Source organism: Barbus barbus (genome assembly GCF_936440315.1).
Source record: "Barbus barbus genome assembly, chromosome: 8".
NCBI lineage: Eukaryota > Metazoa > Chordata > Actinopteri > Cypriniformes > Cyprinidae > Barbus > Barbus barbus.
Window position 1 is genome coordinate 21512970 of NC_136736.1, and position 144179 is coordinate 21657148.

General features: G+C 35.8%; 6 protein-coding genes across 12 annotated transcripts in view; 5 read left to right on the top strand and 1 right to left on the bottom strand.

The window, feature by feature from the left end:
• Positions 1 to 1268: 1268 nt before the first annotated feature.
• On the top strand, positions 1269 to 71689 carry LOC306874149 (adhesion G protein-coupled receptor L3-like). Of its 4 annotated transcripts, XM_079423963.1 has the most exons (22): positions 1269 to 1482; positions 7195 to 7304; positions 11991 to 12005; positions 14560 to 15366; positions 28258 to 28554; positions 30146 to 30243; positions 30797 to 30982; positions 32723 to 32761; positions 36001 to 36184; positions 49076 to 49198; positions 49285 to 49490; positions 49587 to 49763; positions 52949 to 53158; positions 53564 to 53784; positions 57209 to 57275; positions 58309 to 58400; positions 61766 to 61934; positions 64659 to 64787; positions 65310 to 65406; positions 67395 to 67520; positions 68373 to 68390; positions 69008 to 71689. In XM_079423963.1, exons 1-22 carry the CDS (start codon positions 1292 to 1294, stop codon positions 69922 to 69924), a joined length of 4479 nt encoding a protein of 1492 aa, XP_079280089.1. In that variant the 5' UTR covers positions 1269 to 1291; the 3' UTR covers positions 69925 to 71689. The 4 variants fall into 4 exon arrangements, with proteins under 4 accessions (XP_079280089.1, XP_079280086.1, XP_079280087.1 ...); XM_079423960.1 differs by lacking the exons at positions 1269 to 1482; positions 7195 to 7304; positions 11991 to 12005 and having other exon boundaries at positions 14644 to 15366; positions 49590 to 49763; XM_079423961.1 differs by lacking the exons at positions 1269 to 1482; positions 7195 to 7304; positions 11991 to 12005; positions 68373 to 68390 and having other exon boundaries at positions 14644 to 15366.
• A 20369-nt stretch (positions 71690 to 92058) lies between these two features.
• On the bottom strand, positions 92059 to 106075 carry LOC306873798 (general transcription factor IIE subunit 2-like). The gene is made up of 8 exons (XM_079423284.1): positions 105901 to 106075; positions 104895 to 105058; positions 96628 to 96719; positions 95791 to 95898; positions 94529 to 94711; positions 94146 to 94239; positions 93937 to 94052; positions 92059 to 93815 (listed from the first exon to the last, which is right to left on the bottom strand). The coding sequence occupies exons 2-8, from the start codon at positions 105055 to 105057 to the stop codon at positions 93696 to 93698; spliced, it is 876 nt and encodes a 291-aa protein (XP_079279410.1). The 5' UTR covers position 105058; positions 105901 to 106075; the 3' UTR covers positions 92059 to 93695.
• LOC306873487 (small integral membrane protein 18-like) lies at positions 100006 to 103262 on the top strand. Its single transcript, XM_079422815.1, has 2 exons — positions 100006 to 100058; positions 102447 to 103262. The coding sequence occupies exon 2, from the start codon at positions 102448 to 102450 to the stop codon at positions 102658 to 102660; it is 213 nt and encodes a 70-aa protein (XP_079278941.1). The 5' UTR covers positions 100006 to 100058; position 102447; the 3' UTR covers positions 102661 to 103262.
• Positions 106076 to 106335: 260 nt separating the features above from the next.
• On the top strand, positions 106336 to 112059 carry LOC306873465 (dihydropteridine reductase-like). Its single transcript, XM_079422782.1, has 7 exons — positions 106336 to 106476; positions 106681 to 106773; positions 106957 to 107053; positions 107763 to 107903; positions 110317 to 110425; positions 110508 to 110591; positions 110705 to 112059. Exons 1-7 carry the CDS (start codon positions 106384 to 106386, stop codon positions 110805 to 110807), a joined length of 720 nt encoding a protein of 239 aa, XP_079278908.1. The 5' UTR covers positions 106336 to 106383; the 3' UTR covers positions 110808 to 112059.
• Positions 112060 to 120773: 8714 nt separating this feature from the next.
• Positions 120774 to 132653, top strand: LOC306873633 (LIM domain-binding protein 2-like). Of its 3 annotated transcripts, none has more exons than XM_079423059.1 (10): positions 120774 to 121040; positions 122421 to 122523; positions 124006 to 124178; positions 125164 to 125286; positions 126925 to 127008; positions 127119 to 127242; positions 128227 to 128280; positions 129026 to 129150; positions 130231 to 130290; positions 131916 to 132653. In XM_079423059.1, the coding sequence occupies exons 1-9, from the start codon at positions 120909 to 120911 to the stop codon at positions 130288 to 130290; spliced, it is 978 nt and encodes a 325-aa protein (XP_079279185.1). In that variant the 5' UTR covers positions 120774 to 120908; the 3' UTR covers positions 131916 to 132653. The 3 variants fall into 3 exon arrangements, with proteins under 3 accessions (XP_079279185.1, XP_079279184.1, XP_079279183.1); XM_079423058.1 differs by having other exon boundaries at positions 130231 to 130286; positions 131916 to 132647; XM_079423057.1 differs by lacking the exon at positions 130231 to 130290 and having other exon boundaries at positions 131916 to 132648.
• Positions 132654 to 136702: 4049 nt separating this feature from the next.
• Positions 136703 to 144179, top strand: part of LOC306873448 (transmembrane anterior posterior transformation protein 1 homolog) — a 19770-nt gene continuing 12293 nt past the window's right edge. The window contains exons 1-6 of one of the 2 annotated variants that reach the window (XM_079422749.1): positions 136717 to 136915; positions 139292 to 139422; positions 141866 to 141984; positions 142198 to 142230; positions 143873 to 144035; positions 144113 to 144179. The exon at positions 144113 to 144179 is cut by the window's right edge and continues 69 nt beyond it. In XM_079422749.1, coding sequence (XP_079278875.1) covers positions 136726 to 136915; positions 139292 to 139422; positions 141866 to 141984; positions 142198 to 142230; positions 143873 to 144035; positions 144113 to 144179 — 703 coding nt within the window. In that variant the 5' untranslated portion in view covers positions 136717 to 136725. Of the gene's footprint in view, positions 136916 to 139291; positions 139423 to 141865; positions 141985 to 142197; positions 142231 to 143872; positions 144036 to 144112 lie in introns of both variants that reach the window. The other variant, XM_079422750.1, reaches the window with a different exon arrangement.

The window sequence follows — 144179 nt, forward strand, 5'->3', positions numbered from 1 at the left end:
ATGAAATATAGCTGGATTATTTTCCAGTGAACGAGCCATTTTATGGGCCGATCCATAACCATAAAAATTTTGTGTGAACCTGTTAAAAGTGTGTGAGATAGAGTGCAGATGTAAGAGGATCTGACAGATCAATAATCATAGATGCAGACGTCTAGACTCTATGTGTGTGTGCCACATGCGAGTGCGACCCCATGTGCACGACTCTGTCCCTCAAGGGGACCTTTAGCGTAACGGTTTGAGCTCAGAGGACACTGGGGAAGTGGCCATTGGGGGAACGTTTTAAAAACATCAAGGCAACGTTCAACACAAGCGCTCCCTCATCGACGTTCTCTGTATCTCTGTAATGCACACATTCATTCAGCCTCTCTCCTTTTTTCTCACTGTCATCGATTGCATCTTTCTCTGGCACTCACCTTCCACCAGTCTCAAGGGCGCTAAAACACAGTTCCACCTCGACAGCAGCCTTCCTGCCTGCACTCGATTCTATTTAAACCAGTAACCTACATTATACCCATAAGCCATTTCAGTTCTATACATCAGCCCTGCCCACACACTCACAGTCATTTCTGCTGGCCTTTGCTTTCTTTTAGAGTCAGAATGGCTCTTGTGTGTATGTGTGTGCGTTGTTAAATCTCAATGGAAACGATTGCGATGGCGACGGTTAAATCCTGGATCCTGATTGGATGATGATGTGGCATCTCTGCTGTCAGTGTGTGTGCTAATCGGATGCAACAGCAGAATATGAAATTAACTCATGCACACAGTCAAGTGTCATTCACGTCCCTGAGATTAATTTCATAAGAGCGAGTGTGTGTGTGAGGGTGTCTGAATCCGTCTGTGTCTGTGTACGCATTAGAATGCAGTTTATTGTGTTGGTGTTTGTCTATGGCTATATACGTCATGCGGGGAAAGGAGAGTGTTGCTACGGTAACAGGAAATGGGTGGCGGTAAAGAATGTAATTTTTGATTTAAGTGTCTGTGTGTGTGTGTAATTTAAAGAAAGGTTATTACTGAGGACATGATAACTAGATAGATGTGACTTTTGGGTGCAGATATGAGATCTTCCTATTGTATAATGAAGAATAGTTTTGCTCTCAATAACTATTCTTTTTGCTACATGCCGTCTCTCTCTAACACACTCAAAAACCGGATTATTTTATGTCTGAGAGAGAGAGTGCGTGAATGAAAGATGAAGAACACTCTGTTTGTGTTTAAATTAGTTTCATAGTTTGTTCAACGTAATATTTTTCTCTCTGTTTTTTTCGCAGTTTTAAGTCGTGCTCCTGTGCCGATGGCTGTGGTGCGTCGAGAGCTGTCATGTGAGGGTTATCCTATCGAGCTGCGCTGCCCGGGCACCGATGTCATTATGATCGAGAGTGCCAATTATGGGCGCACAGATGACAAGATCTGTGACTCGGACCCCGCTCAAATGGAGAACACTCGCTGCTATCTGCCTGATGCTTACAAGATTATGGGCCTCAGGTAGAGAGATACATTCACATGCTTTATGCTCTATTGTTGTCTCACAGGCTGTATTAATGTGTACGTCTTTGCATGTGTGTGTGTGTCAGTGCATGGCTACGTACACACTGCAGCTAAATGAGTCATTCCATCACGGAGGGCGATTTGTGTCCGCAACATCTGGTGAAATTATAAACCTATTGTAATAACAATGTTTTCATGTGATGTACTTTTAAATAGTTTTTTAAAAATGATGTGCATTTCTATGTGCGTGTAGACGGTCATAGAAATTAAATTCTCCTTTAATTGTATTAAAATTATATTACACACACATTACACACACACATTGAACCTTTGCTGCCATAAACTGTGTATTGGTTTGCCCATTCACTCTGGAACAGTCACAATTATATCAACACATTTATTTAAATTAAATCAGGTTTTAATTTCATTGAATCTAAATGAGTCCATGAATTTTGATTCCTCTCATCATGCTGCTTGTTTATTTTAAAATAATAGGGAGGTAAATAATACTGTTTTATATTATTTAATATTAAATGGCACAGTGAAGAGGAAATTATATCATTTATGTTTTTAAAGGAGGCAATGTCTGCTCTCAACAGTCTTAAATAATTAGCTTTTTCGAGCTTGATAAGATTTCTCAAGCAGAAAGAATTTATGTAATTTGTTCTATTTATAGAAAAGAATCATGTTGTTGGTTACTGAATACTAATGATAGGAGGCCATAAGTCTTGTAATTGTAAAACTATTAAAATGTTTTAATGTTAGAAATTAGATAAAAAAAACCTTAAACTTAAAAAAACTAAATGAAAATGAGAAATGTTGTATTTGCAATTAACTGAAAAAAAAAGATAAAAATGAAAACGCTAAAGTTATTAAAAACTAAAGCTTAAAAATAAATTAAATAGAAATACAAAAAACTAATAAAAATGACAAAAGCACATATCTAAATGACTAAATGCTTAATTAAAATATGAAAATGAAAGTTAATTCAAAATATAAAAAAATACTAAAATAGTATATAAATAATACTAAAATAATACTGCCCATAAGAAATTCTTAATATTAAAACAAATTAAAATTGATGTATTACTTTATTTAAAAAGAAAGAATTGTTTTCATTTAGCATTTTATAGCACTAAAGATATTCTGTGCCTGACAGAATGCTTAAACATTCTGCAGAAATTTACTTTACAATTAACCTTTCCAAAAATGACTGTGAGTACAAACCACATTCTACAACTAAATTCACTGCTAAAACATCCAGGCAGTGACAATTGCAGTTTCATTAAATCTGAGTAGTATGTACAGACCCAAACTGAGCAGCTAGTTGGTAATGCAGTAATGCTGCTATTGAGTTATCACTGTGTCGACTGTTGCAACTTGGAGTGAATCCTGCATTCCATACACACATGGAATAATAATTTAGGGTATTTATTCCCGCATTTAAATGTGGTTGTCACTCCCAAAACTTTGCAGTGTGTACGTGGGCTGTGTGTTAGGTTTCAGCTGAGCTCATTGTGAAGAGCGAAACTGTCAACACTTTGATTTGTAGGCATAATTAGCACATAAGAGCGTAATAAAAAACAGGAAAAAGACATTGTGCTTCAAGAGCAGGTGTTCGCCATGCAGAACAATGCAAGCGTATATTTGTGCAGCGCTTTTTTTTACACATCACACGGAATTAATCAGATGTACTCATTTGAGATTGTCCACGTTACATTACGCCCCAAACATCAGCCTTCAAACATATTAGCCACCCTGTTTGCATTTTTCAAAGTTGTCTGGCAGGACAAATGAATTATTTTCCTCCAAACTGCACAGACGAAGCCGAGCTACAGAGAAAAACAGAACCCACGCAGAACAAAACCCCATTAGCATCTGCGGCATCACAAGAAACATTATCGTTTCAGTTCCGGCTAATATCGAGAGCACAGCCTGCTATCTGTCCGACCTTGACTTTGACTGGGGACGACAACCTGGCACCCCATGGCACAAGAAGAAAGATCTAGGGATGTGGCTACGCATGAGAATAATCACAAACTATGAACGGATGTGTCATGCTGCGTAACGGCATGCCTTGCCCTCATAAAAGATTCATAAAAGTGGCGGCTTCTACTGTATGTTTTTAATTTCGAACCGGACAGATTTGATTATACAGTTTTTTGTTCATTCAGAACGACTCCCAGTGTGTGTTTGTGTGTGTGTAATCAGTGAAAATGTGTAAGGGAGCGAGCACCATATCCTGCCCTGAGGTTGCCTGTTGTACCACCTGCCAGCTGCCACACACACACACACACACATGCACACTGCCTCAGGGTAGACCAGACTGTAAGATCCAATTAGCAAGGCCATAGACCATGCCCAGAGTCAATGTGGAGGAAATTACCATTTATGAGTTCTCTTTCATCCACACACGCAAATATACCTGTAACACATGCTCACATTCTATTGTGAGACTCGATTTAGATATTTAGATGCTGGTAGCCCGCTTTTATCAACACACGAGATAGATTTTTCAGTTTCTATAACTCTGAACTGCTAATGTGCAAGGCAAGCTCAGAATGTAACAGTGTATAATTCCCATAGAGAAATTAGGAAATGTTCCATGAAACAGAAGACAAGAGAAAGATTTTGCTTTCTCTCTCTTTTTTCTCTCTCGGTCCTGCTCCGCTGCTTTTTATAGAAGCTGTGGCTGGAATCACACATCATTTATCATTCTCCACCTCATCTCCCGCTCTCCCTTTCTCTCTGTCACTCGCTCTCTCTCATTTTGTCTGACCTTTACATCTCACTCAGTTTGGGCTAATGTATTCACAGAGTGTGTGTGTATGTGTGTGCCATGGCGGGCTAATGCTCTAATCAATGAGGGGAGGTAATTGGAAGGTGATTGTTTGGGAGCCCCTTATCCAAGATCTATTGGCAGACATAATATATTACACAAAGATTTCAACTAGCAGGTCTGATGCAATTCAGAGGAGAGAGAATAGAACTGATTTCACACGCTGCATGCTAAACAGTTGTTCCAGAAATGAAAAGCGAGAGAGCCTGTGATTGGTCAGGGAGTTTGATTTTCTCAAATTATTGATCACATTACATTGCATGTGGAAATGGTGTTGGTTTTGTTAAAAATGAACATTTCATCTAATATTATATTCATTCCCAGTGTGCAAAAGATCATTATTACTGCAATGTATTACATTATAAAAGCTTATTACTGCAATGCAAAAAACAAAAACGAAAAAACTGTACTTCAATTGTATTTGCACTGAATCTGTATTTAATTTAATTTATGCTGATTTTAACATTAAGGAGGTTTTGATCACTGCATTACAGTAATGCATTTTTTCACATTACAGTAAGAGAAGTTGGGGGTGAATATGCTTATTTGTCATGTCAATAATGTCATCAAATAAATAAATAAATATGCTGCATATACCAGTAAAATATCTGTTTTCTATAATATTTAATTTCTTATTATTTTCTTTTGATTTTACAGTAAAATACAATATGACTGGCTCATTGTGGTATTCACCCTTAATGACCTATTGAATCAAAATTAAGTTGTGTCATTTACACTTTAATAATAATGAAAAACAATTATACCGTATATAGCTTTTCTCTTCTCGGAACTTACATCTAGATCTTATATGCATCTTTTCCTGTTACACATGTTGCATATACTTAATATTATAATAATAAATTATGCATAATTACATGCAAGTAACCTGAAGCCATACCCTAATCCTAACCCTAACTATATAGTAAGTACATGTAGTTAATTAATATTACTCAGTACTTAAATGTATAATTACACTGTAACAAGGACACTAAAATAAAGTGTAACCACATGTACTGTGGCACTGTACATTTACAAAATTATGTCATTTAATATATATATATATATAATAAAACTAGTAATAGCATGTACTGTAGCAAATTCAATACAAGTTCATTCAAATTAGTTGGTGTGCTGCTCATGCTTATTTATTTATTGATTAGAGATTTTCCTTCCTAACCTTCTATTGATTGTGAGGAAGGGGGATTTGTAGTTTTGCCAAGCTGTGACCTAAACTACAAGCTACTGGCTGTTGACATTTTACATCTTTGTTCAATGATTTTATCAAAGAGGGACAATGTGGAATTCTTTTTCAAAGCAGTTGGATGTTGAATTGATCACAAATTAATATTTATTGCTGTCAGTGTCGACAATCGAACCCATCATCTTGGCATTGCTAGCGTGATACTCTATTGTTGAGCTTCAAGGACTCTCACAACTACAAAAAATGCCCCACCTTATTGGACCCATGTCATCAAATGATTACAAATCATGATATCCTTTGTGTGTTTGAGAGCGAAATAGGATACAGTTATTCACACACATAGGAAACCCTCTGATATCTCAGTCAGGTGATGTTCTTCAAGGCCAGTGTCTCAATACATCTGTATGATGCTGATACATTCATGTGACACACGCTGGCCCAGTTCATTCAGTCATCTCCTCACTTCAGCCTGTCTGATCGGACCGTTCGCATACACCCAAACAACTGTGAACACAAATCTAAAACACACAAAACCCGAGACAACATTTCTTAGGCGGGGGCATTGAGTAGGCTAATGGGTGTTTTGTGCATGCAAATCTTTACCTTTAAAGAAAAAGACAAAAAATCTCCTCTTCTCTCCTCTCCTCCTAAATTAGGTCATATCTGAGTGTTGCACACTGCCACACAAGAGCTGTCGCTCCGGAAACCAGAGATGCCCCACAGCACTCTGGGAGTATGACTGTCACACTCACTCAGCACAGCAATTAGGACACACACACACACACACACACACACACACACACGCACACACAAACACACACACACACACACACACACACACATACCCAAACTGTAACACACACTTAACATACCTGCATCTGTACTTATACACAAATATACACAAATGCCAATATACCAATCCTATACAATATTCCACTGTCTTGCAGCTTGAAAATTAAGAGGCGAAACACACGCACGCACACTCACACCTGAGTCTGTCAGACTGTCACTTGGCTTATAATGATTTTGTGAAGCTAAGGTTGGAAACTTAAAAAGCTGAAGTATGTGTTTGTGTGTCTGTGTGTGCATTTTAAGTGCCCCATGGGTTTGGATTGGAAGGTTTCCATGGTTACACATTGAGGGAGATATAACTGCGCTTTATAACTGCGCTTGTGTGTGTTTGTACATGTGTCATTTGTGTTTTGTGTGTGTGCTTGTATTTCTATAGGGTTTAATAATCATGAAATATGACAGAGATGTCATGTGGTGGTCATCCGTATGTGTGTGCATGTGTTCCTGCCAAGCAGGATTTGTCAAAACTGTCTTTTCCTCAGTTTTTTTTTTGTGCCAGAATTCGTTCTGCTCTGTATTTTCAGCCCTACATGTACATACGACCTACATAAGAATTACATTTGAACAACAGCATGTGTTCCTGGGCTCTTTGGGGAGCTCACATTTTGAGTCTTTCAGCTTCATTGAGATTGTTGAGTAAAAGTATCTTTTTTCTTTCATTTGATGAAAATGGCATTTTAGGGCTCATTAATTTTTATCGTACATATTGAACGAGTACATACGGTTCATATGCCTAATGTCAGACTGATATTGAATGAACTGAACTAATAGCCTTGCTTTATCTGTCTGCGTGTATCGTTCTCTCTTTCTCTCTCAGGTGTAACAACCGAACTCAGTGTGCAGTCATTGCTGGCCCTGATGTTTTTCCTGACCCGTGTCCTGGAACGTACAAATACCTTGAGGTTCAGTACGAGTGTGTGCCGTACAGTAAGTTCTCACACACATACAGATTTAAATTAAGCTTTGTTCAGTATTGCTATTGCTATTTCTCATACTTAGGGATTTTAACAAACTTCTAACTTTTAAGTATTAAACTTTGTTGTATAACTCATTCTTTTGTGCTACAGGCTATAGACATGAATTATATTTAAAATTGTGTGGCTTGTTGAGAAGAGGTGTGCTATTACTTCTAAAAGATCCATGAATGCGTCAGACTTAAATGAATATTCTGGGTTTAATACAAGTTAATACAATCGACAGCATTTGTGGCATAGTGTTACCACAAAAATAATTTTGATTTGCCCTAAAGGTTACAAGTACAAGTAAAAGGCCATTTTTTGAAGATTTACAAGCAGAAATGTAAAGGTTATAATGTAATGAAAACACCTGCCTTAATTCTTTTTGTGTGTATTGTTTGACCTGCAAAGTTATTTTTATCATTTTTATGGCTGTTTTAGGTTTTATTTTTAAATTTAAAATTTAAGGAAGTTTTAAAATTGGATAAAACATTGTTTATGCCCTGTGGCTATACATTTAAAACAGTCAGCATTCTAACATTTACAAATGGATCACATTCACTTCAATTGTACTGCAAGTTCTTTACTATAACCCAGATTCTTTTTGTTTTGTTTAAAAAAAAGCAAAATCAAGTTATAATTTGGACAGTATAACCCTTTCAGCATTTTTTTTAAATTAAGGCATTACTACTTTTATGTACACATAGTATGTTCTACAAGTATGTACACATAGAATACCAGCAGCCTCAAGCTGTTTTAAAACAAATTTTCCAGGTTGTAGCATAATGTTGATTACCACAGAAAATGATTTAGCTTTGTCCCTTGTATTTCTTTTATATAGCAGAAATTGTGGTTATAGAAACACTTGGAATGTGAAAATGGCATTTTTTACATTAATTATTCAGTAAAAGCCTGTTTATTATTTGAATTGCTCTTTTTGAGGTAGAAATACTTTTTTGGTAGATGAAAGTTATGCCTTACTGATGTAACTCCTGTAAACATTGTTTTACAGAAAGTTACATCATGTCCCTTTCTGGTATTATTGCATGTATGGTGTTATATTTGCCAGGTTTACTGGCTTTACTGAGGTTAAGTCGTCATGACAAGCTGGTTGAAATATATATGGATATAACTTTAGCCAGATGGCCAGTACACGATTCCCATGCCAACGCATATAATGTGTGGATGTACTTCAGTCTTTTTTTTGCCTGGCCCTCGGTTTTTTGTTAGTGCCTTATTGTACCTGCAGTTTTTGGTGTTCTTTCTTTTCTTTTTCTTTTTAAGAAACTGTGGTAATGGACTTTAATAATAAACATTACACCACAAATAATTTCAATAGAAATGAACCATTCAAGACAGGGGCATTTTCTGAAATTTGGGCCTCACAAGTACAGAAAAACAAGTGCACTCACATCTACTCATAGAAAGTAAATTACTGCCTTAAGACCATAATCTTGACTCCATTAGTTCAGGTTTTTATTCACTTTTTTTATGAGTCACTGTCAAATTTTCATATCAAAATGATTAGAAACTTTTGTACTTTCCTAACAGCTTAGCATCGCAGTGATTGCTACCTGGCACCTCGATCAGATCTGTCACCTAATATGAACTTGCATCTGACAGAAAAATGCATATGAATGTACTTCTGTTGCATTTATTCGCTGTTGTCCGATCTCGTCCCTTGCCATGACTCACGGGAAAAGAGCCTGTCAATCATCCGAGGGTTGAGCGATGTGGTTTCAAGTTCCCACGGTTTCTGTGGGGTTGGTGTTCCAATCTGGGGTGGCCATGGCAACGGTGACGATAAATCAGTATCATATGACTGCGGCACTGGCAGCAGGAAAAGCTTGAATACACTTACACACTTTGTCTCACCTACACATTCACATACACACTCATACTGATTCACAAATGGGTGGAATAGCAGAGACATGCTGGAATTTCTTGCACAGAGCTAAATGACACAAAGGACACACAGGCAGGATGCACACACGGTTCTTTTTGACATTTTGACCATAAATCGTCCTGCGCACTGGGGTCATGAAGTGTGTGTGAGTGCTCATAAGTGCATACATGTGTGTTTGTGACCATCTGGTCAAAAAAATTTTTTTCCACAGGCCCACTAATTAGTGAGGAGGTCCATCATACGTACGGACATGCACACAAACAGTCTCACATGCACACACACACACAGGCAGGTAATTTAATTACTTCAGTCTTAGAAACCCACGGGAGCATGTTCCAAATGTTTTCTTGAGGTTTTTCTGGCTTTCTCTTCTCCCCTGTGATGGAGGAGTTGGCAGAACTCCAGTGGACCTTTCTGCTTTGGCCTCAATATGGGGCGTCTGTTTTACCTACACACTCAAAAAACTTCACCTCATTTTCTGTAGAACCTGAGTACCTGCTCCTTAGATCTGTGTGATTAACTGCTGTCTTTATGGAGGGAATAAAGTAGTTTTTTTACAGTCTAGGAATCTTGCGTCTATTTACGTTAAAAGGATAGTTCACCACAAAAATGAAAATTCTCTCATCATATACTCATTCCAATTCCAGCTTTATTCTTCAGTGGAATGCAAAAGAAGAAAGTTTTAAAAATGTTCCAACTGTGTTTGTCTATACAATATAAGTAAGTAGGGTCCAAAACAACCCCACTGATTTTCATTGTATGAACAAAAAAAAAAAAAAAACAGACATTTTCCAAAATATTTTCTTTTGTGTTACACAAAAGAAAGAAAGTAATTAATTTTTGGAATTATATCAGGGTGAGAAAAATTGTTGCAAAGGATATAGCGTGTTTAGCCCTTCCCCTTTTGATACTTAGGGAAAGCTGTGACCACTGAAAGGCCATGTAGAAGTACATAAACATACATGAAATGTTCGCATTGCATTACATTTCACTGTTTTTGCACTACGCATAATGGCAGATATAGTGCAGAAGTATGGGATGTATCTTGTCTCTTTTTGGCACCATCTTATCTGTTTGTTTGAACTTCTTTGCCAGCCCAGCATAGCAACAATGGCTCAGCCAATAGCATGAATTGAGAGGCTATCTGTTTGACTGACTGGGAGAGTTTTGGAAACTTGTTTGGAAACAATCAATATTTTTGCAATTCTGTTTGATGTTGGCTTGAAATGGAAATCTATTTTCTAAATGCATATTATTGATATTTTTGTGCACAATTTATCTGGGCATGCATTTAATTTTTCCTTTTTTTCTTAATTCTTAAATCAAAATGTCAATCTTCCAGTGAAACAGCATATTTCTTTCTGATGACATATGTTAGACTTCTCCAATCATTTAGTCCGCTTAAACCCCACCCCTTACTTACAATTGACCACAAGCTCGCATTCAGATCTGCCACCATCTAATCAACAAATGGTGGAAAGAACCATGTCCCTGACCTACAATTATAATTTTTTTTAATAATCTGTTTATTCAGATGTCCGTCACAATACGGAACAAATGATTTTGGTTAACATACAGTAGAAATCTGTAACATCACCCACATCGGCCTGTCAGTTGTGATGGATAGGGTACTAGTAGAGGAAGTCGTAACCTCCCAGTGGGCCTAGATGCATCACTTCTTTATACATTATAACTGACAGCAAATGACTATCTGTTATTGATCCTTTTACAATGTGACTGAAACTCGACTAGGTGTGTGTGTGGGAGACATAATTGCTTCTAAATCAGATCTCCTGGTACCTCATTCACATACTCACACAGCCTCTCTCTTGTGTGGTGGCTTATTTATTGAGTGATGCATTAACAGTTCATCCTCATGCATATTTCATAGAGAAGTACACACACACACACACACACACACACAAAGGAACATAAATTGTAGCAACTGTCTAGATTATATTTTTTCAAAGTAAGTCAAGCTATTATTGTCATTGCATAAGTACAATGAAATTATTTTAGTCTTCCACTGATGGGTGCATAATATTTAAAATAAGTATAAAAGTGTATGTAAATAGAATTGTCTTGCAAAGATAGAAACATACAAAATTAAAACTAATATGATATTAAAACTGCAGTAAATTAAAGTGAGAAACAGATAACCTGAAGTGTGCAATTTTCACATTACTACCGTCACAAATGGAATTGCAAAAATACTAGTTGTTTTCAAACTTTTTTTTGCCTCTAACTCACAATGATGTTGTGTCAGGCTACAATTTTTAATATAAAAATGGGAAAATTCAGCTTTAAATTGGAGTTAACCATATATCTTATACGAAATAAGTGAATAAATAATGGTACATAGAAAATATGTGTCTTTTATCCATTAGTAAAGAGGGCTGGCCAAGAAAGCTGGTCTGTATCTAAATCACAATTTTTGTGAAACAAACCCTATTTCTTTCTTTTTTTTTGTATTCCGCCTCTAGTTTGTTTTTGTACATACATTTTTCTGGTTAATAGTCTAATATCACATGGACACACTATATTTGTTTTCAAAAATTATGATCACTTTGTTAATGGAATTTCTAGAATACAAATGAAGCACATTTTACTACTTTCACAAGATTGGGTTAAGACACGACGTGCATTACATGCATATGGAATTGAATTACTGTGAAGTATTTAATATTGCATCATTAATCTGTTGTTTCTTTCTCTCTCTTTCTCTCTTCTTCCACCCTTTTGTGAATGCAGAAGTGGAACAGAGAGGTAGGTCCATTACTTCCATTACTTTAATGTAATTTAAGTGTGTAATTCACTGTCAGGCTGTTATGGTGTTATTTGATACTAATGACAGATTGGCGATCAGTAGCTCATAATGGTTTATATTAGGAATGCGGAGGAGAAACTTGATCTCAGACCAAGGCTTTACTCCCTGAATTAGACCTCTATTTCTCACTGTCTCCTCTCTCTTGATCTGTCTCAGTGTATCTGGTGGTTTACCATGTATCAGATGAACAGGGAGGTGTTGCCACTGTTTAAAACTTAAGCTGCCGATTGTGCTGACCACAAGAAGTGGCAGTGTGAAACTGATGTCTTGCGATGTTTTGTCTCTTGAATGGCCTGGGGGGAATCTAGACTGTCAGACCTTAACATAATAACTTAATTTTCTGCATAGCTAGAGATGATGCATGAACAGTTATCAAATTTATCAAATGGCGAGAACACTCAAATTGTGAATAGGCATTTTAAAATTGGAGCTTTTTTTGTCTGATTGCCTTGATTTGGAATAGAAAGACATGCATATTAAAAAGCAAATTTTAAATTGACAATAACAGAAAAATAGCAGTCATTTTTTACTGTGTACTCAGTTAGGAGCCTCTCAAGATTTTTCTCCAATAGCAAAACACAGTCACCACAAGCTTCATGTTTGTAATATTTGAAACATATTTTTTTCTGCAAAGCTACTTTGAAACAAAATGCATTGTAAAAGGCACCATACAAATGAACATAAATTGAATGCATGAATATGAATTTAGAAATCAGAATTGCAAAAATAAAAGGATGTATGGGGTACCAAAACATTTGAAAGTAAAAAAGTAATGAAAAATAAAAAATGAATAAACACAAATATACTTGAGTTTATCAAAGGCCAAGAAAAGTTCCGGGATGAAGACATATTGTGGAAAATTAATGCATCTAAAACAATAAAAGGAAACTTCCAGTAACAGTTAAAATACCAGCCACACTTCCCATGAGGATGTCCCTCATTCTGGGAACGGAATGGTGGGAAAGGGCCAATACTGTGGCAGGCATTCTGTGTGACTGTTTGTGCGCTCACTTCTCTGTTTGTGTGTGACCATGTAAGTATATCTGCATGGTTTGAAGGAGTATCACACACACACACACACACACACACACACACACACACACAGAGAGAGAGATAGGGTTTAATCACAAGACTGTACATTTGTAAGATATACATGACAGCCCAGCCTGCTGTGCGGATGGTGGCCAACCCTGTTTATTGGTCATTGATTTTTCACAGTCCTTCAAATTTTAATTTTAATTACTCCCAGAAATTTTCCCAGGGTTAGAAAATACTGTTACTATTTTTGCCAGCAATATATTGTGGGTAAGTTCATGCAATAGAATGTTAGTAATTCTGCAGGACAAATTAAGGTTGATTTGCATAAGACTTAAAAGATGATTATTTTTGTCTTCACATTTAATGTACCAGGAATAATAGGGTGATGATTCTTAACCACCCCCACATAAATGTTCACACCGTGTGAATTTTCCTCAGGGTTAGAGAAGTCGGTGAGACAGATTTTCAGAACCTCCTGAGGGATTCTGCAGGAGTCATGAACTATAAATCGGGTTACTAGTCATCAGATATGATTTAATAGATGTCTCTCTCGCTCTCTCAAGCTCAAAGCATGTAGCTTTCTGATAACTTTGGTTGCAGACCATTGCAGTTGTTTGTGTACAGTATGGATCAATGACATACAAGAGTGTTTACAATAGAGAAAAGGAGAAATCTTTATAAAAGATCTAGTTAAAAACGCACATGCCAAGTCCTTAGAAATGCTCTTTGTATTCATGTTGGTTTTATATAGTTTTGATTTTTGTTTCAATCTGATGATAATACATATAATAATGGTCATGTGATATCAAGTAAAAAAAAATGCTTATACCTTCAGAATAGCCAGTATTTTCCAAAAAAATAAATATATTTCAATCTAAAAAGTACAAATGTTTACAAATATCATGAATTATTCATTCATACATATGCCTGGAAAGTCACACCACATGACATTTTACAGTCTAATCTAATCTTGCCTTGTTATAAAAAGATAAAATTATCTCATATTTTAAGATACATATTGGCATTGACAGTCATGAGTCTGCATGGGCCTTTTTTTTGCATATTTCTGCTTGTTGGCTGCACATGATTTTTTTGGTTGCACTGCAAAAATTTAGTTTAGACTTTGATTTAGTGAATATTTTTTCAAAGACATCATACAAGATTACTCCAAAGTACTTAATAAGGACTTCTTTCTAGTAATTTCTTTCTTTGAAATAGACTTTTCTTCATTACATTAGGACAAAAACTAATCACCCTGACATTTTAATTCAGAAATTAAAACATGCTCCTCATAATAGAGAGTACAAAAGGCCATTGTATGTGTGAACTGCATTTTATGTATTTTTCCAACTAATAACTATTTTTATAAGTGGATATGACTAATAGATAAGAGAAAAATGTAAATTAAATTATATTTAAAAAATGACTGCAACTCACTCCCTCTTCCTCTCTCAGTCTTTCTCTGTCCAGGTGTATTGAAAGGTGTGTACCAGAGTGAACACCTCTTTGAGTCAGACCACCAGTCTGGATCATGGTGTAAAGACCCCCTACAGTCATCCAACAAGATCTACTATATGCCCTGGACTCCATACCGCACAGATACACTGACTGAGTACTCATCTAAGGAGGACTTTATTGCAGGTCGGCCCACCACAACATACAAACTACCCCATCGTGTGGACGGCACCGGGTTTGTGGTGTACGATGGTGCACTTTTCTTTAACAAGGAACGTACACGCAACATTGTTAAATTCGACCTGCGAACTCGTATCAAGAGTGGTGAGGCGATTATTGCTAATGCGAACTACCACGACACCTCACCGTATCGCTGGGGTGGGAAATCTGACATCGATCTGGCAGTGGATGAAAATGGACTGTGGGTAATTTATGCCACCGAACAGAACAATGGACGAATTGTGGTCAGTCAGCTCAACCCATACACACTCCGAGTGGAGGGATCATGGGATACATCATACGATAAGCGATCGGCCTCTAATGCCTTTATGATCTGCGGAATCCTGTACGTAGTGAAGAGCGTTTACGAAGATGATGATAATGAAGCATTGGGGAATAAAATTGACTACATGTACAACACAGAGAAGAGCCGTGAAACACACCTCAGCTTTCCATTCCCAAATTCCTACCAATATATTGCAGCTGTGGACTACAACCCCCGAGACAATTTGCTGTACGTGTGGAACAACTACCATGTTGTCATATATTCTCTCGACTTTGGGAACAATGACAACAGATTGGGCTTTGGTGAGTTTCCCTTTAATTCAAGTACATTTGATCTAATGCGTTATTTTTAATCCACTGGTAACTGCGCCACATATAGCATTTAATAACATTTAAAAATTATTTTACATTTGTGACAGTATTTTGTGATCTTAGATGTTTTTACATCTAATTTGTTTGCGCGGTCTAAGCTTTTTCAGGATGATTTGATTGTTTTGTACAATGTCTCCTTTTACTTCACTTAGAACAGATTTGAGATCAAGTGCAGCTGGTTCCCTTTCTGGGTCACTTTCTGGTGACAACAGCCTTAGTTAATGATAATTGTGTTGATTGCTTGGACTAATATGGTTTCATTACTGTAGACACAGCCACTATACAGCAATTAGTTTGAAGTGACACACTAGCTACCAGACTTTAATGTTTAAACACTATATATAAAAACAAAAAGGTGTTTAAAGGAACAATTAACATTAAATTGAATTAAATTAACAATAAAATGATTTATTCTCAATTAATTCATGATAAATTACTTGAAATTGTAAAAGCATGATAAAAAAATAGTCCATACATTTTGTGTGCTATAGTATATCTCATGTCTTTGGAAGTACTACAATAGTTTTTGTGGAACAGGATCCGACCAAAACTTACACTATGATGTTCCTGTCCAGTGACTTGTTTAATCAAGAACTGCTGCAACCATTGGATCTGTTGAATTTTGAATTTGTGAACAGGACCAGTGAACATACGCTCTAAAAAAAAGAAAGAAGGTACTATATAGCACTAAAAGTGGTTATTTGGCTTGTAATCATAGGGGAACCACTTTTGGTGCTGTATAGCACCAAATCTTGGTGCTTCAGTAGTTCTTCAGTGGTTCTTCACCGGTTCTGAGCTGAGGCACTATATAGCACCGCTACCATATTCAGAACCTGTTAAGCTCAAGTATGGTTCTTCAGCGGTTCTTCAGTGGTTCTTTGGGGTAATTAATGTGCTATATAGCACCACTTCCGTACAAAGAACCTGCTAAGCCCCTTTATAGGTTCTTTACGATCCTAAGAACCACTGTTGATGCTATTTAGTACCATTTTTTTTAAGAAATACAATGCAATATGGCACCTCTTATAGTTCTATATAGCACCATTTGACAAAGGTGCATATCATCGTTAATGATATGGTGCTATATAGCACCAAAAGTGGTTCCCCTATGATTACGAGCCAAGAACCACTTTTAGTGCTATATAGAACCTTTTTTTTAGAGTGATAGATCTGTTGAGCAGATTGTTTTTAGAGAACCAACTGATCTACAGTAGTTCAATGTCCAGTCTGATCATTTGTTCACCAAACAGACTGATTCATTTGTAAGAGCAAAGGCGAATATACTTGGAAGATAGACCTTGTGCTGTATTCCAAGTATTACATAAGATACTTGAAATATAACACAGTGTCTACTTTTGTTGTGATTTTTTTCATCATTTTTTATTTTTGCCCTGTCATTTTCGCTCACTCATACAAGTATTCATGTCAATGATAAAAGAGAACTTCAGGATTTTTCCCCTGACTTACATTTTCAGAGAATGTTATTGTATAGGTTATCACAGTCCATTAGTCAGGGTGTTTTCACTTTGTTTTATTCTTTCTTCACATTTAGAGTTCAAACTTGCAATTTTAGTCAGCTTGCCAGCTCAGCTGAAATGCAGCTGAATTAATCATTATCTACAGTGTAAACTAACAGTTATTATCTCCAGCATCTACTGACATCCCCATTAGAACAGAGCAGAGTGTATCTATTTGCTCTTAACTGAGTCCAAATTGAGCATATTGTATGAGATTTAGTTAATAAATTGCGAATAGATTGTCACATGCACTCTCGGTTTATTACAGAACCGCTTACACAACAAGCACATACTAAATACAACTAATACATTTTCATCTCTGAATATTTATGTGTTTCTAAATCCACACACTGATCTGTGAAGAATTTAGTACCTCATTTTCAAATCAAATCTCAAAAGGTGTAAATAGCTTAAAATAAATAATAATTAATAATAATAAAAAAAATAGACCTCATCTGCAGGTGCTATATATGTAGGTGCTTGTTAATGACCTTGCCTGCATTTGTTTTCTTTATTAATATTCTCCACATCAAAGATCTTGTAAAGCTTGAGCTACAGCGGGATTGTTAGCCACCTAAACTAATACAGATCAGACGCTGTCTAGTGGTCATATCAAAGAGAATACTGCTATAACAACACCATCTTTGTGTAGTTCAGCTTTTAATTAAATTTTATCTTGGTTTAATTCGTTTTTCATTTTGTCTGCATGTCAGCTTTGAAAGAGAAAAACAACTACATTCTGTCAAAACAGCAGAGGAGAGAATGTTCTAGAAAAAGAGGCTTGGTGTAAGACTTAACTCATTTAAGTGCACATTCTTAATAAATTAAAAATCATAATTATTTGCTTAAAGTAGAGATCATGATTCTAAAGAAAAATGTTTCTTTCTGACAAAACAGGTCTTTTCTTTGAGTTTCTAATAAAAAATGCAATAAACAAGTTAGAAGTACAGGTATGTGAATGAAAATATGGAAACATGTCCATATAAAAAAACATACATTTAAATTACATTTGTTAGACCGACTTAAAGAAAAACGTAAACACTGGGAAAAAGACAAATGAAACATCAATAATGGTTTTATGGACTGCACGTGACAGCTTATGGACTGCACTGCTGTCACGTGGGTGTTTTAACTGAGACTTTTGACCCCTATGTTTGGTTTGTTGCTACAAAAATACCAAATTTAGCTGTTTTAGCCATTATTTCCCCAAAAATACTATAGTTACTAGACTTATTGTTACTACAATGAAACTGTAGTAACTTGGTATTATCTCAAGTCGCTGTTGTAGCATGTTCGTTCACTTTGCAGTCATTGTGTCAATGCCCCAGGGCAGCTATTTTCAAGTCACGCAAGCACACCTCCAATATACCGAAGAGCGAAAAGACTGAAATGTCAAAAACCATGTGCCATTTCAATAACATATGTCAGTTTTACAATAAAAAACTAACAGCAATGTTTAAATCAGCATGCAAATTTTTTTTTTTTAGGTTTGCACAACTCAAGAGCAAGAAATGCCAATGACAACAAGCCAATTGCATCATTTTATTGAAAGGCAGGACTTTATTTTCTACAGCCGCCATATTGAGAACTTTGGTTTAAGTAGATTTTTAAAATGTCTACCTCTGTTTGATGCAGAATGCATATTCATTTCACTATTATTCACTATACATTATCATTATCACTATTATAATTATGGTTTCACTATCAATGGGAGTTAGTATTATTAATAATTTCTAGTTAGTATTATTAAGTCTGCACAAAATAAAATTAAAATCTACGCAGAATAAAATAACTATTTTAAAACAAGATTTTTTAAGTCAGAGTGCTAGCATATTGAGCACTACAGTATTAATAGCTGATATAGTTTTATCAGCTATAAATAGATGATTGGCCTAAGTTTTGTATGTGTGATGTATATCCCTGAACAAAGTATGTTTCTCTTGGAAGAGTTTAAGTGCTTGAGAAAGCTCTGGCATTCAGGTCAGCTGGGAGGACATTGAAGGATTCAGATCTACAGAAACAGCAAAGAGAGAAGATGAAAAGATTGAAAGAGATTAGATTTGTGCTTTCCTTTCCTCTTTGTATCTCTGACTTTCTCTTGCTACTTCTCGGTTTCTTTTTCTTTTTATAGGTCTCTCATTGTCACTCTTGGGTGCAAATTCAAGCTTTTGCGCTACTTTTTTGGCCCAATATTTCGGCATCTTATTCGCTGCTGCACATAATTCAGATTAACCAGCCACGATATGCACTGGCTAATGGGCCTGTTAACACCAACACATAACAAAAATACTGTCTGATTTTCATGCGATTTGCCTGTTCAGACTAATACTTGAAAAGGAAGTCAAAGGATATTTGTTCAGATTTTTATATTCACCATGGTGTTTACCAAAAAAACTAAACACAAGAGTAAGAAAGTCTGTTTCTGGATTCTTCCTCTGCTATCACAATTGTATGTGAGCACCACCAAATCATGGTTTTATAGAACAGCATGTGGCTAAAAGCGTGAATCTTTTTGGGTGGCCATCTTTATTTTGAAAAAGAAATGAAAAATAATTCATAAAAAGATCAGTTGAATTGACAGCCGATGAATTAACAGATATTCATTCAAATAAAATTTTTATCATGAATAATTTTTGCCCTGAAAATTCAACTTTCTGATATTAACACCAGTGTACAGTAAAGTGATTGTTGTGTACATTTTCTATTAATCATGTTAGGCCTAACTCATCTTAATGGAGAAGAGTGTTATAACTGGGCATATATCCAGAACATCTGTGCAGTCAAGCATATAATCAACATTTTTAAAGAGCCAATTTAGGTGTCTGGATCACAGTGGTGGAGTAATGCTGTACATTCCCCGTAAAGTATGCCGACTGCAATAGTCTGCTGCAACCTCCACAATGTAGCACTCAGAGCAGACCCACAAGATGGGAATTGTGGCTTGCAAATTGTTAGCGTTCATTATTATTAACTTGATTTGCATAGTTCTATTGGTGAATATGGTGCTCAAACAATACAGATTTGGAAATCAGAATCAGCAGTTAAATTCTTAGTAAATTTCTGCCATTCATTTTTATCTTTTCTCTCAAATACACAACTGTTCATCCAACGATCACATACACCCACTCTGCGCCATATAAAAAATAGCTTTAAAGGTTGATAGAAATGAAATTAGTTCTGCTCTGTTGAGCATGTTCACACTGAGGAAATAAAAAACATGCACACGTTTCACAAATTAACACTCGCCATCTTTCACTTAAACACATCTTGAAGTCTTACTGGTGATAGCAGTTTAATCTTCTCTCCTTTAAAGCACGCTCTCAACTGTCTCGCTCTCATACCCAGAATCCTCTTCCTCCAGGTTTGCTTTAAAGTCTGATGCTAATGTAATATGTTAGGATTGGCACCACAGATAGTTTAAGTGGAATAGCCTCTGTGCTTCTTTAGTGGAGTGAAGACTTCTGTTCTCTGCTTTTATTAAATGAGAGAATGTCTAACATATGGTTAAAACCCTCTCTATTGGCAATTACAGTTCAGCACAGAGGGAAAACTGTATTTAAACCGATCCGCAGGAACAAGAATGCACCTGGATCTGCCAGCAGGGAGTTTAACACACAGATCAATCAGTAATGGAGTGATGTTCGCACTCACACTTGTATGCACACACTTCGGAGCTCAAAAACATTCTCACATTAACACACACACATACAGTATACACGCACACAGGGTGCAAAATTAACTTAAAAGAGAAGTGGTGTGTGGCCAAGTATGGTGACCCATACTCTGAATTTGTGCTCTGCATTTAACCCATCCAAGTGTACACACAGTAGTGAAAATTAACCCAGAGCAGTGGCGCCCGGGGAGCAGTTGGGGGTTCGGTGCCTTGCTCAAGAGTCTCACCTCAGTCGTGGTATTGAGGATGGAGAGAGTGTTGGTTATTCACTCCCCCACCTACAATCCCTGCCGGACCTGAGACTCGACCCACAACCTTCGGGTTACAAGTCCAACTCTCTATCCACTAGGCCACGACTGTCCCTTTTTTTTTTTTTTCTTAATACTACACCTGCGACTAGTGAGAGAATTGGAAACATTTACCGCTCCATAAATATTTTTTACTCATGTGCTGCTGTATTTTGCATATTGTTTATTTTCATAAAAATAATTATGAAGTATTTATTAGATATTTAATTTAATCATTATATTTTTGACTGTATGAGAGTAGGACTACGCTGTTTTTGCTTGAAAAATTGTGACAAACAGCACAGATCATTGAGTCACTCACAGCATCATACACAAGCTGGTGTCTGTCTCATAGTACTGCACCTGTCACAAAACGTGTAGACATCATTATTTTGTTTGTCATATTTTTGTTTTGATGGAAATGCAAGGAAAATTTTAAAAATTAGTTTTCAAAAAGGGGTCAGCAAACCTCCAATGAGGTCTTAAGATTATTTAAAATGTGCGTATAAATAGTATGCCAAATAAAAATGAAAACTCGTGGTATTTATACGCAAAAATGGACTTTGGTGTGTACATGCTACGCGATGGGTAGGGTTAGGGTTGTGGGGTAGATGCGTATCATATGTACACGAAAAACTGCGTATCATATGCACGCCAACAAATTTCATGTCATATGCACGCGAAAACTGCGTATCATATGCATGCCAAACACACGCGTGTCATATATATGCCAAAGTCCATTTTCTCGTATATATATACCACGAGTTTTCATTTTTATTTTGGCGTGCTATTTATACGCATTTTCATGAGAACGGGCTGTGTAATTCACTCCCTTAAAGGGTAACTAAACCCCTGGTCAGACCCTAACTCCACCCACTGGCAATATTTGAAAAAGCGGAGACAGAGGGGACGTGGTGAGCTCGTGCAGGGGCGTGGTTAGTAAGTGCCATCATACGTCACAGGGGTATGCAACGTCCAATAGGAAAATTCAACTGCAGTAGCCACCGTTCAACCTGAAGAGGGCAGCACTCAGACGTTTTTACACCATATATTGTAGAATCAAAACACTTTATAACCAAATGTCAAAACATTTACTCAAATCAATGCACAGCACTAATAAAGACACAGTCTTACAGATCATTAACTCGTCGTACGAATTAGCCACCTCGTAAAATATGTACAAATTGCCGTGAGATCGGGCTGGTTATTTCCCGAAGTGAAAAAATCATGTAAATTGATCAAATCTAACATACAGTATAACCCCATGGCCATTATTATAACAACAAAATAAATTTTAGCCATGCCAATGTCTAAAATATTTTATTATGTAGAAGGTGTGAATAAAAAAGGCTTTTAAATCCTTTTCCTATATCCTTATCATGTTTGTTGTGGACAATGGGGGGCCTTGGACTCAAAACAATTGTGAACCAGCGCTTCAGGCATGGTTGATAAACCTTTAATTGTGAACTTTCCACTGAGGACAAAGTAATTAAAATATGTTCTTTACTGGTTTTGAATAGCATTGATTTGAAAAGCCCACATCATTTACATCAGTGAGGGTTAGGTTCTTTATAGCGATCATTCTTACTGATGTCCGGTTTGTCAGTAAATCATTATTTTGAGTTAGGTATTTTCACTGAATCAGTTGAACCTTTCACAAAACAGGTCTAAAGAATTTGTTCCTGAATCAGTTGGAGCAATTCTCTTAGCTCAATGAACCAAGAACCATTTCATTTGGACATGTCTGTCTTGTGAGTTACTGAACTCAGAAGCGAGTATTTAAAGTGTTTTGAAGATTTGACTGATGGGGCAAAATGATACTTTAATTTGCTGAATTATGAAAATGTTATGAATAAAATACACTGCAAATATATCTGAGACTTGACTGTAAGAAAATTTTATCAGCACACATATGCAAGAGAGTTGTTTTTAATAAATAAATAAATAAAATGTCTTATTCAGCCAAGATCTCAATACAAATCATATTTAGGTTTCTAAATGACTTTATGTTTTATACGAGCGGAATCATGGCTGCAACAAACTGAACTGGGACATACGAAACACTGTTAATACTACTACTACTACTAATAATAAAAAAAACTGTAATCACCTACACATGGCTTTATTGAAACATTGTGCATTTTTTATCCTACACCATAATGTCAGGGACAACAAGGTGACATAAAAAAAGCAAACAAAACTAAATATAAAAGGACCAATTCATTTAAATCAAAATGTATAATGTTGCAGTTCCTTAGACAGTTACTGAGTTTATTTAGCAACACCCATTTTACTCACCGTTATAATATGCATGTTTGGCAAGTGTTAATTTTAACCTTGCTTGCAGATATACTTACACACATGTACACACACAAACACACACACACACACACACACGTTTACACAGACTGCTGACCTAGAGCATCTCACCATGTAGATCTGAGAGGATAAGAGTGCGGATTACAGCGGTAACCCCACCAAGGGGACTTACATTGCTATTACCATACTGCTGATAACAGGAGGAAGAGGAGAGGAGTCTGGGCTTACATTTTTCCTCTCCTTTTGTGCTTTTTGCATCTTTATGCTTACAAATTCTCTCTTTTTATTCTTTGTTTCTGAACTCACTCTTTTTAGGTCCTGTATCTCTTTGTTAAACAGTGGACACACAAATTGCTTGGACACTGAAGTCACACTTAAAAATGTGTGAATGTCACTGCATTATTTACAAAATATCAAACCAAGTGGCATTTGCATACAAATGATTCTAGGCCTTTCCTGAAAACTAATGTCATTTTTACAATTACTTTTAACCAATTGGTGTCAGTGACACCAGTTATGTTTGGACACATTAAACAACCACAATGCACCCAAACCAAATATTTTTACATCTAAGGAACATATCTGTTATTTTATAGTTTGAAACAGTATAGTTTGCACCCTGTATTATGATGTAAGAGGGAAAAAAATTGTTAAGTAGTCCTCAAATGCCATGTTCATTGCAGCAGCATCTCTGAGAAATTGCATTATGTAGAAAGCTTCTAAATCAGTGAGCATGTTTTTGGGAGTAAAGTGTACTCCACATACGGAATATAATGCGATTTAACAAAATGAAAGGTTTTATATTGTTTATGTAAATAAACTGACATTAATTGTTGTCTAGAATTCATTATGATCTCGAAACCTGCGTGTGATGTGATTAGTAACAGTCCTATATTGTTGAACACAATGGTTCTAAGTTTTGAGGAAACAGGAATGACTACTTGATTTCTCTATCAATGTGCTGTACTAAAGTGGTTAAACAGTATGAAATACACCCCTGATTTGGTGCTCAAAAACATTTCTCATTTTCAGTTTTGAAAACAGTTAATATTTTTGTGGAAAGAATCATTTTAAGAAGAAAAAACAAAACCAAAGTTAAGAAGAAAGGGTAAGGGTAAGAAAGGTGCCTCAATAAACTCTTAATTTGCTGTTTATTAATAGTTAGTAAGGTAGTTGATATGTTTAGGTATTGGGTAGGATTTGGGATGTAGAATATGGCCATGCAGAATATGTGCTTTATAAGTAATAATAAACAGCTAATATGTTAACAATAGGCATGCTAATAAGCAACTAGTTAATAGTGACAATGGGTCCCATTACTAAAGTGTTACCATATTTTTTTTAGATAGTCCGAAGACATTCATACATTTAAAGTCTGACTTAAATGGGACTGCTATACATAACATACTCTGTTTTATCTCTCTATTCTTTGTTAAATTAGATGTATGGACATTTGAGTAGGTTTTAAAATTCATCATCAATAGCAGCTTGAAAAGCAAAACTTGCACCAATCACTGATTCCCTGCATGGTTTCCATGATGCTGTCTTCTGACTGGTCCTGATCAGCAAGGTGACATTGTGTCCTGTCTCTGTGTGGGCTGAGGCATATTTAACAAGACTGTGTACGTTGAGCAGCCCCGAAAGATTAGACGTTCCGGTCACACCTGAAAGAATGACCAAACATCAAATGACCCGATTTCATACAGTGGTTTTCCTACAAGCCAGTTGTCGGAAATAGACGTCCGATTATACATTGCCTTCTCTTTCATGTTAGTCTACAGGAAGAGATTGGCTTAACAGACCGCGCTGGAAGCCCACTCTGAAGTCACGCTGCCTTTAAAAGTGTTTGGAGTAATAGAGGATAAATGACCTTTACCCTCAAGGAGTGAGTCAGCCATCTTTCCACCGATGCAGAGAATATAAGACTTCCTTTGATCGGCTGCCAATCAAAGCACCCTTTCTGTTGGAAAACACACACGTTGCCCTCTATCTGTACCCCTATTGTGTCTGAGTGGGCTGTATCACGGAGATGGCAATCTAGAGACATGGAGGGCATGGCAGACAGGCGGTCATCGGCAAGAAAGGAGCAATGGAGAGATTTGGAAGGTGGATGAAAGGGCTGGTTTGTCATTTAATGGCTTCTGTGAGAAAAAGGAAGGGAGGGTGCCATGCCTGTGTGTGTGTGAGCGATTAGTCACTGTAGAATGCTCTGCTGCCTTCCGAGTCTTGCCTCAGTAGCTCCTCACACAGACAGTTACAGAAATAGAAACAGGAAGTGCTTTCATTTCACTCAGCGGCCCTTTAAAATCACAGTCAGATTTGCCGCACAGAGGGAGGTGGGGGAGAGAGCGAAGAGAAAAGAGGGCAGGAAAAGTGATGAGAGGAGATGTGAGGGGATATTTGGATCAGTGCATCTATAATAAGCCAGTGCTGTCTGGTGGGATATAGTCTAAGAAAGAGGAACTATCTTTCGTACTGAACTGCTAACGAGAGCTCACGCTGCCTTATGATTGCACAGCTTTGTTAGTGCACATTTTCAGGTATAATTTATGCACCTGCAAGTACTTCATGTGCTAAAACTATTAGGGCAGGGTCAGTGGTGGATCTGCAATGTAGGCTGTACTGCGGGGATGTTCCTCCAGTTCAAACTGGTTGTGTCAGTTAATTAATTTCAAAGCTCTGATTTAGTTATTCAGATTTTCATGTAGGCATATTAAAATATTTTAGTAAAACTATAATTATGTAATTTTTGTGTTTATTACTCTCTTCTGTTATCCTGGTGAATATAAATGAAAAACAAATATATATATATATATATATATATATTTTTTTTTCATTTAGTGAAAAACATGCCCTGATTATTTTTCACCATGTTTTAAATGGGTTTTGTTACTTACAGTTTGAGTTTTTTTTCAGTGATGCGCATCTAATCAGAGCTAATAAGATACATGAATATTAAAATTTATACTGAATCAAAGGCTGAAAACTTACAAAGATACTGTATATAAAACTATATATTTCAGTTACAGTTAAAAAAAACACACACATTTCCATCGGTCCTAGAATGGAGCCTTGTGGGATCTTGTTCCTGCATTCTTTTCATATCCACTTTCTATTAAAGTACATCACCATGGCCAATTCACAGACAAACATGAAAATGGAAAAAAAGTAGCGGTCCTCTAGTGTTCTTCTTCAAACCTCTTCAGTTCTGTCCTTTTTTCCAGCAGTCGCTGCAGCAACAAGAGCATCTCCAGATAAACACGGCAAGACAGACAGACAGGGACTAAGAAACGAAAAAAGAGAGGGAAGCTATCTTTTTAGTTCTACTCTTCGGCTCTCTCTGTGTGTGCTAGTACATGTCTATCCACAACCACATGTATTGTAGACAGAACTCTTACAGCGTAGTTTAGTCTAGCCCAAGCTTTAAGGGATGTTTACTCCCTGTCATGTGATATGCTGAGCTTCTGACACAGATTCTTTCTCACTTTATATCAATAAAAAAGCTACATATATGCATTTGACTGCTATATGCCTGATTCAGGCCCTCAGGTGTGTGCTTGTGTGTTTGAGAGAGCAAGACAGACAGGAACAGAGCATGCCAGTGGGGAGTTATGACGTTTAAACATCATCTATCTTTGCCTCTCTGAAGTCCTTGCACTCAGGGATCGGGCCTGTCAAAACATACACTCCCAACTGTTGCACAGGGCACAACGACACACATTTACACACACAAACTCTCTCCAGAAACCTGACTCATTCAGTCATCCCTGAAACAGCAGAGATGCCTAGAGAGAGACAGAGATAGAAAATGTCTCTGTTTAGCAGCATTCTTTGGGCAAATGTCTGTGCTTAAACAGCAGCTGTACAACAATTTAATTCGTAATATTTAAAAATATGCATGTGAAATGTAAATAAATGTAATATTATATAGTAATATAGTATTTCTAATGGATATATACTGTAATTGACAGATACATCGCATTTTAATGTATATTAAAATAATATAACATATGTAATATTAAATATATTTTACTATATGAATAATTATTAATATTATATATAAGTAACATTTTAATTATGGAATAAATACATATATAATATTTAATAATCACAAATAACAAATATTATACATTGGTATGTTTTTGATAATAAAAATTGTAATATTTAAAATTATGAATGTGAAACGTAAATAAATATAGTATTTTTTAGTTATTATACTCTATCTATCTATCTATCTATCTATCTATCTATCTATCTATCTATCTATCTATCTATCTATCTATCTATCTATCTATCTATCTATCTATCTATCTATCTGGCAAAAATATCAGCTCCCTTGGTAAATATGATCAAAGAAGGATGTGAAAATATTTGAGTCTCGGGGTCAGAAAACCTTCATCAAAAATTGTTAAACAGCACCTACATCACCACATGTTGTTTGGGAGGGTTTCAAGAAAAATTAATCAGGCATTATTGGAGAAAATTTTGAGCTGTTAAACTGGCAAATGGAGGTTTCAAAAAGTATTGAATAAAAAGGTGCCGTTAATTGTGGCCATTGTGTATTAGAGGAAAAACATTTATTTCATATTGATATTTCCACCCATTTAAAATTCTTATTATACAATGAAAGGTTAGATTTTTGTGAATTTTGTAAATAAAAGATCAAAAGGTTTAACAATGCAGATTAGTTTTCACAGCCTTCTTTGATCATATTTACCAAGGGTGCTGATATTTTTGGCCATGACTACCTATTGATTGATCTAAAAATATATATGAAAATTAAATGTAAAATTATGTGATTTTAATTGATAAATACTTGACAGCTACATAGCTTTTTTATTGTATATATAATATAAAATTAATATATATAAGTTCACACACACACACATGTATAGTTTTGTGTCATTTATTTTTTAAATAAAGGAGTGTTTTAAAAGAATAACAGTTTTTGCTGTGTATTGCAAAATATCATGTTCATTTGTATTGTAAGTATTAAATATCTCTTTCTTCCCTCTCTTTCTTCCAGATCCTCCTTCTTCAGTCTTGCTTCCTGATGCTCTTCCTCCAGTGCGCAGCTCTACGAATCCTCCACGCCCATATACGGGCACGCTCCGCCCCTCTCTCACTACTACCACGACAACCACCATGGCTCCGCCTCGCCGCCATAACAACATACTCCCAGAAGCCCTGACACGGTCGCCTCCCTCCCTGCAGACTCCAGTCGCTGTTGACTATTGTGCCCCACGTCTCACTGCTGAAATCTCCTGGCCACGGACACACCAGGGACAGGTTGCTAAGCAACCGTGCCCACCTGGCACCATAGGTTAGTAAGAGAGTGATTAATCTATTATTAGGGGTAGTGTGTGCATAGAGGTCTATTTTGTTTAATGTGTATTGAATACATCAGCGCTTAGGCTTAGCTGTGTGTGTGTGTGTGTGTGTGTGTGTTGCACTCTTGGAAAGATCTGATACACACCGCAGCAAGGCTCCTGATAAAATGAATGAAAGAATTAATTTGTAATTCTAGCCTGTAATTAATTTATCATCCCAGTGTTTAGAGCTAAACTCATCATTAGTAAATCTTTATAATTATGTTCAACAATAGGAATTACCACAGTACAAATAATTACAGTAACACTTTATTTTAAGGTCCAATTCTCGCCATTAACAAACCATTAACTACAACTTTTGCCTCAATTGCTGCTTATTAATAGTTAATAAAGTGGTTTTTAAATTTAGGTATTGGGTAGGATTAGGGATGCAGAATATGGTCATGCAGGATATGTGTTTTATAACTACTAATAAAACAGCCAATATGTTAATAGCAAGCATGCTAATAAGCAACTAGTTAATAGTGAGAATTGGTTCCCATACTAAAGTGTTACCATAATTACATAGCCATTTATTATTTAACCTAAATAAAGTGGCCCTTAAAAGTACACTTAAGGCTCAATTAAATATGTCAGAATGTCTCCACATTGTATAACAAAATAACAAATTAAAGTGTCATTAATTATTAGAAAGATAAATATTCAAAAATATTTGCAAAACATTTCACAATGAATGGACAGTTCACCCAAAAATGAAAATTCTGTCATAATTTACCCACCCTAATGTCATTCCAAACCTGTATGACTTTCTTTTTTCTATGGAATATTTAAAAAATATATATTTTGTAAAATATTTTTATGCTTTTTATGTCCATACAGTGGAAGCCAAATGGTGACCAAAAATCATAAATAATAAAATTCTGAGTATGAATGAGATTTACAGTAAGTGTAGGATAAGATTATAACTTAATGTGCACAGACTTCAATTTTGGTATGTTCCTCACACAAATACAGTGTACACGTCAAATGGACCACATTTATGGTGACGTTGATCACCGTTCATTTTCATTTTATGGAAAAGAGAAGCATTAACTTTTTGTTAAACATCTCCTTTTGAGTTATATATATTAAATAAAAAACATAGGTTTGTAACAACATAAAGGTTAGTAAATAATGACAGAATAATTTTTTTTGAGTGAAAAAACCCTTAAGATCTGTTTTAAGTATGTCAAATACTCAAGCCACTGTATATGGACATAAACTTGTAAAAGTTATGAGCGGTGTGGATTTACCTCTGTGTATGTTGAGTTAATCTTTAAAAAAACTCTTTCCTGTTACTGAGGTTAGCTTGTTCAGGTGTTCTGTCAGTGCCACCTCATTATGTGGGCAGCTGCCAGCTGTTGATTGACACATTATGTATCGCTAGTAAGTCTCTTGCCTGCTTATGTGTGTGATTGTTTTGACAGCAATTGCAAGGCCATGTTTCTCTCAGTAAGTGTGGATGCGCATATGCCCGAGCGAATGTGTGTGTGTGTGTGTGTGCTTTGTGCTGTGTTCATGTTTTCCTATATTATTATTTTTCAGGTGTAGCCATGTTTAATTGTTTGCTTGGCTACTGGGATCCGAAGGGACCAGATCTGAGCAACTGCACCTCACCGTGGACCAATCACATCACTCAAAGAGTGAGTAAAAACACGGCACCATGGGAAATATGCTAATGGTGTATCAGCCTATTTAAAAAAATTTAGTAAAGAGCGATATGCCTATGGCAAATATTCTTAAAGCATAAATTGGCCTGAAGGTTTTTTAAAGAGAAGGCACAAAAGCTTATCACAAAGAGCAGCCTGTAGCGAAACAGCTTAGAGGAAATTTAGTGTACAACAAAATGAGCCAAAAATTCAACTGTCAAGATCAGCTGCAATTTATTTCACTTTGTGGCAAAATTACGAAGAGACAGCAGTGCTGCCAAAAGTGTCATGCAACAGCAGCTTGAAATAATGTGGCATGTGTGTGTGCAAGTGTGCAGTGAGAGAGCACGTGTGTGTAAAGTGTGATGATGACTGAAGCTTAACTGTAATGGGAAATGGTTTCCTTTGTACTACAGAGAGCAAATCAGAAAATAGGGAGAATCACAAATCTATGAAGCCATTTGTTCATCCACTTATTCGACCATCAAGGGACAGAGAGAATAAAATCAATATGCCCACGTACATCTCTCTCGCTCTCTTCCTGTAGATGAGATCGGGAGAAACCGCTGCTATAGTAGCACGGGAGTTGGCTGAACAGACGAAGGGAGAGTTGAGACCTGGAGATGTTCCTTCCACAGTCAAAGCCATGGCACAACTGGTGGAACTGCTGGACGTACAGCTACGAAATCTCACCCCGGGGGGGAAAGACACAGCGGCACGTAGCTTAAACAAGGTATTCAACCTGTTAATATACCACACACACACACTTTCTAGGTAGTAATTACACAATTATTACATGTTTATTACATGTTAATTACATTGCTGTTCTTTAGGTTTAAGAAAGCTCATTGTGTTCATGTGTAGTTTTGAGCGAAAAGGAGTGGGAGAGAGAGAAGTGCTCTAATTCTGTGCAGAGTACAGTGTTTTAGGCAGTAAACCTGTGGCAGTCCACAGATCAAAGGCTTTAAGGCCCAAATGGGAAAACTTCCTGTTAAAAACAGCTACTGCTCGATAGACAGAAATCGTTACACTCACACACACTCTTATAAATAAGGACACACAAATTAAAACAGCTCATAAAGCCCCGGTGAGTTTTTCCAATTAACAAAAGAAGCCGCAACATAAAAGAATAACAAAAAAAAAAACTTCAAAGTGGTGAAACACACACGCCGACTGCATGGCATTACACATACAGACAGATGAATTTGTTAGAAACATAACGAACTTCCTGTCAGACGTCTAATGCACAGAAATATATATTTTATGCATATCAAAAATGGTTGTTCATAACAGAAAAACAGTCACAGGTCTGTTAATGGACAACAAGGAAACTATGCTAAATGAAAATAATAAAATGCAATTAACTAGAGATGTATCAATATGCTAAACACATTAAAAAAGAAGACAAATGCTAAACAGTTAACAAAAAGTTAATAAAAATGCAGAATTTTGTATCACATAAGAGCTGGGGCTTGTGCCAAGTGCACATGGCATTTGTGACACCAAAATAGAAATATTCATATTCTGCTTATATCTGAAAATCTAACAAATTGCAATTTCCCTATTGCATTATCATACATTATATTCAGCATGATTTAGTAGTTTAATAGAATACACCTTGTATTAACAACAATATTTTGGCACAAATTTATCTGAAGCTAAATTAAACAGATGACAGCATGTTAAAGATACTTAACATCCATTCATCCTGAAAACATAAACAAACTACTATATGCTGAGAGCAAAAATTATTTAAAATAGTTTTGAAATTCAAGACATTTCCGAATCAAAATTGTGAATTTTCCTATTGAACTTGTGTCATGTTAACTATTTTGCATAGGTTTGGACCTTTGCAGTTTATGATCTTATTAAGATATTTCTATAATTGGTTTTGAAGACATTTATGCTTACATTTGTACAATAAATTATTTTGGTCCAGGCAAAATCTGGGTTCTGAAGCAAAATCAGTTGAGAACATCAGAAGGCCCAGAACAAAGGTCCTGGTTGTCTTTCTCTGCACATTAAGCTGGAATAGGAGAGAGTATTTGAATGTCAAAAACCCCCACACACATCACCTTTAATGTGTCTAAAGTTAGACCAGTGAATCTCATTCATTCTCTCTGGGCCAGTTGAGCACTGTAGTGCCTGAACATCACTTTACAAACTTTAAACAGCCAGCTTGTCAGTTTCCTATTACCAGCATCTAGCTAAAGTTATCAATTACACAAACATCAGCTCATCTGTAATAAGACACAGTCAGACACCTCTGGTCCGTTCAGACTTTGTATATCTCAATGTTGTTTGTTTGTATATTTACAGTATTATTGCCCTGGCAGACATGTAGGAATGTTTTGTGGGTACAGCTTTGTTTCCTATTTGGCTCTGTATGATTAAATATGCACTTTGATTTTTCATGTGTAGTTGTGTTTGTGTACTGTATGTCATTGTAATGTTTTAATATGGTGTCTTTCAGCTCCAGAAGAGAGAGCGATCATGCCGTTTCTTCATACAGGTACTTCACTCTGTCCTTATTTATCATGTTGTGTGTGTGTAGGCACACACATATTGTGATTGTTTTTTTATGCATGTTCCATATCACTTCAACCTCTACATAGATGGGTAAAGTTTTCAGCATAAATACTGCTTTATGCTTGTGTGGAGCCGGATCTGTCACACCATATGAATCATATTTGTTGTTTGTGTGTGTCTGTGCGTCTGCGTTTGTGCCTGTTGGCTGCATTTTTTGCATTTATAAAAGCAGAGCAATTTTTTTCTCCTGAGAAAGCAGTAGTGATGTCAGCACTGGTCAGCAGTGTCACATCAGGCGACTGATAAACACACACACGCAGACAGTGAAAAAAAAGCACAGAATAATGTAGATAAGCCCAAGAAAAGCTCAGCAGACTGAACGAAAGCAAAAGCATGAGAAGAAGTGATTTAAAGGAAGAAAATGACTGATGCATATCTCAAACTGAGCCAGGCCGCTCAGTCAACCCTGCCAATGCATGACAGATTTATACTGATTTTTTACTCCATGAAATAATTGAGGTCTAAATGTTGCTTGAGTATTCTGTTTTTATTGTTTAAAGGTGCACTTGGCAATTTTTTCGTCATTAAAAAGGTTTTACCCCTAAAGAGATGAGTAGTAATTTTGAAAAAAATATGTTTAAAATCACTCATTTGAGACAAAGACTCATATTAGCAGCCTAATAAAACCTGATTTATTTTATATTGAGCAGGTCAGCTGGGGGAGACATATCAAGATCACATGACTAGCTGAATATTACTCGGTTTGTCTTGTAATCAACCTATTATTGTACCCTTATGCTCAAAGAGTAAATGAATCATGGCTTTGAATAATACATTTCTGCAGTCGGGAGTCATTCACTTTTTATATAAATAATTTTTATTTTATTTTATTATTTATCAATTAGTTTTTATAATTGTTTTTTACACACCGAAAATCATGACCATTTAATTATTAAATAATGATTTTCATTTAATTGTATTATTATTATTTAGGTGCACATGGTAAATTTTCCTCATTAAAAATATTTTTACCCCTAAACAAATGAATCATCATTTTGGAAAATGTGTTTTAAATCTTAACATGAGACAAAGTCTCCTGTCATGTTAGTAGCAAGGTCAACTCACAGAATATTTTCACATTACAAAACAGAATAATTATATAATTCACAGAATTATTAATTCCACCCCCCCCCCCCCCCCCCCAAACCCTTGCCAGTTCAAATCGACATGTTTATGTTTACAATGGCATCGATAACCAAAATCTATTCCTTTTTCATGATCCTGCATCCACACCATTAGTTCGAGATGACTGCTATATTGCCCAGAGCAACTTGAACCAAAAAATTACAGCGTTCTATTTTCAAATACTCTGCTGAGTGAAACGAGTCTATCAAAACATCAATTGATCCTTCTGATTTAGACAGAGAGAATTACAGGATTCCATGACAACTGTCTGAAGCCTCCCGGTGCTGACATCAAGCAAATATGGATTCTCAGTGGTCATCTAACATGTAATGCAGTGTGTGTATGTGTGTCTCTTCATGCTGGATTAGCTCCTCAGCTTCAAAGCACTTCAGTTCTGCTCCATTTACCAAGTCTGTGGAGAGTATTGCCACTGTGTGTGAGGAAACAGAATATAAGAACAGTTTTTAAAAAATGTCTTATCTGTCTCCTCAGTGTGAGCCCCCAAGTGCACACACAAACACACACTTTCCCCTGACCTCTTGACACACTCTGTCAGAAGATTTCATAAGCAGTTTTGTGAGGAAGTAAATATAACTCTTCCTTTTTACCTTTTTACCTTTCATCCCAGTCGTCTCTCATCTCTGTCTCTCCTTTTTCTCTCTCTCGTAGAAGGGTCATTAATTTAGTGGTGTCAAAATGAATATACACATCCCGCCTTTAACACACTCTTTCTCTGTCTCTCTCTCACACACACACACACACACACATGTTGGTTTTTGTGGTTTATGGGGACTCTCCATAGGCGTAATGGTTTTTATACTGAACAAACTGTGTGTGCTATTGCCCTATACCAACCCTACACCTAAACTTAGCCCTCACAGGAGACTTTGTGCATTTTTAGATTTTCAAAAAAACACCATTTAGTATGTTTTTTAAGCCTTTTGAATTACGGGGACATAGGCAGTGTCCTCATAAACCACCTTCATATTGTAATACCTCTGTCATACCCATGTCATTATACAAATTTGTGTCCTCATAAACCACATAAACATGCACACACACACACACACACACACACACACACATACACTGCTCTACTGTAACTGGGGCAGAATGATTCAACCCAATGGCCAGATTAGCCTGCAGCAACCTAAAGACAAATCACAAAACATCCCTCTGTCCATCCCTACGGATGAGTGCACTACAGTGAGAGAAATTAATTACATTACTTATCTCTTCGCCACAGATATTATGCACTTTATATGTGCTTTAACAGTTGTAATAATAATGCAAGGTTATGAACTTTCATAGAGACATGATCTACTTAAAATTAATGGAATTTGACCTGGAATTATTGTTAACAGCATTTTTGTGAAAGTGACAAATATATTTGGCCTGCTTTGTGAATATCATTGTAGTCCATATGTTAATGTTGCAGCACGCTGCACTTTTTCAAATGAAAAGCAAATTGTAATGTGGCACGATATACTCAGCAAGCTTTTTAATAAACTACCACCTTAAGTCTTACCCCTTCATTTGTATATCAAGGCTGAGGTTTTAATATCCCTATGATAATATTCTCTGCCAAATTTAAAACGCTTAATATCTTAATATCACACTTTTTAAAAAAAATACCCCTATATTAGATTCCGCTGCACAGACGGGACATTTCATTTTCCTATATAGAGCTCTTATAGACCCATAAATTACCCCTTGCCTTGTGTGAACCTTGCGTGTTTGTGTGCGAGTGTTTGTGCGGATGTGTGTGTGTGTGATGACAGCTTCTTTCATTTTCACAATGTCTCATGCTCCCTGTGGATCTTTCTTCAGTTTGACAGGTTTATACTCCAGCACAGAAACCGTGTAGTGTGTGAGTGCGGGTGAAAGTGGAAGAGAAATGGTTTATGGGAGAGGTGGGCACTTTGGGAAATATGTCCTTATTGTGAAGTTCAGATGTCAGAATGTATGTGCGTGCGGGTTCAGAAGTTGTCCCTCACCTCCAGGACGCTGACGTCTCTCTTTTTCTCTGTTCTACAGGCCATGGTAGAAACGGTGAATAACCTTCTGCAGGTGCGATCCCAAGCGGCGTGGAGGGAGCTGTCTGTGGCCGAGCAACTGCGATGCGCAACCATGCTATTAGATACGGTGGAGACGGGTGCCTTCATGCTTGCGGACAACCTCCTCAAAACCGACACCATACAGGAGAGCACTGACAACATACGTGAGTTTACCAAACAAGACCTTGCACATGCTAAGCGAATGTTTACAAGCAAATCTCTAAGCACATATTTCATTGAACTAATCAGATTTCACCCCTGTGTCTCCTGCTGCTTGTTCTGATTTCTGCTGTTATGAGGAGACAAAAACAAGTTAAACAACAGATGGATAAAACCATTTTATTGGATAAAAAAATCTGATGTTTTTATGCACATGAAGGAAATTCCTATGCTGATTCGTAATATAATGAGAACCGAATTGATTTGATTCTCAATCATGATTTCAGAGACCTGTTTAAATAATTTTTTTTTAAGAAACTACACTGCATAAAATTTTGATTTTTAGAGAATCTGTTGTTTAAAAGTCTGGGGTCAGTAAGAGGTTTTGGGGGAAAAAAAATTGATTTAGCAAGTGCAAATTAAATTGATCAAACTGTAAAGATTTTTACATTGTTCTCTTTTAAATAAATGCTGTTAAAGGTGCACTAAGCGATTTTTGCCAAACAATGTTGATATTTGAAAGCACCAAAACAAACACGCCCAAATACCAACAGGACCTCGGCCTTATTTTGAAATCTCCCCCCCACACGTAAGTACACAACTACCTCTTGCCTGATTGTAACCTTTCTTTTTAATGTTTTGTTTCTCTGATATTTTCATCTTTTTTTATCTGCCATATCTCTATCTATAGTCGATCTGCTAATATCCATCCTGTGCACTCAAACTGAGCGCTCTCTTCTCTCTGTCATTGCAACACACGCCCCCTTACTGCTGATTGGCTATAAGTGTACTTTGGGACACGGCCCGACGCTGTGGTCAAAAGCATTTTTCAAAAATCGCTTAGTGCACATTTAAATAAATGTATCAAGGTCTTCACCAAAATATTAAGCAGAACAATGGTTGGATAATAATTAAAAAATGTTTCTTCAGAGCCATATCAGCATATTGGAATGATTTCTGAAAGTTCAAGTGGCACTGAAGACTGGAGTAATGAAATATTATTACTGGAGTAATAATATTTTGCAATATTACACATTTTACTGTATTTCTGATTAAATAATTGTGGTCTCGGCATGCAAAAGAGACTCAAAAACACGAAAAAAAACCCCTCAATGACCCCATTATATTGAAACGTAATATATGTTCTTGATTATTTAAAAAAAGTTACTGTACTTCAGCCCGATTGTACTGTGTGTATATATATTTTATTTATATATCTATATCTATATCTATATATTTTTTATTTTTATTTTTATTTTTTTCAAACGATGCACATAAACACTGTCTGCTAGGAGTTCATATGTAAGACCTGATGCATAAAAAACACATTATCACATTAGAGGTACACAGCAGGGACACACGCTTCAATTGCACTCGAGCCAGATGTAACGAAGCGTGTCTGTGAAAAACACAAGAGTGGTACACACAGGGGGTCTCATTCTGTCTGACTCATGCAGAGGAATCCATCCTCGTCTTAAGAAACAGTATAGAATTGGTCAAAATGTGTACTGACTGACACAGGACTGCCACAGATACACAGAAAGTATGCTCTCAACATGGCATCACTTCTCCAGCTTGATGGTATTTATAATTTTGGATCAATACAAGCATTCAAACATGACATTTGAAACCATTGCTGTGTTAATTGTGGAGCACTCTAGCATACCGTTAACTGCTCTCACGCTGTCAGTCAGTGCAGGTAGGAGGCAGTTTCCTTCAAGCAGCTTGTGATTGAATGGGCCCTGTGAAACTGTGAGATAGTGCAGATAAAAAATTAATCTAATCTATAATAAATATTTCACCAAATATTAAATATTTAAATCAATGCTAAAAATAAGGTTGCAAATTTAGGGCAGTGTCAAAACCCGGAGTACTCTCTAGAAATCTAGCAGTAAAAAATATTTGTTTTTAAAAAATACAATTTTGCAGTATATGTGTTCTGCCAGAAAGAACAACCAAACTGGATGTGAATGATGCATCTTAATAGTGTGTAATACAACTAACCACACTTCAGTTTATGTACATGACATTTATAGACAGGTAAATCTGAGATCAACAACACCACAATAATAAACCAGCGTGTAGTAAAGAGGTTGCAACATATAATTTTGCAGCCATCTCTGTGAAACATTGTAAAGACAACACAACTGAAATTACAACCTGGTTCAAAAGCCTTAAATGGATACTTCACCCCAAAAAAATAAATATACTCTCATCATTACCCACACATTGTTAAAAAAATTTATGACTTTCTTTCTTCTATGCAACATAAAAAAGATATTTTGAGACATTTTTGTGTGAACTATCCCTTTAAACAAATCCCTTCAAATGTATTTGCAAGAATCTTTAGCATTATTTTACACATTTTGGCAAATCCAAATGTTCTCTAGTGCAAGCCATCTGACACAAGATCTCAGTGAATCCAGTTCAGTCTGCTGAATCATAAATGATCCAGAGGTGTCAGAGTGATAGTCACAATTTACTGCTAAATGTAGCCGTAATGGCACTTTTACGGTCCTGCATCTGTTAGGAATGTGATAACACCACAAATTATTCCATCTGATAATAAAACTATATTAAAACAATAATCAGTTTCCAAAAATACAAATGAAACTTTACATTTATGCATTAGGCAGATGATTTTATTTAAAGCGACTTACAATAAAGGACCACAAGAAATTCGTCACAGCAGTTTTTGTAGAATTCAATGTAAGGTGTATTAGAAAGCAAGATTAGAAAACAAGCTAGAACAGAGATGAAGTAAAGAAAAGAAGAAGTGGACTTTTTCTTCTAAGTGTCTAAATTTTAAAGTTGTGGAGTGCTTGAGGAAGATGTGTGTCTTCAGCTGCTTTTTGAAAGTTGAGATGGTCTCAGTAGATTCCACCAGAGAGGAGCAGAATGTGAAGGTTTTGGAAAGTGACTTTGTCCCTTTTTTGAATGAACATTAAGGCGCCCCTCGTTCTATGACTATAACTTGTAGGAGTGCATTGAAGTAGGAGTGTGCGAGTCCAGTGGCAGTCCTGAAAGCCACCGTCAAAGCATCAAATCTGATTCTGGCAGCAACTATGAGTCAGTGGAGGGAAATCAGGAGAGGTGTGATGTGGGTCCTCTTTGGCTGATTGAAGACCAGCAGTGCTGCCATGTTCTGGATCATCTGCAGAGGCTTAGTTGCGCTGTATGAAAGGGCTGGCCAGTTGAGCACTGCAGTAGTCCAGTCTTGAAATGATAAGAGCTTGGACAATGAGCTGCACCACATACTCTGACATGATATAAGTGAAAACCAACTCGACTGATCCGTTGTTAAAATTTGGATCGTAAAGCGCTGTTGGTCATTAAACACTAACTCCTTTCTGTTATGGTTGGCATTAGTGTTGTAGACCACACACTCTAAAAAGAAAGTTGTGAACATTATTTTGATGAGTCCTGTTGACATATAATGTTGATCATTACATTAACTTAATATTGTGCATAACTGAAACTAATGAAACTAAAATTTCTGTTTCATTACAACACTAATATGAAATTGTCTGGATAACTTTGATAATTGGGTAGTGGATTTCTAGTTCCCAGCGTGCTTTAGATATATTTAGAATAAATGTTGAAAATAAGTGTTATTTTATGGGTTTGTTTGGTAAACGGAAAGATCTGTTAGAGTTTAATGCAGCCATGTTTGATATTCAAATTATGTTGAAATTATTTGGAAGAACTTAATTTTTAGAGTAATCAATTAAAAAAAATTTTATGCTACAAATTAGTTTGTTGTATTTTAGTTTGTAGTTGGTTCGTGTTTTCAAATCAAAAACATATTTAGAGTGCAGTTGAACATGGTTTGCAGGGATTACAAGAAGCTCTGTATATGCAAGGTTGAGCTAGAGTTGACACTTTGAACTTCATCCAATCCAAGGCAGAGATATAAGCTGGGTCAGTAGGGTCATCAGGTTGAAACAACAGATAGAGTTGCATATCATCTAGTAATAGGAAGCCATGTGCCTTTATGAAACACAAGGTTGTGTGTATGGAAAAATAAAAGAAGAGGACTGAGCACTGAACCTTGAGGCATCCCAGTAATTAGCTGATGTGACACCCATGAAAAGACATGAAATCTTTAGAAAGGCACCCTTATGTACTCAACCGAAAACAAATGGAAATAAAACTGTGAAATTTTCAAAATATTAATAATGTAATCGCTCTCACTGTTCTAATAAAAAGCCCATACTTTAAATAAAATAAACAAAGCATACTGAACTTTCTTTGTCAATCATACACTCATACACAAATACAATGACAAATTCTGTCTCACATTCATCTGCCCACACACACATCCACATATAACATGACATTAATCAAAACATTGCTGAGATTTTATAGCGGCAGCAATCACTCAAAACAATGAGCTCATGCACACAGTTTTAAGTCGTGACGTATTGTCAAGTACGGTGACCCATACTCGAAATTGGTGCTCTGCGTTTAACCCATCCAAGTGCACACACACAGCAGTGAGTAGTGAACAAATGCACACACACACACACACACACACACACGGAGCAGTGGGCAGCCATTTATGCTGCGGCGCCCAGGGAGCAGTTGGGGGTTCGGTGCCTTGCTCAAGGGCACCTCAGTCGTGGTATTGAGGGTGGAGAGAGCGCTGGACATTCACTCCCCCCACCTACAATCCCTGCCGGCCGGGGACTCGAACCCGCAACCTTTCAATTACGAGTCCAATTCTCTAACCATTAGGCCACGTTTTACAGCCAGGGTTTACAATTAACATTCACCAAAAGCCAAAAGTAAATAAAAATTGGTTTTGGTGAATACATGACAGTCAATTGGTCTTTTCTAGGAACTGCAAAATAATGCATGATTATTTTTCTTGAAGCAATGACCAGTGGCTGTTCAGAGAGCAACATCTTTTATCTCAGTGAGAAATTTACTGGAATTTTGTCTTGGAAGCCAACTTTTTTCTTTTTTTTGTCCAGAACTTTATGTAAAGACACATTTATGTAGAGATATGATCATGCAGAAACACATTCATGACATTAGCCTCCAAAACACCATTAAGAATCAAATCTAAATATTCACAATTTTGTGTGAGAGGTGATATTTCATTGAGATATGCTGTACATGATGGACACTGACTCTACTCTTTAAAAAGTGTAAGACTCAATCGTGCTACATCTGAATTATTACATAATAGTTTTATATCAGTTTTAATTACGTTATAGTGTCATATCAATTTAATTAAATTAATTATTTATAGAATCATTTTAAATAGTTGCATTCAGTATGCGCTAGGCTCAGAAGTCTGCACAAATGCACATACATATGCACATGTCTTTTATGATACTTCATTTGGTACTTTTGCAGCTTTTTTAAAGCTTTAAAGCTCTGGTCCCTCATAGTTGTAATGAGAAACCAGTACAGTCTTCAGAATTTCTCCTTTTTGTCTTCCACAGAAGTAGAGTTAGAGGGACATGAGGTTGAGTAAATGATGACAGCATTTACATTTTTTTGAGGAACCGTTCCTTTAATTTTTATCGTTTGAGAAAGACAGTGAAAGAATAGAGAGAGAAAGAAAGTGAGGGAGCCGGTGGCAAAGATTTGAAATGTAATAAGGGAGGACATGAGAACAGCAGGAAGAACAATACTAAGGAGGAGACAGAATGAACGGAACATCACCAGAGACAGAAAGAGTGAGACAGACAAATGCAGTGCGAACTGACTGAGAGGAAAAGAGAGGATGAAAGGGAGAGGAACAGAATAAATGAAAGAAAACAAAAAGATAGAAAAGAGAGAAATCGAGGAGGAGGGATGGTGTTCAGGGATCCATGCTAACTGCTGTATTCTGCTCCAGTGCTTTCACAGCACAAAGGGGAAAATTTATCGTTCCTGGCAAACAATTTATCCGCCATTCCACCACTCAAGGCCAGTTCACATGCATCTCGTTTGAGAGAAATAGCTCTCCATGGGATTGCCCTCTAGCCTAGCTTTCCCCCCTCTCTCTGCGTATTTCATCACTTGTGTTTTTTGTGCATGTTTTTTTGTGTGTGTTTTTTTTTTAGCATCTGATCATCTGCTTTAGTTGTTTGGCCTTGATGTTTTACAGGGTTGTTTTTGGAGGGTTTCATTAGAGGATAAGCAACATCAAAAAACTCCACCGACATCTGTGTGATCTCTTTTATGCAAATGTATGTGGCTAACTGTTAGCATTCCCATTCATCTCAATGGCAGCTGCTCAGCTGGTACTAAAGTGGGCAATCTTTGCTATCTCTGCTCATGGGCACTTAGTTCTGCCAATCACCTGAGCCGTAAATGCCAAGTAACTAAGCACTCTGAAGCCAGAGGAAGCTGGCTGATGGCATCACAAGAACATGGACAGCTCCAAACCCTTCACTTGTATTATCATTGGCTGGGATGTGAAATACACCAGACAGAGGAAAATATAAATTTTTCTCAGTCATTTAAGAGCCCTCTAAAATGAAATTGGGCACTGGTAAAACATTTACTGTAATATAATTAAATTAGACTTTGAAATGGGTGTCAGTGCTAAAAGAACCTCACAGTGTAGTTCGCCTGTTGAGTCCACCTCAGGCCTGGCGCCAGAGGGGGGACATCCCGGTCCGGACCGGACCGAGGGGGACATTAGTTTAGCATAACCAGAATCAGAATCAGAAAGAGCTTTATTGCCAAGTGTGTTTGCACACACAAGGAATTTGTCTTGGTGTTATGAGCTACCAGTACAGAAAGTACAAACATAGTGCAGACAACATATAATTAAGGTGATAAAGAACACTAACGAAGAGAATATACAATAATTAAGAATAACAATAGTAATAAAAATAAAAATAAAAATATACAGAAAAGAGACTTGACCATAGACAGAACTGTGAATGTGCATGTGTCCTATGTACAGATGAAGGTTTGATGGGTTATTTACAGATGTACAGTACCGGGGTGTGTTATGTGTTGTTCAGGTGGGATACGGCCTGGGGGAAAAAACTGTTCTTGTGTCTGGCTGTTCTGGTGCTCAGTGATCTGTAGCGCCGGCCAGAGGGCAACAGTACAAAGAGAGAGTGAGCTGGGTGTGAGGGGTCCAGAGTGACTTTCTTAGCCCTTTTCCTCACTCTGGAGGTGTAAAGATCTTGGAGGCTGGGCAGAGGGGCACCGATAATTCTCTCAGCAGTCCTAACTGTCCGTTGTAGTCTTCTGATGTCTGTTTTGGTAGCTGAACCAAACCAAACAGTTATAGAAGAACATAGGACAGACTCGATGATTGCAGAGTAGAACTGTTTCAGCAGCTCCTGAGGCAGGTTGAACTTCCTTAGCTGGCGGAGGAAATACAGCCTCTGCTGGGCCTTTTTCGCAATAGAGTCAATGTGATTGTCCCACTTCAGGTCCTGAGAGATGGTGGTGCCCAGGAATCTGAATGACTCTACTGAAGTCACAGTGCTGTTCATGATGGTGAGTGGGGGGAGAGCAGGGGGGTTTCTCCTGAAGTCCACTATCATCTCCACAGTTTTGAGCGTGTTCAGCTCCAGGTTGTTAAGACTGCACCAGACAGCCAGCTGCTCAACTTCCTGTCTGTAAGCTTGACAGAGGTGTCCTTTGATGTGCAGTCATTCGTGTAGAGGGAGAAGAGCAGTGGGGAGAGAACGCAACCCTGAGGGGCGCCAGTGCTGATGGTGAGAGTCCTGGATGTGAGTTTGCCCAGCCTCACTAGCTGCTGCCTGTCTGTCAGGAAGCTGGTGATCCACTGACAGATGGAGGAGGGCACAGAGAGCTGTCTCAGTTTGTCTGAGAGAAGGTCAGGTATGATGGTATTGAAGGCCGAGCTGAAGTCCACAAATAAGATCCTTGCATAATTCCCAGGTTTGTCGAGGTGTTGCAGGATGTAATGCAGTCCCATATTGACAGTGTCATCCACAGACCTGTTTGCTCTATAGGCAAACTGAAGAGGATCCAGCAAGGGTCTAGTGATGTCCTTCAGGTAGGCCAGGACCAGTCTCTCAAGTGACTTCATGACCACAGACGTGAGTGCGACAGGTCTGTAGTCATTAAGTCCAGTGATTTTGGGCTTTTTGGGGACGGGAATGATGGTGGAGCGTTTGAAGCAGCGGGGAACTTCACACAGCTCCAGAGATCTGTTGAAGATTTGTGTAAAGATGGGGGCCAATTGGTCAGCACAGACTTTTAGACAGGCAGGTGAAATACCGTCTGGTCCTGAAGCTTTCCTAGATTTCTGTTTTCTGAAGACCCGGTTCACATCCTCTACACAGACTTTAAACGCAGGTAGAATGGTGGGGGAGGGAGTAAGGGGGGTTGCAGGGGGGGAAGGTGAATGTGTGAAGTGCAGATCAGAGCGGGTGCTGGGTGTCAGTCTGGCCTTTTCAAATCTGCAGTAAAACACATTGAGATCGTCAGCCAGTTGTTGATTCTCTGCAGACTGTGGGGGTGGTGACTTGTACATGGTGATGTTCCTCAGACCAGTCCATACCGACGCCGGATCGTTGGCTGAAAGTTCTTTTTTCAACTTCTCAGAGTAGTTCTTTTTAGCCACTCTGATCTCCTTTGTTAGTCTGTTCCTGGCCTGGTTATACAAGATTTTATCCCCACTTCTGTAAGCGTCCTCTTTGGCCTGACGAAGCTGTTTGAGTTTCCCAGTAAACCACGGTTTATCATTATTGAATGATAAGAATGTCCTGGTGGGGATGCATATATCCTCACAGAAACTGATATATGATGTTACAGTCTCTGTGAGTTCATCAAGATCGGTGGCAGCGGCTTCAAAAACAGTCCAATCATAACTCGTTAACTCATAGTGTAAAATAGTCTAACTGATTGCTTTTAGATGGAAAAGCTGCCCATAACTCCTGGTCTAGGATCTGTTTTTGTCATAATAATAGCATAATGAAATAGATTTGGCAAACAATACAGTTTATCTGCCGTTCTGCTTTGGAAAGCGTCAACTGATTTTACAATGCATTTTCGCAGAGGTGAGCAACGTAGCCAATCACAGACATGTTTGTTGATTTCTAAAACTCAATGGCCAATCAGAGGTGTTTAGGTTGGAATCCACGCACACACTCACCTCTTTTTGTCCAGTGCTGATCATGGTCGTAAACTTCATTTAAAAAAAAGTTTGTTTGGTCACATTCGTTGGTAAAAACGGAACTTTGTGAGATGGTGATGAATGAGTGACAGTTTTTAATAAATTTAAAGGGAGCGCTCTTTGCATGCTGTTTACGATAATATATTCAGAATTTAAATCAAACTTGTGTTTTTCATGCTTGACAAGCGGTCACTTATGACACAGAGATAGCTAACACTGTATAGATGAAGATAGTAATTTCAGAAGCACAGAGTGATGTGATTCTGCAACCGAGCCTGGTCCAAACGCAGGATTTAGGTAAGGAAAGGGTTATTAAGTGTTTGTATTGGCTGCCATGCCAAATCATGCACCTGCTTGCTTTTCTGTTTAATTTAAGTGTTTTTGTGAACGTATATGCTTTACTTACAAATAATTGTAACATTTTGCAATAAGGTTCCATTAGTTAATGTTAGTTAATGTATTACAGTGTTAGTTAATTATTGTAAAGTGTTACCCAAATAATGTCCACCTAGATGTTTGAAACACCTGAGCCAAAAAAAACTAAAAAATACAAAAAAAATAAATATTAGAAATGTGTCTTGGAACTTGAAATACTGATAAATTAAATCTATATCAAAATATAAAAAATACAAAATAAAAAACTAATTACAAAAGCCAGTAACAAAATGTAAATAAAAAATGAAAATATAATAAAAAAGCTAATTTAAAATAATAATAAATACAATAATATATAATATTATATCAAGAATACTAAAATAACAGGCTAAGCTTATAGGCAACCATATTTTACGTGTTTTTACATAAGACTTAATCAAGAAATTAATATGCAGAACTTCTTAGATGCTTTTCAGCACTGAGCACAAATCCTTTTTTGCATACATAAGCCTTTGAGTAAAAAGAAAATAGTGTTTTTTATCATTATGTTCTTCGTTTTGATCTTCAATCTCAAATCTTAGCCGAAAGCTAATCTTAATCTCGCAGACAAAATCTCCCAACATTATCCGTTTATTCAAATGAGAAACTTATTCCTCCTCTCATTCTCTCTCTCGCTCTCCCTCTTTTAAGGCTTTCTTTATGCTACGAGCTGTTCTTGTTAAATGAATGTGTACACTGAAGAGTGGAGAACATGGAGGAAATTGCTTTTTTTAGAGACTGAACGCAGATATTGTCATATTTAGGTGACAAAAGATGCTCTCTAAATCTTTTTAAAACAGAATACCAGAAGAACAATCCAAATGACTTGCTGGTTAGAATAAAGCATGTTTATAGATTATGCTTGTGTGTTACAGTGCACAGTTTTCTGTGAAGACTAGATTCAGCTAATTAGGTTAGCACAGTGTGAGCACCCCTGCAGCCTGTGTGTGTGTGTCTGCTTTGAAGGCAACATATCTGCTGTGCAGTGCTTGAAGTGGTTTATATAACTGGGCCGCTCTGTTCCTTATGGATCTTTTTCTCTACCCTGGGGGGTGTGAGTTTATTACTTCAGGTTTTCTTTGTGTTTTCTGTACGAGTATCTCTCTTTCCTGAAAATACGCTTTCTTATATGACCTTTATTCGGGATATTCTTTTCCCAGACCACCAAAAAAGTGTCTAACAGGTAATCCATGGTGCGTTCAGCTCTAAGACAGGTCTGAGGAGGGTAAAAGCACTCCAAATCTGTCACAAGCTCAGTGATTCAGTCATCTGTAGATGAGCGTATACAATATGTTACGTCTCATCTGAGAACTACTTAGGAAATTTGCACCATCTGACTTGCATAATTAGAACTCACTTTGCAAAGATCATTTTGATTATTAGAGAGGTATAGTGTGATGTAGTTTGTAAATAAATTACTGTAATGATGACATAAAAGTATAATCTATTAAATAAGATCAGAAGGGTGTTAAAGTTTGCCTCTAACAAGGATTTTTTGCCGTTTGAGATGCAACAGAAATCCGTTTCATAAAATGCACACTTGTGCACGAACAGACACATACGGAGCTGTATTTTTATACTTTATATTACAAAACCTGGGTAGAAAATTACATAAACCGCCTGTAGCTTGGCCTAGAGACCACCTGCAGATATGAGGGAAATTATTTTAATAATGCTCACTCACACACACACATACACACATAGATTCAGATGTGATTTAAAGATGTATAACTTCATAACACATCTGTTGTATAACTCATCGCTCCCCCAAGGGAACTGTAGACTTCACATGCTGATGTGATATACCACATACGCACATACACACACACACACACACACACACACACACACACACACACACACACACACACACACACACACACACACACACACACACACACACACATATACTTTCATGTCTCAAAGTGAATTTATAAAGCTATTTGGCCAGCCAAAGGTATCTTTCATCTTAACTCAATAAATGAACATTGTTCGTGACGCAGTGTCTTAATTGAATACTGGACAATCAATACACTGATTTATAGATGGTCTTTGATAGATTTATGAGTTTCTACACAAATTTCGATTTGTGGATGCAGGCATGTTTTTCCTTTTTTATGTGTATGTTTTTTACAAAAAGGCTGTCTGCATGTTTTGATGGGGAGGGGGTACTTGAGTTTGTTCTTCAAAATGTTTTTTTTTTTTTTTTACAGGTGCGTTAAGGATTGTATAGAGCACATTTACAGATTTGATTTACCCTGCTTATATATTAATCTAGATGTAATGTGAAAATGTGTCTTTATGTAATTGTTAATTATTGTATTCAGGATTTATTACATTTATTTTTATACTTTACTTGAAAGACCATGGTAGTAACAATCAATGTTTTTATTGTTAACTAACACTATTAAAAATCTTAAAAACTTATTGACTTGCCAACTAAAAGAAGCTAAATATATTTAAAGTACGAAACTGACCAAAATTGAAAAAAAAGAAGCTAAATAGAAATATTAAAAATAAAAACATTAAAAATGACAAATACAAAATTACTTAAACTAGAAATAAGCTTAAACTGGACATAAATAAAATCGGAACATATAAAACTATACTATATGTCCTACAGTACTATACAATATACTAATATAACAAATAAATAACAATAATAAATTCTTCCTTTGATTTACATAATCAGCACTGATTGTTGCACTCCTTAAAAAGACTAGCCTTGCTAGCCTTACAGAACATCTCATTAAAATGAATTTTTCAGTATAAGATTCTTGTATTATTCTTCGTGAGCTGTAATGAAGTGTGAGATTGCAAATCATCTTTTATCTTTCTTTAAAGAAACGGTTAAATTAAAACCTGCAACTCAGTATTGAGACAAACGCTTATCACAGTCAACTGAGAAGAGAGAAGCCTAATTTGAAATCGATTACAAATGATAACATTAGCGTAAGTGAACAGAACAGCTTCTAATGTCTCTGCAACACACCATCTGCGCTACTGTGAGCTTTTAAGTAGCTGTCACCTCTACTGTGACCTGAATCCATACGTAAATGAATTAACATTAAGTTATTAACATTAATTTACCTTGAAGCAAATGTGAGTGTTCTTACCAATGTGCACTTTAAATATATTCATTTTAGAATGAGGGGTGACACAGAGTTTAATCCACAGTGTGAACCTTTCAAGATTTTGAAAAGGGGAAAAATACTCTGTATTTTGTCTTGTCTCATATACACTGTATATATATATATATATATATTTTTTTTTTTTCTTCATAGTTTCGGTTTTCCACTAGAAAAGTGTTAAACTTACTGTTCCTCCAGTCTGATAGGGGGCAGCATTTAATTGTGAGTATGTTTATGTTTTGCAGAACTGGAGGTGGCACGTCTAAGTACAGATGTTAATCTGGCTGATCTAATCTTCCCTCAATCTGGACTAACCGGCAACTCCATTCATCTCTCCGCCAACACACTCAAACAGCAAGGACGCAATGGTAATTCATCTTTGTCCATCTGCCTCTGTCTAATTCCCTACCTGACACTTTCCTGACTGACCACTTCCATGTTTTCTATTCCTCAGGTGAGATCCGCATGGCACTTGTTCTCTATAAGAACCTCGGTCAATACCTGTCCACGGAGAATGCTAGCGTGCGTCTGGGCAGTGAAGCAGCCTATCCAAACTATTCCCTGATAGTCAACTCACCTGTTATTACAGCAGCTATCAATAAAGACAGTAACAAGGTCTACCTGTCTGAACCTGTGGTCTTCACTGTCAAACACATTCAGGTATTATATACTCTTACAATTTCATCGTTCAGCATCTTTTCTGTGTGTATTTCCGTCACTATATTCGAGTTTATGATGTGCATCTCCTTATTTCAGCAGTCAGAAGAGAACTTTAATCCGAACTGCTCTTTTTGGAGTTACTCCAAACGCACCATGATGGGATATTGGTCCACTCAGGACTGCAGACTACTAGGCACCAACCGCACTCACACCTCCTGTTCCTGCACACACCTCACTAACTTTGCAGTGCTTATGGCCCACGTGGAGGTCAAGGTATGTCTCACACTTATTTTATCAATGCTCATCTCATTAATGAAAATACTAATGGAAAATTTATATAGACTACTAAGGATTTCTTGATTTGTGACCCTGGACCACAAAACCAGTCTTAAGGGTCAATTTCATCATCTGATCATCTGAAAGCTGCTTTCCATTTATGTATGGTTTGTTAGGATAGGACAATATTTGGCTGAGATACAAGTATTTGAAAATCTGGAATCTGAGGGTGCAAAAATAAATAAATAAATAAATAAATAAAAATATTGAGAAAATTGCCTTTAAAGTTGTCCAAATTAAATCCTTAGCAATGCATATTATTAATCAGAAATTAAGTTTTGATATATCTACGGTAGGAAATTTACAAAATATATTCATGGAACATGATCTTTACTTAATATCCTAATGATTTTTGGCATAAAAGAAAAATCTATAATTTTAACCCATACAATATATTGGCTATTGCTACAAATATACATGTGTGACTTAATACTGGTTTTGTGGTCCAGGGTCACATTTGTTATTCAGATGACTACAATATGGCAAGAAGAAAAAACACTATATTTCAATTTACATTAATGACACAAAATATTAACAGGTCCTTTAAAAAAAAGAAAAGGGTACTTGCTAGTCAGAATGTTACAGTTTAACACATTTCCATACACCAGTGTTTCAAATTTAAGTTTTAATATTTTTATTTTATTTGAGCTTTATTTCAGTAAAAACATTTTTAATAGTTTTAATAGTTTTCAGTTAAATAGTTTTAGCTAACAATAACAACACTGTTGTGCACATTATCATCAGCTGAAATGTTGTTGAACAAGCGATTTCAGTCAGTAAAATGGACAAAAATGAATAAGCAAGTTGGCACTGATAGCTTTGTGGGGAACACGCTGACATATAATTCCATTTTGCCTCAGGCGTCCCAAGTTCAAGTCCTGGCTCGTAGACCTTTTCTGGTCCCGTCCCATGCTCTCTGCCATTTCACTTCCTGTCTTGTAACTGTCATCATAATAAAAAGCAAAAATGACAAAACTAAATCTTTAAAAAAATAAGCATGACATGGTAAGATACTGACTAAATTTAAAGGACATTTTCATCAAAGAAAAAACTACAACTTTAAAAAAACAAACAATGCCCACTATAGAAAACAAACTATAGTTTAAAATTAATCATAACGTAATGCGACTGTGACTTAAATTAACTTAAATTTGTAACTTGTTCTCTAAGTTTAAAGTGGTTCAGAGTTGGTCATTATTAGTTGGTCCAGTCAAGTAAAGTGATTTCTCAACAAGTTAGCATCTGGTAGGGAAGAAGTTGATCTTGTAGTCCATCTTGATCAGCCTAGTTTGAGCTGGTGTACCACCTTAAATTAAATGGATTCAGAAATGATTGAGAACCCTAAGGTCATGGGCAGTGAATGTCATGTTGAGATTCATTCAATGAATGTGGCCTCAGCAAGTTGATAAGTTATGCATGTATGATGAAATGGTGGTCTTTCAATTTAATGCTGTGACTTTCTAGTAGTTCTGTTGAGAATGGAATACTTTACAGCTAACCTGAGATTTACAACCAGACCCAGTATAAAAATTTGAACTGCACTCTCTAGCACTGCAATAGGTTACGTCATCCACCACTAAGAGAGACCTCACAGGTCTCCTGAAGCCATTCGGCTCTTCCCTTGGGCTGTAAGACTGTGTAATGTGTGTTATCTCAGTGAGGACACTCACACTCATTGCTCACTCTCTCTCTGTCATTGTGCACACATACACACACACACTTAAAATCAGTAATAAATTGACAAAAATAGACATGGAAAGCCCAAATATAGTGTGAAATAATATGTTGTACATACATGAACATGACATTAATGCTAGTGTGTGCATGTCAACAGAAGACGGCTGAAATGATTTATGCACAAAACGTAAAGGCTAAAGGTCAAGATATACATAAATGTAAATGTTGTGTGCAGAGGGGAGGACTGACCTTAAACATTCACACACACACACACACACACACACACACACACACACACACACACACACACACGCACATCGTTTGGACCCACACCCTTGAGGCTGCATTAATGGATGTTGCGTATATGTATGAATGATTAATAAAACCATTTAGTGTGTGTACTTCTGTGCGTGCAGGCTTGACTGCACACATTCACTGAACACTGAGTCTTGTCATAGTGCTCCAAATTTCTCACACTACTGCTGAAATGAATGGGCTGTTCCCACCCAGACCCAGGCCCACAATCTGTGGCTCCACAGAAATGGAATGCTCATCATTCACAATGTTACACAATATGTACAATTATTATATATGTGTATTCATTTCAGCTGCCAAAAAGTTTACTGTCAGCCGTGTTTATCAAAGTGTATTTCTCCACTACTGTAAATTAGTGTAGAAAAGAAAATTTCATCTGGGCCCTCAGTAGAGCACATGAATGCATCTTCCTGTCTGAACTCTACCAGTGAGGAACTTCCTTAGTAGGGATGGGCTTTTTAGTTGAATACAAATACAAAAATTAATTTACACTCCAGTGCAACGTGATACTAGTGATTCTTTTCTTTTGAAGAGCTAAAATAATAATCAATTATATATTTGCACACAATTATTCAAAGATTTGAGGTCAGAAAGATTTTTTTAAAAGAAAGAAGCACCTTTATTCAGTAAGGATTAATTATATTGATGTTAAAGTAGATTAATACAAAATATTTCTATTAAAAAAACTGTTCTTTCAAACATTCATCAGAAAACCTAAAAAAGTATGATTGGTTTCCACAAAAATATTAAGCAGCACAACTCTTTTCAACTGTGTTAAGACATGTTTTTGAGCATTTCTGAAGGATCATCTGATGCTTAAGACTGCAATAGAAAACCGTTATTTTAAATTGTAATAATATTTCATAGTATTACAGTTTTTACAGTATATTTAATCAAATAAATGCAGCCTCGTTGAACCTAAGAGACTTACATTATGAAAAACAAATAAGAAAAACATTAAAAAATCTTTACAACCTCAAACTCAAGCAGTAGTGTATGTATTACTTTGTAAGGCTGCTGCTATTTACATCACAGACAAATGAGAAGTTGGTATTTTATACTTCACCTAAGGTAGTAGACATGGACTTTGACTAACATCCTTCTGTCCTTCGTCTCTCTCTGTTTCTCAGAAAGCGGACCAGGTGCATGAGCTGCTGTTGGACGTCATAACGTGGGTGGGGATCCTGCTGTCTCTGGTCTGTCTGCTCATCTGCATCTTCACCTTCTGTTTCTTCCGCGGTCTCCAAAGCGACAGGAACACCATCCACAAGAACCTCTGCATCTCCCTCTTTATCGCCGAAACACTCTTTCTCACTGGAATCAACCGTGCAGACCAACCCGTACGACACACACACACACACACACACACACACCAGCTCCGTATGGAAAGCACCACATGTACTTGATGGATTTAGATTTATTGCAGAACACACACACTATTCCTTAAGTCGTTAAGTTGGGTACCTGACTCTTGTTAATTACAGAAATGGAGAGGGTCTTTGACCCCTCGTTAATAACAAAAATCTCATTGTATCCTCAGAGAGAGAGAAAGAGAGTGAGAGAGGAGAATATAAGCAAAGACAAATGGAAAATGTCAAAGATAAAATGCTGGAAATCCGTTGGGAAATTTCTGAAGTGATAACAGAACAGACGGTTAATACTCAAAGCAGAGAGTCACAGATCACACAGATACTGGTAGATAGTTTCAGCACCTTTTGTGCTTAGCGTGTATGTCTTTGTTGCAGATCGTCTGTGCGGTGTTTGCGGCTCTGCTGCATTTCTTCTTCTTGGCTGCGTTTACATGGATGTTTCTGGAAGGCGTACAGCTGTACATCATGCTGGTGGAAGTGTTCGAGAGCGAGTACTCGCGCACCAAGTACTTCTATCTCACTGGATACGGAGTGCCTGCTGTTATAGTGGCTGTGTCTGCTGCCGTGGACTATAGCAGCTATGGAACCGAAAGAGTGTATGTATATGGCAGATACAATTGGCAATATAATGCGCTTTAAAAAAAAAACATTTCCACCATTATTGCCCAAGAAAGAATAAACGGTAACACTTTAGAATAAGGTTCCATTTATTAACATTAGTTAATGTATTAACTAACATGAACAAACAATGAACAATGCATTTATTACACTATTTATTAAACTTTGTTAATGAAAATACAGTTGCTCATTGTTTAGTCATGTTAGTTCACAGTGCATTATGTTAACAAACACAACTTGTGAATTTAATAAGGCATCAGTAAATGCTGAAATTAACATTAACTAAGATTAATAAGTGCTGTAGAAGTATTGTTTATTCTTAGTTCATGTTAACTAATGTAGTTAACTAATGTTAATAAATGGAACCTTATTCTAAAGTGTTACCGAATAAACATTCACCATGTGTGGACAGTATGTGCCATTAAACAGCCTTTTCAGCGAAAATAATTCATGAAACAGCAAAAAGTTTAACAGTAACATAAACTAATGTTTCTAAAATGAACAAAAATTGCAAAACGTTGTTATAGCACATAAACTGGATGTATATGTATGAAAAAAGTTACAAAGCTGTTACCATAAGGTGCAAAAGCTATTTCTTTGTACCTTTTTAATCCTTAAATGGTACATATTAGTACCTTAAAGGTACACATCAGTATTTTAAAAGTACATATTAGTACCTTATGAAAGGGTACTGCCCCATTGACAGTTTTGTGCCTTTTTTCTGAGAGTGTCTGAAGTTGCCAGATAGTATGACAGTGTGGTGTTATTGTGTTCACTTGTTTATACAATAGCTATTACAAATATTTTAGTTTGAAGGGCAAAATTCATTTAAAACAGAAAACATCTAATTGAAGAGAGCTTTGAAAGACACCTTTTGAGAGAACACACATTTATACAATTGGACTTTTGACTCAAAACCTTTTAGTTAAACAGTTTACGCACATAATTAAAAGTACACTTATTTTACATAATTATTCCACACAATATTTACACAAAATAATCATCTCGAAAATAAATAAATAACTTCAAAATAAAAATCTACTAGAAGTTAAATAAAGGCATTGCTTATTATTATTCATTGCGAGAGCTTTCAGTAGATTTGGGAACTGACATAAGGGGGAGGTAACACTTTAATTGGCCAAGCAGACAAAAGTATCAGCCAGTTAATCTGTCTGGCCAATGTATTGGTCTATCACTAGTGTGATGTCCAAAATGCATCCATCGGCTTCCAATTTTGCTTGCAAAGACCCAGTTGCCTTCTTACGAGCAATGTTGCTTAACGTTTAAGGAAGATTGTAGGTTCAATCCCAGGATTTAGTGACACTGGAAAAGAGTTACTGAGATCACAGACGTGCTCTATTAGCACAGTGCCCTTAAGCAAGACACATCACAGCAGACTGCTCAAAGGGGAACGGCTATGCAATTAGTGCCCTGAAAGTCACTTTGGATAAAAACACGACTGCTTTGTGGCAAATGACTTCATGAGCACAAATAACTTGACTCAAATCAATTATTAATTCACTCATTAAAGGGATAGTTCACCAAAACATAAACACTCTGTCATCATGTACCTGATGACACCTCATGCCATATGCATCATATAATAATATCTGAATAATGTTTCAGCTGTTTTTGTCCTTAAAATAATGGTCAGGTGGGTCCAAAACATTAATCTCTCTCTCTCTCTCTTGCTCTCTCTCTCTTTCTTTCTTTCTTTCTTTTTATGTTAAAATAAATATATGTTTATTTAGCAATTACACATTAAGTTGATCAAGTAAAAACATTTACAAAGTTACAAAAGGTTGTTCTTTTGAATGGTCTATTCATCAAAGAATCCTGAAAAAAATGTATCACAACATTGATAATAAGGAGAAATATTTCTTTAGCATCAAATCAACATGAATGATTGATTTCTGAAGGATCATGTGACACTGAAGAATGGAGTAGTAGAGGCTGAAAATTCAGCTTTTCCATCACAGGACTAAATTACATATATATATTCAAATAGAAATGATTTTAAACTGTATTAATATTTCAAAATATGTCTCTTTTTACTGTACAGTATATTTGATCAAAAAAATGCAGCCTTGGTGAGCACAAGAGACTTTCAAAAACATTGAGAAAAATCTTACCCACCCCAAACTTTACTGTAACAGTACAGTAAGTACACCAAATATGAATAAAATTAAAGACATGGCATCTAAAATCATGCTTCTCTCTTTGATAGCAATAAGCCACAAAATGACTTGGCTTGTGATCAGTGAGTGGAGGAAATCAGAAATCCCTCTAATGCTGTCTACTCCAGCAAATTGTTTTGCAAGTGCCAAGCGCATCAGATCAGGTTGTACTGAAAGTCGTCTGTGCGTTCACGAGTTCTGAAATGGTAAACTGGTGAAATTGCCCTAATTCATATTCATAAAGAAAACTGTTCAGCTGGCATCACTGCAGTTAGTGGCCAGACACAGCCGTAAGGGATGTTCACTCAGATAAATATTTCAGCAAAAATCATCATTTAAAGATGAGATGCTGAATGTGGCATATGAATAAGTGGTGGTCACTCAAGCACAAAGTCTCACCAGACCACAGAATTAGGTCACACTCATTTAAAAACTAGAAATGAATCGAAGGGAGGGAGGGAAGGAGAAGAATACTATTTTACTGCATATCCTGTTAACATGAGCCAACAGTGGAGATCTAAACAAGGGCGTAGGGATCCTTATGCAGGGAAAATGTGGCCGTGCCACTTTTAGAACATTCGTCCCCCCACGTTTTGGCAGATAATCAGTGCTTTTCATGTTTTAATGTGTCCCCCACACTTTCAAATTTTTTCTATGCCTCCATATAAAGACCATGGTAGAGAGGAGCATAAATTAAGGTGTTGTCATGGCAGATGGTTGGTGAAATCAGTGCCAGGCTGGTAAGAGCAAAAATATAGCACAAAGAGCATGTCTGCGTGGCCTAATCCCAGCGTACATGGATTGAAATTCCTAAAATATTTATAATCCTATTTGGTTTCTGCATTCTCTAGCATATGGTATCTGTTCTTTAAAGAGGGAGCATGTCTGACTGTGTTGGTGGCCTGGAACACACACACACACACACATATAAACACACTCTAACAGTGATGCTTCCACTCCTGCTGGGCTGTAGAGGTGATTTCAGTATTGCAGAGATGAAGATTTTAATAATTCAGATTGGTTAATAATTCGGTTGTCAGTCACCCCTTGAGGTTCCAAATGTTCCTTGGCCAATGAGCCCTTTCTGAATGCAATGATCAACCAAACACCAGAACATAACGTGAACATTCCTTCATGGAACTTGAACGTGATTTGATCTTTATTGGAGAGGGTTGAAGATCAGTTTCATTTGAAAATCTCTCTTTTGCTCTCTTTTTCTGTGTAGGTGCTGGCTAAGGTTGGATACTTACTTTATCTGGAGTTTCATTGGGCCTGCTACTCTCATCATCATGGTGAGTTTAACACACACAAACACACACTGGGGGTTTAAAGAATGATAGAGCAAAGTCAATTCCACACTGGCTCACACACACCCACACACCCACACGGGGGGGGGGGGTTCAGATAATGGTCTGTCGAGGGCATTTTCCCAATTACGGGAAAGTCACACCAGACAAGCTGAGCAGCCCCATTACTATATATAGAGAAAGAGAGAGCATGTGTGTGTGGAAGTTGGATTTGCTTTATCTTGATTGTTTATTGTATATATTTCTGAATTTTTAGCAGTATTCTCATTTGGGATGTTCTGAAATTTTGTGAGAAAATAGGCTGAAATCTCAGCCGAAACACTGCTTTAAGAACAAGTCAGACAACCATTTTTTTTTTTTTTAAGATTTAGTTTTTGTGTTTATTGACTTCATAGACAGTGTAGAAGTGACAGGAAGCAAAGTGGCAGAGAGAGAGAGAGGGGGGTGAGAAGCCACTCTGACATGAAAAGAGATGCACATGGACACATTTTTAAACATTTATGCAGTTTACATTTGTCTTTTTCTAATTGTGTACACACAATGTGTGACATAATCCAAACACAATTATACCATTATAATAATAATGAAAAAAATCATTAAAACCAAAAGATAGATAGATAGATAGATAGATAGATAGATAGATAGATAGATAGATAGATAGATAGATAGATAGATAGATTTCCCCTTGCTTATTGTTTTTTTAATGCAATGAGTTTTCTGTTTGCGAACAGGTTGTACACATGCACTTTTGTACAGTACTGTACGTGCATTATACAAACTGTGATATATTAAAATGAGCATTTTCAGATTCATTGGCTCCATAATTTTCAGTTTTGGTCAAGAATGTTCAGTTTGGTGCATCACTAGTTCCTGTTCATTCCAAAGATACATTCCTGATATACAAATGAGAATATGCTCAGTAAGGATTTCATGAATTACAAATAAATGGCAAGGTCCTCTTTTATAGTTTTAACTAGTTACTGCATTTGTATCATGCATTTATGGTTTTGTGTTGCAGCTAAATGTTATTTTCCTGGGCATTGCACTATATAAGATGTTTCATCACACAGCGATTCTCAAGCCTGACTCCGGTTGCCTGGACAACATCAAGTAAGGCATTTATTCTGTGTTTCAATGTGTGTGTATTTTATTGCTTTTCTTGCTCGCACTGCGACGGTCTTTATTTTCACTAAACCGCAATTGACCTTTAATTCTGCACTGTTCCTTAGAGGTGTTTAAATGAGAAGAATGTCCTACTGCCTGTCTAAAGTTAGATTAAGTTTAAAGTGTCTTTTATCTGTCATTTTCTCCTTGATGTTTAAGTTCTCATGGGACCAAATCAGTAATGATTTAAAAAAAAAACTTCACATAAACCACATTCCCTGCGCTATTTATTCAAATTAAGTCAGCATCATCTTTAAGAGCTAGGACACGTGGGGCTGGCATATCAGGGTGTGCTGATACACAGCCAGTAATGTGGGGGATCAGAAAGTGTGTAATGCACAGTATGTAGCATGTCTCATCTATACACTACAGCCCACTGGCAGACAGTACATACTGAATCTAGGTTAGTTAGCATATTTCAGTAATTAATTATTCTTTTTGATGTTCAGAACACAGGCAGAGGAGTCACTGTTTAAAACTGTGACCCAAATGCGGAAATTCTGCTGTAGTTCTGCACAAATATTCATGTTATACAACTGTTACAGTACTCTTATTTGATTGGACAAGTGGCATTCCAGAAACACTGATATGTAGTACAACAGCAGTGGGGCTTTCCAAACTGTCAATTTATACATTAGTTTTAGGGATTTTCAGGTTCCATCATTGCATTATTTTAATGGTTCAAAACACTGATTCATTTTGAGTCATTGAATCATTTACTCAACCAAACTGGTAAAAAGCACTGATTAATTCAAGAATGTTCGAGTGTTATATTTTAGTATTATTCATAAACTATTATGGTACTGAGTTTATTTAACTATTTATTTTGAATTGGCTTTTATGTTTATTTGTTAGTTTTGATTTTAGTTTTTTTTTTAATTTTATTTTAGTTTTAGTGAACAGAAACAAACGGAGTATGCACAGCCATGTTTCAGATTCTTTGGAACTTTTTTTATGGGAGAACAAAGTTACTAAATATTAACTTCTACAGTTAACAGTTAAAAGTTCACCGCATTTACAAGTTTGCAAAACTTTATTATAAACAGCTATAGTACCACCAAAAGTATTTTGATCTTTTACACTTACAAATGTACAAATGTCAGTACATTAAATGATAAAAACCTGTTCTGTGCCAATGTCATTTAAACACCTCTAATAACAATTACATTTTAATGTGTAACTACATAGTACTAAAGTTAGGGTTAGATAATGGCAATAGGGCTATATATGTACTGTATACTGAGAAGAAAAGCTCTTCTGTTAGGTATTTGAGAGTTTCCACTGTGTGGAAATAATATACAACTATATATAAAGAGAGATACATACACACCACCATTCAAAAGTTTGAGGTCAGTAAGATTTTTTAATTGTTTTTAAAAGAAAGAGAAGCTTCATGAAGAAAGAAAGAAGGCTCACCAAGGCTGCTTATTTTTGATCAAAAACGGTGAAAACCATAATATTGTGAAAAGTTATTACAATTTAAAATAACAGTTTTGTGGTGCATTTCTGTGATGCATTTTTTTCAGGATTTTGATGAATAAAAAAAAGTTAATAATAATAAGAACTAAATTTATTTGAAATAGAAATATTTTGTAACAGTGTAAATGTCCTTACTGTCACTTTTGAGCAATTTAATTTGTCCTTGCTGGATAAAAGTACACATTTCTTTCAGATAATAACAAAAATCTTACTGACCTCAAAGTGTGTGTGTGTGTCTCTCTCTTTATATATATTTGTATATTATTTCCACACAGTGGGATAAACTCAGCTTTTGGTGTCTATGGCAACTGTGCACTCTCATATACCTAACAGAAGAGCTTTTCTTCTCAGTATACAGTACATACTATAGCCCAATTGCCATTATCTAACCCTAACCTTAGTACTATTAGTCTCTTTGTTACCAAATCAGTAACAGAAAAAAATACTTTTTAATGAGCTGAGAGAAATGCCTCTGCTAGCACAGGATACAAGATGGCCGATTTAATAAAGTAAAAGTTAAGTTGTAAAGTCTGGCCCAGTCAAAAATGTACCCTCAGCACAAAATTCCATCCAAAGTTCTGAAGCTACCGTGCATAGAATAGATTTTCTGGGCTCCTGCGAGGCTATTGGCTACTGAGAGCTTAACCCCACCCACCATCGCAGCTCTCACTTTTTCATAAGGTGCAAGGGCTCCTAAATGTACTGGCAGTCTGGCTGTTGCTTATACCATCACATTCAATCCCCCAATATGTACATTTGTGTCAACTGAGAAAATTCAACCATATTTCTCCATCCTCATCATCATCATAAGTAGAAGTTTTCATTTTATTTGTTTGTGTTTTCCATCTCTTGAGTTTGTTTTGTTTTATTTATGATGTTTATGAATCATTCATCAGCCTCATCTCTCTTTTTTTCTTTGTTGTTTCCTTTTCCATCCTTTTTTTCTGTTTTACATTTCAGCATTCTGTTGAGGCATGGCTTGTTATGGATAGTCACTGGTAAGGGTCGGCGGCCAATCAGAGTGCCAGTTCTGTGAATCACGCATTCTGATTGGTGTTTAGCTGTGTAGTACCTCCACTGTTTGATTGATTCTCTGAATGTTAAAATGATTTAAGTGATTCATCAATTCTCCAATGTGGCTCTTTGAAATGAACAACGTAATTATAATTCTTCATGAGTGCGTGTTTTCTTTCTGCATCCGTCCCGAGTTGGTTCAAAATCAATATTTCTGTCTGTCTGTCAGTCTTTCCATCTTGATCCACCATTTTTTATTTATTATTATTGTCTCTGATGGAAACAATAATTCATATTTACTGTTTCTCTGCATATCGTCTCAAAAGTTCCTCCCTGTCTGTCTGTACGTCTGTCTCTCTCTTTCTCTGTCTCATACTTTCTAATGATCTTGTTTCAGTGCCAAACATTAGCCTGTCACATTAGCGCAGTTCACAGTATAAATGGGTTACAAGCTTATTATGTGTGAGTCTAAGTGTGTGTGTGTGTGTGTGTGTGTGTGTGAATGACCCCAAAGACTAAATGACATCACTAAATGAGTGTGAGGCTCAGTGCTAAGTACAGACTAGTAGACATTATGGCTGGAGCCAGCTTGACATTTGACTGCTGTAGAATAAAGCCTTTCTCTGAGACAGTTTATAATCTGATCCAACTATTGTCAAACTGAGGGAACAGATACAGTCCAATAAAATAGCATAACATTTTATTATACTTAGATAATATAAACTAGCTGAGGTCATACATGTGTCGAGTGTGTGTGAGTGAGAGTTATGCTCTTGATCTGTTTAACTTATCTTTATCTCTCTCTTTCTCTCTCTTAGGTCCTGGGTTATAGGTGCCATAGCTCTGCTGTGTCTGCTGGGGTTGACCTGGGCATTTGGGCTGATGTATATCAATGAGAGTACAGTCATCATGGCCTACCTCTTCACCATCTTTAACTCGCTGCAGGGAATGTTCATCTTCATATTTCACTGCATCCTGCAAAAGAAGGTGACACACACAAACGCAAATTCACAAAAGGGTGATTCTTCAATTAGTGGCACTTTTGACTACTTGAGAGTTTGAAAAGTGAAACTTTTTTTCTAGCTGTTTCATATGCATTTATCACATTAGATCATGGCCTTGGTCAAGCTTGGATTGATCGAGTGGGTTTTTTATATTCTGTGTGATGCTAATTACATTTTTCAGTTTTTAGAGAAAAACAAGTTTGCTTGCAGTGAATGAGTTGAAACTAAAACGATTGTTTCTTAATTCTCAAAAACTAACTAGGTTGGAAATGGCACCTACTGAAGCTACTCTCAGATCAGGGTGTAAAAAGAATATTAAATATGATTTTACATAAAGTATCCTGAAAAAAACGAACCTAATCAGCATATTAGTATGATTTCTAAAGGATCATGTGACACTGAAGAATGGAATAATGTGCTGCTGAAAATTCAGCTTTGCATTTGAACAGTAGTATATACTGTATAAAAAGTGCTTATTGAAAAGTGCAAGTAGAATTTCTTGTTTTTCTTTATAAACAGAATAAATATATATATTTTTTTTATTTAATCTTAAAAATCTGGTAAAATTAGAGCCATGCTGAAAATCAAATACATTTGAATTTATCCCCTAAAGCTAGAATGATTGTTATCCAAGATAAATCATCCTAGCTGACAGAAAAAATTCCCCTTATTTGAAGAATCATCCATGTATGTTATGCAAACATCTGCAGTATTGCAATCACGTGCACATACGCATACTGAGGCTCAATTGACCTCTTTCCTGGGCATTTTACTAAGGGTTTACTGGCCTCTCATTAGTAATTATCTCATTAATCAACCCTTCTGTCACTTGCATGCTCAATTAGAGACCCTCAGCTCATCAGATTTATTTAGCTCATGATAGATTTTAAACCTTTTAATTATCTGATGGCCGACCGGTGGATTGCTTCCAGAGTCATTTAGCATGAAAATGCTCATATCCACATTACACTGGTGCATTTTATCTGTAGAGGGAAACAGATATTGATTCAAGAAAAATAATATGTGTATGTGTGAATATTTCTATGTATTGACGGACTGTTGTGGAATTTATGTATTCCCCTATCCAACCTTTCACATGAAATAGATGTGCGTGCAGGCAACTTCTAAGCCATTAAGTGGATGATTTCAGACATTTTGGGCTAATCTACCCATCTACCTAATGGATCTGAACACAAAATATATATATTCTCTCAAAGACCCACAAGAAGCTGTTTTTACAAGTCGAGGGACTGATCTAGGCTTATTTGGGTTTTGTGAAGACAGCAGTGATTTAAATCAAAAGCTGTAAGTCCTGTTTTGTTGAGGTCTTTGAGGAGTTGGGTGTGCAGTCATCCATAGAGATGGAGAAATGAAAGCATTGGATTTTATTTGGCCGATCTTTGAGAGTTTTCTTTCAACAGCTGCACAAACAATAACATAGCGTCCATGTTAACAACATTAAAAAGCAATTATAGCTATATTATTGCTGATACAATGGGGAATTTTGTACAGATATTGGTCATTATTGTTATTATGTCTAGATTTTTCGATGGAGCAATACAAGTTTTGAGAATTGAGGTAAAGGTCGTGATGTTGAATGTATGTGTTTTTCCTGATTAAGATTACAGTGTAAGGAAGGCCGTCCAGCATGCTAACTATTGAAGTCATGTAAATTATATGAGGGTTCCTGCCATGCACACGAAAGTTCACTTTGCCGTTCACAAGTGCACACACACACACACACACACATTAAACACAGATGTGCTTGCACAGACACACTGTAACCTGCAGGAACTAAGATGAACCCAGTAAACTCTTTATCACTAGGATACAAGGAATGGCCAATCGATTAAAAAATTTAATCTAATTACAAAAAATGCTGACTAATTAATCAAATCACAATTAATCACATACTTCAATACTTGAAATCTCCTAAATGAAGGCTTAATGTTACTATCAAGTAGAAAATAACTTTTCCTTAAAGCTTTAAAACAGGTTAGTGTGCACATCTTAATCATTGGTTTTAGTAGTGAACTGTTTTCCAATAATTATAAGATACATATATCATTAATTATCATTTCATAAATATCATTAGGTTTTGGCAAGTCATACCACAATGCATTTTACAACCTGAACTAAACACAAAAAATATTAAAAGGAATTTGATTTCAGAAATAAAAACATGCTTACCATAGAAGAGGTGTCATTATATGAATGAATTGCATATGTACTTTTAAATAAATTTAATAGATTTAATTTGTTCAGTTTATGTCTCTTTATTGTTTGTTTAATACTGTTTATACTGTCCTGAATAGGCTATTTCACATAACAGATGTTTATATATTCTCCACAAGACAAAATAATTGAATTTATAAAAAATTACCCCATTCAAAAGTTTACATACCCTTGAATCTTTACACTGTGTGTCGTTTCCTGGATGATCCACAACTGTCTTTCTGTTATGGGATAGTTGTTCATGAGTCCCTCGTTGGTCCTGAGCAGTTGGTCAACTCTCTGCTGTTCTTCAGAAAAAAAACTCCAGCTCCTGCACATTCAGTCACTGTTGGAAAGGGTTCAAATATGCAGAAAATGCTGGAAACTACCCCCCCCCCCCCCCCCCCCCCCCCCCCCAAAAAAATAAAATAAACCCCAGCAACCTTCGTTTACCAATATGTGTGTGTGTGTGTGTGTGTGTGTGACTTTGCAGGTGCGAAAGGAATATGGCCGATGTCTCCGCACACACTGCTGCAGCGGGAAGAGTGTGGAGTCAACCATCTCCACTTCAACAAAGACCAGTACAGCCCGCACACCTGGACGTTATTCCACCAACTCACAGGTAACACACACACACACCTGCAGGGGATCCTCCAAAACCATCTCAAGTGATTTTTCTAGGCCAGTGACTGGTGAAGCTGTCAATGGTCAATGCAGTCATCAGCTTGTTATTTCTATGCACAGAAAGCACTTTAGCTCTGGCGTTTTCTTATTCATGGATGAATACAGTCCCACATGACCCAATTTCCCATTCAGCCTTATTTTAAATGGTGCACTCAGCATTCTGCTAACCTCGTGAATTCGTGACTATAATCAGAAAGGTTTTCAATGCTGTATTCCAATTAGCCATTAGCCATAGTACAGTGCCGATAACTGTAGACAAAAAAGGAAAATAAAAGCAACCTCACTGATCGAATGGCTGTATTATGTGTGATATAAGACACTAGATACTAGATATAAAATAAGTTATCTGTATTACACTACCATTGACGCATAATACAATTTCTTTGTTTGCTTTCTTTGAATGCTGCTTTCCTTTCGGTTAGAAACTGAACATCGACCCCCTCTCTTTCTCTGTTGTCAGAGTCGTATTCGTAGGATGTGGAATGACACTGTCAGGAAGCAGTCAGAGTCATCTTTCATCACCGCTGATATGAACAGCTCAGCGACTCTCAACAGAGGTAAAGCCAAACACACGCACACAAACACAAACATGGAAACCATGTGTACACATGTACACAGTATTCATACACGTATATATTGACAGAAACTGTACACACACACACAATGAAAACAGGTTGTTTGTATCTGAAAAGTGGAACAGAAACCAGTGGTCGTTTGACTCTTATAGGTTAATTCTGACCAATGAGATTAACCATACACAGAAAAATAATACACCCTAAAAACAGATATTATGTTTCTTAAACTATGGGCACTTACTTGTTGCTTGGATAATATTTTAGCATTTTAACACTTCAAAAAAGTTTAAACAGCAGTTTTTTTTTTATATGTGAAGGTTTTTTACTGGCCTTCATAATTTATTTTTGCTTCTTAAATGCCTTACTCATTTAAAAGTTTAAAAATTAAAGTATAAAAGTATGTGTTTACAAAGTATAAAACTATATTATTTTACCCTTTTAATCTTGATTAATTAGAATTTTATATATCCCATAAAAATATGTCATCGCATTTTAAAAACTATGAAAATCTAAGTAAAGAATTGCATGAAGATAAACCATTTCAATATTCATTTTATGTGACAGCTGTTCCTTCATATCATAACCAATATTTTTACTACTACTATTTTTTTTTCAACTGCTTAAACACAAAATCTTTACTTGTCACACAATTTCTGAAACATGACACTCAAACACCAGAACCACACACCAAATCTGCAAAACCATACACGAATTCTCGGCCTTTGACTCAGTTTTTAATTTCATAAAACATATTTTGCAAAACACAACACACAACTCTCTAATGTAACACAAAAATCGAACAGGAATTAATATTATGGCAAAGGTGTTTGCAAATGTTTGCTTTTGAGATGTGTTTGTGATATTTTGAATGCAAGTGATGTGAGGCATTTTGCATTTTGTGTGTGCAATTCTTGTATTTGTGTGTAAAGGTTTGAAAAAAAGAGGCAAAGTTTTGAAAATGTAAGCAGTTGAAAAAACTGTAATAAACTTGTAAAAGTGTACTAGTTTACCAAGGATACAAAATTGTCAGTGAAGAGCACACTTGAATGTGACATGTGAAGAAAACAAAGATGAAAAGGTGAATATAAATAGAAGACCTCTAGTGTGTGTCATTTCCTATCAAGTTGTAATTTTGTTGTTTTGAAAAAAAAAATGTTTGTGTGTGTGTTTAGGATATATAAAATCAGGATATATGAAAAGAAACAAATTGGTTGGTTTATTCCAAAAAGGTTGCAAATGTCATTTCCATCACAGTTAGTTACACCATAAAATGCTGTTTGTTAGTTATAGTTAGTAGACAAATGACAAACTAGTAAGTGTTTTAAAAGTGTTCCCAAGGCCAAAAGTGCTCATAGATAAAGAATCGTATGAGTGTGTTTTTTTTTAATGAGAGAAGGAGAAAAAAAGCTGCAGAAAAGTCTGGAACGCAACAGGAAAGCCCTCCAACTTTCTGACCTTGGAGTCCAGATGGATCAGACATCTGTGTATGTGCTCTTGTTCTGCTCATTCTCAAACACTGCCTGCCTCTGTTATGTCCAAGCGCTAATATGATTTGCTCTTCCGAGCTTCTTTGTCTTCTCCATCCTGTGTAAACAAGAATGTGAGATTTTAAACGTCTTCCAGCGACATCAGAGCTGAAGCCATGGAAAAACGCTCCCAATTAAGTCACTCTAGCAGGACAAAATGTCAAACATCAACAGCTGTCCAACATAAACATCATCTATGCTGAGTTCTGTACTGATGTTACTCTCCGCATGGGAGGTTTTACATTCCTGTCCACCCGAACTAACATGTTTAAAGCTGTTTAAACACAAGTTTACTGACTCCTTGTCTGCATCATTCTAACTGTTTATTGTACATCTTTTTTCTGTCTCTTTGTTGCTCCTTCCTTCTGTCTTCTCTCAACTTCCTGCCTCCATATCTGTCTCTCTTCCTTTCTCTCTTTCTGTCTCTGTTTGTGGGTGTTGTAGGTACCATGGCTAACCATCTCATCTCCAATGCTTTGTTACGTCCTCATGGCACTAATCCTTATAACACACTACTGGGAGAGTCTGCTGTGTACAATAACCCTACTGCCAACATGTTCAACACGCAAGGTTTGCCTCTCACATACACAGTTACAAACTTGAGCACTTTTTGGATGGTAATTGTCTCTCAGGGTGACAAACTGTGAAATTTACATGAGATGTGAGGCAAAATCGTCACACTTAATTAGCTATAATCCACTAATTTGCCCCAAATTTTTCATTTGTTCATTATTTATTTATAAAGCTGTCAGAAAACAATATGGTGGTGGTGTGGTAATTTTACTGTATAAGAAAATAAAAATGTAAAAAAAAAATCTTGATTAAAATCTCTAAAAATATATTTTTGTATTCTACATATCTGTCAATAATACCTCATGTTTTTTAAATACTCCATATGATGAGTATATTGGAGTACATCCTATTAGGTAATTCATATTGGAAAAATTTATTAAAATAAAAAAAACTACACAGCGGTAAATTTCTTTATTCATTCTATTATAATTCAACTTCCTTAAATTCAAATTTGAAAGACTATTCTGCATCTTGTTCGTTACCTTGGGAAATGTAAAATGCATTAACATTCCTAATGGTATTCATGCACACACAAGATGATCCAGAGTTAGCACTGATATCCTACATACATAGCCTACTTCCTGTGCCTGTTTAATGAGCTTGTTTATGTTGATTCTATGTCCATCTGTTCTGTTTAATAATTTGGTGGTATAAGAACATTTCAGCCTAGCATCTGTCCTAAACTCAGCAGGTTAGCATTCAGTCACTAATACCTGTCACAGTCTGAGCTGAATATAATACTTCTTACTCTCTGTCTGTGGACATGTTCCATAAGCATTTATGTATGTAATCATTCTCTCTCTCTCTTTCTTGTGCGCTCTCGCTCTCTCCTTTCATGCGGATCTGCAGCCTCCTACAGAGATTCAAGTATGATTCATTTACTTTCACAACAGCTCCACGTTTATAATATATTCTCCTCTGCTTCTCTCTTCTTTAATCTTCTCCTCTTCCTCATCCCTCCTGTTCCCTCCTCTTTTTCCTCCCCCTGTTAAATCCGCATCCCACCTATATTCATCTTTTTCTTATTTGAAGTTAATATCCTATTTGATATCATCTTTCATGAAGCATACATGAACCTATTCATATTACCATCAACAATCATAAATACTGTATATATAAGATTTTTTTGGTCACACTTTATTTTAAGGTTCAATTCTCGCTATTAACAAACCATTAACTATGACTTTTGCCTCACTAAACGCCTAATTTGTTGCTTATTAATAGTTAGTAAGGTAGTTGTTAAGTTTAGGTATTGGGTAGGATTAGGTATGTAGAATATGGTCATGCAAAATATGTGTTTTATAAGTACTAATAAACAGCCAATATGTGAATAATAGGCATGCTAATAAGCAACTAGTTAATAGTGAGAATTGGTCCCTGTACTAAAGTGTTACCGATTTTTTTTTTTTTTTTTTTTTTTTGTGTGTGCGTGTATGTACCAAAATGTTGTAAATGAGGTTCTGTTGTAATTTCCTCTGTTTCAGAAGGCCTTCTCAACAACGCACGGGACTCCAGCGTTATGGATACGCTGCCGCTTAATGGTAATCATGGCAACAGCTACGGTGTGGCAGCAGGCGATTACCTTACCTACAGTTCTCGCGGCAGCGAGCCACCAACTACGCTTGAGAAGAAGATCCTGAAGGAGCTGACGGCAAACTACGCTCCATCGTACCTCAACACCCAGGAGCGACAGGGAAAAGCCCACCAGGGCACCTTGACCAATAAACTCAACAACCACCTGGCCAACGGAGGGGTCGCGGGGTCATCGTCTATTGCCAAAGACGAAGTCATGGTGCTCGACAACCCTGGAGCGTTTCACCGACACGACGACGGGGGCGGGTTAAGTCTGGAGCTCATCAGGGAGGAGTCGCAAGCACCACTCCTCCCACCGAGACCGCCCCCTCCGGAAAACCACGCCCCCTTGCACACGTTTTCAGCCCACCGGCGCCTGCCACAGGAGAACAGCGAGAGCTTCTTCCCGCTGCTCCCCAACGACACGCACACACACTCCTCGCACACACACACTCCTCGCGCGCACACACACTCCCCCCTCAGAGACTCGCTCTACACCAGCATGCCCACGCTCACTGACCTCCCGCATGGCACTGACGACCTCATCAACGGTCTGCACGACGACGAAGATGATGAGGATGACGACGGCGAGGAGGAAGAGGGCAGTGAACTGCACCTGGCCAACGGCAAAGAGGTCGTAATGGAGGCAGACGACGTATACTACAAAAGCATGCCGAACCTGGGCTCCAGGAATCACATACAGGAACTAGAGAGCTATTACCAGATGGGACGTGGAGGCAGTGACGGGTTCATCGCCCCACCTGAGAAAGAAGACTCGTCGCCAGAAGAACAGCCACCAGACCCCTCACAACTGGTCACCAGCCTATAGACACTGACGCACACACACAGCGTGTGTGTGTGTGTGTGTGTGTATGTGTGTGTGAGTGTGACACAATGCACAAGGCATGGGATACACTACCTACTGCACTGATAGAGAGACTTATTCCAGATAGCCCCCTGATTCCAGTACATACGAGGATCCTGTCACCAAAATCCTGCTCCAGTTAGAACCAGAAACTAGTAACCCATTCCTATGCTAGAACAAGGACTACCGCGTGTAGGCAGGTCTTGTGGACTTTTTTCTCGTCAATCTCCTAGGAAGCCGATCTGCTGAGTAAAACTCTTGTGGATCGTCAATTCGGAGACGCGAACAAACTTTTGCTCCCTGGACCATTTGCATAGATCTCCTTCATCCGATGGCTGTCTGATTCTCCTCAAAACTCACCACTGATTGTGGAACAGACTGCGGACAACTAGCTGCCATTTTAGATGAGCGTGTATGATAATGAGACTTTGAACTCTTCTGTCGTACTGAACTGCATTACCCACAACTCTCTAGAAGACTTCTCTATGATTCTCTGCTGCACACATTCCTTCTCGTTTAGCACCGTTTCTGAGCGTGAAATCACAAAAGACGCATCTATTCTTGAAGACTAAGGACGCATCTTGTTTTCTTACATATATTTTTCAGTAATAATCTCAGTTATGGGAAAGGTAATCTTCACTAATTACAAAGAAATGGAACTGTTTTCCATGTAAAATGTACAGATTCCCGATATTGCATATGATCGTATGCATTTCATGTTTTTTGTCACATTTTGCCCCTTGTATGTGTTTTTGTAGACTAGACCAATCCTGCAATGCTGTGCTGGTCCTCCAAAATACTATCCCTGATAGCGCACAGCACAAACACATATCTACATACACACTCTCGTTTGGAAGGATGACTGTGGCCTCCTCCTTTTTTTTTTTTCCAAATGCAACACTTTGTCATTCTAATTCTCAATGTGTCGATGATCACCAAGAGATTTTGGGGAAATGACTGTTGTGTGATTGACAGCTATTGCAGATGGGATCCCAAGGATGCTGGAATGTTGTCATGTCATGAGTTCTAGAACGTTTACCCTTCAACACGCCATTTTTTATGTGTAAGAGCAGAAATCGTATTTTGGATGCATTTTGAAGAATTCCAGCTTATTGAAATTCCAGTCTCACGTGTTGACACAGCTAAAATTGTTCTCAGGCTAAAAGATGGTCTATTATTGCGCTTCATCAAGAAGAGTAAGAAAGGCTAGCATGATGTGAATTGGAACAGGTCCAATAAAAGTGTGAACTGGGGAAATCATGATTACGAATCGTGTGGAGCATGTGTAAACATAAAATAACCATGTAAAAGAGCAGACTAGAAGGAATAGGACTTTAATGGAGTGGTTTGGAAGATGGAAACAACCTTGTAAAGGTCGGTTTCTGAAACTACTGTTTACTTGTTCTCAAACTGAGACTCCCTGTAGCTTGCACATCTATCCCTTGTTTACCCACCCTGAGAAAATTGACTGCATATTTATTTCTGTGATTCAGTCTTTCAACAGATCAGAAATGTAGGATCCTAGAGAGCGTCGGGAAAATAATCGGATCGGCACTGAGACCTTTTTTATTGTTATTATCATCAATATTATTATTATTACAATATCAATGAAATTATTATTTATTCTTTTCATATGCATTCTAAACTGAATGAACTCATAACTAATATTTGTTGTAACAGTGAAAGTTGTTTGCCAACAAATAAAATGACTGAATTAATATTTACAATATTTCACAAGGGAGAGGTGTGAGTTTCTGCTTCATTGTTTGCTTTTTAATTGGATTTTTCAATTATACTTTCAACAAGACGAGGAATGGTCATGACTCCTCTGGGCAGTTTTTCAGGGAAGGATTGTCATGGAGTAAATTGTACTGTGGATTGTGATTCTCTGTTGCAAATCCTTTTGGACTAGACTAAATCTCTGTCTGGGAAACCAGCCGGAAGACTTTAACAGTCATTCTATACTGACCCAGTTTCGGTACCGGCACCAGTCAAACGAGCACGGTACCAATTAATTATGCACATCTGAGAGGAGCGCCAGCACAAACAGTGTAATTACGACCTATTGATTTTCATGTCTTTCCATGCAAACAGACACACGTCCGTCTGCAAACACGCCCAAATGTCAGACAGCCTGCGCGTGTGAGTGTGTCTGTGAGAGTTCGCTCTGCCAAATGTTACCACTTTCATGAATAATTATAAGCTGTTTTGACAGGCACTTGAGCATTTTGAAAGGAAGGAGGGATGCAGCTTTCCCCTCCAAGCAGACTATATAGCTCCATACTCTAGAGCCCTGTCCTGCCTTTGACATGAGTATTGTGTGTGTGTGTGTGTGTGTACTGGTATATATGGTTTATGAGGACACAAATGTGTATAACGACATGGGTACTACAACGTAATCATGGTTTATGAGGACAATTCCTGTGTCCCCGTAAAACAAAAGGCTTAAACATACAAAACGGTGTTTTTTGAAATTCAAAAATTGCTAGTAGTTTCCTGTAAGGGGTAGGTTTAGGTGCAAGGTTGGTGTAGGGCAATAGAAAATACAGTTTGTACAGTATAAAAACCATTACGCCTATGGAGAGTCCCTGTAAAACACAAATTCAAGTGTGTGTGTGTGTGTGTGTGTGTGTGTATGTGTGTTCTGTAGGCAGCCGATGAAATTGAAAAGTTGGTTTTGAAGAAAGAAACTGTTCCCCATTCAAACTTTTAACAAACCACACCTACAACCTACATACCACCCAACTGAGAAGAAAACTACGCTGTAAAAAAAAATTCAATAATGTTTACAAAATTATTTTGGCAGCTGTGGTTGCCAGAATGATATACAAAAACAAACAAACTACAAATACTGTAAACACATTTACAGAATAAACTGTAAATATTACAGAATAAAAATGTAAGAAAGTTTGAATGTAAACTCAACAACGCACACTGCTGCTAAAATCAGTTTTGTACCTTTAAAGGATTAGTTCACTTACAGAATAAAAAAATCCTGATAATTTACTCACCCCCATGTCATCCAAGATGTTCATGTCTTTCTTTCTTCAGTTGAAAAGAAATGAAGGTTTTTGAGGAATACATTTCAGGATTTTTCACCATATAGTGGACTTCATTGGGAGCCAACGGGTTGAAGGTTCAAATTGCAGTTTCAATGTAACTTTAAAGGGCTCTACACGATCCCAGTCGGGGAATAAGTGAACTAAGCCTTAACATATACTGACAACTACCATAATGATGCAGGTGGTAAAAGAGAAAGCCACATGAAGAATCAAAGTTCATCACAGCTGAATTATATACTAACTTACACACAAAACACCATCATGGTTACACACATGCCACTTAAGTAATGTAATAAACATCAGATGTAACAAAAAACTAAATGCACATAACTGATTACAAAAACTATTTAGAAACATGATTATTTAAACAAAATATTTTCAAATGTGAAATGTCATGCAGGGAATTCTGGGAATGTCAATTTATAGTGTTTGACTAAATTATACATTGATTTGTTCTTTTTTACTTCTAAAGAAGTGTACAATTAAATTTTACACGAAATGTCTGGTTAGATCTATTGCAGTTTTCACCTGTATACTGTATACAGAAACTTACTGTTAACTTATTAACAGTTTTATTTGTAGCATTTTTACTGTATTTTACAGTTAAAATTGCATTCAGTTTTTTACAGTGTAAAGGTTTGGGTACCACAAAGAGAGTGAGGAGGGAAATGATCTAGACTAGTTGTTCTCAACCTTTTTGACTCAAAGGTTCCCCAATAGGACCAACAAAATATTAAAGGCCCACCCACCTATACTGGATATTTCATCTGGTATTTATGCTGTAATTATGGGGATGCTGCCCCATATTATATATATTAAATATATATATATATATAACATATTTAAAATGACTGAATAGGATTCATTTTGTGATCCGAGAAGATTCAAGATTGTGATTCTGTGTTTTTCAATAAAACATTCTGATTTATTTGTATTTTTTACCACTTGAATTATTTCTTATTGAATAAAATAATTTTATTTATTAGAATTATTATACTTTATGCAATTATTTAAAAATGTTAAGTTATATAATTGTCAAACAATTGTATTTATTTTTAATTACATTCATTTTATTTTTTTTATTTTATTTAATATTAAAATCATAACTCAGTTTAAATGCTTAAAAAAGTTTTTTGAATAAAATGTTTAAATATGTATTTGGAATTAGCCTAAATTATTTTTTGCCTTTAAGTAACAAATACTTCACCTTAAATCATCCTGTGGCCCCCTTGAAAGGTTTGCTGAGGCCCCCCATGGGCCCCGGCCCCCTGGTTGCAAACTACTGATCTAGACAGATGGCAGAGTCTGCAGTCCTCTTCCTCGCCTCCTTCTCTCTTGCCTTTGTCTCAGGTTAATTAAATGAGACTGGAGAAGATGTGGGCCGAATCACAGCATGGGCTCTGTGATCACTTAGTGCTGCCTGTGACATTTTTACCCAGGCTGCCCACTCTAACATCAAAAGCGTTTTAACCACACATGCCCATTCTTATCTCAATGCACCAGACATGAATGCGAAATATAAATGTATGCTGGGTAAATATGGTCATGTCACAAATGAAATCTGCACACATTGTGAATGTACATGCTGGATATTACTTGTAATTGGATAGCATTAATCTCCCCCTCTCAATTACGGATTTTGGCCTGTCCCAGCTCAGAGGTTCAGAGGCCAACAAGTAATCATGCAATAATGTAGACATTCGGATATAATCTTTTTAAATGATATGAAATTTATTGATTAAATAATGCATTGTCATTAAAGTAATTTTAATGACCAAAACATAGTATTTAGCTGTTTTGTACATTGTATGCGCAACCAGAGCATGATTTACCAAAAATATTACAACACCCATAAAAAACTCTTTACAGTATATTATGTAAATAATCTAATTCTACTGGCTCAATATTTAGCACAAATTTAAATTTTTACATAATTTATACTGGAACGGTGTGGAGCATGATTTTGCACAATTTTAATTTTCTTATTTCATGAGTTAAACGTTTTATTTAATATTTATTTATTTTTTATTAAAAATAACATTTATTTTGGCAGGATTTTATGGCACAAATTGCAAACCTCTTATAAAACAAATAAAACATCAAATATCACCATTTACTGATCAATTGAAAAAGAAAAGGAAACATTTTTTATTATTTAATTATTTGACCTTTTTTTTTACTTTTACCTCACTCTTACAGTATCTTAACTGTTTCCATGTCATTTATTTACAAAACAAAAATTCACTATTACATGAAGCCTGCATTTCAGCAACATGCATAAGGACACCCCATGAAAACCTATTTTAACATACTGGACGTTTTAATTTAACAAATTACACTTGCCATATAAGGCTTAAATCATTTGTAGCAGAAATGGCCATTTTCTGTGTAGAAAAGTTACACTTATCACTACATCAAGTGCTAGTGGTTCAGAAATTAGTTGCAAATTAGTAGAACATCAAGAGGAACCCTTACCAAAACGTAGTATACTTCAAGTTTATTTTATTAAAGTATACTTAAGTAAAGTTCAAGTATACTTTATGTAGTAAGTATACAAATATCAGTGTACTAGTAGTATACTTGTAAGTGTAATATTTCAATACTCCTTGGGACTAAATTGGCCCACTTTCTATTATATAAAAGTGTACTTTTAAGTATACTTTAAGTATAACAGTAGTAAACTTTGAGTACACAACTAGTTTACTTCAAAGTTTTTAGCTTGTACTGCAATTATAATAAAAGTGAACTTATAGGTATACTGATAGTTTACTAATTAAATACTTGTAGTAGCATTTTAGTACACTTTGAAGTATAGTCTCAAACTACTAGTTTAGTACTTTTATACTGCAAGTATACTTGAAAAAATTTTTTAAGTGAACTTTACATCAAACTTTAAGTATAATACTATGTCCCTATTAGGTATTAATTTGTATACATTTTGTTGCATGAATATCTGAACATACAAAACATTCTGCTTGTAAACAAACATTTTATTCTAGCTTCATGCATTAATTTTTAAACACTTGAATGTGGGTAAGTTTCATAAAAAGTAAAGAAATAAACAACATTTTGAACAAAAAGATGAAAAAAGACTATGAATTGGATTCATAATGATAATCAAAACGTAGATGGAGTCGATCAACACCCCAAAGCTTGACAGTCATTATTACCGCTTCATTGGTGACATTTTATTCCATAGCGTTACACAGTTTTGATGCTATTTTATGTCTGATGATCATGTTCGATTTCATGTGGAAGCATCTGTTGTTTTGGTTTCCTCTTCACTTGTTTTTTTTTTTTGTGGAAATTCTGTACAGAAGATGTGTAATATAACAACGAAAACACGGATTCTAGGAGCACAAGTATAGCTCAAATATATTTAGATTTGTTTTCTAACTAGGTCAAGTATACTTAAATGGCATTTTAAATATATTTCTGAGAAGTACATAAAAAGTAGACTAAAAGTATTATTTCCTATTTTTTAGTTTAAAAGAAGTATACTAATAGCACACTTGAATAAACTTATTTTTCGTAAGGGAAGGTAAAACAAACTTTAATAAACAGCTCTGGTTTGGTCATAAGCAATGAAATACATGGCAGCGTCAAAAAGGCAGACTGAGCCCTTCAGAAGGAAGGTTAGTAACGCTTAAAGTCTGAAAAGGGATTTAAAGCCATTTTCAAGACATTTAAAATCCACCGTTCCACTGTGCATAAAATAATCTGCAAATGGAGAAGTTTTTACAGCACAGGCCATCTTTCCAGGTCAGCCACCCCATCAAACTCACCCCAAGAAAACAATTCAAGATGCTTCAGAAAGTGTCAAAGGTTTGCCCTGCATCATCATCATCATCATCACATTTTCAACAAACTTAGAAATGAAAGTTCACCTGCTGCCTTAGAAATGTGAGTAAACTCAACAAAACATGAATTAATTCAACTTGATAATAACCTTTGTTTCAAATCAAATAGTCAAGACAATAATTTACTTTGTTTCATTTTTGAAAAATGTTAAACTTGAGTTTAAAACTCAAAACTTGCAATGACAATTGGAGTTAAATAGAAGAAATAAAGTACAAATAACATAATGGGGCTACAATGTTTTGCAGGCAACTCTGGAAACAGTCAATATGTCAGGAAAGAGACTGTGCAAACCTGGCCAGCAAGGAAGAAGCCTCTGCTCTCAAAAAAACCCAATGTAATCCAACACCTACGTGTACTCTGGACATTGAGTCAAAGGTGGAGTTGTTTGGCCACAGTTTCAAACGTTACAGTAAGAAACTTATGCCAACTGTGAAGCATGATGGGAGTGTTATAGTTTAGGGGTGTTTTGGTGCTTCAGGGCCAGACAAACTTGCCATTATAATGTCAGCTATGAAATCCACATTATACCAAAGAGTGCATGAGAAGAACGTAAGGCCATATATGTAAATAAATAAAAGCTGAAACTGAACCTTCCAACAAGATTATAATCCAAAGCATGCAGTAATGGGGGATTTAAGAATAGTTACGTACAAATCATAGTTTAGACAGTTTGAACAAAGTTTAGAATCCAAATGCTGAGGTGTCTTGAAACTGACAAAACACGGGAGGAAGCTCCATGAGTATCACACAGTTTAAAAAATTCTGCATGCAAAGATGGGCAATAAAATTATCCTATGTGAGGTAAAAGACTTTCAAATTATGAAATGTCTTTGTGTACTTTCAAGAAAAGTCATATATACATATATATATATATATATATATATATATATATATATATATATATACACACATATACATATATATATATATATACACACACACACATACACATATATATACACACACACACACATATATATATATATATATATACAGTGGGGCAAATAAGTATTTGATACACTGCCGATTTTCAAGTTTTCCCACTTAAAAAGAATGGAGAGATCTGTAATTTTCATCATAGGTACACCTCAACCCACACTCTTGCTGTGTGTTTGGGGTCACTGTCATTCTGGAAGACCCAGCCACGACCCATCTTCAATGCTCTTACTGAGGGAAGGAGGTTGTTGCCCAAAATCTCACGATACATGGCCCCATCCATCCTCCCCTCAATACGGTGCAGTCGTCCTGTCCCCTTTGCAGAAAAACACCCCCAAAGCATGATGTTTCCACCACCATGCTTCACAGTTGGGATGGTGTTCTTGGGATTGTACTCATCCTCCTTCCTCCAAACACGGCGAGTGGAGTTTATACCAAAAAGTCGTACTTTGGTCTCATCTGACCACATGACCTTCTCCCATGCCTCCTCTAAATCATCCAGATGGTCTTTGGCAAACTTCAGACGGGCCTGGACATGTGCTGGCTTGAGCAGGGGGGCCTTGCGTGCGCTGCAGGATTTTAATCCATGACGGTGTAATGTGTTACTAATGGTAACCGTTGAGACTGTGGTTCCAGCTCTCTTCAGGTCATTGATCAGGTCCTCCAGTGTAGTTCTAGGCTGATCCCTCACCTTTCTCAGGATCATTGATACTCCACGAGGCGAGATCTTGCATGGAGCCCCAGTCAGAAGGAGATTGACAGTCATCTTGAATTTTTTCCATTTTCTAATAATTGCGCCAACAGTTGTTGCCTTCTCACCAAGCTGTTTGCCTATTGTCCTGTAGCCCATCCCAGCCTTGTGCAGGTCTACAATTTTGTCCCTCGTGTCCTTAGACAACTCTTTGGTCTTGCCCATAGTGAAGAGGTTGGAGTCTGATTGATTGAGTTTGGGAACAGGTGTCTTTTATACAGGTAACGAGTTCAAACAGGTGCAATTAATACAGGTAATGAGTGGAGGATAGGAGGATAGGATAGTAAACAAACTAACAGGTCTGTGAGAGCCAGAGTTCTTGCTGGTTGGTAGGTGATTAAATACTTAATCGGGGAAGTTGTGGCCTAATGGTTAGAGAGTCGGACTCGTAATCAAAAGGTTGCGAGTTCGAGCCCCCGGCCGGCAGGAATTGTAGGTGGGGGGAGGGAATGTCCAGCGCTCTCTCCACCCTCAATACCATGACTGAGGTGCCCTTGAGCAAGGCACCGAACCCCCAACTGCTCCCCGGGCGCTGCAGCATGGCTGCCCACTGCTCCGGGTGTGTGTTCACGGTGTGTGTGTGTGTGTGTGTGTGTGTGTGTGTGTGTGTGTGCATTTGTTCACTACTCACTGCTGTGTGTGTGCACTTGGATGGGTTAAACGCAGAGCACCAATTTCGAGTATGGGTCACCATACTTGACAATACGTCACGACTTTACTTTACTTTACTTACCTCATGCAATAAAATGGAAATTAATTATTCAAAAATCATACAATGTGATTTTCTGGATTTTTTTATATTCTGTCTCTCACAGTTGAGGTGTACCTACGATGAAAATTACAGACCTCTCCATTCTTTGTAAGTGGGAAAACTTGAAAAATCGGCAGTGTATCAAATACTTATTTGCCACACTGTATATATATATATATATATATATATATATATATATATATATATATATATATATATATATATATATATGTGTGTGTATGTGTATATGTATATGTATATGTATATGGGTAGCTGACAAATAAAAATTGGACTGTGTCCTATAGTGTGACATAGCAAAAATGTAGAAAACAAATTAACATACAAATAACATTAGAAAAAAAACTGAATTCTTAGAGTTACAAATAGCATGAGAGGGGTTTATCTTCAATGTTAGAGCATTTATTATTATTATTTTTTTTTTTTTTCCTTCACACCATAGGACACATTGATACTCTCACATGGAAACTCTAAAAGTGCTGAACTTCTTAGCTGGTAAAACATATATGTGTTGAATCACCCAATAATAAAATGTGACATTCTGTAGCTTTGTCTCATATTCATCTTTTAATCATATTTGTAAATGTCTCGACTCCACAGTCAACAGAGCAATTTTGTCTTTACTGCTCCAATACTTTTGGAGGGCACTATATATATATATATATATATATATATATATATATATATATATATATATATATATATATATATATATATATATATATATATATATATATATATATATATATATATATATATATAGATAGATAGATAGATAGATAGATAGATAGATAGATAGAGTTATTTACAAAATAGCAATAATTTATTTATTCTCCCTAATTCCCCTTTTAAATTTCCTTTCTAAAATAGCCTACCGCTTATGCTTATATTCACTCAGAAAGTCTTCCAGTTTTGAGGACATTCACACAGAGATCAGTCATTAGTCGGGTGGCTACACAGCATTTGACTACTGGATTTACAAAAATCATTTCAAAAAACATTTAAGAAGTGTTTTAACATTGCATCAAATACTGAAGAACAATTCATTTTTATTTGAATTATCACTCATTCGGTTATTTTACCATGTATTACTTTGGAAGGCGTTTGTCTTTACACATTAAAATGCACAAATTCACCAACTTTTTTGTCATCCAATCCTCTTCCACCTAATATATTTTTATTTCAAGTATCCCTGAGATTTTAAAATAAATATTTTAATAATGAAGTATCACATTTGAATGTTCATGGTCCTCTGACATCGGTTATGGTCACATGACATGCAGGTAATCAAATAAAATTGCATTGTTTCAGTGAGTGCTTTATTTTGATTCATTTTAAAATTATTTGTTTTAATTTAACATTTTTATGAGTTTATGATATATTTTCATTAAACTCATAAACCCCCTGCAGTTCCTTCACAAACCCAGTTTGAGAAACTTTGACTTAATACAATGTTTAATGCACTTCATGTTGTTGATAACAACAAATGGAATATATTTTCTTACTCTTTGTATTTTTTATATCACTGGTATAAGATTATCCTACCAGCTTTAGATTCAGATCATCCTATTATCCCTAACTAATACATTTTATTTATTTTATGGAAAAAAATAGGCCTATACTATAAGATTATTACTAAATTGAAACCAATATTTGGTCCTAAACTAGAGACTTCGGTCCTTACCAAGTGACAACTCTTTACAACTCAAATGTTAGCCATTCTACAATTACATTTTAATTAATTCATTCATTCATATTTATTATAATTCATAATCTTTTTGTCATAGCACTGTATGGCAAACCAGCAGTAAAATGGGCAAAAATAGTATCATAGACAGTTTCTTTAGCTCAAGTCTTTTTTTTTCAGGTTGGTCCAATGAATGTAAATGTGCAAGTTCTCAAATACCTCATATAACTGTTATCAGCTGGCATTAACCCGAGTAGAGCCAAAGTACCTCTGAAGCAATCATATTTTAAGTCTTTTCCTCAATACGTTTTGCATATTTGAAGCCTAAAACTAGCCTCCGGTCTTTCTGAACAGGTGCAGAGGCAGACGGGGAGTGTTCTGTGAGCACTAAGGGTCAACAGGCTTTATTGTAAATGCTGATGGGGGTGAGCTATACCTAACTCTCTCCCTATGCTATCTCTCGCTTATTAAACTTTATCTAACTTCCATTTCTCATTCTCTTTAGGATTTGGGAAATGCAGAGTAACCATGGAAACGGCAACAGCAGGTTATCAGAGGCAGAATCATAACAGTGCTGCTAGAGCTCTTGCAGCCAGCAGAGTTAAGAGTCGTGTGTGAGAGAGCTGGCATTCTGGGTAAAGGAACAACAAAGGAAGGAACAGGAGTCTTACTGAGATAACAGAGTTTTTAGCATCACTTATGCACTCTAACATTCCTATGCTCATGTCCACACACCCTAACAAAAAAATTCTGCGGTTTTACAACGCCGAAAAAGTCTGCTGCTGCATTCATATAATAACACTTGCAATACACTGAAACATCTACAGTAATGCATCCAAATGTAGTGCTGGAATACTGAAAAATATACTTCTACATGGGAGATCTACTTCTTTTTTGCCTGTTTATTGACAGTGTCAGCAAACAGGAAATGACAAGGAGAGATTAGTATCAAGACATGGCAGTGGTTGTCATTGCAATCCCCCTTTAGAGACCTAGAGTGAAGTGTCTTGCACAAGGGTACAAAAGCAATGGCTATCAGTAACGCTTGAGTTTATGGTCCATTTATAATGTTTAGAATATTTTAAATTGCGTAGCAAGGTCTGTAAAGCATTAAGCTGTATGCAAAACGACAGTATGGAGGCAGCTCTTCATCGCTCTCATCTGCTGCTCAGCTATCAGTGCAAACGATTCGTCTTATCTGTTTTCACCATCAGTCATCATCATAAGTTGGAACGGACAGGCAAGACAAGACAAGTTTATTTATATAACATATTTCATACACACTGGCAATTAAATAAAATAAAAAGAGAAATAATTGTTTAAAATCATTTAAGGTCAAGTATAAACAATAGAACTGTAAAATTATACTTGGAAAAAATTGCAGTGGTCAACATAAATAATTTTTTCTTGTTATTGTTTGCTATATGTGCTATTTATTGCTATGTATAAGGGAATTAGCATTAGAATAAGTGATCTAACCCTTGTAAAATAGCATATTACTTGTATTATGGTCTCATTTTAGATTAAATCATTTCTCATTTTTGAAGAATGAACATTTATCTTTGATATATGGTGACTAATGAGTCAGCCTCATGTGGATCAGGAAGGCATTCAATCTTTAAAGTTAATAGTAATTAGGGACCCGTTTTGCAGGAATTAAATTTGTCAGCAGAATTAATTATGACCAAATTATGGGAAATCTGTAATGTGATTTAACTAAATGAAACTTGAATCTGAAACATTTTTTCCTCAGTTTAGATCTACTTAATTTTACTGTTTTCTTCTGAAAGGAAATGATTGATATTGCATAAATGTGTCCTCTTGTGTCCTTTGTCTTTTTGTCTTTTTATCCAGCTGGGTCAGTGTATGAAGTGACAATGAATAAATTGAGATTTGATCATGCTAACCATGAAAAGTTAACTAAACATGAAGTTTGTAGATAAGTCTAAATGATCAATGTCACAGAAAATGATTAATTTGTATATGAACAAGCACAATTGCTTAAAAAAAGATGATAACCATGAAATAAAAAATGTTTATAGTTAAAGGTTGACAGTATAAATAATTTCATATAAATCATAAATCATCACTGCGGGTTCTTTGCTGAGAGAAAGTATCAAGTAATGTGTATCGTCGTAAGAAACAAATTATTCAGTACAGGAGATAAAACACAAAAGTCATTAGCAGTAACTTGTAAATAAATGGAACATTTTTAAATAAGTTCACATTAATTTGAAACAAAATACTTGAGTATAAAAACGTTTGATGTTTTCCATAAATAGGGTAAAAAAAATATCACTTGAAACTTCAGAGTGAGAGGTGTGTATAGGTTAACTAAATACAAAATGAGCTGTTTATTTCATATTTATTTATTTAAATTAGTTGTTTTTTTTAAAATAGAGTATAAAAATCTATTTTCCAGCAAATATAATAATAAAACAAAAAAAATTAAATAGACAATTATAAAGTTAATTAATTACGATAATTAATAAAAGCAATTCTATGGAAAACAGCACCTAGAGATAAGTTTATAGGTTTATACTGATTAACTTAGAGTTCCGAAATGAAAGAAAATATGATAAATATGACACGATAAATTTGTGCAAAGATTTAGAAAATAAAACAAATTATTTGTCTACCTTCTTGGGTGTCACAATTTTCACAATATAATAAGTGGCATTTATTATTATGAGTCCCACATGCAGTGCGGACCCATGTGCTGTCATCTGGCACACATACACATGAACATCTTTTAACGTGACTTGAAAGCACAGCTTTTTGAAAATAAAGAATTAGCTTCCTTCAATGCGGAGTGTTTCATATCTGGTTTCCATGGTGATTATTTCATTCACCTGTTGTCGTGGTTTCTGTTTGACAGAAGAGCTTCCAAGAGGTCAGAGGTGACCGCCTGAGCCAATGTTACAAAATAAAGCATGAAGCCTTGAAGTGTGGCGGTGTGACATGCGTGCCCATAAAATAATGTTTTTTGCTAATGGTTTTTTAAAGTGTCTATTTGTGTAAAGATTGCGATATAAACATGTTGTGTTTAAGTATTGATGTGCCTACAGGCAAAAACAACTCAGTGTGAGAGACGATTTTGTCTCCATATCACAGTTGGCAACCCGTGTGTATATGAGTGTGTGTTCTGTTTCTGCAGTTGGCAGCTTGTGTAAAGCAGATTTTCTTTTTTCAGCTCATCAAACTCGATGTCTTCAAGCATCTCGTACATGTCACCTCGCAAACATTTTTTATTCCGTTAACCCTTTGTTCAGTGAAAACCACAGAGGACGGTTATATTTGCGGATATGACTGAGGGCCAGGATGGAGGCGTGTGAGTGGGTCAGTGGGCAGGTCAGCTGGTGCTCGTAGCTTATTGGTTTAGGCTCTGGGACAGTAATTCAAATGTCACAGGTTTGATCCCAGATACCAGGACATGTGAATTAGAGCATTACTAAAGGATCTTTATCTCTGTTGCGCCCTTGAGTGAGGCACTTAACCTCACAGTGCTCCCGGCCAACTGGCCCTGCCATTAATGTCCTTTATGTTGCTTTGGAAGAAAAATATCCACTAAATAATCTTTGGTATGTGTTTGATTGAAACAAGATTGGAAGATTGCCTTGATTTTTCATGAAATGGTGTTCAGGCCCACTTCATTTCTGTAATCTGATGTACTTCAGAGTAAAACGTGGTACAGAATAAGAAAAACATTGAGTGGGACTGATTTTATCCATCACAAATCGACTGGATTGTAGTGGGCGTTATATACCAAGATGGAGCCAGATGGCTGGAGACGGGGGGGTTTAATAATATGGGTGACATCAGCTGAAAAGTTTCTACTTTTTTTTTTTCTTTTTTTTTTGGAATAACATGCACCAATGAATAAAGCTGTGTTCACACTGACAGTGATTTAATCTCTGGAGGTCGCTGAGTCGCTGTGCTGTTGGTTTCTAGCAAACTCTCATTGGTGCAGTAGTTGCTACATCACATTCCTGCTGATTTGCAAAAAAACATTTCGGTCTACACATTGAATCAACTCTGCCTAGGACCTTAGGAAGTAGCCGTTTGAAATGCCAGATCAAATGTCATAAGACTGCTGTGTTTACATAGGATAAGTGAAAGGTATACTATAAGCTAGCATGCTATGCTATGCTAAAAATATGCAAAAAAAGTATGCTGAGCAGTTAGCTTGCAAAACATCTGCTATCACATTGTAAATTTCAATTTAACTTTACAAAACATCTTGCAAGCAAATCTAGTTTATGTTACTTATAGATTGGCTTCTGAGCAAACTTGAATATATTGAGCAACCTGAACTAGATTTTTCTCAGGCAATGATGCAGGATTTTTTCAACTATGATAAACTTATTGAAATGTAAAGGTTTCTTCAACAAATTGTTGACAAAGGAATTTTCCTTTGGCTCTAGGAATGGATATATATAAGGAGTTTATGATTCTTACACGTTTTGTTCATCAAGATAATCTACTACACGTATGAATACAACTTTATGAAACCTAAATACAATTGGCAGGAGTGAAAACTAAAGTTATGCTTTAAAGAAACTACACTAAGTCAAATAACTTTAACATCTCCACCACTAAGCTTTCAACAACTCTTAATCTTTTTTTTTTAAATCTAGAGACTATGAAGTGTGAGTTAGAATATGGGTTATAAACACAACACGGCTGTGAAAGCAGACTGTAGACGAGTATGTTTAATGTCTTTGCAGTCTCATTAGCCACTTGTTAGAAACTACATTTTTCAAGACACATACAAGCCAAAATAAAATCATAAGTGGGAGTATTTTGTGTCACAGAATAAAACGTGAAAATATCTTGAGATTGTATTAAACATAATATTGCATCATATACAAATAATTTAATCATTTAAAACCATTTTATTCAATGCTTAGTCTTAACCATGAAAATATGTTGTTGTCTTTTAAAGTACAAATTATTCATTATAATACAAAGATTAAAATGGTTACAATAAACATTTCCCTTTTCTTATGTTAAAAGCAAACAGCTTACTAGCTTAGTATAGCACTAACTGGCTAAGAAAAGCTCTTTTGATTTGCTAGAACAAGATATCATGATAACAAGCTATGTTAGCATTGTTAGCATTAAGGGAAATAGGGAAATTGAATTCAAAGCAGAAAACTCTCACTAAAAAACTCAAATAGTTTATTGCAATATTCTGCCAATTTGTAGTATAAATAGTGTGAGAAGTGTGCTTATAATGAAAAAGTGTACTTCAAATACCAGGATGATGCACTTAATTATCTCCAAAAAAAGTGTGGAATGTTGGATACTTAACTGTTGCAGCTTTGCTTACATTGCAGGAATGAAGTGGCAAAATACCACCAAAGACTAGATTGTTGAGTACACAGTACATTATGAGTGCATAGTGTATAGCGAGTGATTTGAAACACAGCTGAAATAATGATGAATGATGTCCTGCAGCTTTGTTGCTGCAAAAATTGTGAAACATTTTTCTTCTCTATTGTGATGTACACATTGAGTGATACGGCTTCCTTCTTGAACAAGGAAAAAAGATGTAGGGTGGGACTTGATGTTGTCTGTTGGGAATTGATTGGATCGTTGTTGTTTGTTAATTGCTACGATTTCATGAGAGTGACAGGTTGCTGGAGGGGAGGAATTATTTCCCAGTCCTCGCACCAGTGCAGAGAATAGATGTCCTTGCGAGGGGGAGGGGAAGTTTGTGTTTTGATTAAAGATTACGAAGGTACATAATTAAAAAATAATAATAATGACAATGATGTGAGCAGTGAAACACTGCAGTATTGCATGAAAAAAAAAAAGAACTGTCAATTTTGATTTCTTGGTGACTTTAATTCCATTTAATAGATGGATTTTATGTTGCATCATAAAGGGGTAGGCAACGTCGGTCCTTGAGTGCCGCTGTCCTGCAGAGTTTAGAGCTAAACTCGGCAGGACGTCGGCACTCCAGGACCGACGTTGCCTACCCCTGATATAGAATAAGGACTATTTTTAAAACATTTCCTAAGCCTTCACAAACATCTGTTTCCTGATTTTCATTGAAAACAGCTTTGAGTGGCTATCGCCTCTGCAAAACAGTGCTTGTGTGTCCTGCTGTCAGGTCAAGTATATTGAGTTTGTCACCCGCACAATAGGTCCAAAAAGGAATGAGGTGCAGTATGATAGAAAATGCCATATAATTTTTTTTCTTGTAAAGAAAACAATAAGCAACATCTGCACCAGTGTGTGTGTGTGTGTCTGTGTTACGGACCCTGTAGCATTCCCATGGCATCTGTTCTGCTGCAGTTTGATAGAGAACGAGAGACTGAGAAAAGGTAAGAGAAGTATAAAGCATTTTTGGAATATATGTAAGGACGCTGCTATTCCATTCAGACTCACTCCCATGTGCACCTAAATGCGTATGTTATAAAATGGAAGATAAGATAAACAGCAGGGCAGCCATGGGTCAGAGGATTTGCCTCTCATGGCATCTTTTTCAGAAAGGTCACATGTGTCCGGGTGGGCTTCCTGCTGCTAAGAGATCTTCATAATGAATCTGGATAAGACAGGGTCAAGGGATCCCACCATCAAAACTCTTGAGATTTTAAAGAACTTAAAAAATGCTAGCTTCTCACATGAGTGTTTTTCAATTTTTTTTATTTTTTTTCATGATACACTGAGAAGAAAGCACAAACGTATTCCCTTTTATGCTACTGTTTCTCTCTCACTGGCATGATGAAACCCGGGTTTAACAGGAATCAAATATTTATGTTAGGCTATATATTATTTAAAATTTATAAATACATTTCCAACCACAGCTGTTGTTATTTACTATCATTTGTATATCAAACACTCATGATTGTATGACCCCCCCCCCCCCCCCCCCCCATTATTTCTTTATTTACTCTATTAGTCAAAAGTTTTGTGAATGTTTCATGATCTTAAAAGGCCTTTTTGATCTTAAGACATGGACCTACTGCTGGTTTTGCAGAGAAACATAACGTTTTTGTCAATGTATGAATAATAGGACTATATTTTGTGTCTGCATATTATTTTCTTGTAACTTTTTTGTTGTTGTGTTTAATTTTAATTAATTGTTTAATTTTCTACTTAATTCATGGGAAGCATGAAGGAAAAGCATCCAATAAACGCATACATGTGAACTCCAATGTTTATGTCAGCTCATAACAACACCCTACTCACAGTAACACGCACACACAGGTTCCCATAGAACTGATAAGAAAATTAGGACAGCAACTAGTTCAATAATCATTTCACCCCTACAAGTTAATACCGTTTTGATGAATTCACTATTGACTGCTATATATTCGCACGCATTTGAACCAAACGCGAACTTCTTAACAGCAGCACTGCCACCAAGTGGACACGAGATGCGCGACAGTTGCGGTCAGATTGAAATAAAATATCAACAACAGCTTTTAAACGTAATATTAGGTTTTTACATAGCTAAGCAGATTCTTGTGTGATAGTTTGTTTCTCAATCACAGTATTACATTGTATCTGGCAGTTTAACCCTTTTATATTACGTTAAGGGCAGGTCACAATCACCCGGATGTCATAGCTCATAAAACATTTCCAACATTTCCTATAATGGGATGAATTATTAGTTCATTATGACTAACCGCCTATTCTAAAAGCAGGAAGGAACTTACACACAGAGAATAGAGCTGTCTCTGCGTTAAAAGAGGTCAAGTTGTGCGTGTGAAAGGTTAAGGAGGAAACACCCGGTGTCAAAAAGACGCGCATGTTCTACTCTATGCATAATAACCATGCAGGTGTTTAACGCACTCAAACTGATTTAAAGAAGAATTAGTCAAAGCTTAAAGCGTGTGAGCTGTTCTGCTCCACATTCTGAACGAGCCATGCTTATTATGACGAGTTAAAGTGCGATTATCTTAATAGAAATGCGCGTGCAAGTTCCTCGAATACCGCTACGAAAATTCGAAATTTTGGAACGTGACAGCTTTTTTAGTAATCTATGCGTTGTTAGTCTCTCTGTTTTATTATTTGTATCCTTTTGTTGATTCGTGTCCACTTGTTGATATTTTGAATCCTTTTGTTGATACACACACTATATATATATATATATATATATATATATATATATATATATATATATATATATAAGTAGCCTATTATTTTGGCCAGTAGTAGCCTAATATTTGTGCGAATACGTTTTAAAAATTATTCAGTGAACTGTGCATACAAACCACAATTAGGCAATTTGTCAGAGCGATTAGTACCAAAACAATCTTTTTTGTAGGCTATCCATTAATCAAAGTGTCACTGTTGCTTTCTAAAATTGTATGCGTGATCATTTAGCATATATATATATATATATATATATATATAAAAAACACCCACGATAAATTATTCATCAATTAAGTTGATTTTGTCATTGTCATTACTGACAGACTCTTAAAGATAATTATTTTCTTTTATAGGATGAATACACCTACTGGTTTGTTTCGTGTGTGTGTGTGATCATGTGCAGGAGTGTGTGGCTGCATCGCTATGCTGGTAACCTTGCTGTGGTGATTACCGGTTATTTGTGCCCCAGTGTTTTGGGTTAATCAGCTGTGACTAATGACTAATGAGGATGAAACCCAGCACTGACAATATTTTTATATTCTTTGTACTGAAAGACTTCAAATATGCATTTCTCCAACGTTCATTGTTGCATTTGAAAACCATGAAAATATGACATTTAAATGCACAAAGGTGGAAAATTAGTGAAATAATACAAACGTCTGCTTTATTCAATTTATTTTTGTTTTTACACGTTCTAAATAAAACAGTTTTGGGCCATATAAAGATATTAACAAATTCTGCAGTTTAAAACTTAACATTGTGCAACATTATAATGTACAGTAAAATGTGCCATTTGTATAGGCCATAACATTACTCCTTTTGTAAACTAGGGGAGGTAAAACTGGACACCTTTAATGAGTGCCTTGGAAAAGGAGTTTTGTAGCCATTACCCTTTTTACTAAAAAAAAATAAAAATAAAAAAGGTTTCTGGCCACCACATTAATGAGGACTGACTGTGGTGAGCAAAGAATTCCTTTTAAAAACAAATGGAAATTAGATAAATTGCACACTATTGGGAAAGTTCAACAACGAAATCTATTCTAAAATAATCAGAATAGACAGAAACAACATCCAGTGACATAAACCGTGTGCACGGCACAAGATGAGATCGGTTTCTTGCAATTTGCCCTCATGTGGTACCTCAACTGTAAGAAAACAAACAAAAAGACTGAAATAAATACAGAGAAAAGCAGCTGATAAAAAATGTACTAGCAGAAAGACAGACAGATAAAATGATCAAGTTGCCTTTGTGTAAACTCACTCTCAGCTGCAATTAAATATTTATGAATAAAGATGTTTTACCCATTTTGAAAGACTTGAATCAGAAATAGAAGCATTTAGCAACTGAACTAAATAAATAATGAATATTTTCACACCTCCATCCTCTACCCTGTTTGTGTGATATTGACAACCTCATACATTTTCTTTACATAACAAATCCTCCACTATATAAAAACAAAATTCTAAAAAATCCTTAAACACAACTGCAGAACACGAGTAAGGTCTCCAGGCTCTAACAGACGGAGAAACATAACTCCAACTGATTAATTCATTTTCAAGACCAGATCCATAAACAAGGCTCCTAAATCCAGCAGGGATCAGCAAGCACCAAGGTACACTCATTTTTAGTCGTGTTAATGTTCCCCTTGGTAAACTGCTGGTAAGTGCAGGAATCCAAAAGACACATTCGGTGAACGCAAAAACTTGCAGTATTTTAATTTTCATTTATTAAGTCACATTTAATAAACTGGAGACTATTTTTCATAATTCTAAGGAGGTAAAACTGCTATATTGTTGTAAGCAGGGAGAAATATATGATTAGACTATTTTGAATGACCACATGAGAATGTCAGGCTTTAACATTTCAATAATGATAAATATATATCTTCAAAAGCATTTATTTTCTTCCAGGCTAATTTTAGGGCAAAACATTTCCAAACAAAACAGCAAAGCAATTATGCTTTTTTTTCTATTGAGTCTGGGCCTTGAAAATGAAGACTTTTTATTATACGAAACCTTTCAGCCTACATACACATTATCAATTTGACACAAAGCAGAAGCCTAGCAGAGCACTCACGTGCCATCAAAACAACCATTAAATACCTTCTGTTGAAGACACGAACCATAGCGGCTCGCACTCACATTTATGCAAGACAAGAGGTGCCTAGCAACAAGGTGTTCTGATCAAGTGCATCTATTCATTTGAAAATACTACATCTTTCTGTCTAGTGCAGAACTGATTTTCTGTAAGATCATTTGCTTTTTATAGTCAAGGTTTCTTCAGAAATGGAATTTTGTTTTGCAGTTTGAATTTACTTCTAAACAGTGTTTGGTATCTTTGTTATAGAGAATTAACTACAGAGGACTTGATTTTGATTCTGCATTGTTAAACCTATAAAATACACATTACAACTAAAATTATTAGTAATCTTAAAAGATTAAATATTCACAATTTCATGATTATTTTTCAGTTAATAAAAATGTACTAAATTTACATTTAGATGTTTGTTTCTTTGTCAGAACAGATTAAATGCAGTGAATGGGTGCCGTCAGAATAAAAGTTCAAAGGTATTTTAACTTTAAACCATTGCTTCTGGTCAAAATATGTTTCCCATAATCCATACAGTATAATCCAAAATAATCCATAATGCTTCCTCCAGTGGAAAAAGTCCACCTCCAATTGTCCTCACATCAAAATCCACCAATGCATTTGTTTAGAACTGTTTTGGCTTGTAAACTGAGCTTACATGTGGATATTTCTGTCCTCAGACAGCTTTTTCACTGAAGATTACAATATTATGAATAAAAGAATTTTAGCCAGAAACAAAAGTTTGGAGTTTTAAAATTCTTGATGGATTTATTACAAACACAGCTTTTTGCTTCAGAAGGTGTTAATTGAAGGACCGGAGTCGTGTGGATTATTGTGATGATTTTATCAGGTGTTTGGACTCATTCTGAACAAAACAAACTGATTATTTTAGAAAGCTCTTCCTTGTCTAAATTGGCAGTAGCTGTTTGGAGCACTTGAACAGTATGGGCCAGGGGTCATATTTACAAAAAATAAATAAAAAATTGGCTAAAGGCTAATGTGGAAATTTAGGAGCAACTCTTTAAAATTAGGGGCATGTCACTCATACTTTTAGCACTCCTACATTTAGTAATTCACAAATTATTGTAATGTTAAAAGTAGCTCCTTAACATATTAGAAGTGCTCCTAAGGACTTCTAAACCCTAAGAGAAACAGAAATGATCCAAAGCATTTCTGCTGTTTTCAATCCGTGTCACAACTGGAATCGGAATATTACAATGACACCAACCTTTTACAGAAGTATCTTTCTGAACCACAAAAGTAGTTGTCTTAGTTTTAAACTTAGTCCAATTTGTCTTCCTTGTATTTTCTTCTGTTTCTATACTATCCATCGCTATAATACTTACAGTATTTTTGAAATGTAATTTAAATATATCCACTAATTAGATTGATTATTGATTAGGGTCATCTAAATAGAATTAGTCATATATACAAATATGACCCTTTAAAGGTCCGGCTGTGTTTTTACTATATACACCATCATTCAAAAGTTTTGACATTTTTTATATAAGTCTCTTATTCTCACCAAGACTGCTAAAAACAGTAATATTTTAAAATATAAGAAACACCGTTATTGCACAGTTGTGCTGCTTCATATTTTGTGAAAATCATTCTAGAATTCAGGATTCTGTGATGAATATAAATATAAAGTAAAACGTTTTGGGGTCAGTAAGATTTTTCATTTTAAAGAAATAATACTTTTAGTCAGCAAAGACCGCAAGATTTATGAGATTATGCAATTTTTTTTGTTTTACGTTATATTCATCAAAGCATCCTGAATTGATACCTTATTTCAGCAAGGATGTGTTAAATTGATAAAAAGTGATAGAAAAGACTTAAATTGGTAGAAAAGATTTCTATTTGGAAAAGAATTGTTCTTTTTAACTTTTTATTCATCAAAACAAAATCCTGGAAAACACTGATTATAAAATCAAGTGAATCAATATCAGAAGGATCATGTGATGTGACACTGAAGAATGATGGTGAAAATTCAGCTGTCATCACAGCAATAAACTACTATTTTAAAGTATATTAAAACAGAAATTGTAATATTTCACAATATCACAGTTTTTTCTGTATTTTTGATCAAGTAAATGCAGCCTTGATGAGTAGGAGAGACTTATTTTATAAAATATAAAAAATCTTACTGATCCCAAACATAAATATTAATACATAAATAACTTTGAAAGGAAACAATGTATGTGGTTGGATTGCTCTTGTTTAATCTTTATATCTAAAAAAGAAGAGCTTAATTGTTTTTTTTTTAAAGCACTAGCAAAAAGTAAAACATAACAGTGGAAAGGAAATATTTACAATCCGTTCACATTCATGTCACTCAATACAGTTTTAAGGTGTGTGTGTGTGTCTGCATGTCTTTATGTTTTTGGCAATAAGACGTTAGATCATATTTACAAACATCACACAGATATCAGTCTTGTCACTTTGAGCCTTTAAAGCTGCATGTGTGTGTGTCACTTCTTGGAGGGAACTCCCTCAGAGTAGTCCTCCAGTACTCCGTTCAGATGATCATTATGAGTCTTAAACCGTCTCTTTTTCTGTGTTCCAGGTTTCTTCCTCTTCTGAATGGGCGCCTGCAACAGCCAATCACAAATCACGTCAACCATTTACTCCCACACAAATATGCATGAACCAGCCAAGCTGGAGTGAGTTTTGTGTTTGTTTATCTGCATGTGCGTGACAAACGGAACGCACTATTTTCTTTGGTCCCATCTCTTGCATGGACGATATGCCCTGTTTCTTCAGGTACTCTTCAATCTTTTCCTCATCTATGGAATCAACAGGAACGCTGCGCCACAGCTTTTGGAACTCTGGAAAATGAATGATACTGATATTACGACAGAGAAGCTCCACCTAAATTACCAGAACACTTCTTATATTATATAATAATGATCGTCACACACCTTCATCAACAGCAAACTGACAGTGTTTGTCATTGTAGAAAAGAACTTTCTTCTTATCTGGCCTGGTCACAAATATAATCTGATCCCCAAGTGCCTGAACAAAATAAACAAAACATTAAGTATCAAGTATTTCAACTGAATACATTTTCAACACTAAATACAGAAAATCAGCTGGCAGATGAATTACTTCTAAATAAATATTATATGCAATATTTGAAAATCTTTAAAAAATAAAATAAAATCACAGTACCTCCGTTTAATGATGCATCAGAACATTCTGAAGTTTCTGTGTACCTGATGCTTTAAATGTACTGTCTAGAAAATGTTCCATCTATGTTTTAAAATGAAAAAAAAGAAGAAAAAAAAAGGATGCTAGCATGTACCTTCATAGCCTTGGCTGAGTTGGGTAGACCCTCTTCAACATCGTCTAGTAGCACTCCTCCTAGTCCCAGCTGATCGTGTTTGTCCAGTAGTCTTAGCAGAGCTTTCTTATCCTTCAGATGATATTTGGGTTTAAAGGCATATTTCCCTTCCCGCACATAAATTTTAGGATTACTTGCTAATGCCTGGAGGGAGGGAGAAAGATTTAGATTTCCTTTTTTGTATGCATCTCTTGCCCTTGAAAAGGAATATTGTGTGTTAGTACACGGCTATCAGGAACATATGATTTTGATTGGTCATTTCTGTGGTCAAAACAAATTGTGTAATATGTGAATTATATTAACACATGGCCCTGGAACCATATGTAAATCATATAAGAAATGTTCCTACCACCCAAGCAATTGAAGTACCATCTACATGCAAAGCATATTTTTACAAATTCTGCAATCAATGGAAGTCCGGCTGCTACTACACACAACATGCATTACCATACCACTCCAAGGAAACATAAGACATGTTTTTCTTTCTGTAAATACAAACTAAAACCAAAGAATAAAACAAAAACAAAAGAATAAGACAAACGAAAAATAATTGTGATAACTTAAAAGAAAACAAAACAAGAAAAAACTAAAGTAAATGCAGATATCACACCAACTTAGGGATGTGCTCTTGTTTTTGGCCTGTATTTTATTTTTACTTTAGACATCAGACACATTGACGGCTTTCCTTCTTACGGATATCTGTGGTCTTCAGGACTGTGATACGCGATACTTACATTCAATCATATGGAAATAAAACAATATATTGACCTGTCTATTCAATGCTTGACTTATCTGTAACAGTGATGTAACTGAAGTATCTTTATTTGCTGCCTTTTCTCAGTAAAAAGTGATGTGACTAAATGTGATTAATTAGCATATCATGTAATCATTTTAATCTCGAAAAATCTTAAACTGATTAACATCCTTAATATTGTACAAAAATGGCTAAACTTCTAATTGACTACTGCCTCATGCAACTGATTTCCTACAAAAATGTGTTCAATACTCTTCTAGAACTCTGCAGTCTTTTTCTTGCAACATAACAAAATAAACCCCAACAGGGTGTTCAGAGGAAATGGATTCGATTTTTACTTGATTGTTGTGAATTAGGCAGAATATTTTTTTCGTGAGATGTTCTATAAATGTGCCTATAAATACAAAAAAATCCACACAAATATTAGTGAATGAGACCAAATGTCTTTCTCTCATGCCCACACACATACCTCGCTCATCAGCCATTGTTTCTGCTTCATGCCAATGTCCAGCAGCTTGGTCTCATCCAGAATTTCATCCAGAGTCAGATGATGAGTATCACCTCTCTGGTGCCTTGTCTGAAAAAGAAAGAGAAAGACAAAGAGATGAGATGTAAAAAGAGTTTAAATGCGTCACAGCTACATCTACATCTGTGAATTACAGCCTGACAGCCTTTAATTACTGTCATGTCAGAGAGAGTACATCATTTCACTTTGGGGAACTGCCAAGGCTGACACAAAAAAAAAAGAAAGAAAAGTGACAAAATATGAAACAACTGTAACATGACTCTGACAATGCATATTAGTCACAGTCCAACATTTTTACATAGTGTTTATTCAGGTCAGGTGGAAAAACTGTTGTTAGGAGAGTTTGGGAAAACTTTTTCAGTCCCTTTTGTCTGTTTTTCCAAGCACACAACATGAAAACCTTCACAAACGATCAGAAGAAATCCTCATTTTAAATCACAATATTGGTACAAATGTAAGACTATCAATAGACGTGCTGAGATGAGAAGGCATTTTCCAGGGAGCATGTGTTTAATGATAGTGAGGATTGCTCAAGCTCAGGATAATTTCATTCCCATGGGTCATCCTGTGGAAATTGTATTCTGTTTTGCATTCTGAATCCTAGAAATCTAGGAAGGACACAATTTCACTCAAATAAAGATCAGTCTGTGATGTGCACTAATGTGAGATAGGGAATGATTATAAAGAAGCAAGAAAAATGACAACTGACAGACACTGCAGCAAATGCTTGCTTGTTGAACAGACCACTGAACTGTGGAAATGTGTGTATTTTCATATTACCTTCATGTAGTTGACAATACGGGCCAAAACTCCAAATCTGTATCCTGAACTCCCAGAAAGTGCTTTGAGATTGAAGGAGCCATTGCTGGGATCTGAACGATGAAAAGATAACAAGAGAAGAAGAGGCTATAATAAGTAAGTGCTGCAGCTAATAGGCTATTAATGCAGAACTACTATAACCAATCCTTTCAAACAACAATGAAAGTAATAACACGCATGCTGTTTTCTAACACAATGTTAGTTTCTGGCAGTTATATTCCACATCATTTACAATTCTTTCTGCTGTCAGCAGACACTTTCTTACTAAACGAAAAACCAAGAGTGAAATGAAAACGCAAAACAAAACGGCAGCAAAATGTCTATTCTGACAAAGTGCAAAGAGAAAAAGCACTCTGGCCATTCAGATCCCTTAATTTCTTCGTTTAATGTAAACCATTTGACAACGCTTTTTCTAATACAAAGAAAAACCTCTGACAAAACAGATTTCATCTGCATATTAGCAAAACAGCCTTCTGTGTAAATAATAACTGTATAAAATAATAGTGTGATGTAGGAATATATAGCAGTATAACAACAATAACAGAGCTGTACTGTTATTAATAATAATGAAATTGTTGAAAAAAAATTCTAGGTAAACAGTATAATTATTAAACATTCATTTCAGAAACTGTTCACTTCATATCACTTGGTTGCTCAGCTTGTTTGTTATTGCTATGGATTTTATATCTTTGAGTTCAGAGACAACATGATATCAATAGCTGCACACTCTGTGGAATGCTAGTTATTTATGCATTCTTAAGCATAAGCTGCTGTAAATTGTTCACATATTTTGCATTTTGTCTGGGTACATTCTTATATGTTTATTTGATTCTCATAATATGTTATATTTTGGTTATATTCATAATATGTTATATTTTGGTTATAATATGTTATATATATGGTTATATTTTATGCTTAATTACTGAAATGATTGTATGTTTGTATTTGAGGATTGTATGTTTGTATTTCATGTGAGCGGTCTGTCACAAAAATGTATCTCAAGGGATAAAAAAAAAAAAGAATTACCTTATTAAAACAAAAGTTTATATCTTTTTAAAGACATACATACATATACACTGCTCCTCAAAAGTTTGGGATCAGTAAGATTTTTAATGTTTTTTAAGTGAGTCTCTTCTGCTCATCAAGGCTTTATTTATTCAATCATAAATACAGAAAAAAACTAATATTCTGAAATCTTATTGCAATTTCTAATATTGGTTTCCTATTTTAATATACTTTAAAATAGAATTTATTTCTGTGACGCAGCGCTGAATTTTCAGCATCATTACTCCAGTCTTCAGTGTCACATGATCCTTCAGAAATCATTCTAATATGCTGATTTATTAAGAGTGTTGAGTAGCAGTAGTAGTATATATTTATTTAATGCCATGTCAGCATCAAAGGCTATTTTCATGGCAGTAAAAACAAAAAACAAGTATAACAAATACAATAAAAACCAGCAAACAAACACAAGCTATATTACACAAGATTTTTTGTTATGAGTGTTGAAACGGTTATGCTGCTTCATATTGTTTTTTGGAACGTGATACTTTTTTCTTTGATTCTTTGATGAATATAAAGTTAAAAAGAGCAGCATTTGTTCAAAATAGAAATCTTTTCTAACAATATAAGTCTTTACTATGACTTTTTATATATTGAACATCCCTCCTGAATAAAAGTATTAATTTCTTCAAAAAAACTAAAGGAGAAAAAAAAAAAAAAAAAAAAAAAAAAAAGTACCAAACTTTTGAATTTCTTTTTTAAAATAATTTCTGTTCTTTTTAACTTTTTATCAATCAGAGAATCCTAAAAATATATATATATACACATCACAGGTCCCCAAAAAATATATGAAGCAGTAAAATGGTTTCCAACATTGATTATAAATCAGCATATTAGATTGATTTCTGAAGGATCGTGTGACACTGAAGACTGGAGTAATGATGCTGAAAATTCAGCGCTGCATCACAGAAATAAATTCTATTTTAAAGTATATTAAAATAGAAAAATATTATTTTAAATTGTAATAACATTTCACAAAATATTTTTTTTTCTGTATTTTTGAAAAAATCCCCAGTGTAACTAGGCCAGTAAACAATACTCAGTTATAAGATACAAACTTAGACGCCACACACACACACATTTAGTATTTCCTGCACTGCTTTTTGTTTCTAAATCTACAACACCACAAAATCAGATTTACCAGACTTGTTAATATGAGTTTGCAGTCCGATTCAAATCATGATTTAAAGACTGCGTACTGCAAAATAATGGCAAAGTAACACCTTTTTACTACTGAGATGTCCCTGTGGGTTGTACACAAATATAAACATACAGCAAAACCAGTACAGTCTTGCTCACAAAAATGAGCTGGTTCTTTTAATAAATTGTTCAAAAACACTCAGTTGTTGTGAGTGCAAGTTCTCATTCCTTTCAGTGAGGTCTCAAAACGAAGCAACATTTTGTGCACTAAAGATTAGTGAAACAAATCAGAGATGACTGGTTGCTTATACGAAAAAAAAGCATTATCTAAAGCTGCTATTTTTATGCTGCGTCTGAAAGCTGAAAATGATGCCTCTGCAGGCAGCATACAGAGGTAGGAAGGCATCAATGCTCGTCAGAATCCTATGATCATGTCACATCCTGTCCATCTGATCCATTTACAAATAGTGCCAGTCACAGAATGCTGTACCTCAGATGTGAAATGTTCACCTGTTTAGTAAGTTTGTCATGTTCTTTCTACAACTTTCACTCAGGAGAACAAAATTTGCAAATTTGAAAAAAAAATAAAGATTTGACATTTATTAAGACAATTATCAATATTGACTAATAATTAAAAAAAAAAAGTTTAATCATGATAATTTCTTGATCATATCGCCCAGCTCTACTTGAATCTAAAGCAAACCTGGACAAACAATGACGTCATATTTCACATTTTATGTTTAATTGACAGTTCATCCTGCTTTCATCCATAGTTTTCTCCATCTCAAGATGCTTGTAAAATAATAATTTCCTCAGTGCACATAGCTCTAACATCACATCCTCTTCCTCCTCCACACCCTGCTCTCAAACCCTGGCAACTGGAGCACAGCCAGTCTCAGCCGCATATTGGCACTGATTCATGAATGATTCATCGTGTGGGCGGGACCTAATGCTGAGAGCAGATGCGTTACAGTAGGTTGGATGGCTGATGCTTTAATAGACAGGACAGCCAGCCAATGGCGTCAGAGCAGAGACTCCGAACAGCCAGTGCAATACACGGTTACAGATTAAGGTGGGGGGGGGGGGGGGGGGAGAGAGAGAGAGAGAGAGAGTGTGAGCAGCAAAAAAGACAACACACAGACGAGCAAGAGGCTGCTCCATCACCCTGCATCCCAGACACTCACACCCAGGTACGTCCTGCTTTTATAAATCACACAACACCATGCAAAATTATTCTCATACAGACTAAAATCACCACCATATCTGTTTTATATAATCGTCAATGGACTCCTTTAGTAACTGACTCCTCCTATTGAGAATAAGCATGACAAAGCTGTGTGACCATAACTAAAATATATGCACATATTGTGTCACAAACATATAAAAGGTAATCCACGCATCAGATCTTGGTCGGAAATGTTAATTGTACACACACATGCAGGAACAAGACAGTTGAAAGCTGACTGTGCAATTCTACATCATTACGACACAGAGCATAAAATAGATTGTGCACCGAAAATGTAACAAGAAAATCTCATTCATTAGCATCTAGAATTCTCAAACGAGACAAACATTGTAAAAGGGCTTGAAAGAAATGGTAGCACCATACTAAAAGATGCTTGGAGGGGGGGGGGGGGGGGGGGGGGGGGGGGGGGTCTCTGGAGAGCAGGACAAGCAGGAGCCATCTGTCTGTTTCAGACGAGACTGTTTGTCAATGGGGGAGTCTACAAGAGTTAATCTAAGGTCACAAGACCAGGTCTTTAAAATGATTTTTTAAATAAAAATAAAATAAAAACGTTGAATAATTGAATGTGAAAAGAAGTTTAAATCTCTCTGGTGATGGATGAACACTCTTCTGTGAGTCATTGTTGGATCGAAAGTGAAGCTGTGTTCCTGTAGGAGCGCATGTGCACAATCAAGACACGGATGAGAAATGCTTTCGCATGGCTCATGTTTCGGTTAACCTATTTACACCTAAAATTGCATTCCTGACGTGCACAGATCCTGCTTTAGTGACATGTGTAATACAGAAAACCATAGATCATCAGAATGAACTTCAAACACCATATAAGAATATCAAATCATCTAAGGCTAAAGCTACATAATAGAATGTATTGTACGTTATCGTCCACTCTGGTCTAAACCTACACAACACACACAATGCCCAGTCAAACAAAGTAGGTCAGCAGATTCATCTCAATTCATTTCTCTAGTATAGCACCATTGCATTTTGCATACTATTTGTTCCCACATAATATTCAAGATCAGGATTAGTCCATCCCAAACCAAAGTAGACTGAAAGTAGGATGCTAAAGTTGCCTGGATTATACTAGATTTCTGAAAGCTGTACTTTCTTATATCTGTACATGCTTTTTGGGCTAATATAACAAGTGTTTGGCAAGGAATATTTGAACCAAAGTACACTACCATTCAAAAGTTTGGGGTCAGTAAGATTAGTTTTTTTTTTTTTTAAAGAAATTAATTATTTTATTCAGCAAGAGTGCCTTAAATACATCAAATTGACAGTAAATGACTTGTTATAAAAAAATAATTATGCTGTTTTGAATTTGCAATGCATCAAATAAACATGCATCATGGTTTCCACAAAAATATGAAGACGCACAACTGTTTTCAACAGCGATAATAATAAGAAATATTTATTGAGCACCAAATCTGCTTATTAGAATGATTTTTGAATAATCATGTGGCACTGAGGACTGGAGTAACAGCTGCTAAAAATTCAGCTTTGCTGTAACAGGAATAAATTGACATTTTAAAATATATTAACATAGAACAGCTTGCTGCTGTAAAATTTTTATAATTTTTTTTAATTAAATAAATACAGCCTTAGTATGCATAAGAGCCTTCTTTCATAAATATTACATAATCCAATTCAAACTTTTGAATGGTAGTGTCATTTTAAATGCATGAACCTAAAAGTAACTTGTTGAATTAAAAGTGTTATTTAAAAAAGTAATAATTTTAACGTTACCAAAAACAGTAGATGTAATTATGACAATACTTGCTATCTTTCTATTGTTCATGCAAATCTAAATGTTTTTCAAGAAAACAACCAAATAATCAGCTAAAGAATCTTAAGAAATTCCTGAATAATTATTCTGATTTTGGGTTAACCTGATCCCAATAAGATGCATTTCTATTTCTAAGGAGGTGTGATCTTGTGATTAAAAAACAGCTAGATGGAGTGTAACAGAAGCATGGGTGACAAAGACACGGGTGATCAAACTAGAATTGAACTCTCTTTAACTTAACATGGTGCATTGAAAACCTAAACTAATGCTGCAAGATACTCAAAAAAAGAGTGGGCTGCAATGTAACGAACAAAGATGTCTGATTGACAGCTAAAGCACTGTATGAAAAAACTGTTACTTTCAACATGCTCTAATGTATGTGATTTTTCCATCAACACCACAAAAAAGCACAAAGCAGTATGAAGAAATTGCCACTGAATCTGTCAATCACCCTGCCTCCATCTTTATTCCTACCCACACTCAATCTTTTTCCCATTGCTCATCTTCCTCTTTAATAAATGACTGTATTTATTGGTGTCTTTGCAGTATGAACATGTCCAGCAGTTCTGCTCTGATCCAGCAGATCTATCCCTTTCACGATGGCTGGAATGTTGCCTGCTTCATCATCCTCCTCCTCTTCGTCCTCACCATCCTCTCCCTCGCCACACTGGCATTCCTCTATGAGCTGTTGGACTGCGGCTGCTTCACCAAAACCAAAACCGTTCGTGACCTGCGCCACCAGAGCGACGAGGTGGTTTAGTTGTAACCATGGTGACAGCGGACACAGTCTCCATAGGAACAACAGTAGATTGGTGGAAAAGGCTGCAGATTTGGACGGAGCTCTTTGCCAGATTGGAGTCCCTTAAAACACGCCAGACCCATACAGAGACAGAAGCACTCTACTCCCACTAGCTCCAACAGCAATACACAGCACAGGTGTCTCCATGGCTTAAAATATTACATGAGATTTAGACCAGAAAGAGAGGGAAAAACTTGCTTGTATGCTCATTGTCTCCTTATAGTTTGCATTCAGTATTCCAGTACTATTGTGTGATGACTACATAAAACTGTTGTATTTTTTGACACGCGTTTACATTAATTTTTCCCTTTGTGTGGGATGACAAAGTTTACATGTCAGTATTATAGAATTAATATTCTACATGCATTATAATTCTACTGCTTAAAGCAAATAGCACACACTACATTTGAAGTAATGGGAATGTTTGTATGTGTATGTTTACATTCACATTTAGGTGAGATTTAATATGTGAATAATAATAGTTCTATCTACATCAAGAAGCACATTAAAGGCCAATTATTGCATCTTTGTAATGCCTTAAAATTGTGTACTTAAAATTATATAATAAAAAAAAGCATGAGAAATGTGTGGTTCCCATCAGGGTCACAGAAGATATCTTCAGCTGCTAACAGTAAACTTAAATCTGTCACCATGCTTAAAAGAGCTTAGCTCTACTCCGATAATATACAAGAACTAGACTACACCTTTAATAATGCTTACAGCCCATTTTACTGGCCTAAAATACACAAGACACCCAGAGCTAGAGATAAAGACTGATAATGTAATGATGGATTAAAAAAAAAAAAATGATATTCAGAATTTTCAACATAGCTGGTTGTTGGTTTTATTCATTTTCGTACTGATAAACAGCACCTTTTGGTGGGGCTCTAAAATAAAGCCCCCAAAAACAGTATATAGTTACTTTTTAAAATATATAGTCGAGGTAATTACTCAACTTTTAAAATAACTTATGTAACTCTAAATGTAAAATCCAAAACAAACATGGCAAAAATTCAGATTGCAAAACCAACTCAGTATAAATATAATAAACTATTATATTTAATAATAGTGTTACTATTATTATTATTTTATTATTAATATTGTCTTTAATAATTAAATCTGCATATTTCTTATCAAAACAATTAAACAACTTTATATATCAAAAAGGCAATATCAGTCCATCTCCAATCAAAATGTACTAGTCCGTTCTCAAATAATCTTCATATTTTGTTGTAATACTCAATTTTTATGACTATCTACTTGGATAACTCTCACAAACAAAAGCTGCACTTACAGTGCTGTTGCGCTACAGGTGTCCCGAGTTTGTATCCCAGCTCATGAACCTTTCCCAATGCCACCTCCCACTTCGCTTCCTGTCATTACACTGTCCAAACTAAATAAAAGGCAAAACGCTGAAAATAAATAAATAAAATAAAGGCTGAGCAGACATCAGCCGGGAGGCCCATAATGAAGGTTTTACTAACTGTGGCCTTGACCAGGACATTCCCAGTATCACTAGTTTTGCCTGGGTGACAATCCACAAAAAAAATTAAATATATCTTGTTAGGCTCACTGACATAAATTTAAGAATCCTCAATGTCATTCTAGCTATTGACACTGGTTTTACTCTAAACAGGATGAGAAGTGAAGATGAAGCTGATATGAAGATGCTTTCATTTTAGAAAAGTACTTCAGCAAATCAGATTGAAACGCATCAGGCTCCCAAAAGCAGTAAAGTCCTAGTGCAAACCGCTTCAGCCATTTTTTGTTATATTGGTAATGTTTGAGCAAGTATAATGGTATAGAAATGCTGATGCCATTTAAATAATGCTAAAACCTCAATACAATAAATATCATCATATGATAGATAAGAGGTCGACATACACTACCATTCAAAAGTCTGAGTTTGGTACAATTTTTTTAATGTTTTTGAAAGATTTTTGAAATTTTCATCTGTCAATGTAAATTTATTCCTGTGATGGCAAAGCTGAATTTACAGCAGCCATTCCTCTAGTTTTCAGTGCAACATGATCTTTAAGAAACCATTCCAATATGCTGATTAGGCAGTCAACAAGCATTCGTTATTTATTAACAGTTGATAAATAGTTAATATGTTCGCAGAAACCATGATTCATTTTCTTTGATTCATGGTTCAATTCTTTGATTTGAAAAAGAAATAACATCTACTCTCTGACCCGTGTTGTTTTTGGAGGATGATGACGTCTCTTTGTCTGGTCTGCTCTTTTTCTTCTTGGAGGATCCAGAAGCCTCAGAGGTTGCTGGTCTCTTCTCAACTACAGGAGTGGACAGAGCTCTCTTTTTAAAGAGCTCTCGCTCTCTCAGCAGAGCTTTATCCATCCTAGACACACATAACAGTCATTCGTTTGATTCAACTGACTTTTGAGTGTTTATAAATTTATATAAATTAATTTATTCATTTTAAATGACATTATAAATAATGCTAGCAAATTAATAAAGCAAGGCTCTACATCACACAAATACTACAGCAGGTTTGGCTCGTTTAAATAGTATGGTGCAAGCCAAAACTATGAATAAGTACACTACTGAACCAATACTTATATATCCACAAATCAATGCACTATTAAACTACCAACTGAAAACAGAACCATAACATCTGATGATATACACTACCTGACAATGGTTTAGACGCATTTATTTTTTTAATAATAATAATATATTTAAAACAAATAATAATAGTACCAATTATAGTAAAGCCATAATCATAATTAGCCAGTTTCCATGTAGATTCGTTGGCTGGTTTTCATTCAATATCTGGTGGTCCAACTAATTAATTTAAAAACACTTTTTTAGGTTTGTAAAGTTTTTAAGGTTTTGTATAATATATATAGAGAGAGAGGTGGATGTTGACTGTGTAACCATTACTTTAATCTCTCGTCTTTAGATGAGAAGCAATGTAATGCAGTCTAGTAACTTACATTACAGATATGTGAGGCTAGATGGAAGTTTATTAACCTCCGACATAATGAGATAAATTGCTTATTTACAGTCAGAGTGGATATTAAATATCTAACACGTGTAAACTTTTATATTTCAAAAGACATTCAGTATAAGTAACAAAACAAAAAACAATAACATATAAGCCTGAAACATGTTATCGTTACATCACATAAAACATGCAGCAACACATCCACAATTTAATGAAGTAGTTCTGAGCGTTACCTGAATGTCTCACTGCCTTCTCTCTCAGAGAGAAACAGTTCAGCTAAAGCTTAAATATTACTTTCAGTGACCATATGCTGTTAACTTAGTGTAGACGCTAAATGGGAAGCTTGTCACAGAATGCTAGCGATGCTACGACTACATGAATTTCCTGCGGAAGAGCGACTTCTTCTTCTTTGTTTTTAATAGTGATTTGCCCAAAACTCCAGTGCCGCCTGCTGCTCAGAAAGATTATAACATCTGTTGCGTTGTACAAAATGCAAATTTACTGGTATTACTTTAGTACATATTTTTAGACAATAAACTGATAAAAAAAATTAATAGTAAAAAAAAAGATTGGTAGATTCATACAAACACGGTAAAAGGTTTGAAAAACCAACACTAGTAAAATTCTGATGCTCCTCTCCTCTTTACCAGTAGGAGGCGCATGTGCTGATTTCTTTGCATAACAAGGTCTCGTGTGCATCTGAAGAAAGAAATAGCATGGCAGCTACAGAAGCCCATAAAGTGCTTGTTTACGGAGGAAAAGGGGCTCTAGGATCTGCATGTGTGCAGTACTTCAGAGCTAAAAACTGGGTAAGTTGTCTCAACCCACGTAATTGAAAATAAATTGCTCTCTAGTGCATCATCAGACATGCTCCATGGGTTTTGTTAATTATTAATTTGTTTGTCACAGTTGTCTCGTTGTCATGCATTTATCCTTAAATATACTTTTCTTGTGGCCTGTCATATGTCAATGAGGTGTATAATTTAATTTCAGTTGTGTTGTGTAATTTACAGTGGGTTGCCTCTATAGATCTCAGTGCCAATGAAGAAGCCAGTGCCAATGTTACAGTGAAGATGACTGAATCTTTCACTGAGCAATCCAGCCAGGTAGGTGCTACTACCCTTTTTTTGTGCCAATTTAATTGTCAATTTAATTTTCTTAAACTAGGAATAATTATTGGCTAATGCTAATATTCATGAATATTGTCTGAGTTATTGGTCTGGCTTTGATTGTTAATTGCATGTGTTGTCTTCAAGCATGTTACATCTCTGTCTTTCTGTTTTATTTAGGTGACAGCTGATGTCGGTGAGCTGTTAGGTGAAGATAAGGTTGATGCCATCTTGTGTGTGGCTGGAGGTTGGGCAGGCGGCAGTGCCAAGGCTAAAAGTTAGTACATGCTTAATAAATACACCCACAGAAGCCACACATTATCCATGGCAGTGGTGCACCACTTTTTGGACTCAAAGGCCTCCCACTGTCAAACACAATATTTGAAGGCGCTTTATATAATATATAAAATACTGTATACTCACACAAACACATTATTATATATAACAGAAACTGAGTGTCGAATCTCCATATATGTAAATTAACAAATTAATCAAAATTCACTTTGTGCTTCCAGAAGTTTCAAAAACTGTATGTTGTTATTCAGTAAAATCAAATAAATCAAAGTTGAATAGTGATTGTGTATATTTTTTAACATTTTAATTAAATTAGCCTGTTTAAATCTCTTAATGATATTGTTAAAAAAAATTATATTAATAATTAATGATTATTAATAATAATAATAATGTTTACATTTATTAAATAATTTGAAGTCATGTTCTTTGGGACCCACTGATCTATGACATGCTAAATCTCGACTTTGTCACATTTTCAGGGCAAAGGCATGAATTATACTCTGCAAATGCATTCACATTCTAGCAATGCAAGTTACATTTTTATTGTCATTGAGTTCTGAAATGTAAGCTGTTTGTGACTGTATTGTCACAAGGGGGCACTCTAAAGTCTAATTCTGTTCTTAAAGTGAATATTTTCAACTATGTTATTATATTAGTTTCTACTTTGTATAAATGTATTCTCTGTGCCTCAGCTCTGTATAAGAATGCCGATCTTATGTGGAAGCAGAGTGTGTGGACCTCCACGATTTGCAGTCACCTAGCAACCAAACACCTGAGAGAGGGGGGGCTGCTCACACTGGCAGGGGCTAAAGCAGCACTGGGTCCAACAGCAGGTATGTATACCTTATACTTACTGCTTGACATTTACAGCATCTTTAATACAAAACTATATAGGGCTCGTTGGGAGCCAATGATTCAATAGCCTGACTCATAAAGTCATTTACCGCCACCGGCTGGTAGTTTTAGTTTCTTATTTAGCATATCATTACATTAAAAAAAACATTAAAGGTATAGTTGACCCAAAATTTAAATTCTGTAATCAATTACCCTCATTTCTTTCAAACCTGTATGACTTTTGCACAACATAAAATAATTTATTTTGAAGACTGTTGGTATTTAATCTGTTTTGGTTACCAATGACTTGTATGAACAAAAATACTGAGATGTTAGGCTGTTGTAGCCGAAACGTTTATTTAAAATTTTTATTTTGAATGAAATAAAATATTTCTTTCTAAAGCTACTATTTGTAATGTCTACTTGATACTTTCTCATTTAACACAATAATGGCTCTAAATGATCTTTTGTGGGTAATTTGACTGACAAATTTAATTTGTGATTAATTAAATTAATCAACACATCATGTAATTAATTAGATAAAGAATTTTAATCAACTGACAGCCCTAAAATATATATATATATTACACACACACACACAGTGCCCTCCAAAAGTATTGGAACAGTAAGGCCAATTCTTTATTTTTGCTGTAGACTGTAAACATTTGGGTTTGACATCAAAAGATGAATATGAGATGAGAGATTAACATTTCAGCTTTTATTTACAGGTATTTTCATCTGGATCTGTTACACAACTTAGAAGATAGCACCTTTTGTTTGAACCCACCCATTTTTCATGTTACCAAAAGTATTGGAACAGATAGAATTAACATAGATTAAAGTGAAAAAGACTTAATATTTAGTTGCAAATCCTTTGCTTTCAATAACTGCATCAAGCCTGTGACCCGTTGACATCACCAAACTTTTGCATTCTTCTTTTGTGATGCTTTTCCAGGCTTTCAGCGCAGCCTCTTTCAGTTTTGGGGGGTTACTCCCTTCAGTCTCTTCTTTAGCAGGTAAAATGCATACTCTACAGGATTTAAGTATGGAACTTGACTTGGCCAGTCTAAAACCTTCCACTTCTTCTTCACTTCTTGTGTGTTTTGGGTCATTATCTTGCTGCATGATGAAGGATCTCACAATCTGTTTGGTTGCATCGTTCTGTAAATTGTCAGACAAAATATTTCTGTAGACTTCTGAGTTAATTTTGCTGCTGCCATCATGTTACATCATTAATGAATATTAATGAGCCTGTCCCAGAAGAAATGATGAAAGCCAAAGCCATTACATTACTTGTGTAATGTGTACTATAATGTACACCTGTGTACACTGTGTTTCAGATGAGCTTGTATGTTTGGGATCATGAGCAGATCCTTTCTTTCTCCAAACTTTAGCCTTTCCATCACTTTGGTCCATAAAATCAGTCCATAAAACCTTGTCCCAGAATTTTTGAGGCTCGTCTCCTATTCTTCTTGCTAATGAGTGGTTTGCATCTTCTGGTGTAGCCTCTGTACTTTTGTTCATGAAGTCTTCTGCGAACAGTAGATTGTGATACCTTCACTCCTGCCCTCTGGAGGTTGTTGCTGATGTCACTAACAGTTGTTTTAGGGTCTTTCTTTACAGCTGTCACGATGTTTCTGTCATCAACTGCAGATGTTTTCCTTGATCTACCCGTTTGAGGTGTGTTACTTAGTACACCAGTGGTTTCTTTCTTCCTCAGGAGATTCCAAATGGTTGAACTTGCTATTGCCAGTGTTTGTGCAATGGTTTGATTGATTTTTCATCTTCTCTCAGCTTCACAATTGCTCGTTTGTTGGAGAGTTTTTGAAAACTCTCTGGTTTTCATGTTGGTTACACGTCTAACTATAAATGCAGTCTGCACGGATCTGAAACTGAGCGCATACATTCAGTGCTATTTATTGTTTGAATAATCAATTAATAGGACACACCAGGGCAACAAAACACATCTGTCAGTCACATGTTCCAATACTTTTGGTAACATGAAAAATGGGTGGGTTCAAATAAAAGGTGCTATCTTCTAAGTTGTGTATCAGATCCAGATGAAAATACTTGTAAATAAAAGCTGAAATGTTAATCTCTCATCTCATATTCATCTTTTAATGTCAAACCCAAATGTTTACAGTCTACAGCAAAAATAAAGGAATTGGCCTTACTGTTCCAATACTTTTGGAGGGCACTGTATGTATATATATATATATATATATATATATATATATATATATGCTGAGTGTTGAAACTGTTGTGCTGCTTAATATTGTTTTTTTTGGAGCGTGATACTTTTTTCTTTGATTCTTTGATGAATACAAAGTTTAAAAGAACAGCATTTATTTAAAAAAAAATGTATATGTATATAGACATAAATCTATATGTTCTCTCTCATTGTCACTGTAGGATGCATTGGTTATGGTATGGCAAAGGCAGCGGTACATCAGCTGTGTCAGAGTTTGAGTGGGCCAAACAGTGGTCTCCCTCCAGGATCTGCTTCAATAGCAATACTTCCGTAAGGAATGACGATATAATAGCTGATTTCCATTCATGCAAATCTTTTTGTTTTAATGACAACTAATAATTACTACTTTTAGAGTGACTTTAGATACACCCATGAATAGAAAGTTCATGCCAGATGGTGATGTCAGTTCCTGGACACCACTCGAGTACATAACAGAGTAAGTATGCGTGTTTGGGAACATCTATATAGTATGTGTTTTAGATGGCTGTATAGGTTGATATATCCGTGTGGGTGTGTGAACAAAACCATGATGTGTTTTCTACATTCTAGGCTGTTCTACAAGTGGACAACGGGAGAGAATAGACCTCCTTCAGGTACTTTGATGCAGCTGGTTACTGCTGATGGAAAAACAGAGGCTACACCGATGTTATGATTAATATGATGCATGGTAATCAAATTCCTTTAAACCAAGCCAATAATCCACTACTGTCTCTGCATTAGTGATGCTTTTTTATCCAATTGCCTTTTTGTTTACATGTAAACATCCAAATACTGTAAGTTGTAGTTATTAAAAATAGGATAATTGCATAAAAATGTCAAAGATTGTGTTTTGTAAGTGTGACGGCAAAAATAGCAATGATTCATTTAGCTTCTTTTTTTTCCTCCCAGTCAAATATCCTTGTTACATTCACAGTCTGCTTCTCACCTTAGGGGGGCGCTAATGATTCATTTAATTACAGGTTCTCCTTTGGGTCCACACAGTCAAAAAAGTAATTATGTTATGATCAGACTAGAATAGTGAGTCAGCATTTAAAAAGTTATTTTACTAAGCAGTGCAGTTTTTTTTTTGGTCTCTTTTTTTTGTTTTGTGAGGATCAGGTACTTATTTAGAGGTACTAAAGTATTGCCTTTTTTCTCTTTATAAACTGGCTTTTATTGTGACAAAGTACAAGAATAAATGGTTCATTACATGAGTGTTTAATTTTGTGTAATTTAGATGAAATGGTAAAAGGATAATGGGTTCCTTGACTATTACGAAAGAGATGTACTTGATGTTAAAAAAAAATTACCCATTAAACTCATAATTAGTTTATTTCGCAGAAATTATGAAATAAACATTTTACGTGGCAACCATAGAAAGTAAAAACTTTTTATAATTTAGAAATTTTATAATTTTCAAAACTTCTCACATTCTCTCCTATCTAATAATTAGGATTGAGACAAAACCACATCACAAATGTTGTCTAGGGAGAAACTTTGACACAAATGAGATTTACAGAGATGCTGCCGCCTTGTTAGCTTGCATAATGTATCATGTCACTTGAGAATGCAATTACAGGAAACAATTTATTGTGGTCTTTGAATTTAGGGTACTTTCTCTGTAAATCTATACTAAACATCCAGATGAGTGTTGAGAAGTGCTGTTTGCTGCCTGGAAAGTCAAGATGTCCTAATCGGTGTCCAAAAATGGGAAATTCTATCATTGACACACTTTCATGTTGTTTCAAACCCATATGACTTTATTTTACGGAGCACAAAAAAATTCAAGATTTAACAAAATGTTCATGTCGTTCTTTTCTATTAAAAGCGAATGGTGATCTAGGGATTATAAGCTTCAAAAATGACAAAAGTACCACAAATGTCAAAAAATGTATGCATAAAAAGTATAAAATCTAAATGAAAGTACTGAATGTGAATTGCTCATTACTTAAAACAATATGATAGCTATGTCTAGAAAAGACTCGTTATTCAGTGAAAACCCCCTCTACTTTAACTCTCAAATGTTGCATATGAATATGCATATTCATATTTGGTGTCACAAATCAGAGACGCACCAGAACAAGAGTCAAGGGTAAACGCAGTTACCTTTTGCAGTACAAAATATCATTTAACATTTTATTATAGTATATATAGTATATATATAATTTATTATAGATTTTTTTTAAAACAATATGGTGACAGTTAAAGGTTCAGTAATATTTAACAATTTATTATGAATGAATGTATTAGGTATCATGAAGTAACAATTATACCTTTTATAGCACGTATTAATTTACGTTAATGATCAATTCTGCATATATTAATACAAATTAGCATTTTAAATTGTGTAAATTAACATTTGTATAAGGTATGAGCATAAATTCAAAACTAGTAACGGTTTTGCAAATAAAATGAATTTATTTATTAATTTATTTATTATTAATTTATAACAAAAAATAAAGTGGAAACTTAAAGACAAACTGATTCAAAAGTAAGCAGATATTTAATATTTGACAGGAATGAAAACAAGGCTGTGAGAGATAGAATTACAGTGAGTTCAATGGATTGTACTGTAGTTTAATTACCGGTGCATAGCGATTGTTTAGCTGATGAAATGTCAGTAGACAAAAACTCCATAAAGCAGTTGTGAAAGTTGTGAGTTGTACCTTTGAATAGTGCATTCCACTGTAAACACTAGTCTATCCCTCACAGTCTTGTTTTCATTTGTGTAAAATTCAATATGCCATATATTAAGGTTATGACATTAGATGTCATTGAAGTCAATGTCTTGACACATCAGATTGGACAGAATACAGAGATACCGAGTGGCCTTTAATAGATTGTTAATGTTGTTTTAGGAGCTTGACGGGTTGTAATATTAATTTCACATTTATCCACTGTCATTGTATGGGCAAAATTCTAAAAAATATCCTGCGTTCCACAGAATTCAGAACAACATCAGTTTTACATTTGCATTCCTGTAAAGGTAAATAAACTAATGAATATAGTGCATTACGATACAATATAAAAATGTTACACAAGTGCACCAGTGAGCTTTTTCAAGGATTATTAATATAATGAGATTCCACATGATGCAACAACTAAGAACCCTTTCGCAACAATCATGAGCAGATTTTGTTTGTTGCTGTGCACCTTCTGTATAGGCCTGCACAAAACCTCCCATTCTACCTCATTCAGTCCTACTAGATTAAGATCTGAAGACACTGTGCACTGGAGTGAATGTCAGATGATGTTTGCTTGTGGATCTGCTGGATGTGTGCATCTGAAAGCAAGCAGACTCTGGCCATAAATGGCTGCACACAATCAGAAACAGTATTCAAATGATGCTCTAGATGGTTAAGGGGTCGACTGAGTGCCAAGAAAACATTTACCACAAGCCTGAGCTGAACCCATTGATCAGTCTGTTTTGATCCTCCTATCTGCATATAACAGCGGATGTATTTCTTCTGGCCTTAAATCACATAATTTTGGTGTGTCAGTTGTATTTATTAATTAATTATTTAATTAATTATAATTATTTATGCAGCAGAGAGAGTTTTGTTGTTTCAGGGTTTCATTGTTAGCTAATATTTTGTTTTATTTTTGGTTCATTTTAATCATCGTCATCCTCTGTGTTTCTCTAAGACACCATTAATTTGTTGTGAAATAAATTTTGAAGACACTCAACATTGGTATCTGCAAATATTGGACGGTGAGAATACAACAGCTTATTTTAAAGAATTACGAATGAAAGATTTACTGTACTTACTGTGCATTATGATGCTTGAATTCATCATTGTATCTGTTATCAGGCATGACATGAAAAACATGTTATAGGAATCAATAGTTATGATGACCTAAGCGGAGTAATAAACAAGTGTCATTATTTTAATTATATTTTGAAATATTCTTTGATTCAGAAGGTCAATAATAAATTTAAAATCTCATACATTTCCCCTGCATTTTAGTCAAAGGTCAGTAAAGGAAGTTATGTGGCCTCCCATTCTGCTTTTTACATAAGCCGTTCTTCATATATGAGTTCATTTATTTATTATTCATTCAAAAAAAATCTAAATACTGAGAAAATCGCCTTTAAAGCTGTCCAAATGAAGTCCTTAGCAATGCATGTTACTAATCAAAAATGAAGTTTTGATATATTTACGGTAAGATATTTACTAAATATCTTCATGGATCATGATCTTTACTTAATATCCTAATGATTTTTGGCATAAAAGAAAAATTGATAATTTTGACCCATACAATGTATTTTTGGCTATTGCTACAAATAGCGACTTAAGACTGGTTTTGGGGTCCATTTATTAAAGTTATTTGCTGCTGTACATTTTGCATGAGACATTGAATAGTTAAATTCTAATGCACTGCTTGCCTTTGTATTAATTATCTCTGTCACAAATTCATTCATGAATTTTTAGGTTGATTTGTAATGAAATGATTACTTCATAATTTCAGAAATTATAGTATGTCATTGTATTGCAGCAACAGTAAGAGAAACTAGGGAAAAAAATATTCTTTCTCTCTATCTCTGTTTTTTCTTTGCCTGTTATCAGGCTGGGCAGCCCATAATTTCAGAGCTGAAAGAACGAGGTCACTGAGTTGCGGTTGCTATGGCAATGTGACATCTAAAGAATAGTGAATGGTAGGAGCATACAGCAAGCAAAGCTGAAGTTCTGTTTGTGTTATTCCTGAGTAGATGAATGTGTGCTGCCATTCTTCCTTCACCACTGTTAAATATACCTTTAAATACACATTTAAATCACAGACTTTTGCTTTTTAGAATCTTGATGGTCAATAAATCTTGATGATAATTCTTCTGTATCTATACTTGTAATGTAAGTTGTTAAATTGTTATACTGTAAGTACAATGGGCGTCACACTGTGTTGAATCCACCTAAAAATAACATTAATTAGAAATGCTTTTTTTTTTGGATATTTTATTATATAATATTTTATATTTATATATAAATCAGACTATATTTTGAGATGAAGTTGACTGACAACCATCCCGAACCTATCAAGAGTCTTGCAAATGAAAAATGCACATTTTCAGTTTTTAAATAGAGAAAAAAACGTATTTTCATTTAGGCTACTTTCAGCATTTTGTGTGTGTGTGTGTGTTTGTTTGTGTGTGCGTGTGTGTGTGTGTGTGTATATACAGTGCCCTCCAAAAGTATTGGAACAGTAAGGCCAATACCTTTATTTTTGCTGTAGACTGAACACATTTGGGTTTGACATCAAAAGATGAATATGAGATGAGAGAAAAATTCTGGGACAAGGTTTTATGGACTGATTTTATGGACCAAAGTGATGGAAAGGCTAAAGTTTGAAGAAAGAAAGGATCTGCTCATGATCCCAAACATACAAGCTCATCTGAAACACAGTGTACACAGGTGTACATTATAGTACACATTACACAAGTAATGTAATGGCTTTGGCTTTCATCGCTTCTTCTGGGACAGGCTCATTAATATTCATTAATGATGTAACATGATGGCAGCAGCTAAATTAACTCAGAAGTCTACAGAAATATTTTGTCTGACAATTTACAGAAAGATGCAAACAAACAGATTGTGAGATCCTTCATCATGCAGCAAGATAATGACCCAAAACATAGTGCCAAAACAACAAAGGAGTTCATCAGGGGCAAGAAGTGGAAGGTTTTAGACTGGCCAAGTCAAGTTCCATACTTAAATCCTGTAGAGTATGCATTTTACCTGCTAAAGAAGAGACTGAAGGGAGTAACCCCCCAAAACTGAAAGAGGCTGCGCTGAAAGCCTGGAAAAGCATCACAAAAGAAGAATGCAGAAGTTTGGTGATGTCAACGGGTCACAGGCTTGATGCAGTTATTGAAAGCAAAGGATTTGCAACTAAATATTAAGTCTTTTTCACTTTAATCTATGTTAATTCTATCTGTTCCAATACTTTTGGTAACATGAAAAATGGGTGGGTTCAAATAAAAGGTGCTATCTTCTAAGTTGTGTATCAGATCCAGATGAAAATACCTGTAAATAAAAGCTGAAATGTTAATCTCTCATCTCATATTCATCTTCTGATGTCAAACCCAAATGTTTTCAGTCTACAGCAAAAATAAAGGAATTGGCCTTACTGTTCCAATACTTTTGGAGGGCACTATATATATATATATATATATATATGTATACTGTATATATGCTTGTGTATCTATATGTGTGTATATACGTACATATGCTTAAATATAGTTTGACAGCCCCCCCAAAAAATATGATTTTTGTGTGTCAAGTCAAGTCGCTATTATTTGTATAGCGCTTTTAACAATGCAAATTGTGTCAAAGCAGCTTTACATCGGCTTGATATAAAGCTGGGTGGCTTTATATCAGATTTACAGTATTTAAACGGGCAAATAGTGTGTCGAAATAGTGTCATTCTCCTCTGGCCAGACAAAATCAGCAGTTTAAATTTAGGCTAAAGCAGAATCTTGTGCAAAGGACTCATCTGGTTCATGTGGTCTTGTCCCGATGGCGTCTAGGAGACAGGGTCTTCACTGGGGATCAGTCTCTGGGGCTCATCTAGGTGTCCTGGCTTTAGAGGTCATCTCTAGGTGCTGATCCACCATCTGATCTGGATACAGTCTGGATCCGGGTGGCTGCAGTGACCACCTGGTCTGGATACAGTCTGGATCTGGGTGGCTACAGTGACCTCGGAATAAGAAAGAAACAGACTAATATTAGCATAGATGCCATTCTTCTAACAATGTAACAAATACATCAGGTGTTTTGGGAAGTGTTCCTGGTTCCGCTTGACCTAATTAATGCAGCCTAACAATCCTTTAACGGATTTGAATTATAGAAATGCGATAGTGTATTATGTGTAAGCCAGGTTAAAGAGATGGGTCTTTAATCTAGATTTAAACTGACAGAGTGTGTCTGCTTCCCGAAAAGTGTTAGGTAGATTGTTCCAGAGTTTGGGCGCGCAGTTGATTTTGATATTCTAGCTATTATCAAATAGCCAGAGTTTTGAGATCATAGCGGATGTGAAGGACTATAATGCGATAAGAGCTCACTCAAATACTGAGGTGCCAAACCATTCAGGGCCTTATAGGTAATTAGCAAGATCTTAAAATGTATACGATGTTTAATAGTGAGCCAGTGCAGTGTTGACAGAACCGGGCTAATGTGGTCATACTTCCTGGTTCTAGTAAGAACTCTAGCTGCTGCATTTTGAACCAGCTGGACTTTGTTTATTAAACGTGCAGAGCAACCACCCAATACAGCATTACAATAATCTAGCCTCGAGGTCATGAACGCATGAATTAATGTTTCTGCATTTGACATTGAGAGCATAGGTCGTAATTTAGATATATTTTTAAGATGGAAAATGCAGTTATACAAATGCTAGAAACATGTTTTTCAAAGGAAAGATTGCTATCAAAAAGTACGCCTAGGTTCCTAACTGATGACGAAGAATTTACAGAGCAGCCATCAAGTATTAGACAGTGATCTAGGTTATTACATGCAAAAGGTTTTGGTCCAGTAATTAACACCTGTTTTTTCAGAATTTAGCAGTAAAAAATTGCTAGTCATCCAGTTTTTGATATCAACTATACATTCCGTTAGTTTTGCAAATTGGTAAGTTTCATCAGGTGTGTGTGAACATGTTTTCAGTATGTGGAGTGTCTTCTCTGTATCTACAGTAAGATGTTGAGAAACATTTGGATTTGTGATGAGTATGAGTTTCTTTACGAAATCTTGCATTTGTGTGTGTGTGTGTGTATTCCCACCTATATATTGTTGTGTCTGTGGATTATTTTGAGAGAATCTGAGGTTGCATTAATATTTAATCAAAGGATTCAACAATAAAATCCATGTGGATCTCTCTCTCTTTCTGACTCACTCTGTCTCCATCTTCCTCTCTCTTTGATTATCCATACAGTAGATGCATATGTGTGTGTATGGGGATAGGCATGCAGCAAGATTGCACAAGAAAACACACTCTTACATGCTACTTAATGGAATTGCTTGTGCAGGGTCAGAGAGGGTGATGTTTATTCTAAATGATGAGCAACATCCTTTGACATTCATTATAATCTTCATCTCACTGGACTTTAGGTTTACTTAAATTTGCCTACATTATGTATCTCTTTCACTTTTTTTCTTGATGGGGCCCTCACATTTCATTTGAAACATTTGTGTTTGATGCTTTGTTCTTCAACACTTTTTAGTACACATTATATTATCAGAATAAATTTGAGTGAAACGCTGAATAGAAAATTGAAATGAATTTCAGAATTTCTTTTCATTTCATATGTCCTTTTGTTGAATACAAGCAGCATGAACTCCACAATTCAAATCCTGTTTGAGTTCAAAAATCTTGATATTAAAACCATGTTGTCTAGCCTGATATTAGAATACTAAATGTACTCGATAAGATTTAGGGTATCAAATTATTGAATGACTTATCCCATCTAGGGAAAAAAGTTCTTTATTAATATTCTTTATTAATATTATGTTTAAAAGGCATTTTATTGCTGATTCATAAAATCTTGTTTCCTCATTTCTTGTTGTTGTTTATGTATTTCATGTTCCTTATAGTGTTTGTTTCTGGTGGACGTTACAATATGCGGTCACTCTTTATATTAGGTGGCCTTAACTACTATGTACTTACATCAAAAACTAAGTACAATGTAGGCCTACTTATTGTGTTCACACTGTATTACAAAACACTATTGCTGCTATTGAGGTGGGATATGGGTAAGGTTAGGGACAGGTTTGGTGGTATGGGTAGGTTTAAGGGTGGGTTAAACGAGTAATTATAAATGTACTTATCGAAATTAATTACAGATGTAATTACATATAGGTATTTTTAAAAAATATAAGTACAATGTAAAAGCATGTATGTACACAATAAGTGCATTGTACCAAGTGATTCATTTAAATGTAAGTACATAGTAGTTAAGGCCACCTAATATAAAGTGGGACCCAATATGCGCTTATTAATTTCATGCAGTAATTTGCATTTATACATTTGTGTATGTTATATTTTGTTTAGGTTGAGGCTTTGAATAAGCTCTTATGGGTTTTCTGCCTCTCCCTGCACTGTATATGGATCATAGTTCTTTGCTTTTTATCGTATATGTTTTATATTGTGCAACTAAACTAAACTTAAAAAAAACATAATTAATTATCTAATGCATAAATAAAAATTAAGTGACCTACAATTTGTATTCCTTTTACATCATATTTCAGTTTGTTTGTTCGTTTATTTATAAATCCTAAATATTTCTGTTAATTTATATTTTGTTTAAAATTAAATTAAATGAATTAAAATTAAAGGAAATGCAATACAATAAAATAAATCTGTGTGCTCTCCTGTTCAAGAAACGGTCCTTGGCCTTCCCAACTTTTCTCAATCCTCTTGCCATTTTCTATTAACTAAAAGGATATCAGAGAGTGACATCTTGTGGTCATCTTTGATCAAGTCACCATAGAGACCGGGAGGAAAATTGATAAACACAAAGACATGGATAGAGAGCTCTCTCGTTATCCTACTTTCTCTTTCTCTCTCTTCATTTATACAGCAGTGGAGTGGGTAAATTCCATTCCTTTAGACCCCCCTCTCCCCCCTCGCCTTTCCCCATGAGACACAACACACACAAAGAGCCCAGCAACCACTCTTATTAACTGACCCGAGGGGGGAGGGTGTGTGTGTGTGTGTGTGTGTGTGTGTGTGTTCGCATCTCTGATCCTCTTTACTAGTAGGCTATATCTATACAGTTTGCATTGTGAAGCCACATGAACTATCAATGCACACATGCACAAAATGAAGCACAGGTTCTGTGTATATGGGTGCGTGTGTGTTTGTAAAAAATAGGGAGTGTTTTGATTTTGGCCATGAGAAAGAAAGACTAAGAGGAAAAAAGAAAGTGAAGTAAAGGAGGTGAACTTTTGGGGCCCTGCTTTCCCCTTAAAACAAGTGAGTAATAGAATCCATATGGACTCGCGCGCTCTCTCTCTCTCTCTCTCTGTCTGTCTGTCCTATCTGTCTTTCATCACACAAAAGAGATTTTAAGCATAAAAATGAGTGGGAAATGTATAGAAAGATTACATTTTCTTTAAAAAGAATAAAAATGTGTACATGTCTCCAATCAATGGGAGAGAGTAAGAGACAGAGGGAGAAATAGAGAGAGAATGAGTGTGTGTGTGTGTGTGTGTGTGTGGGAGAGCAAGTCTCTTGTGTGAGTCATAAAGAAAGAGAGATGGAAAAATACAAGTAGAGAAACACACACACACACACACACACTGTAGTTGCAGCTCTGCATTGAATATGTACAATGCTGTATGCAATTCATTTGCACAATAGCAAACTATCTTATGCCACAGTAGCACACACTGCAGTAGTTATTGAAGACATGTATTTGGGGATTTTATCCGAAATATAAAAAAGCAAACAGTGATTGCATTCCATTGAATTTTGCTCTAATTGGCCAACTTGTCAGACTGTACTGTAAGGAAAGACCCACCAATTTACAGGAGCCTCTCTCCTTTCCTCCACCCCTCCCTCGTCTCTCCCCCTTCCCCTCGTGAAGTCCTCCCTCCCCCTCTCCTCTCCTCTCCTCTCTCCTCTCCTCTCCTCTCCTCTCACAGCAGAGCGCGCGTGTGATTTGACAGTCGCATCTCTCCTTGTGTCCGGGAGCGCGCGCGTGTGTGTGTATGTTTACGATCGTCGTGCTCCACGTGCTGCGTGTGAGTGCGCTCCTCGCGCGCTGTCGGTAACAGAAACCATGACCGGCGCGCCGCGCGACCCCTTCTACTCTTCTCCGTTCGGTCCGTTTTACCGGAGACACGCGCCCTACCCGGTGCAGCCGGAGTACCGGATGCACGAGCTCAACAAACGGCTCCAGTCCCGGCCTGAGGTGGGTGATTACCAAAAATAAAACAATAGCTAGATGATCAGGACTTTGCATTTAATATTTGATCCGTTGTACGTTCTTAAATAGCCTGCCTATGAAGCAAACATTAATTTTAGATAAGAGATTATGGATCAATAGAGTCATAATGTAATCTATAAGGAGAACTTTTCTGTCAATTAAGCTGTTTATAAAGAAAAAAAATCTTTAAATAATTACTTTATGATAAAAAGTGTTAAAATTGGAAATGATAATTTGCACTTTTCCAAAGAAGCAATTAACATCGTATTATGAATTTATTTTAGGCTATATTTATGTGCATAATATCACATCATTCTGACATTTCCGTAGCGTTTTAGAGAATAATTGAGCCTTTTCAAAATATACTTCATATACAAAATATAAATGGTTGATTATGATGGAAATAAGAAAGTGAACAGCAATGCACATCTATGACAGGATAGCAGAATAGCAGTTTGAAGATCAGAATTTTTATCAATTTTTATATTTTTATATCATGATTTGATGTGCAAGTTTTTTTTTATTCATTAAAATTATATTGACTACTTATACGTTACATTATTATTACACCATTACAATCGAACATTATTTTTGTTGCACACAAAATGAAAAATCCAAATCATCACAGGCTAAAGCGCACATGAAGGTTGCCAAAGCCATGACCAGATCTTTATTACCAGACATGTTACACACGTTTTAACATAGATGAAACATAATTTGAATAAGTCAAATTATCTTCTCCCTCAATAGGTCCCAATTTAAACTGCAGTGCAAGCTGTGTTAATATTTGCTTTTCCTGATGCCGTCAGTGGGTGTGCAAAAATAATCCACAATATATAGTACTTTTAAAATATTGCCTACACTCAGAAAAAGCAATGTGAATAAATGGAGGAAAATAAAAGGTATCAGCAGAGGTATAAAATGCTGTTCAGCACATCTGGAGTCATAATAATTTGACAGATACTGCTAAGAGAGACTGAAGTATGGAATGATGACCTATAGAAACACCCCTTTCTCACAATCTAATAACTCTCTTACACGTTTATAACGCAAAGAGACTGAAGTGCAAGAGCTGTCAAAATTTTGTGTATTGTGGTGTATGAGATGGTATAATAATGTCCAGTACAATCAAGTGAATCTCAATAGCAGGCCAGCGGTAGTTGGCTGGATTTGTAGTGTAAATTGCTGCCCTTAATGGGGCGAGTCAACATGGGTGTGTGTTTATAATAAACAGAAAGCTTTGAAATGATAATCACTGTGCCAGGCCTAATTATGGCCATTTTGGGTCATTCAGAGGCCAAGTACTTCTGTAGCTCTCCTCTGTCTCACTCAGTGTTAAATGCGTGTTAATGTGTGATCCCACAGGACTGTGATATTCTGTGGTGGGATGCATTCTGCACTGAGTTCTTTGAAGAAGATGCCACACTGACTCTCTCATTCTGCCTGGAGGAGGGACCAAAGACGTACAGTAAGTGTGTGCAGAGCCATAGCCACCATGTATTCATAGATGTTCGAAAGGTGGGGTGTAATGGTTTAGATTCTTCAACTTTTTCTATTGGTCCCCCCATATATTTAACATTTGTTTGGGTCTGTGACGTGACACACTTTTTTATTTTATTTCATTGAAAAATACATTAAAAATCCAATTCATACATACAATGACTAATGTTTTCATTTCTGACTTAAATTGTTTCAACTGTCCAAACATCATAATTAAGAACAAAAGGATTCTATTCTTTAGCGTAATCTTTTCATGTTATTTTTTGGGGGGAAATATTTGAACAAAACAGCTGTATTGCTTATTAATTTTTTAAATAATATTGCCCAAAAAAATATTATATCATTAAGGAATTCTGCTGAATCTCATGACTGTGTGTCAAGGTCTGTAAGTCGTTTTAAATATTAGCAATTTTTAATCTTTTTATGACATGCAAGGTTAGTTCTGGCTATAAAATGTCATGAAAATTCTCAATTCATATCTTTATAAAAATACCTTTAATGATTCAGATTTGTACATTCACATTCAGTGTGTAAAGAAAGTGTTTTTTACTTTACATTTTGAAATGCATTACATTCATTAATCCGCTGTTATGTCTATATGTCTTCTGTGGTCATTTCTTGGATTGCTTGTTGATAGTTTTATTAAAAGATAATGTATTACGAAGAACTCCTTGCTCCTTCGGGACCAGCGTTGCGTGACACTTACATCTTTGAGTTTGTTTTTTGGTGGATTTTGTGCGGTGGATTTTCATTCCACCATGATTACTTATTAGCAACAAATTAAATGAGAATAAGATCTGTTAGCGTAATATGTGCAAAACATTGTTTTACACTAAAAATGTGTAAAATATTTTTAAAATCACAAATAAAATCATAATGTTATAATAAAATTTGCACTCTTTTTCTTTTTATAAGTTAGAGTTTGAATTTAGATTCATTTCAGTCTGTTTAGAGTTAGACAGGGACACATTTGGGCTGGATTTCACTCATTCTCATTCATTCCTTATTCACTGTGTATGTGGTGAGATTTGATTGACAGGTCTGGGGTGTTCAAATAAATATGGGCCTGCAGACTTCACACACCTCTACTGCAGTGATTGACAGCTCCAGAGCACTAACAGTTCTGTGCGCACGCACAGCCTGCTGGACTTAATGCCTGCGGCATTCAGTAGCCTGTTTGTTTCCAACTCTTAGGGGACCACACACAGAGACACACACACAAACACACACACACACACACATTTACGGTTGCCAGTTAAGGTGTTCGGCCAGTGTGTTGCCCAACTTTGAGTCTCTTTCATCATATGGCCATTAATAAATAAACACCTCCGCATGGAGTCTATACCATTCTTTTCCTTGCGTTTGGTAATCATCGACCGCAACTGATGTCCTCAATATGAAATTTCCCTCTCCACGTATGTTTCTCTCACTCTCCTTGCTTCTTCCCCAGCCATCGGGCGCACCCTGATCCCTCGTTACTTCAGTTCTCTGTTCGAAGGAGGAGTCTATGAGTTGTTTTTTGAGCTGAAACAAACAAAGGAGTCGTTCAACAACTCAACTATTACTGTCGACTCTCATCACTGTACTATGACAACACAACACGGCAAACCTACGTTCACTAAGGTACTGCACACACACGCACGAGTCTGGCTCAGTGAGTCTTTGCTTCCTCATTTTGAGCACTAATGTATTCCTCATTGTGAATTCTGGGCTGGAACTGCACAAAACAAAAAAGGAAAATATAACCCCCACTCTCTCCCTCTCCCTCCTGCTCTTTCTCGGCTTCTTCCTTACTCTCTCTCTCTCTCTCTCTCTCTCTCTCACCCTCCCTCTCTCCCTCGCTCATCCACAAAACCACTTCTCTTTTTTCTATCCTATAGCTTTATGCGCTAAAACTGTAGGATGATCTTGATGAAAACTCTACTTGTTTTTGAGCAAGTATATTACAATACTGTTCAGAGAATGCTCTTGCTTATATCATTTGTATCACATGACCAACATAATGTGTGATTTTCTGAATGTCCTATGCGATATTCATATAGTACGCCATTACGATGCAGAATCGTTCAGTTGTCAATTAGAGAGAGAGAGAGAGTTTTGTCCAACTTTGCTTTTTAGTAAATGAACATTTGTGAATTAAATATTGATTCAGAAGACTGTATGTTGTAGCTAAGTTATACAGATACAGTTCCCAAGTGTGTGTGTGTGTGTGTGTGTGTGTGTGTGTGTGTGTACTGGAGGCATTGATCAGAGCGAGTCTGCTGGGATTACATCCCTCCCGTTGCTATGCCAACCTTGCAGCTACCCTCCGTTCCCCCGGCAACAGAATGTTGGGGTTCAGAGTTCCACACAGAATCCTGCTTGTGCTGAAAATACTGCTTTAATGGGAGAACCATATAATTGAATTTGTTTTAAATTAATGAAAAATAAAAATTAGTTAGAAATAATTCTCTCACATGTTGTGCACTGGTCAAGTCAGTGTTATGATTTCAGAAGATACAAGATAATTAATTTTCTTTGTGTGATGTCTGTCTTATTTTATTCGGAAAGTTTTATAAAACTGAATGACGAACAAATTGAAGAACTAATTGTCTTTCTTTTTTCACAGGTGTGTACAGAAGGTCGTCTTATTCTTGTTTTCACCTTTGATGACCTTATGAGAATCAAAACATGGCACTTCACTATCACACACTACAGTGAACTCATTCCTCGCAGTGTCTTGGCTGTAAATGTGAGTCACTTTTCATGTGAATCAAGAAAATCCTCCTTAATATTTCTCACACAAAATGATATGCAACCTGGAAGACCTTCTACATTGACCAGAATTTGCTACGTATACAGAACACACTGTTTTGAATACTGTATCCCATAATGCAATGTACTAGATTTGACCATTGATTTCCATTGCAGCAAATAAAGCAGAAGTAATATCAGCAACAGTTTTAAAAGTTATATATTCATTATTAAAATGAAAAAAAAAAAAACAACAACAACAAAAAAACCCTAAATAATTACATTTAAGTTTTAAATGGACTGCCAACAGTCCAAAAAAGACATTTTTTTCCACCAAATTGGACTAAAAATTTAACAATTTTTAGATGATAAACTGGACACCACTCTGAATCTTTATACGAATTAAACTTGCATTAAAATGTAGCATTCTATTGTTTAAGTTTATATTTATCTTTGCTTAGTCCATGCTGTCACATATACTACCATTCAAAGGTTTGGGGTTGGTAAGATCTTTGTATATTTTTTCAAAGAAGTATCTTATGCTCACCAAGGCTATATTTATTTGATCAAAAACACAGTTATATTCTGAAATATTATTACAAGAAAGGAAAAAAAGAAAGAAAGACAATCTCCCTGACCCCAAACTTCTGGTAGGGCACTACGTTTCAAAAATGTGGGCAGTTTTCATTGTATATTATAATATATGAAAATATATTATTATATTCTGCATGACCATATTCTACAACCCTAATTATCCTACTCAATACCTAAACTTAACAGCTACCTCACTAACTGTTAATAAGCAGCAAATTAGGAGATAATTGAGGCAAAAGTCGTATTTAATGGTAGTTTTACTCTAAGTTGGATTAAAAAATTAATTATTTGCTAGCAATACCAAAGTCATGGAATTGATTGCCGGGGTGTATGTTAATGATTCATTTTGTGTCTTTAGTGCAATGTAAGTTGCATTGGTTAAAAGTGTCTGTCAAATTCTTTGCTAAAAATGTCAAATACTTTGTGTGTAAATTAGGTTCCCTTCCCTTAGCCTTAGTCAATTTTCATGTGACTCACACACTCAGTAATGGTTAAGTAAAACACAGTCCTTACTTTTTCTGACACTGTGTGTGTGTTGAATATTATTCTCACACAAGTCAGTTTCTCTTCACATGAGCCATGCACTGCTTATATGAGTGCAGTAATGTACTGCTGCTTCGGAGTAAATATTTTTTTTTTTTAGCCTACACTGTGGATTAACATTTTACATATGTAAGATTTACAATACTAATTTAAGCTTTACATGATTTTAATTAAAAAATAATCAAAACCTAATTTGCTGTTTTCTAAATAATACGATTTCCCCAGTTATGTGGGTTATGTTCACCATGGATTTGTTTGGCATATTGGTATTTTCAGATGCATTCACAGGTAGTTGGTTATGGTACAACAAAATGCATTTCAGCCCTTTTTTATCAATCAAGGTGAAAGCATCCAAACCTTTTAGCTAAGCTGCCAGGATGTTGCTATGGAAACATATCATGTAATGAATTAGAGCTCTATCTGGATGGAGCACAAAATAAGAGAGAGAATAAATGGACTTGTGTGTCCGTGTGTGTGTGTGTGTGTGTGTCTTTGTCAGGCACAAGACCCTGGAGCTCTGGAACAACTGTCCAAAAACATCAGTCGAGTGGGACTTACCAACCTCACACTGAACTACCTCAGAGTATGTTACAATCACGTATACACGCATACAAATACAACCACTCTGTACGGATGGTATGATTTTTAATGTGCTAAACAACTGAGTGAAAAGATTCTTTTATTTGTGTGCAGTTGTGTGTGATTCTAGAGCCGATGCAGGAGCTCATGTCTAGGCATAAGACATATGGACTGAGTCCCAGAGACTGCCTGAAGACCTGCCTCTTTCACCAGTGGCAGAGGATGACAACACCACCAGGTCACACACACACACACACACACACAAGTTGGGTGTCCATGTTTTTTGGAGACTTCACATAGGCATAATGGTTTTACTGTACAAACTGTATACTCTATGCCCTTACTGTACCCCTCACAGAAATCTGAAAATGCAGTTTTGCACTCTGTATGATTTTTAAGCTGTTTTCCTCATGGGGACCAAAAATGTCCCCACAAGATAAAAAATACTGATATCCTTGTGAGGACATTTGGTCGCCATAATGTAGTAAATACCAGGTCCACACACAAGTTATTTTATCACAGAGACACTATTATTTTTTATTAATATTTAGAATTTTCATTGTAATTTTAGCTCAAGTTTTAGTTTTGTTGAGTGTTTTTGTCATTTTAATTATAATTCTTCTTCTTATTATGTACCAAACAAACAAACAAACAAACAGTTGTTTATGGTTTCAGTTTGAGTTAATTATAGCTCTAGCTTCTATGTTCTTCATTAGTTCTCGTTTCATGTCTCCTCTTAGCTTTCTTTCTCTCTTAAATACAGTCTGTTGTGAAAGATTAATATAAAAACACCAGCATTGTTTAGCTACTCTTTCCCCCCAGCGTTTAATTTCTTTCTGTTGTTCTCTTTTTAAGAGCTACACAATGTCATTAAATTTACAGTAAACATATTTCATATTCCTTATTAACATTTCAAAGTACTGAGCACATGCTGTTAAGGGTTTTGTGATCTGCAGTAATTAATTGAGGCTTTGACCTTGTGTTGTTATTTATGTGCTATATTACTGCTCTTTTAAAAAAATAACTACCTCCTGCCGTTCTGTGACAATAATTCCTTCGTTTTGACTGAACAACAATCGTATTGTTCTTCTCAGGCAACTCTCTTTCATTGTTCCTCTCTTTTTCTCATTCTCTTTACTGTTTTGCATCCTCATTATTATTTACTGAAATGTTCTTAATGTTGTTTCTGTCTTTTGACTGTTATTAATTCCTTTCATTTCAGTTGGACCCCCGCCCAGTTTCAAGACAGAAATATTTCCCTCTAATTCCAAAAAATGTATGTATGCTCTTCTATGCGCTTTCATTTTTTACAACTCTACATATTCAATAATAATAATAAAATTTACAGAATCAAATCAAATAAAAATATCATATTGCTAGAATGTTCTGCATTCAAAATGTAACCAACTGCTATGATGTAGTATTTGCATGCTGTATTGTGATTTGTCTTCTTTTTTGCATCTCTTTGCATACTGAATTGTGACGGATCTTGCAGTTCCTGCATATATTTAACCATAAAGCTATGTGCAAAACACTGCACTACGGCTCAATTTAAAATAGCATACTGCTAGTATGCTATTCCTAATTCAGCCTATGTGAAAATTCCTGTGTGCAGCTGGCTAAAAATGAGGCACATACTCAGTGTCATGACAACGGCAAAGCCATTTCATTTACTCAAAACTGAAGCCTTATATATAAAACGAACACTACTCTTTTGTTGCCGTGCAAGCAATAGCATTTCCCTCAGGAAATGCAAATCAGATTGGTTCTGTTCTTCGCTATACCTGCTAAAAAATATAATCAGAATACTGTTATTTAGACCTATACCACTCTTTTGTTGGTTTCATTTGCAGTATTTATTAGTGTTTTAAAAGATACAGTATGCTGTGTGCTTGCACTCATCTATTAATCCATCTATTCACCCTTTTTCAACATGTTTACTCTGTTTTCACTCATTTTAAAACATGGAATGCAATGCTGATTCAGTTTGCATTATGCTGCTTTTATGTTTTGATTGACAGCAGAGCCAGCCAAACCAGCAACAAAGAGACGGAGGAGGAGGAACTCAGCTGGTAGCGCATCCAATAGCAGCACAGGAAACAGCAAGAAGCGCAGCCCAGCCAATAACTTCAGCCTACCATCACAGGTACATCACATAGACACATATGTTTACCCTAAAGCTATATTCGGAATGGAGATATACTACCGTACTACTGTTAGTATTGCTGAAGTATATAGTATGTATATTGTGGGCAGTATGCTAATTTTCTGTATACATAAAATTAAAATGTGCAACAGTGCTTGCTGTTGTCGAATACTATGTCCCACAATGCAATGTGTTCAAATTTTTAAAATCTTTATTAAACCTCTTCAAGTAACAAACAGGTATTATCATTGTTAAACACACCTCCAATAAATTAAAGCAGCATACACTGAAAGAAAAAAAATATATAATATAATTAAATAAATAAATAAACAAAGAACAACAAAATAATTACTTACAAAAAGGTAATTGTGACTTTTATCTCACAATTACAACTTTATTCCTCTCAATTCTGACTTTTTCTCAGAATTCCAATAATTTTTAAATGCCTCAAAAATTGGACCAACCTCCATTTCCAGTGCTATATATAAAGTAATATTAGTTGCAACTCTTTGATAACTGAACAGCATTCACTGAATTAAAAATGAAGAAATTACATGACAATTGTAGACAAGCAAAATGTAAAATGAAATACATACCGCACAGTTTTCAGTACATAGTATGCCATTCCGAACATACTGTAGATGCAGTCACATACACACTTGCAGGGAAGCAGTGGTCCACACTGAAAAGATCATATAGGAGAGATATACTAAAATTGATATATGGAAAATGTCTGGATGTCTGTACATATATGTGTATGTGGGTGAGTGTGTAAAGAAATAACATAAAGCAGTATAGAGAGGGAAAGACGGAGAGAGCAGCTTAGTAAATTAACCCATCTTATTTGTTTCATACTGTAATATTTCTATGCAATGTATTATAAAATCAATACCTGAATTACATTGTTTTATTGTTTATAATAAGTAACAATCAGTTTCCAGTGTGATTGTAATTTGTAATGTTAGAGTAATTTTTTTAATATGGAGTCATTTGTCTACTCTGATTAATTTGTTTGTAATTAAGACTAATTAGCCGTAATTGATTTGATGATAATTAGTATTGTCCGTCTCTGGTCCCCAGCCTAAACGTGTCGCCGGGGAAACGAGGGGTGGCGGGTGGCTGGAGGCGGAGCTTAGGTAGGTGAGTGACATGTGCAGACAGTTATCACGCAGCATGTGCTGTCTTAACGAGCTACTTAGCAATGCAAATTTGCATAATTAGCACATATGTTGTTATTTAGGTGTTCTTTATCTGAAACAAATCTAATTAAAGTCTAAAGAGCTAGTGTCTGAGTTTGTGTGCATGTGTGTGTATGACTGCGTATTTAACAAAGCTTGTGGGTATGCCACATTTTTCTATTTATGTAAACATATTCCTTATTATCAGAGCTGGGTAGATTACTTACAAATTGTAATCCGTTACTGATTCCAAATTATATGACAAAAATTGTAGTTAGTAACGTAATCCATTACACTACACATTTCAGGTGATAGACTCAGATTACTTTTTGATTGCTTTTAGATTACTTTTGATCTAACTTGTTTTTCACATGGATTTAAATAGGATAATCTTGTACCATATTGATATAAAAATACAAAAGTGTACATACAAAATAAGAAAAAAAAAATAATTATAAAAAAATATATATATATATATATATTCCATTCGTGGCAATTAACAACATAAAGTGCATTAAACATTGCATTACATAAGGTTTCCCAAACTGGGGTTCATAAAAGTACTGCAGGGGGTTTGTTAGTTTAATGAAAAGCTAATCATTAATTAAATCATAAAAATTTTGAATTAAAATAAATCATTTTAAAATAACAGAAATCAAAATAAAACACTTCCTAAAAAATGTATTATTTTATTTGTTTACCTGCATGTCATGGAAGCATTAACCAATGTCAGAGAACCGTGAACATGCAAATGTGATACTTCATTATTTAATATTTATTTTAAAAAATCAGGGTACTTCAATTAAATATACTAGGTGAAAGAAGTTGAGATGACAAAAATGCATTATGTAAATTAGAAATAATGTGAATTTGTGCACTTTAATGTGTTTGAAAGACAAAAGCCTTCCAAAGACAAAGCGATACATTATTAAATAACCCTCTGAGTGATAATGCAAATAAAAATTAATGTGTTCATTTGTAGTCGATTTAATGTTGAAACTGAAATTATTTTTGTAAATCCAGAGGTCAAATGCTGTGTAGCCACCCGATTAATGAGTAGCCTTTGTGTGAATGTCCACAAAACTTGAAAGACTATATTTAAGCGGTAGGCTACTTTAGAAAGAAACATTTAAAAGAGGAATTAGAGAGAATCAGTCAATTATGAATAATTTATTGCTATTGTGTGAATAATCATGTAGCCTAATAAATAAAAACGTAACTGTAGTCTGATTACGAGTATTTTAAAATGTAATTTAATCTAATTACAAGTACTTAATTTTTGGAATCTGATTACGTAATCCAGATAACATGTAATCATTTACTACCCAGCTCTGCTTATTATGCACATCTTTTTTTATTTAATTTTGCACATTCTCTACTGTATGCTTGCATTAGCTATATTACAAGTTCAGATTTTGGAAAATAACAGCCATAAATTATTCTGCTTCTGTCGTTCTCTCTCTTTCTACTCCCCCGCCATTCTCTCTCTCACTCGACCCCCCGCGTCTCTGTTTACGCCAACTGTCTCTCTCTCTCTCTCTCTCTCTCTCTCTCTCTCTCTCTCTCTCTCTCTCTCTCTGGCTGTAGGATGTGATGTTGGTAGGGGAGCCCTCTCTAATGGGAGGGGAGTTGGGTGACGTGGACGAGCGTTTGATCACACGCCTCGAGAACGAACAGTACGACCCTGTCAACGGTCTCCATGATGACAGTCTCCATGACTACACCAACTCACCGACACTTGGAAACGGCAGCTCCTGGAATGGCCAGCACCCTAGCAACCAAGACAGTAAACCTGATACCATGGCAATGCAGCAGTTGGAGTAATGTGATCTGACATTGGGTAGCTATGGCAACGGTGCTGTCAAGGGATGGGGGTATTTTCAACTGTAGAGGAGAAATTGCAGGAGAGAAGGTGTGTGTGTGTGCATGCTAGCGTTTATGTTGGTGTGACACGGTATTCCATACTTGAGACATACAGCTTCAAACATTTAGTTTAAGTATTCCAAAAAAATTAAAGATACTGCAAGCCTTGTAAATATACAGATCTATCAATTCATTTCATATCAGAATTTTTCAGCCCTTTTTTAAAGCTCAGTGGATGTATTGGCTTCATTCTGTACCGTACTGTTTGGTTTCGCTAGAACAACCGGATGAAAAAAGTCCCATTGTGAACGCTATAGCGTTTCGAGCATAAATGCAGATATCTTTATCGCTCTAAATTGTAATGCATATTGTAAAACACATGCAGATTTGTGGTGTTTGTTGTGTATTTTATGTATGGTTTTCAATAATTTGCATTAATAAAATGTGTTTGGTTATGAAATCAGACTCTGTGTGTTTGGTTATTGATATCAAAGTAATAAAAATAGCATAATCGAGAACACAGATTCATTGTTATAATCTAAATAAATAAATAAATTGCAAAGCTATAGGCCTATATTAAGTTTAACTATGATGTTTATGCGAAAATAATCTCTGGATCTTCCCCTCCCTCTAGTGGTCAAAGAAACGTGGTACAAATTTACTGGATGTTAGTTCATCATTTATTCGTCCCATGTTGTTCCAAACGTTTGTCGTTCTTCTGTAAAACATAAAAATACATTTTGAGAAATGTTGGAAAGAAAACAGTATTGGTGACCATTGACTTCCAAAAACAAAAAAAGAAGCAAAAATAATTTTGACTGACATAATTTTCATTTTTGGGTGAACTTCCCTTTTAACATTTGTGAATTTCTATTATATTATGTATTATTATTTTGACGATACGAAGTTGTGTTTCTGTTCTGGCTGTTTCGATCAGTTGTGCTCGAGTGTGCATAAGCAGGGATTTGTTATGTGGGGGGGCTCTATGGTATCGAGCTTATATACTGTATATATATATATATATATATATATATATATATACACACACATTTGCACTTAGTAAGGGCAATGGGGGGCCTGGCCCGTCCTGGACGAGCCTGCTGAGCAAAGAAAACACTGTACTATTCAAACATCAGTTATTATTTATTTCATAGGCGTAATTTACGGGTGGGACATGTCCCCACCACTTTTTACCAGGCTCGATATTGTCCCCACCACTTTTAAAAAGTATCTGAAAAATAGATTGCGTAAGGTATGTATTAAAGGAAAAGCACCATCTACAAATCGTCACTCTTCATAATCTAATTCATTCATTTAACAATTTTTTTCCGCCGGTCAGAAGCTTTTCAACATCCTCAAAGATGAATATTAAGTCTCGTTGTGAAACTATCGCGAGATACGCGATATGCGTCATGGGATATGTAGTTTCCTTTCCCTATAATTAATTAGTCTACAGATCCTGTACCTCTTTTAAAATTTATTTGTAGTCTACAATGTTAATACTGTATTTTAGTCTTAAGGTCTCTGCACACTGAGTTTTTTCGCATTCGCAATCTTAAAAATTCGTCACGCACAGAGACCTTGCACACTGAGTCCAATGCGTTTTAATTAATCCGTTGCGAAAGAATTCGCAAAACTATACAAAATGTCTTCAAGCAGTGAGGATGGTTTTGTTGGCCTCTCCCTTTTTAAAAAAAGAAAAAGAAAAAGGAAATATTGGGTCCATCCAATCCTTAGATTGCGCAGAGAGGAAGGAGAGTTCCACCTCCTTATCAAAGAGCTGCGGGATTATCCCGAGAGATTCAAAGTTTATTTCAGGATGTCAGTGCCTCAGTTTGATACTTTGCTAGCGATACTGAATCCACATATTAAAAAGAAGACCACCAATTTCCGTGAACCAATTTATCCTGAACAGAGACTGTCTGAGGTATGGATACACACACACACAGACACACACACACACGCCCCGAACTGCGGCATCGGAAAGGTGCGCGCCAGGCATAAAAAAATAGGCAACAGCAGTTCTTTATATTCTGTATCTTTGTATTCCGCAATTTGTTTGTCATAAAGTGCTCTGTGCTGCAAGACGAAGTGTATTAATTTGTCTGACACCATTTTGGATTTTGGCTTTCGCTTGTACGGTGGCTCTGAATGGTCAAAACACCTTCTCAAAGCATCTCAAAATGCTTTATACGGATGCGAAAAACGCAAAAAATCGAACCCGATCCGATTTTTTTTGACGGACGACAATTTCGGAGGCAGTGTGCAAACGTGATTGACAACGTGAGGTCGTATTTATTTTTCAACGTGCGAAAATTTCGGACGAAAAATTCGGACTCAGTGTGCAATGGCCTTTACTGTGCGTGGCTGCTTCACTAAAAAGCTTCTTATATCACTTCCACACTTTCTTTTGGACATTTTGTTGATGTTTTAACACTTATGCTATAGGTAGCAACATTTACCGTTAACTAGCCTTTACATGTGGGGTGGGGGAGGAAAAAATAGAGCTTTTATAAAAACGTCATAAAAAAAAGATTCGTCAAAACGTTTCATTTATTTAATTATTTAATTAATAAAGGTAGTTTAACTATTTCAAACACAAATGAACTCTCATTCATGTTTTACACAAGGTTTTGCGTAGTTCAGGATTGGTTAAATTATTTGATTGGATGAGGAAACATTTTGTGGGCTTGTCTTGACTCTTGACGTAATGTTGATTCTTCGTTCAGCGCGTGCATTGATCACACCTACTTTTAGCAAGTTGTCCTTTTAGCAAGTTGTTCCACATTGTGAATGTTACGTTTTGCTTATTTGGATGTTTATAGACATATTTGTGAATGTGATGCATGTGTGGAAATTAAGTGCATTCCCAACTCTGAACTCAGTCCCCAAGTAAATTCGGTTATTAAATAAACAAATAGCAAAACGTTTTGTGCGGTGTCCCCACCACTTTTCAAAGCAAAGTTACGCCACTGATTTATTTACCCTTGCATTGAGAAAAAGCGGAGATCTGTTTCCAATGGCATTAGGAAGTTTTACTGACAAGCTTTTTTTAATGATTGGAATTGGTTAAACATTTTAAAACCCTCTGATTTAAAATAATAATGTCGAAGTATAATAGAGATATGAAGTATGGATAATTTTTCACGGCACACCTGACTGGGCTAAGCAAAGTGACTTACAAATGAGGAAAATGGAAATATATATGTATTGTGTGTGTGTGTGTGTGTGTGTGTTTGCAAATATGATTTATTCTAATGCAATATTATCATCGGTTTTCTATCAGCTGTGACATAGGCTATAAACCTGCATGTTTTTTTATATTTTATCCAAGGGATTTTTTTTTTTTTACCTTTATAGAGGGATTTTTTTTCCACTAATCTCATTAACTTTCATTTTTTTAATTCTTACATTTGATCTATAATTTCAATTATAACAATGTGATTGTTATTATCTATAGATTATCAAATGAAATAATTTACACTGAAAAATACAACTACATTAAATTATGAGATCCTTTTAAAACAAATTTTTGAATATACAAACAAGAAATGATGGAGGAAATAAAACGCCAGTAGTGACCGTTTAATGAGTGAGTCATTCAAATCATAGACATAAAGATTTATTTTATTTATTTATTTTTATTTATTTATTTATATTATGTCTATGATTCAAATGATTAATTCAAACGATTCGTTCAAACGGCTGAATCATCAGATGTTTATGCATGGGCTAATGAAACTTTGACTCCGATTCGATTCGAACACTGAATCATTCAGCAATGAATCGGATGGTTGCTTTGAGATGCGCTGTGGTTCCGCCAAAAATGTAAGTCACCTAATATTATTGTATTTGCTAATTTAACTGTTTGTAGAACTATTAAACAGTCGTAATGGTGACAACGTTAAGTGATGTTGCCAAACTAACTGTATTTTAAATATAAAAACTTTCCTATATGCTGAGCCTAATTTTTACCTCAGTATGCTGAGTTTGTTAGTGTTGCGTGTTTTGATTTCTCATGGAAAATATAATTATATATAATTTCTCCTTATATACAGCAGATATATCCACTATTCGCCACTTACTATAAATGTAATAAAATCAGAATAATACTTGCGTTTGGGTGTTTACATAGTTATTTTTGGTTAGTAATGTTTTAATCATGTTACTTGTCTGGCATTATGAAGCGTTAATGTTCAGCCCTGGAGTCTATGTGCCTTTGTTGTTGTTGTTGCTGTTGTTGTTGTTTTTGTGAGAAGTCGTTTTGTTTTTTCACATAATCCGATATTGAACGTGGATTCTTAAGTAACGTTACCTCTAAATACACCCTAAATCCATATTTTAATGTTACTATATTTCTTAATGTTTCTATCACCCAAGAACTGTCAAAACAGATATAAGAAGGTTCAAATCATTAAACATATTTTAAAGGGGTTTCTTGCGCGTGTATGATATTAACCAGCTGCATTATGGGAATTGTAGTCATGTTTAGTGGCGTATGCCGTGACGCCTGAATGTTGTGTCTGCGGGGAAGATGGCGGACTCAGTAGCTGCTGGTCTTGCGGACGAAAACGAGACTGAAAATGAGGATAAGGAGAGAGAGAAACGACTCTTCAGCGGCGTCAGAAAGACGGAGAAACAAGCCACTGCGTCAGACCTTACAGAAACTCTGGGATTTTACGAGAGGAAGGCGAAATACAAAGAGAGAAAGAGCAATGTGTCAGGTAAGAGTGACAGACAGCGGCTCTGTGCGCTGCAAACACTGTTTTCAACCTAGTATGGGCATCATAACAAACACGTTATGATGGTCTTGGTAAACAGTGTTTGATATAAACGTTTGGTGGGCAGCTCACTACCAGGCTCGTTTAAATACAGACACACACATAGAGCTCAATGCATCAATACAGTCTGAAGCATCATCAGTCACTAGAGCTTATTTATCTTATCTATGATCAGATAGTTCAGCTTCTCTCGGTTTATTTAAGGTACCATAAATAACAGTGTGGCTCATGTGACACATTCAGCCTCTTGTATAATGAGACTAACTTTAGTGAGGCTCAAAACAGCTGATTAGGTGTGAAGATGTAAATAAAGACCTTAGCTGCATCAACTTCTATCCCGAAGTCATCACCATCATTATGTTTTTGCATTGGTATTTATTCAACAAACGAAGGGAAATTAAATCTTAGATTAATTTAATAACATTTCTAGTGTTGAGGATAAAGCTGGTGTGTCATAGATCTGTTTACACGAAGCTGCTTAGGAACAGTAACTCTAATTATTAACCTTATTAACGGCAATGTTTATAGATCATGTTTAACATGCATATTTAGAGATATCATATTCATTTATGAATGTGCATGAATCACTGGTATGTTAATGGGTTATTAATGCAATTTAGTATAAAGCAGGGTTCCTGCTGAAAAAAGTAGAAATTATGAGTTACACTTAATATTAGGTGTCTTTTACTGCTATGCACATATGTCATAAAAAGTAAAATAAAATAAAAAATGATAGGTGCAATGTACATATTGTGTACACGTATTGCAATACACTTTTGCTGGTGTCGAGGTAGCAAACAATAAAGGTTAGGGACAGGTTTTATGGTACAGTTAAGTTAGGAGTAGGGTCAACAGAGTAATTATGGATATAATTAAACTGGGATTCATGAAGAAACTCCAGGGAGTTGTGAATAGATGAAAAGCTAATAATTATATCATGAAAATGTAAAATAAATAAATTATTTTAATAGAAAACAATCAAAATCAAAACATTTTAGTTGTTTATCTGCACGTCATGTGACCATAAAGCAACATCCAAATGCAAATATGTTGTTAAATTATTTAAATGTGAACTTAAAATCTCAAGTGATACTTCAAGTCTATGCAATTTATTTATTTAAGGCTTTCAATTTATCCAAGCTGCCTCATTTTAAATGGACATAATATATGAAACCGAGGGCCTCTTTTCTCTGTTCTTTTTTACTTTTGCTAAGGTCTTCTTGTCACAAGCTTTTAGAGGTTGTCATGAAGTTATGTTCATTGGAAGATACACTTAGTCACTTTGTCATACAACCCAGTTATAAGACACTTACACACACAAGAGAAGCTGTTATCTCTGTAGCTCTCTCGCTCTTTCTGGCCACTCTCTGTTTGTTTTCCCATTTACTGAGTTCATCCTCAAGTAATGTGTGTGTTGGCCAAAGAACTCATTCACAATGTGTGCTGTTCATCTGTCTTGCCCTTATCACAACACATTTGGCCTTAGGTCAACATAAACATGCCCTAAAAACAGTCCAGTACTTTCTGTTCTGCTTAAATAGAACATTTATGTCACTGATCTGCTCTGCTGTAAATCAAGCAGTGTTACCAAATCTTTTACTGCTTTAATATTATGAACATAATACAAAGAAAATTTGCTTATTGAGCTTTTGTGAGAAGATTGCTTAAATCAGTTCTAAGGTTTGTACAATGATCTAGAAAAGCTGGCATTTAAATTTTAATTCTATCTTTAAACAAAGTTTGAAGTTTTAAATGTAAAATAAAGAACAATGAATTATTTAAATGAACACCCCTTTTGTTTTTCATTTGGCTTTGTTTTGACCTTTCTGCATTATTGCATTATAAGTGTCAATGAAAACAACATACTAAATAAACATTCAATTAAAAACAGGCATAAAAATATAGCACAGTTCAAAGTAAATTGCTAATATACAAATTTTAATTAGCAAATTTTTTAAAATGTAAAATATCTTATATTGGAAAACTAAATTCTAAAATCTTAAATAATTATTTATTACAGCATTTTCACTAGAGGAGACTTCTGAAACCCACTTTAGGTTACCACTGTAACTCTCTGTATTTTATAATGGTACATGTTTATTTGCTATGTGCATATGAAAGACATGAGCAGCAGTTAATGCTGGGACACTTGTTTATTCAACCTCTTTTTCTCACACACAAACACACACACACACACACACACAGGTTTTGAGCTTCTATCCTTTACATGTCTGTGTTTACTGGATAGTGCTAAATAATGAGTAAAATGGTTTCATTGTTTTGGAGTACACATTCATGTGTGTGTTTATTTGTGTGCAGATCTCTCTCTTGTAAGGTTTATTAGTGCTGAGTTGACTAGAGGATATTTTCTGGAACACAATGAGGCCAAATACACTGAGCGGAGAGAGAGGGTCTATACCTGCCTGCGTATTCCAAAAGAACTGGAGAAGGTACCAAACACAAATGCATAGTCCATACACGCTTACATGCACTCATCTCTTCTGTACAGTATCCTTTATTACTCTGTGCATTAAACCTGATGTTTGATTTATCTGCAACCAAACAGAAATGGAAAAATAATGATGTACAGTGGTGTGAAAAAGTGTTGGCCCCCTTTCTGATTTTTTTTATTTTATTGCATGTTTGTCACACTGTAATGTTTCAGATCATCAAACAAATTTAAATATTAATCAAAGATAACACAAGTAAACACAACATGCAGTTTTTAAAGGAAGGGTTTTTTTTCCAAACCCACCCCACGTGGCCCTGTGTGAAAAAGTGTTTGCCCCCCCCCCCCAGGGGGCAAGCCACACCCAGGCCTGATTACTGCCACACCTGTTCGCAATCAAGAAATCACTTAAATAGGACCTGTCTGACAAAGTAAAGTAGACCAAAAGATCCTCAAAAGCTACAAATCATGTTGAGATCCAAAGAAATTCAGGAACAAATTAGAAAGTAAGTAATTGAGATCTATCAGTCTGGAAAAGGTTATAAAGCAATTTCTAAAGCGTTGGGACTCCAGCGAACCACAGTGAGAGCCATTATCTACAAATGGTGAAAACATGGAACAGTGGTGAACCTTCCCAGGAGTGGCCGGCCAACCAAAATTACCCCAAGAGCGCAGCGGCGACTCATCCAAGAGGTCACAAAAGACCCCACAACAACATCTAAAGAACTGCAGGCCTCACTTGCCTCAGTTAAGGTCAGTGTTCATGACTCCACCATAAGAAAGAGACTGGGCAAAAATGGCCTGCATGGCAGAGTTCCAAGACGAAAACTGCTGCTGAGCAAAAAGAACGTAAAGGCTCGTCTCAGTTTTGGCAGGAAACATCTTGATGATCCCCAAGACTTTTGGGAAAATACTCTGTGGACTGATTAGACAAAAGTTTAACTTTTTGGAAGGTGTGTGTCCCATTACATCTGGCGTAAAAGTAACACAGCATTTCAGAAAAAGAACATCATACCAACAGTAAAATATGGTGGTGGTAGTGTGATGGTCTGGGGCTGCTTCAGGACCTGGAAGACTTGCTGTGTTAAATGGAACCATGAATTCAGCTGTCTACCAAAAAATCCCGAAGGACAATGTCCGGCCATCTGTTCGTGACCTCAAGCTGAAGCGAGCTTGGGTTCTGCAGCAGGACAATGATCCAAAACACACCAGCAAATTCACCTCAGAATGGCTGAAGAAAAACAAAATTATGTTTTATTAACAAAGTTCGGGAGGAGGACGTCAGATACTTAGCCTAATTAAACACAAGTGGCACGTAATCAAGTCAATCAACTCACGGATATAAATACAGCTGACATAACTCCACTCATTTGACGGTCTATCAGCATCCCTCCACCAATATCACTAACTTCTCACCATACCACGGGGGGATACTCTGGGTTCGGGCCATTCCCGAGCTCAGAGCCCTTCCCCCAGGACAGCAGGCCAACTACGTATTACCATACTCGCCAAATACGCATTACGTAGCTCATGCTAAATATATGTAAGTGTGAACTCGTGAAATTAAGATTTTGGAGTCAAAGTCCTGACCTGAATCCTATTGAGATGCTGTGGCATGACCTTAAAAAGTTCATGCTCGAAACCCTCCAATGTGGCTGCATTACAACAATTCTGCCAAGATGAGTGGGCCAAAATTCCTCCACAGCGCTGTAACAGACTCATTGCAAGTTATCGCAAACGCTTGATTGCTATTGTTGCTGCTAAGGGTGGCCCAACCAGTTATTAGGTTTAGGGGGCAACCACTTTTTCACACAGGGCCATGTGGGTTTGGATTTTGTTGTCCTTTCATTATAAAAAACGTCATTCAAAAACTGCATGTTGCATTTTCTTGTGTTATCTTTGATTAATATTTAAATTTGTTTGATCTGAAACATTAAAGTGTGACAAACATGCAAAAAAATGTAAAATCAGCCAACACTTTTTCACACCACTGTATGTATATGCATATATATATATATATATATATATATATATATATATATATATATATATATATATATATATATATATATATATATATATATGTATGTATATGTATATGTGTGTGTGTGTTTTTATGTCAGGGTTCTTAAATGGATAGTTCATTCAATAATAAAATCCAATTGTCCCAAACCTATGAATGCCTTTCTTCTGTTAAACATAAAATAAGATATTTTGAAGAATGTTGGTAACCAAACAGTTGCTGGTAGCCATTGACTTGAATAATATGGAATAAAAAAAGTACTATAGAAGTTAATGGCTACCAGCAACTATTAAGTTACCAATGGCAAGTTTTATCTACTACTATTATTATTATTAACTTAATGGTGCTTTTTAGTAATATTGGAGCTTTACAACATACTACATCCAGGACATCCCTGATCTCTCTCATTTTATCTCTGTAGCTGATGATGTTTGGGTTTTTCCTGTGTCTGGATGTGTTTCTGTACGTGTTCACTCTGCTGCCCCTCAGAGTGCTGCTGGCCCTGATCAGACTGCTGACACTGCCCTGCTGCGGCCTCAGGTAATATACACGCTGTTCTCAGGATATGCTTGGAGGAATATTCCCAAAAGTAGTACTTTCATAATATTCTGATAATTTAACAGGTTGAAACATCTGAGCTGTCCAACTTTTTCTTTTAGTGTTATTACATATGAATACCCACACACACCTAAGCCCAAAATGATTGTTCATATAGGTGTAGCTGCTGTTCACTGTATATTCTTCTGCCTGCAGGGCTAGTATATGCCCCTACTGCAAAAAGAGCAGGTATGCAGAAAAAATGTCTGCAGCTGCTTTAAGCACACACACCCGTGCTGGTATGATTGCAGCGGCTGTGTTCAAACACACATTCATACACACACACACACACACTAGGCTTCAGTTGCCATAGCTGTCTAATTTTACACTGTTGTGCTTTGATTTCACCCTGGACTACTAAAATCATCTGAGATCGTTCCCAGAATTCTCCTGTTCTTCTTTCAGTGTTCAGGGTGTACTTGCATGATCGGTCACAGGATGGCAGTGTGGTCATTTTCAACAAGTGAATGCTGTGATAGGAGGAGAAACAATACTTAATGCAATTTTATAATAATGCAATATATTGTAAACGGGGTTGTAAAATGCATCTGATAATGAAACTTCAGTAAATTACATTCAGTGCATGCATTACAATACCTAATATATGTCATTTCTTGTACAAAATATTATTGGCAGAAGCCAATTATGTTTAAAGGAATGTAGATTCTATTTACAGTTAGAGTAAATAGTTATACATACAGTTAGCACCCCAGTGTAAATACTAACACTGAGTGCATTTTGTTTAGTAACAAACACTTAGTAGTAGTATATTAAAATACACTGTCATTTAGAAGTTTGGGGTCGATTAAAATTTTTTATTTTTCCTAAAAGGTACTCTCATGCTCATGCATCTGTTTGATAAAAAAATATATAGTAAAAACAGAATGCTAAATTCCAAACTAATATAATTTTTGTATTTCAATACATTTAAAATAATTTTTTTTTATATATAAAGCCGTTCTAATGCTCTAAAGATTTGGTGCTCAATAAACATTTCTTATTATCAATAGTTCTGCCAATTTATTTTTGTGGAAACCATGACAATAGAATATTCAAAAGAACAGCATGTATTTAAAATAGAAATGTTTTGTAACATTGTGGGTTTTTTTTTTTTTTCTTATAAAGAGCTCAGGTCATTTATACAAAAATACCAGTGCACATGCTCTACCCGCCAGGCACTTCAATCAATTGACATAATCAAATCTGCATTTTTTTGACAGCTATTGTAAATAGCTGTCTACATCCAGTTCTTGAGCCTGTCAGTGTTAAAGCTTGTTATATTGTTTTTGTCAATAATCCAAAACAATGGATTGCTGCTCTTGGTCTTTCTAATGACATTTTGTGATTTTAGCATATTTTTGTAAATAATTATGTGTCATACCAAAATAATCACTCATGAATTGTTTTATATTTAATGGTGCATCGGATCATTTAGTAAAACTTGTAATGGAATTGTTTTTAGAGAAAATAATTACACTTAGTCTTTGTAAATATTTCAATTATTTTTTAAATTACTTATATAAAATTATAAAAACAGTTTAGAATAAATTAACTGTTTCAGTTAAAATATACTAAATATTTTAATGCTATGTATGTGTTTGGGTACATTTACACTGCTGATCTTTCCCTAGCACAAGTCATGTGTTTAGCATGATGCATGTAGCACTGAGTGTGTGACACAATGTCACTAACCCAGTGTGGCTGTGTGTGGATGAAGATCTAACAGAAGACCTGCTTTGTGTGATTATAATTAGTTACTCTTCCATTGTGTAATGTCTATGGAGCCAATTTAACCTGAAGATGTTTTTTTCTCGTGTGTGTGTGTGTGCAGTGGATCTCGTATCTTGCAGCCTGCTCAGGTGTGTGATGTTCTGAAGGGTTTCATCATGGTTCTGTGTTATTTCATGATGGATTATGTGGATTACTCCATGATGTACCACCTGATCCGGGGTCAGTCTGTCATAAAACTCTACATCATCTACAACATGCTGGAGGTACAGTATCACAACACTAACATTTGTTGCTATTATATTAGCAGTAGTTGAATGAACACTCTCTGTTTCTCCTCTAGGTGGCAGATCGCTTGTTTTCATCTTTCGGTCAGGATATTCTGGATGCTTTGTACTGGACTGCCACTG

Excerpts from the sequence above, each read along its gene's own strand:
- LOC306874149 (XM_079423963.1), top strand. The coding sequence starts at position 1,292 with ATGGCTGTGGTGCGTCGAGAGCTGTCATGTGAGGGTTATCCTATCGAG. Across the intron at positions 57,276-58,308 it reads CTGCTACTCTCATCATCATG|CTAAATGTTATTTTCCTGGG; the intron begins GTGAGTTTAACA and ends TTTGTGTTGCAG. Across the intron at positions 58,401-61,765 it reads GGTTGCCTGGACAACATCAA|GTCCTGGGTTATAGGTGCCA; the intron begins GTAAGGCATTTA and ends TCTCTCTCTTAG.
- LOC306873487 (XM_079422815.1), top strand. The coding sequence starts at position 102,448 with ATGAACATGTCCAGCAGTTCTGCTCTGATCCAGCAGATCTATCCCTTT.
- LOC306873798 (XM_079423284.1), bottom strand. The coding sequence starts at position 105,057 with ATGGATAAAGCTCTGCTGAGAGAGCGAGAGCTCTTTAAAAAGAGAGCT. Across the intron at positions 95,899-96,627 it reads GTATTGTCAACTACATGAAG|ACAAGGCACCAGAGAGGTGA; the intron begins GTAATATGAAAA and ends TTTCTTTTTCAG. Across the intron at positions 93,816-93,936 it reads AGATGGGACCAAAGAAAATA|GCGCCCATTCAGAAGAGGAA; the intron begins GTGCGTTCCGTT and ends TGGCTGTTGCAG.
- LOC306873465 (XM_079422782.1), top strand. The coding sequence starts at position 106,384 with ATGGCAGCTACAGAAGCCCATAAAGTGCTTGTTTACGGAGGAAAAGGG. Across the intron at positions 107,054-107,762 it reads CGGCAGTGCCAAGGCTAAAA|CTCTGTATAAGAATGCCGAT; the intron begins GTTAGTACATGC and ends TCTGTGCCTCAG. Across the intron at positions 110,426-110,507 it reads GCTTCAATAGCAATACTTCC|AGTGACTTTAGATACACCCA; the intron begins GTAAGGAATGAC and ends TACTACTTTTAG.
- LOC306873633 (XM_079423057.1), top strand. The coding sequence starts at position 120,909 with ATGACCGGCGCGCCGCGCGACCCCTTCTACTCTTCTCCGTTCGGTCCG. Across the intron at positions 125,287-126,924 it reads GCAGTGTCTTGGCTGTAAAT|GCACAAGACCCTGGAGCTCT; the intron begins GTGAGTCACTTT and ends TGTCTTTGTCAG. Across the intron at positions 128,281-129,025 it reads TCCCTCTAATTCCAAAAAAT|CAGAGCCAGCCAAACCAGCA; the intron begins GTATGTATGCTC and ends TTTGATTGACAG.